The following is a 144,179-nucleotide window of genomic DNA, read 5'->3' as shown; positions in this document are numbered from 1 at the left end:
TTACCAATCAATTTCTGATATGTGAATTAACATACATCCAACCTTCTGACCGGCAGGAACTTCTCTTGCTAAGAATCCGGTCCTCAACCTTCTTGGACTTCTCTTGCCTTGCATCCGGTCTTCTGACCTGCAAGGACTCTTTTGCCAAGAATCCGGTCCTCAACCTTCTTGGACTTCTCTTGCCTTGCATCCGGTCTTTTGACCTGCAAGGACTCTTTTGCCAAGAACCCGGTCCTCAACCTTCTTGGACTTCTCTTGCCTTGCATCCGATCTTCTGACCTGCAAGGACTCTTTTTCCAAGAACCCGGTCCTCAACCTTCTTGGACTTCTCTTGCCTTGCATCCGATCTTCCGACCTGCAAGGACTTCTCTTGCAAACTCACAATGCATGTTAGATCCAACATATTAATCTAAACTTAAATAATTGTCAACACATTGAAACTTCTAGTGCAAGGGCATGATTGCACCAACATAATTTAGTTCGTTAAATCAATAGGCCGGATAAGTTGGGAAATAATATTATTTATATGGTGTGTTGTTGATTATAGAATGAAACTGCATCCTAGTAATCTAGGTTGATGATGTCCCCTTGAGGAGCTCATAAGGATTGTCATATAAACCCTACAGGTAGACTTAGTCCGACATGACAATAAAGTTGAGTAGTACTACTTTTGGAGTTAGATATTAATTAAGTGAGTTGTCAGTAACTCATTTAATTAGTTGACATTCAATATCTTAAACATAGGGAGATTAATTCACTCATAATAAGAAAGAGCCCATAATGTAATTTGAGATTGGTGTGGTAGTTCAATAATAACTCTTTAGTGGTATGAGTTATTATTGATGAACTTGAGTTGGGTGTTCGGGGCGAACACAGGAAGCTCAAGCTCATCGGGAGATCAAAATCAATTTCTCCTCTCGGTCCCTATTGTAGCCTCTATAAAGCCTTGTATCAACAAAGTCCACTTCTTACCCAAGTAATGGGCCGGACACATCCTTGCTTGGAGCAAGGGGGCAGGCCAAGCATTATTTTGGAGCTCATGTAGCGGTCGGCCAAGCCATGCTTGGTGACCAAGCATGGGGCCGGCTATAGGTAAAGGAAAAAGGAAGTTTTGTTTAAAACAAAATTTTGTTAAAATCTTTTCTTATTTGTATTTATCTACAATGGTTAAAAGAGAGATTTTATTTTGTTAAAATCTTTCCTTTTATTGTTAAAAGAAAATTTTAATTTCCTTTTATAGTCATCCTCATGGTTTTAAAAGTTTAAAATCTTTCCTTTTATAGCTATCTACAAAAGATTAAAAAGAGATTTTAATTTTGCTAAAATCTTTCCTTATTTGTAGCTATCTTAATGTTTAAAAGAGAGATTTTAATTTTTGATAAAACTTTTCTTTTTTTGTAACCATGATTTTAAAAGGAGAAGTTTTAATTAATCTTTCCTTTTTTATAGTTGTCTACATGTTTTAAAAAAGAGAGATTAATTTTAAAATATTCCTTTATTGCCATATACAATAGGAAATTTAGAAAAGAAAGATTTTAATTGTTGTTAAAATTTTCTTTTTTAAATGGGAGGCCACAAATAAGGAAGTTTTAATTATGTTTAAAATTTTCCTTTTTTGCCGTGACCAAGGATTATAAAAAAGAGGTAAAGGGTGGCTTATGGTAGGTGAATTGATCTCTCTTAGCTCCTCTCTTTTCCTTGGTGTGGCCGACCCTTGCTTCTCATCTTCCTCCTTGGGTTCTTTCTCTTGTGGCCGGCGACACCCTTTCTTCATCCTCCCTTTCTTCTCTCTAGGGCTGACACCTCATCTACTCATAGTGGTCGGAGCTTGGAGAAGAAGAAGAAAAGGAGAAGGAGCACATAAGTGGCCGATTGCTTGGAGGAGAAGAAAAGGAAGAAAATTTCTTATTTTGGCATCCCTTGATGGCTCGAGAGTTTTGGAGGAGAAGAAGTGGTTCAAGTGGATTCCATCTTGGTAGATCGTCACCTACACGACGTCCAAGAGGAGGAGAGGAATACAACAGAAGATCAAGAGATCTTTAAGCTATAAAGAAAGGTATAACTAGTTATTTCTTTCCGTATCATAACTAGATCATGTTCTTTGTATAGATCTTGAAAACCCAAATATAAGAGGCTATCAATTTTAAATTATCATTTTTGTTATCGATTTTATTTTTCGATTTCATGTTTCGATAATGTGTTTCTATTGAGGTCTCTATAGTTAAACCCAGTTTACTGTAAGAAGTTAAATATCTGATTTATTTGTGAGGCTTTGTCTAGTAAGTGGTGGATGATCCTATACCCAAGAAGGCCTAGTACCTCGCCATGTTTAACCTGGAAGCCGATCTTTGAAATAAATATTTGATTAACTTCTGTAATATGGTTTAACTTAGGAAGATTACATCGGTTAAACTTGGAGTAATGTTAAGTATCATTTCCAATCCAAGTTTAACTTTTGAAGGACAATTTGGATTAATAATGTTAAGCATCGTTTGCAATCCAAATTTAAGTTCAGTAGAGCACATGGGTAACTAGGATATTCTATGCTTGTACAAATTTTTTGTATAGGGAAACTAGGATGGTATTCCGAGTAGCAACCAACAATTAGTATCAGAGCTAGGTTTTAGTCTTTGTGTGTTTAGTTTTTAGTTTAATTATGCACATGTCATACATAATTTAGGCATGATAATAGTATGATGTGCAAATAGATTTACTCTGTGGTTACAAGCATCCTAGATCCAACTATTATGGCCATGTTGTGTTTGTGTGTGATTGGACTCTCGGACATGTCGAGTGCATTTTATGTGTGTGCATGATTGTAATATTAAATACAATAGGAGCTGTATTAGTTATTAGGATTTTACATTTTGTTCGATCTAGATTATATGTACATTCCTTCATGGAATATAGGATCGATCAATGTAAAATTTTATTTTTGTCGTGGATCATATCCTTGCGAGGCGTGGGACTATTTGAGGACCAGAGGCGCAACGGAAGAAGAAGCAAGATAAATGCGACAACTAGACCCGATGGTGGTGGCTAAAGATGGCCAGTGCCCTAATTTTATTTTCGGGATTACCGACGGAATCTAATTTCCGTCGGCGATTACCGACGGAACATAATTTCCGTCGGAGATTACCGAGGGAATATAATTTCCGTCGGGGATTACCGACAGAAATTAGATTCCATCGGTAATCCTGATATTTTGTAGTGTAATTTTATTTCAGGATTACCGACGAAAATTATATTCCGTCGGTAATCCCCGATGGAAATTATATTCCTTCGGTAATCTTGTTTTTTCCCCTAATAATAAATAGTTTCCGTCATTTTACTGATGGAAATTTAATTCCGCCGAAAAATAATACCGATGGAATTAAATTTTCGTCGGTATTATTCTCATTTTACTGACGGAAATTTAATTCCATCGGTAATATTTTTTGATGGAATTAAATTTTCATCGGTAAAATGATAAAAATTATTAAGATAGTAGGATTGCCGACAGAATCTAATTTCCGTCGACGATGACCAACAGAAATTAGATTCCGTCAGAGATTACCGATGGATATTAGATTTCGTCGGAGATTACCGATGGAATAATATTCCGTCAGTATATTCCGTTCGTAAACTTGATTATTTTTGTAGTGTCATGCCGTCAACTATGCCGCCTGTCGGGGACACTGGTCCCTAGGAAGATATTCCCAACTGCTCCTTTTGTCCGTTATTGGGCCGAGCGGGAGAGTCGCTCGGCCAGTCTGTCGTCCGGGTGATACCATGGTTGGGCCGAGCAGGAGAGCCGCTCGGCCTGTCCATTGTCTGGGCGATATCGTGGTCGGGCCGAGCATCCGCTCGGCCAATGGTCTGCTGTCCGGTTCCGTCCTGTCGAACGAGGGAGCCCTGCCTGCTTGGTCGGGTCCCACCCTCCATGTGGCGATGACCTTCTACAAGACGGGTCCCACCCTTACCACCGGATCATATATACTGTTCTTTATTGAGTGTTTAATATAGATAGATATGTTCATTAAAGACCAATATTTCGTAGTTATATAAGTCAAATTAATTGAAATCGAACAAATGCAGGTTAAATAAAGACCAAAATAGAACTACATAGTAGAGTAATTGTAGACAAAAATATTGCATAGTTTATGATGATCTAAATGACCACGTTATTATTAATGCGGTATTATAAGTCCCATGTAGCTTTTCCCAGATAGTTGGGGTATCAAACTTGTTATAGTTGTAAATATATATATTAGATTAAAATTATTTACAAGCATATGGTTCCATTTACTTTTCAATTTTCTGCATAAACAATTCTACTTAATATATTTTACTTTTGCATAATGATGATTCGCTGAAATTAAAGCATGCAACTTCTCAAGAAGATGAAGCATTCTAGATGTGATCTCGACGTCATCACTTACAATGGAATGCTGTCTTCCTTTTCTCGATATAATCTCTTTCATGATGCAATCATCCTGGAATTAGTGAATCCGCGGTTGAAACCAAATGTTGTAGCTATTGCAAGTGCATTGTTGACGATTTCAGGTTTGCAGCTCTCTTTTGCTGTAAGGAAATTCATGCTTAATCTTTCAGACATTGGTTGGAATCGGATCGTCAAATCTAAAATGCTTACTCTTTCAGACAACTCCGCGTTGGTTAGATTTCTAAGCCCTCTTTTTGCGGTTCCTATTGTAACCCTATTGGCTCTCGGCCTTCTCTACTTTGGATTTCCCACCGTGAGTACTTTCTATTTGCTGTCCCTTTGCTTGAGTTTGTGTTTTATGTATCATAAGACTTTGCTTGTTCTTGGCTTTTTTCATTTCAGTTCTATCAGGCTACTAATTGCATTGAAATTGGGCTTCCAACAATTATTCTCCTAGTGTTCTTTCTTTACGTGGCAAAAGGCGAAATCGTTCGCCTCCAGAGCCCCTGTCGCATTCGACCCAGGCCATCACGAGAGAGATAAATCACGACAACCGAGAAGGCAAGTGGTGGTGGGGTGAGTTGCACAAGGTCTAGGGATTTACGTCCCGACAGTCCTACGATTCGACCTTGTGACCTCATGTGATAAGCATGCCACCACTTATCATCTCGGATGACCCGTGGGGTTGTGGTTGCTATTGTTTGGTTGTATGCGGTTCTTCACGCTGCTTATTTTGGTTGCTATTGTTTGGTTGTATGCATATATTCTCACTATGGCCGGTGCCTACAAGAATCGACCTCTACAAACTCAACTTAGTTGTCAACCAGATGGTCTTATAGATGGTTCACGCTGGTACTGCAACTCTAACATGAAAATTTACCAAATATCCATTTTATTTCTTGCTACTTCAGTTGCCAGAGTTTGTGTGTCTGATACATTCATATTGGCATTGGATTATTTGTCTAATATGCTACTAGAATTTTGTTCTTTCTCTCTAGAGTTCTTGTATTGTTTTAGAATGTTATGAAGTGATGATAATAGTAATCATAATGAATGTTTCTTGTGTTTAGTACTCGGGTAAAGAGATTGTCTAGTATAAGCATTGAATTATTTATGTTAATATATTAATTATACTTTCTTCATATCCTTAAATTGACATTTACATGTGCATATCCTTGGAACCAGTACTAGAAAATATGGATGTTTTAGTTTCAAAGTTAGCCCATAGGATTTTTTTTACTCATGTAATTGTTTGGTCAATAGAAAATAGTACTTGATTTGGTCATCGATATTTGGTAAGCATTGCCAATTTTGAATAATCAGTGGATTAGCAATTTGCAAAATCTAACTGAATTATTCTCTTATTTGGCTCATCTGAATTTTATCGATTTCTTTGTATTCTTTTATTTATATAGTTAATTTTTGATTGAATAATTTTATATGATTTTGATACTTCATTTATGCAGGCGGAATAAAGTTCAAGGCTGACCAGGATGAGCCATCTCCATATGCTGCCATGCTTGCAGCACAGGATGCTGTACAAAGATGCAAGGTCTGACAATTAGCAGTTCTCTTATATTAGATATGCTTAATTTACTTTTTTGCTTTAGTTTTTGTTCTTCTCTCTTGTTGCTGTAGGAACTTAGAATTGCTGCTTTACACATTAAGTTACGTGCTACTGGGGGTAATAAGACCAAAACACTTGGTCCTAGTGCTTAATCTGCACTTAGAGTTCTTGCTCATGCTGGGGTGAAAGTTGGTCGCATTGGTGAGTTGAAACTTGGCAAACAATGGTTAATGCATCTAAGACCACATATCTGATGAGTAGGAAATTAAAGTATTGAAACTCTTTTGGTTAGGTGTTGTAATCCTTAAGTGTTCTTAAGCATCTGATGTGTAATTATTTTGTTACAAGTATTGTATATATATTTGTAAGGAAGGATCATTTAAAATGAGATGATATAAATTCGTACTTCATATTGCTACAGTGCGCTTGTATATATGGTTTTTTACAATTTTTGATATTACTATATGATGTATATTAAAAACACAACAGTAGTAAATTATTATCTAGACAATTATTTATTGTTCTCTAGTGTGTGTTGAGAAACGACAATGATTAAAAATACAAAATCATTAAAAATTATTGTCTAAGATCCAAAAAATAGTGGTAAATTGACGTATTGAGAAAGATAGGAAAGCTCAAAGACAACAGTTAAAAACTGTTATCTTTTTACTTGAAACACAATGATGAAAAATCGTTGTCATTTTAAGAAAATAATCATTGTCTTTTCACTTGAAACATAACGGTTCACTTGAAAGACAACAATTGATTACCATTGTATTTCAAGTGAAAAGACAATGGTTTTTAACCGTTGTCTTTGTATATATGAGTTTTTACAATTTTTGATATTACTATATGATGTATATTAAAAACACAACAGTAGTAAATTATTATCTAGACAATGATTTATTGTTCTCTAGTGTGTGTTGAGAAACGACAGTGATTAAAAATACAAAATCACTAAAAATTATTGTCTAAGATCCAAAAAATAGTGGTAAATTGACGTATTGAGAAAGATAGGGGAGCTCAAAGACAATAGTTAAAAACTGTTATCTTTTTACTTGAAACACAACGATGAAAAACCGTTGTCATTTTAAGAAAATAATCATTGTCTTTTCACTTGAAACATAACGATTTACTTGAAAGACAACAATTGATTACCATTGTATTTCAAGTGAAAAGACAATGATTTTTAACCGTTGTTTTGAACATCCCTATTTTTCTCAGCGCGTCAATTTATAATGATATTTTTAGGTCTTCGACAATGATTTTTAACTATTGTTGATACGGTGTATGATGATGGGGTCCAATAAATGGAGACAATCAGAAGTCAAGGGGACGTGGCTGTTGGTCGTTACTTGGAATTTCGTTCTGCTTCCCTTGTACACAAATTTGCACAAGCACAGAACTTTCCTAACAACCTATGTGTTCCTCATGAGTTAAACTTGAATTGGAAATGAAACTTAACATTTTTACTTCAAGTTCAACTTATGTGTTCTTCAGTAGTTAAAACTTGGATTGCAAACGATACTTAACATTATTAATCCAAGTTCATCCTACGTTACAGAAGTTGATTAAATATCTATTTCAAGGATTGGCTTCCAGGATAAACATGGCGAGACACTCGGCCTTCTTGGGTATGAGATCATCCACTACTTCCTAGACAAAGTCTTTCAAAGAAATTGGATATTTAAACTTCTTACAGTAACCCTAGGTTTAACTACAGAGACCTCAATAGAAGCACAAGATCAAAACACTAAATCGAAACACAAAAACGAAACACGAAATCGCTAGCCTCTTGTGTTGGTATTTCAGGATCCATACAAAGAAAAACTAGTTTCGCTACGGAATTAAGAACTAGTTATACCTTTCTTTGTAAACAAAAATCTCTTGATCTGCTGCTGTACTCCTCTCCTCCTCTTGGACGTCGTGTGGGCGACGATCTACCAAAATGAAATCCACCCGAGCCTTCTTCTTTGCCTAGAAGTTTAGGCCACCCAAAGAATGCCAAAATAGGAAACTTCCTTCTCTTCTCAATCTTCTCCAAGCAATCGGCCACCAAGTGCTTCTTCTTTTCTTTCAAGTTTCGACCACCAAGAAGAGATGAGTGCCGACCTTAGAAAGAAGAAAGGGAGAGAAGAAGATGTGTGCCGCCGGCCTTAGAGAAGAAAACAAGGTGAAGGGGAGAAGATGAGAGAGTCGGCCACACAAGGAGAAGAAGAGGAAGAGGTATCGGCCCTAAGGGAGCAAGGGAATTATGGAGATGTGTGTATATCCCATAAGGCACCCTCTACCTCTCTTTTATAATCCTTGGAAATGACATAAAAGGAAATTTTAATAACAATTAAAATCTCTCTTTTAAATTTCCTATTGTGATGGCTATAAAAGGAAAGTTTTAAAATTAATCTCTCTTTTAAACAATGTAGAAGGCTACAAAAAAAAAGAAAGATTAAAATTAAAACTTTTCTTTTAAATCATGATTACAAAAAAAAAAAAAAGTTTTGTCAAAATTAAAATCTCCCTTATTATAGATAACTACAAATAAGGAAAGATTTTAACAAAATTAAAATCTCTCTTTTAATCATTTGTAGATAGCTATAAAAGAAAAAATTTTAAAATTTAAAACTTTCTTTTAAAACCACGTGGATGGCTTCAAAAAAAGAAAGATTTTATCAAAATTTTATTTTAAATAAAATCTCCTTTTCTATCATGCTATGGCCGGCCCCTTGCTTGGGCACCAAGCAAGGCTTGGCCGACCACTACTTGTGCTCCAAGCTAATGCTTGGTCGGCCCCCTTGCACCAAGCAAGGATGTGTCCGACCCATTACTTGGGTAAGAAATGGACTTTGTGGATATAAGGCTTTATAGAGGCTACAACAGGGACCGAGAGGAGGAATTGATTTTGGTCTCCCGATGAGCTTGAGCTTCCTGTGTTCGACCCGAACACCCAACTCAAGTTCATCAATAATAACTCATACCACTAAAGAGTTATTATTGAACTACCACATCAATCCCATATTATATTATGAGCTCCTTCTTATTATGAGTGCATTAATCTCCTTGTTTTTAAGATATCGAATGTCCATTAATTAAATGAGTTACTGACAACTCACTTAATTAATATCTATCTCCAAGAGTAGTACCACTCAACTTCATTATTATGTCGGACTAAGTCCACCTGTAGGGTTTACATGACAATCCTTATGAGCTCCTCAAGGGGACATCATCAACCTAGATAACTAGGACATAGTTTTCTTCTATAATCAACAACACACCATATAAATAATATTATTTCCCAACTTATCGAACTTATTGATTTAACGAATAAATTTCACCCATTGATAAATTAAAGAAATAAATACTAAGTATATGTGCTTGTTATTATATCGGGATTAAGAGTACACACATCCATAATAATAGAGGTTATGTTCTTTTATGCAGTCAATATAAAAGGAACAACCTCAAATGATCCTGTTTAATACACACATAGTGTACTAGTGTAATTTTATAGTCAAGATAAACTAATATCAAATTACAATACAACTATTCCAATGGTTTATCCCAATTCATCTTGGTTGTGAGTTACTATTTATAATTTATAAGGAACTGATAACATGATCTTCTGTGTGACACCACACACGATGTTATCTACAATATAAATTAAATGGACAACTGCATTTAACTAAATGTAGACATTCTACCAATGTGATTCTTATTACAAAATAGATGTTCATTCAATAAATGTTCATACAAAAGCTAGACTTTTAGTATACATCTTAACAATCTCCCACTTATACTAAAAGACTATGCTGCCATATATGCTGTCATACATCTGATTCTCATTCCGTCAACATGCCTGTCAAAAGCTCTCGCGGGAAGGGCCTTAGTGAAATGATCTGCCAGGTTATCTTCTGATGCAATCTTGGTGACAACTATTTCTCCTCGCTTTACGATGTCTCGTATTAGGTGGTACTTGCACTCAATGTGTTTACAAGCCTTATGGGCTCGTGGTTCCTTCGAGTTTACTACTGCACCACTATTATCACAATAAATTGTGATAATTTTGGGCAAATCAGGAATCACATCTAAGTCCATTAAATAGTTTCTGAGTCATACAGCTTCTTTGGCTACCTCAGAGGCTGCCACATATTCAGCTTTCATAGTGGAGTCTGAAATACATTTCTACTTAACACTCGTCCATGTTATAACTCCACCTCCCAAAGTAAACACATACCCTGAGGTTGACTTACTATTGCCCCTATCTGATTGGAAGTCCAAATCCGTGTAACACATAGGGAGCAAATCATCTGCCTGGTAAACCAGCATATAATCTCTAGTCCTTCTCAGGTACTTTAATATATTCTTTATGGCAGTCCAATGTCCCTATCCTGGATTACTTTGATATCTGCTAACCATGCTCATGATAAAAAAGATATCCAGTCTCGTACATAGCATTGCATACATTAGGCTTCCTACAGCCGAAGCATAAGGAACTGCCTTCATGTCCTCTATCTCCTTTGATGTTTTAGGACACATCTCTTTAGATAAAGGTACTCCATGCCGAAAAGGTAGAAAACCATTCTTGGAGTTTTGCATGCTAAAACGAGCTAGGATAATATCGATGTATGAAGCTTGGGATAAGCACAACATTCTTTTCTTGCGATCCCTTATTACTTTGATCCCAATAATATGTCCGCATTCTCCCAAGTCCATCATATCAAACTGTTTGAACAACCATACCCTTATCTCTGACAACACTTTGACATTGTTACCAATGAGCAAAATGTCATCTACATATAGTACAAGAAATACCACCACGTTTCCGTCACTCTTCTTGTATACACAAGACTTATCCAAACACTGAATAAATCCATAAGACTGGATCACTTCATTAAACCGGATGTTCCAAGATCTCGAAGCTTGCTTTAGTCCATAAATAGACCGATTGAGCTTACATACAAGATGCTCTTTGCCCTTCACAATGAATCCCTCTGGTTGCTTCATATGGATGTTTTCTTCAAGACTTCCATTAAGGAAAGTTGTCTTGACATCCATTTGCCAAATCTCATAATCCATATGAGCAACAATAGATAAATGAATCTGGATAGACTTAAGCATGACTACCGGGGAAAAGGTTTCCTCATAATCGATTCCCACTTTCTAAGTATACCCTTCTGCAACAAACCTTGCTTTGAAGGTTTCCACCTTCCCGTCTTTCCCACTTTTTCTTTTGTAGACCCATTTGCACCCAATGATTTTTACACCATTTGGTGGTTCTACAAGCTCTCAGACCTGATTAGAATACATAGATTCTATTTCAGAGTTCATTGCACTTTGCCAAGATGCTGCATCTTTATTTTGGAGTGCTTCATCATATGTGCAGGGATCAGGTTCATGTTTACCAGGGATCAAGTCCGAAGACTCTCCTAAAAACATGAATCTATCAGGTTGCCAAACAACCCTCCCACTACGACATGTCACTGCTTGTAATTGTGCATCATTTGTGACATGTGTTGCAGTTTCTCGTGGTATCTCATCTTATACCATTGGTACTAAGGTAGACGTGTCTTCTCTTATTTCTTCAAGAACAATTTTACTCATGGGCTTGTGGTTCATTACATAGTCATCTTCTAAAAATTAGGCATTGGTGCTAACAATGACCTTCTGATCTTTAGGACTATAAAATAAACCGCCTTTCATTCCTTTAGGATAACCCACAAACAAGTGAACTTCTGTACGTGATTCCAACTTATCAGTGTCTCCCTTCAGCACATGTGCTGGACTACCTCAAATCAGAATATGCTTCAGACTAGGCTTACGTCCATTCAATAATTCTGTAGGAGTAGAGGGTACTAACTTAGAAGGTACCAAGTTCAGAATGTACTCTGCCGTTTCCAGAGCATATCCCCAAAATGAATTTGGTAATTCTGAATAACTCATCATTGATCTAACCATTTCCATAAGAGTTCTATTCCTTCGTTCTACCACACCATTCAGTTAGAGTGTACCAGGTGCAGACAATTGAGATTGAATCCCGGCCTCTGATAAGTAACTCCTAAACTCTCCTAAAAGGTACTCGCCACCACGATCAGACCGTAGTGTCTTGATACTTTTACCATGACGTTTCTTCACATCAACCTTGTACTCTTTGAACTTATCAAAACACTCAGACTTACGGCGCATCAAGTAAATGTACCCGTATCTCGAATAGTCATCTATAAAAGAGATAAAATATTTGAAACCATCTCTTGCCTGGATAGTCATAGGTCCACACAAATCAAAATGAATCAATTCCAACACATCTTTGTCTTTATACCCCTTGGCTTTATAAAGTCTCTTGGTCATTTTTCCTTCCAAGCAAGATTCGCAGGTTGGAAAATTTTCCACCACTAATGAACCCAAAGGTCCATCGGCTATTAACCTTTGAATCCTAGTTAAGTTAATATGACCTCGCCTTAGATGTCAAAGATGTGTTTGGTTCATTTCCGAAGATTGTTTTCTCTTATTAGAATTAGAAGATGTGTTATTAATTTTCATTTGTTGCATCGTGGGAGTTAATGGATTAAGAGTGTACAAATTGTCAACTAATGTACTAGAAAAGATAACCACTCTATTTTTCTTAATAACTACTTTGTCATCAAAAGAAACAGAATATCCATCCATAAATAGTTTAGAAGATCTAGTGATCTGCAAACAAACTCATCCGATGTGGAGGGAGGCACTCAGAGCCAACACGCAAGTTTATTTGCATCACTTACAAATCAGTAATGGAGACCGTGGAATTTATTTATAAATTCTTCTCCCACTTAGTTATTTAAGATGAGGATTTTATCATGCACACAAGTACACAAACACAACACACACATCACAACAAATAAAAACAATAAATATGGAAAAATAATTTTCCAACTATTATGGCATTTTCCATCACTGTCCTCCGTTTGCCGCTAGCCCTAGCAGTCGCCAAAACTAGCCACCAGCCCTAGGGCTCATGTCGTCGCGTCCATCGAGCTTCCTTTTCTGCTGCGCCTCTGGTCCTCAAGTATTACCACGCCTCACAAGGATAGGATCCGTGACAATATAGAATTTTACATATATTGATCCTATATTCCTCAAAGGAATGTACATAAAGTCTAGATCGAACAAAAATATAAAATCCTAAAACTAATATAGCTCTTGCTGTATTTAATAAGTACAATAATGCACACACATAAAATGCCCTCGACATGTCCGAGGGTCTAATCACACATAATCACAATAGGTCATAATAGTTGGAGCCTACAACCACAGAGTTAATCTATTTGCACATCCTACTATTGTCCTGCCTAAAATATGTATGACATGTGCATAATTAAACTAAAAACCAAACACACAGAGATTATAACCTAGCTCTGATACCAATTGTTGGTTGCTACTCGGAATATCGTCCTAGTTCCCCTGTACAAAAATTTGTACAAGCATAGAACTATCCTAGCTACCCTTGTGCTCTACTAAAGTTAAATTTGGATTGCAAACGATGCTTAACATTATTAATCCAAATTTTCCCTTTAGAAGTTAAACTTGAATTGGGAACGAAACTTAACATTCTTACTTCAAGTTCAACCGATGTGATCTTCCTAAGTTAAACTATATTACAGAAGTTAATCAAATATATATTTCAAGGATCGGCTTCCAGGTCAAATGTGGTGAGGCACTAGACCTTCTTGGGTATGGGATCATCCGCCTCTGCCTAGACAAAGTCTTTCAAAGAAATCGGATATTTAACCTTCTCACAGTAAACTAGGTTTAACTACAGAGACCTCAATAGAAACACATTATCGAAACATGAAATTTAAATGAATATCGATAACAAAAATGATAATTAAAATCGATAACCTCTTGTGTTTGGTTTTTCAAGATCTATACAAAAGATGAACTAGTTATGATGTGAAAACTAATAACTAGTTATACCTTATGTAGCTTATAGACCTCTTGATCTTCTATTGTATTCCTCTCTTTCTCTTGGACGTCGTGTGGGCGACAATCTACCAAGATGAAATCCATCCAAGCCCTCTCTTCTTGCTTCCAAGTTTTGGCCACCAACAACCTTCAAGGATGATGAATTCCGGTCACCAACCAATCTCTAAGGGATGTTAGGAAACAATGCCTCCTATCTCTTCTTCTTCTCTAAGCAAAATCCGGCCACCAAGATCTCTCCAAGAAGGTGATGCTTCCGGCCACAAAGAAGAAGAATAGGGGAAGAGGAAGGGTCGGCCACAAGGAATAAGAGAGGAGGAATAATAGATGATGTGTTGTTCGGTGAGGCACCTCTACCCTCTCTTTTATATTCCTTGATCTTGGCAAATAAGGAAAGTTTTAAACATAATTAAAACTTCCTTATATTCTTTGCCAATGACTAAAAAGGAAAGTTTTAAAATTAAAAAAAAAAATTAAAACCTCCTTTTCTTCTTGTCATGGTCGACCACCCCTTTAAATCCAAACAAGGAAAGTTTTAAACATGAAATTAAAATTTTCTTATTTGTTTCCGGTAAGAAATTTTAATTAAAAAATTTCTTTTTTTTTTAAATCCCTTGTTGGTTGTAAAAGGAAAATTATATAAATTAAAATCTTTCTTTTAAAACATGTGGATGGTTGCAAAAAAGGAAAGTTTTATTAAAAATTAAAATCTTCCTTTTAACTACAAATAAGGAAAAACATCAAACCTTTCTCTTAATCCTTTGTAGAAAGCTATAAAAGGAAAGATTTAAAATTTTAAAACTCTCTTTTAAAACCATGGCTTCCACATAAGGAAAGATTAAAAATTTTAAAAAAAACTCCTTTTAATATATATGTGGTCGACCACCCTTGCTTGGGCTCCAAGCTAGGGCAGGGTGGCCACAACTTGGCTCACAACTTGGTTTGGTTTGGCTGGCCCTAGCTTGGGCTCCAAGCTAGGCTTGGCCGGCCACCAAGAGGTGGGTAAGAAGTTGGGTTTTTGGTGAATATAAGACTTTTTAAATAAGAGGCTACAATAGGGACCGAGAGGAGGAATTAGTTTTGGTCTCCCGATAAGCTTGAGCTTCCCGTGTTCGCCCCGAACACCCAACTCAAGTTCATCAATAATATCTCATTCCACTAAAGAGTTATTATTGCACTACCGCACCAATTCCATATTACTATATGGGCTCCTTCTTATCATGAGTGTGTTAGTCTCCCTGTGTTTAAGATATTAAATGCCCATTAATTAAATGAGTTACTAACAACTCACTTAATTAATATCTAGCTCCAAGAGTAGTACCACTCAACCTTATGTTGGACCCCGTGGGCATTTTGATGTTATTAACTAAGTTAGTTAGATCCTGCTTTGTTATTTGATCCCTGTGTCTAAGTGTGCAGGAACTTAGGAGCGCAAGAAGTCGAGCAGAAGATGCAGCTAGGAAAAAGGACAGTACGGGAAGGGAGCCGACGGGCTCGGTGCGTCCGAAGGATGAAAGAGCTGCGGAAGAGTACACCGGTGGGCGAGAAGAACATGCACGACGTTCGAGGGACATAAAGCTGGGATGGAAGACTGCTCGAGGAGAAGGCCAAAAATTGGGTTCGGATGAGCCCTATTTCAATTGCCCGGAATCACCCAAACGCATGGAGCTTCGGAAGTCAAAACAAAGGAGAAAGTGAGCTGGAAGTAAAGCCCGAGGTGCCTTCATTGATCAATGGAGGCAACTTCACATTGAAGGCACACTCATTGCCTAATGGAGGCACCTCAGACAGGTCAAAGATGTCCATTTGCGCAATGGATAAAGTTTTATCCATCCACTCATTGGAGGCGCCTTGGACCTTCGAGATAAGATTTTCAGGAGCTATAAAATGACCCCTGGAGCTAGGATATAGTATTCATTCAAGCAATCAACTCAGTATCAAATTCCTAGCAACTTATAAGAGCTTTAGTGTGTAAAAGGCTTCTCCGCCTTAGAGAAAGGAGACTTTTTCTTAGTGCAATTTCCACCGCCTTGGTTTAACAATCTTCTTGGTTGTAACCAAGTTAAATTTCCTGTCTCTATTTATTTTCTATTATTTTAATCTTTTTAATTTTTGCTATTATTTTTTGAGTTAAAAGTCTTGAGGAGGGTATCTTTTACTTGCAGGCAATTCACCCCTCCCCTCTTGCCGGCCCCGCTGCACCAATAAGTGGTATCAGAGTCCGACAGCCTCAGAAGGACTAACCGTCGACTGAAGCACAAAGATCAAGACGATGGCCGGTGTGAACATTCATCCCCCGAAGTTCGACGGAGACTTCGCTACATGGAAGTGAAAAATGGAGGTATTTTTCAAGACCGAATTCGATATCCTTTTAATAATGAAATATGGATATACAGCGCCAAAAGACAAAGAAGAATACAACTGGACGAAGAAGGAGTAGGCTGATTTCGTGGCCAACAGAAAGATGGAATTTCACCTGCTCAGTGTTCTGCCACCCCAGGAGGTAAGTCAGATCGGAAGCTACAACTCCGCCAAAGACCTCTGGGATAAATTCCTGGAACACCACGAAGGCATCTCAGAAGCGAAGCTAGCGAGGTGTGACATCCTCTGGACTCAGCTGATGAATCTCTGGATGAACACCGGCGAGAAGGTAGCGCAACTCCAAGCCAGAATCAAGGAGCTGATTACACAACTGACAAATCTCGGCGAAGCGGTAACGAACCGAGATTCCATCCGGTATGCGCTCAATGCCTTCCCTAGAACTCCAGAGTGGGCATGCTTAGTAGATGCTTACTATATCTCTAAGGACTTTGAGGTAAGTAGTTTAGAAAGTTTATTTTCTACATTAGAACTTCACGAGTCTCGACTTACAGAGCCTAAACAAGTAGAGAAGTCGAACCTCAATTGTAAAATATAGAAAATAGGCGAATATTAATAAGGGAATTTTCTGGAATTTTTGGAAATTTTTTGAGAATTTTTCGAAGCTCGTATGGACAAGGTAACGGGGATAAAAACGGGGTCGGGAAAGCCTGTTTAGGCTGCCCATTTAAGCGAGGAAAAGTTGAATTTATTTATTTATTGTTTTTCTTTTTTTTTTTTATTTTCTTTGTTTTCATCGATTTCTTCTCTTATTTCCCCGCGACGCTGACCCTGCCGAACCCCTCGCCGTGACCTTCTTTCCCTCGTGCCCGATTGTGCCCTAACCGCCGAGGCGGTTCCCTCTCCTATTTCTTCTTCTCCTCTTCCGAGCATCCGTAACCGGAAAGAACTTTTCTGCCCTAATTTCTTTGATGCCTTCTCCACACGACAGCGCCGACGCCACAGAAGCCTCGTTCCTTTGCTCGTCGCCCTCGCCGTGGGGATCCCGATCACCTGACATTGACGCCGTAGTTCTTCCTTCCTCCTTCCTCTCGCGTCTCCCGTTCGCCACGGCCGATGCCGACGCTGTGAGAGCCATCACCGGCCGATTCTCTGTGCCGGCACCCGAGCCCTAGCGCCGACGCCGCCTCCCGATTCCTCTCCCCTCCTCTGGTTCGATGAGACATCGTCGACCCGTCCTCTGTGGTTGTGCCCTAGCGAGCCAGACGCCACTTCCTTGCCACTGCCGCTACACCCTTTGCCCCAGTGCTGAACCGACCCTTTCTTCTTCCCTAGCCGAGCCTCACACTTGTGTGAGTTGCTGTCCTAAGTTCTACCGAGCCTTGGGTTTAGGGTAAGCTGTTGGTTTAAAACTGTGGAGGTAATGTTAGGGTTTAATTCGTAGAGGTGGATCTATTGACTATAAATTTTGGGTGTTTGATGTGTAGGTCAGTGGCTCACTCTAGCTACGACCACAGTTCCGGCAGTAGGTGCTCCATCGATAAATTTACGACGAAGAATACAAATTTGGGTGATTTTGGATTGAGGTAAATGCATTGTTGTGAGTATAATTGATTTAGGTTTGAATTATTAATCTAATGGGTTGATTAGGGATTAGATAACTAACCCTAATTAACCGTTGGATTTAATTAAGGTAGGTTGAGGTTTATGGTTTAGGGTTTTGCCCTAAATTATTCGTAAGGATTTTATTTAGCTATTTATAGGAGTGTAGCTAAATAAAATGTATATATATTCGTGACTCAGGGTTTTAACGCGAGACGAGCATCTCGACGTAAGATTTGGACTAGATTTGGATCTTTTCTTTTGGAGGCGGGTACTTTGAGTTATGTCTTTTGATATGCATAATAATGTGTTTAACATATAGCAATGATTGTGTTTTCCATTTGTTTCAATTGGTCACTACATGATCTGTTACATGTTTTCTTGTTTACTTATTATGCACTACATGCTATTATTTACCTGATCATACAGGCTTTAGAGGTAGTGACACAACCATATTATACATTATGTTCAGGACCTAGGGTTTATTTGATTCCCTATCTGATCGGTGTACCTTCCATTTGATACATTGTCCTGTGGTACACACTTGGTATTTATTTATATGGTTATTGTTATGCTGTTCATGATATGGCCATGTTTAGTGTCATGCATCATCTTGCATGATTGCATGCTGTGCGATTGTCTGCTCAATTATTATTGAGCACATCGCCAGTTACATGTATCTGTACACACCACCACTCATGGGTTAGTGGTATATCAGACAGGTGTGTGGCAGTTCTGCTGTTTGGCTCCGTTGGTCTGGTGACTCAGCGTGGTAGCCGACAGACAGTTCCGCTCTATTTGGCTCCGTTGGTTTAGTGTAGCAGCGTGGTAGCTAGCAGGCAGTTGGACTTTGTTTGGCTCCGTTGGTCCGCTCATGGGTAGTGTGACGCAGCGTGGTAGCCGTCAGTTTCGCCATCGTACGGGAGATGAGAGCATTGCGCCCCCATTTATGATTTGGGATAGGAGTATGTGTGTACTCCGACAAAGATCCCGTCCACTCGGTCAATCGTAGTGATGTCGAGTGCACGTTGTCACAACCCTACTCACTCGGACTCACCATTGTGTGTGAGATGGCCGACTCAGGGGTGACCATGTCATTGGCATCATATGCATGATGCATTTATTGCTTGTGTTTGCGTTTTTTGCTGCATTTATATGGATGCATATGATTGTCATGCATACAGGATTATGCTTTTTCTCTGACTATCATTATACCTTGGTCCTGGTTAGTACAGTTTTCTCCTGTATTCTTCAGTTGCATTTTATCTTTCTTGTGTCAGGAGACTGTACGCATGATTAGTGCTAGTTGTTATATTCCTTATTTTGCATATCAGTTGTACTTGTTGAGTGTTGGACTCACACCCTCCTCCATTGCTATTTCAGGTTGATGCTGTCAGGAGAGAGTTCTAGTTGCTAGTCCCCTGCAGACCACGAGGATATTGTTGGTCTTTTGGTTTTCTTATTTAGATTATGCTAAACTTGTTCTGTTTGATGGTATGGACATTGTATGGATTTTGTGATGTCGATGGATTTGGTTTTGGATTTGCTTTTACTACATGCCTGCCTAGATGACAGAAGAGGTAAGTTGGTTTTATCGTCGGATTTGAGCTTTACGAGTGTAGTGAAGTAGGAATATGTTTTAAGCTTTATGGATGTAGTTGAGTTGGGTTGTTTTCGAGTCATCGTACTACTGTTCAGTTTGATTATTATTAAACTGCGTGGTTGTGTCAGCCAGAGGCTGAAATTTATATAAACTGCGTGGTTGTCTATGTTGTTGTCTATTTATTATTGTTGTTATTCCAACCGCATGTGGCTGAGGTATATGATGATGTAGTAAAGTTTCAGAATGTCCGCCGTACAAGGGAAATGCTGCCGAAATTTATTCGGACAGGGACTCCTCCGAGGTGTGACAATTTAGTGGTATCAGAGCCAGGTTTTACGATCTTTGTTTTCGTATTTTGGATATTTGGGATAACCTGATACCAATTTATATGGTATCAGAGCGCCAAAGTTTGGCGATACTTGTTTGATTTCCGTGTGTTAGATTTTTAAGATTTATCTGATACGAATTTATTGGTATCAGAGCAGGGTGTGATACCTGCTTTTGGTATTCTGGATATTTTGTGCTAGCCCAAGTTTACGAGTCAAACTGGGTAGTTAGTTTGGTTGCACGGGTTTTTCATTACGTATATGTTTTGGACTTCCGTTTCGGATTTATATGGATTTCCAGTGATTTTCTCGTATGAAATTCCGAGGTCAATTTGGGGACTGGACAGTGACGGAACATCTCCAGACAGCAATTAGGTATGATGTTATTTTGGTAATTGTTGATACTTGTAGTAATATCTGTGATATAATTTAACAGATATGAGGAGATCTACACGTATTGCTGCGATACGTGGTGCTGGACGGCCACGTACGAGGACTTTGGGATCTCTGGATATGCCAGAGATGCCTACTGAGGTTGAGCCTATCAGTCAGGGACAAACTTAGCATACTGCGGGTGCATCGGGCTCTCAGACCCCTATTGCTCCCTTAGGAGTACCTACCTTAGCTGCACCGACTGTATCCACCCCTACCGTATTTTCAGTACCACCAGGGGTACCATTGGCATACCCGACACCGGCTCCAGCCCAGCCTATAGCGTACTCGGCACCACCGCCACCTGGACCTACCGTGTACATGACACCCGCGGCACCTGTGCCCCAGTACATACGGTGTACCCAGCAGCACCTGCATCAGGGATACCGGCTGCTCCACATCCGGTACCATTACCTACTGTACCTCCAGTCGCGGCCACCTATGTTCACCCTATAGTGCCACCGACGGCATATGCTCCAGTTTACCCAGCAGCACCGGGAGTACCTCCTCCGGTTTATTCAGCGGTACCACCTGTAGCACCAGCTCTAGTGGTTCCGCCAGTTCCGACAGCCGTTCTGACACACCTCACTGACATTGTCGCGTCACGAGCCAGGATTCCAGCGTTGGTAGAGGCGATGAAGAGTCGATTTACACTCTTCCGAGTAGACCATGATCCGAGCGTGGCCCTGTCTTGGATTGAGACTATGGAGCGGACCTTTTTTTATATGGATTGCTCCGAGTGGGAGAAAGCAGAGCTGGCTGCTTTTCATTTACGGGACGCGATCGACACCTGGTGGATTACTCAGCGTTCCATCATCGGCGAGTAGAACATCACTTGGGCCAGATTCAGAGAGGCTTTTGAGAGCCGTTTCTTTCCACGAGCTTATCAGATGGCTCGCCGACAGGATTTCCTGAGTCTGCGATAGAACAATCGGACAGTGACTGAGTATAATGCAGAGTTTGACAGATTGGCCAGATTTTGTCCAGAGCTTGTTGCTGAGGACAGTTCGCGTATGCAGCAGTTCATTCAGGGGCTGGATGGACATTTGCAAGTAAGACTTGCTGGTCTTGGTACCAAATCCTATCTGGAGACTTTAGACAGAGCCCTATTGATTGAGTCAGCACAGCAGAGAGCGTTTCCAGACAGAAAAAAGAAACAGCCAGGTCAGACATCTGGGCAGATCCAGCAGCCTCAGGCTACACCACAGCAGAGCAGGCGTAGTCGGTCAGATCAGGGTACATCTGGGGTATCACGTAAGCTTTAGAAATCAGGGCAGTCTTCTTCAGGACGTTTCCGGTCTCCACAGCAGAACCGGAAACAACCCGCCAGGGACATTCGCTGTTTCAGATGTGGGTCCAGAGATCATATCACCTCAGCCTGCTCTCTGGGGCAGTCAGTTTGCTTTCATTGCAAACTGCCTGGGCACCAGAGCTGAGATTGTCCGCAGAAGACTCAGCATATGACTTCCGGAGGGTCTGGTCATGGAGGACAGTCCAGTCAGTTCGGAACTTATCGAGGAGGGCGAAGAGCCCAACCTTCGCATGGTCAGCAGCGGAGTGCTCCCCCTGCAGCAGCTGCATTTGGCATGTTCGAACAGGAGTACTCCAGTACTCCCATAGTGCCCCAGAGCTCAGTTCCGGGACCTCACTATCTGACGCAGGGGTAGTATCAGCTGCAGCTCCAGCCACAGGCTCAGTACCAGACGCAGTCCCAGCCATCGGTACAGTATCAGTCGCCGCCCTCTCAGACTTCTCTAGCACAGTATCCAGCATCGCCTCAGTGGCAAGCTCCTACCCAGACGCAGCCGTCGCAGGCAGCGTTACCACCTCTTGCTCCGCCAGAGACTGGGCGTATTCATGCGATGACTAGAGAGGATGCACAGCGAGCCGATGGATCCATTTTCCGTGGTATGATTTCTATTTATGCCTTATCTGCAGATATACTGATAGATACTGGTAGCTCACATTCTTTTATATCTCGTACTTTTATGCGGGAGATTGGTAAATTACCCACTTTCAGATCGCAGCGACTGACCGTCTCTCTACTCTCCGGTGATACATTGGACGTCACCCAAGAGGTCAGAGGTTGCCCGTTAGATTTTGGCAACCTAATACTTACGGTGGATCTGTTAGTATTGAAAATAGTTGATTTTGATATTATACTTGGCATGGACTGTTTGTCAGTATATCATGCCACAGTTGATTGCCAGACGAGGGTGGTCACTTTCCGGCCTCCGAACCAACCCTCGTGGGATTTCACTGGCATCAGAGATGATGACATATCGATCATTTCGGCGATTCAGGCTCAGAAGCTGCTGTCACATGGCTGTCAGGGTTTTCTGTTATCTTTGATTAGTACTGAGGACAGTAGTAGTGCGCAGCTCTTCGACGTTCCAGTAGTCCGAGAGTACCCAGATATATTCCCTAAGGAGCTACCAGGTTTGCCTTCCAGAAGGTAAGTCGAGTTCGCTATTGAGCTGATTCCGGGGACCGCACCGGCATCGAAAGCTCCTTATCGTATGGCACCAAAAGAGTTGAACGAGCTGAAGGTTCAACTCCAGGAGCTTTTGGATAGGGGATTTATTCGCCCTAGTGTTTCTCTATGGGGTTCTCCGGTGTTATTTGTCAAGAAAAAGGACGGCACCATGAGGTTATGTATTGACTACAGACAGCTGAATGCAGTAACCGTCAGAAATAAATATCCATTACCACGGATCGAGGATTTGTTTGATCAGCTCAGAGGTACATCAGTGTATTCTAAGATTGATCTGCGATCCGGATATCATCAGCTGAGAGTCAGAGACTCAGATATTCAGAAGACAGCTTTCCGTACCAGATACGGTCATTATGAGTTTTTGGTGATGCCATTTGGGCTTACCAATGCTCTAGCGGTGTTTATGGATTTGATGAACCGCATCTTTCTGGAGTATCTTGATCAGTTTGTTATCATTTTCATTGATGACATATTGGTCTACTCGCGTTCCGAGGAGGAGCATGCACAACATCTTCGCATAGTCTTGGAGACACTTAGACGACATCAGCTGTACGCGAAGTTCAGCAAGTGTGCATTCTGGCTATCCTCAGTCGATTTTCTGGGACATGTGGTCTCTAGCAGAGGTATTTCAGTAGACCCTCAGAAGATCGAGGTTGTCACCAGCTGGGAGCAGCCGAAGTCAGTACAGGAGATCCGTAGTTTTCTGGGACTAGCCGGATATTATCGACGTTTTGTCGAGGGTTTCTCGCGTATTGCTATGCCGCTGACACGTCTTACTAGGAAAGGCGTGAAGTTCACGTGGTCCGAAGATTGCAAGACCAGCTTTCAGGAGCTGAAGGGAAGATTAGTGTCGGCTCCAGTTTTGGTTTTACCTTCTGGAGAGGATGGATTTGTGCTCTACACCGACGCGTCTCTTCAGGGTTTGGGCGCTGTTCTGATGCAGCACGGCAGGGTAGTCTCCTATGCTTCTCAACAGTTGAAGGAGCATGAGAAAAACTACCCAGTTCATGATCTGGAGTTAGATGCCATCATCTTTGCTCTGAAGGTCTGGCGGCATCATTTATACGGTATTACATTTGAGATTCTCACTGATCATAAGAGTCTCAAATATATTTTCACTCAGAAGGAGCTTAATCTCCGACAGAGGAGATGGATGGAGTTCCTGAAGGACTACGATTGTACCATTAGCTACCACCCGGGGAAAGCTAATGTGGTTGCAGATGCACTCAGCAGGAAGTCCAGAGGGACTTTGGCTTGCCACCGAGTTTCAGTTACAGACTTAGTTCAGGGTTTCTCCGAGTTAGACCTTGAGGAGCAGGGACATACAGAACAGGGTATTCTTGTTACCATGGTTGCTCAGTCGTCGATCAGGACGAGGATCCGAGAGGCCCAGGCTGGTGATCAGCATTTGCAGTTCATTAGCAGTCAGATAGCTTCCGGGCAGCAAACCGAGTTTACATGAGACGAGGAGGGTATTATATACTTCCGAGGCAGATTGTGCGTACCTCAGTCTCATCCGGTCTTACAGGAGCTACTTCAGGAGGCTCATCGCTCTCGATTTACGATCCATCCAGGTGGGACCCGCATGTATCGAGATTTGAGGCGTTCCTACTGGTGGAACGGTATGAAGAAAGACATCGCGGAATTTGTAGCTAGATGTCTTGTCTGTCAGCAGGTGAAGGCTGAGCACCAGAGACCTGCTGGATTACTTCAGCGGATTCCTATTCCTGAGTGGAAATGGGAACATGTTACTGTGGACTTTGTGATGGGATTGCCGAGGACACGACGAGGCCATGACGCGATTTGGGTAATCGTTGATCGATTAACCAAATCTGCACACTTCTTAGCGATCCGGAGGATTGATCCCCTGGATCGATTGGTAGATCTATATTTCCGGGAGATCATCAGATTACATGGTGTTCCTTTGACAATCATTTCGGATAGAGACCCCCGGTTTACGTCTCGTTTCTGGCAGAGTCTGCAGCAGGCCTTGGGCACGCAGCTCCGATTTAGTACAGCTTTCCATCCGCAGACAGATTGACAATCAGAGCGGACCATTCAGACTTTAGAGGACCTGCTGAGGTCGTGTGTTATGGATTATTTCGGAGGCAGTTGGGAGGACCACTTGCCATTGGTAGAGTTCGCCTATAACAACAGCTTTCATTCGGCTATCCAGATGGCACCGTTTGAGGCGTTGTATGTGTTGGTTGCTACTCGGAAAACCTAGAAGTTCCACTGTACAAAAATTTTGTACAAAGGTCTGAACCTTTTCCTAGCTACCATGTGTTCTTTTAAATTAAATTTTGGATCGCCTGCGGAACTTAACACGTTTGATCCAAAACTTAATCTATTCGTTCTTTTAGGTTTCGACTTGGGTCTCCTGCGGAACTTAACACGTTCGACCCAAATCACCTTAAGTTATTAATTCCATTAAATATCAATTTCCATAATTGGTTCCCAGTACTGACGTGGTGAGGCACATGGCCTTCTTGGATATGGGAGCAACCACCACCGACTAGACAAAACCTTTTATAGAAAGCTAATATTTAATTTCCTAAAATAACTTTAGGTTAACCGAAAAGAACAATCAAATCACAAGGATAAATAAAACAAAAGAATACAACATCGAAAAACATATTCGAAACACTAGAACGTAAGCCTCTTGTATTTGGTATTATTTCCATAAATAATTAGCATGATGCGGAAAAGAAAAATTACTAGTTATTGTTGGTTGCTACTCGGAAAGCCTAGAGGTTCCACTATACAAAAATTTTGTACAAAGGTCTGAACCTTTTCCTAGCTACCATGTGTTCTTTTAAATTAAATTTTGGATCGCCTGCGGAACTTAACACGTTTGATCCAAAACTTAATCTATTTGTTCTTTTAGGTTTTGACTTGGATCTCCTGCGGAACTTAACACGTTCGACCCAAATCACTTTAAGTTATTAATTTCATTAAATATTAATTTCCATAATTGGTTCCCAGTACTGACGTGGCGAGGCACATGGCCTTCTTGGATATGGGAGCAACCACCACCGACTAGACAAAACCTTTTATAGAAATCTAATATTTAATTTCCTAAAATAACTTTAGGTTAACCGAAAAGAACAATCAAATCACAAGGAAAAATAAAATAAAAGAACACAACTTCGAAAAACATATTCGAAATACTAGAATCATAAGCCTCTTGTATTTGTTATTATTTCCATAAATAACTAGTATGATACGGAAAAGGAAAAACTACTAGTTATACCTTCTAGAAAGACCTCTTGATCTTCTACCGTATTCCTCTTCTAACCTCGGACGTTGTGTGGGCAACGATCTTCCGAGATGAGAAACCACCAATCACCTTCTTCTTCCTTGCAAGTTTCGGCCATCAAAACATCTTCTAGGATGAAGAGGTTCGGCCACCACCACCATGCTCCAAGGGATGCTAGAAACGAGGCTTCTTTTCTCTCCTTCTTCTCCTTCTTAGATCCGACCACCAAAGCTATCTCCACCATGAGAAGATTTCGGCCACACAAAGGAGAGGAGAGGAAAGAAAGGGCCGGCCACACCAAGGAAGAAAAGAGGGAGAAAAATAATAGAGTTGTACTCCATGAAGGCACCTCTACCCCCTCTTTTATAATCCTTGGTCTTGGCAAATAAGGAAATTTTAATAAAAACTTCCTTAATTCTTTTGCCATGAAAAGGAAAATTTATTTTAATTAAAAAACAATTTTCTTCTCATTAAAATAATGGCCGGCCACTAATCTCCAAAACAAGGAAAGTTTTAATTAACACAAGAATTAAAACTTCCTAATTTGTCTCCGGAAATTTATAAAAATTTCTCCAATAAATTTTCCCTTCATGGTGGATTATAAAAAGGAATTTTTATAAATTAAAATCTCTCTTTTAAATATGTGGATGATTTACTAAAAAAGAAAATTTTTACCAAAATTTAAATCATCCTTTTAAAACATGTCTTCTCAAAAAGAAAGATTTTAATTAAAACTCTTTCCCTTTTAATTCCATGTGATCACGTTGACACATCAGCATTGGCAAAACTTCTCACATTGACTTAATTGGCAAGCAAAAACGTGAATTGCTAAAGCTTCTCACGTTGATTTAATTGGCAAGCAAAAATGTGAATTGCTAAAGCTTCTCACGTTGATTTAATTGAACGTGAATTGCTAAAGCTTCTCACATTGATTTAATTGGCAAGCAAAACGTTCATAAGCTTCCCATGAGTTGCCATTCTATTCACGTTGATTTCAACAATGGGAAGCAACACCAACAACATGAACTAGAAGATAGGCTTGGATGGATAAAATTCTCTATATACAAGAGGCTACGATAGGGACCGAGAGGAGGAATTGGTTTTGGTCTCCCGATGAAATTAAGTTTCCCGTGTTCGCCCTGAACACACAACTTAATTCCATCAATAATAATTCATTCCACTAAAGAACTATTATTGAACTACCGCACCAATCCCAAATTACATTTTTGGGCTCCTTCTTATTATGAGTGTGTTAGTCTCCCTGTGTTTAAGATGTCGAATGTCCACTAATTAAGTGAGTTACTGACAACTCATTTAATTAATATCTTAGTCCAAGAGTAGTACCACTTAACCTTATTATCATGTCGGACTAAGTCCACTTGCAGGGTTTAACATGACAATCCTTATGAGCTCCTCTTGAGGACATTATCAACCTAGTATCTCTAGGACACAGTTTCCTTCTATAATCAACAACACACACTATAAGTGATATCATTTCCCAACTTACCGGGCTTATTGATTCATCGAACTAAATCTCACCCATTGATAAATTAAAGAAATAAATATCAAATATATATGCTTGTTATTATATCAGGATTAAGAGCACACACTTCCATAATAACCGAGGTCTTTGTTTCTTTATAAAGTCAGTATAAAAGAAACGACCTCAAATGGTCCTACTCAATACACTTTAAGTGTACTAGTGTAATTATATAGTTAAGATAAACTAATACCTAATTACACTACGACCTTCCAATGGTATGTTCCTTTCCATCTTGGTCGTGAGCTACTGTTTATAATTTATAAGGAACCAATAACATGATCTTCTGTGTGTGACACCACATACCATGTTATCTACAATATAAATTAATTGAACAACTACATTTATCATAAATGTAGACATTTAACCAATGTGATTCTTATTTCTAGATAAATGTTTATACCAAAAGCTAGGCTTTTAGTATACATCCTAACAGTTATACCTTCTAGAAAGACCTCTTGATCTTCTACTGTATTCCTCTTCTAACCTCGGACGTTGTGTGGGCAACAATCTTCCGAGATGAGAAACCACCAACCACCTTCTTCTCCTCCTAGCTAGGTTCGTCCACAAAGAAAGAAGCTTCACCAAGGAAGAAAATCAAAACACTAACCAAGCTCCAAGAGATGCTCGCTTCCTCTCCTTCTTCTTCTTCTTCTCTAAGTAGTATCCGGCCATCACAAGAGCTCCAAGGAAAGAGAGGGGTTCGGCCACCACAAGAGGAAGAGAGGGAAAGGATGACCGGCCACACCAAGGAACAAAAGAGGGAGAGAAATAATAGAGGTTGTATCTCATGAAGGCACCCTCACCCCTTCTTTTATATTCCTTGGCCTAGGCAAATTAGGAAATTTAATTACAATAAAATTTCCTTAATTTCCTTGACATGATTTAATTGAGAAAAATAAAATAAAATTTCCCCAATTCAAGTGGCCGGCCATATCATGAAGAACAAATTGGACAAGTTTCAATCAACAATTAAAACTTCCTAATTTGTTTCCGGAAATTTTAAAATTAAAATTTCTCTTCAAAAATCTCTTCATGGTTGATAAAAAGAAATTTCCATAATTTTAATTTTACAACATGTGAATAATTTTTAAAGAGAAAATAAAATATCTCACCAATCTACAAATAAGGAAAGAGATCTAATCTCTTTCTTTAATCTATTGTAGATCTTTTACAATAGAGATATTTTAATTTTAATTCTCTTTAATAAATTATATCTTCCACATAATAAAAATTAAAATTAAAATTTTTTTTTAATTTAATTTGGCCGGCCCCCACTATCTTGGGTTCAAGCTAGGGCCGGCCACCCAATCTTATACCTAGGCCGGCCCTAGCTTGGTTCCCAAGCTAGCTTGGCCGGCCCCCTTTAGGTGGGTATAGAAGGTGGGTATAGGTGAGTATAGTACTCTATAAATAAGAGGCTACGATAGGGACCGAGAGGAGGAATTGGTTTTGGTCTCCCAATAAAATTAAGCATCCCGTGTTCGTCCCGAACACACAACTTAATTTTATCAATAATAATTCATTCCACTAGAGAACTATTATTGAACTACCGCACCAATCCCAAATTACATTTTGGGCTACTTCTTATTATGAGTGTGTTAGTCTCCCTGTGTTTAAGATAACAAATGTCCACTAATTAAGTAAGTTACTGACAACTCACTTAATTAATATCTAGCTCCAAGAGTAGTACCACTCAACTTCATTGTCATGTCGGACTAAGTCCACCTGCAGGGTTTAACATGACAATCCTTATGAGCTCCTCTTGGGGATATTCTGTAACGCCCGAAAATTCTTAAAACTATTTTAGAATTATTCTATGATTTTCTCTAGAATTTTTAGATATTTTTCCGGAATTTTCCGAGTATCGGAAGTAGCAAAAATAAATAGAACCGCAAAATAGCTTAGGCGGGAATCGAACCCGAGACCTATGGTTTAGGGATAATGTTAGTAACCGGTTGAACCCAGCAGGGCCGTGCTGAAAGAAAGGAGAACCAAATATATTTATATTAGAGTTGGGTTCATTAAACCACTTAATATAAATAGGAAACTTAAAGAGGGTTTGGTTTATTTAGATTGTGGTTCGGCAAAATCCCTCTCCACCGAAGCCCTCACGCCAACTCTTCTCCCCTTCCTCCTTCTTTCGGCGCCACACCAAGGAAACCCTAGGGTTCCTTCCCTAGGGCCCCAAGGATATTCTTCGGCGGCGATTTTAGCAAGAGGGCGTTCCCTTCGCGAGTAGAGCACGCGAAGACGTGAGCGGATCGTCGAGAAGCTCATCTCCACCGGAATTCTAGCGAATAGAATCGTAAGAAATTACGAATAGGAGGTAAGAAACCCCTCACCTGCAGTATAATAGCTTCCGATTGAGTTTTTATGCTTTAGTTAGGATGTATGCAGATTTTTATCGATATCTAGGGTGTATTTAATTCTCTTCGCAGATTAGGGATTTAGTTGAACACCTTTAGATGGGCCAGACACGTTTTCTCTCTTCAGATAGGAGGTTAGACGTTGTCGGGTGCCTAGAGGTGGTCTCCCTAATAGAGAGGAGAGTTAGGGCACACTAAGTGTTCGATAAAATAGCTAGTTTAGTAAAAATGCACCATATGCATCTTCAACAGCTTAGTTAGATACATTAGAAGTATCTATTCAGTATTCTCAGTTTATTACAGCTTATATGGATCAGATATCCAATGGGTGGGCTCCCACAGTCGCCTCTAGGTTTAGATAACCTAGCTCTAGGTTCAGATAACCTAGAAACAGCAAAATAAGCAATTAGTAGCTATATTCAGTATTTTATTTTCAGTGGCACTGTACTAGATTAGATATCCACTAGGCTGGGCTCCCATAGTCGGTCCCTAGGTTTAGATAACCTAGTTCTAGGTTTAGATAACCTAGTTAACCCTACTAAATTCGGGACTTGCAAACCCGGGTCTAGTTAGGGATGCACGCATAGCAAGTACAGTTACCGGGCCCAAACAGCATGATTATGTATTTTCACTTATTATGAATTAGTTTTCAAAACTCAAAATTAGTTATGTTAGTTGAGTTGAATTCAGTATCAGTTAGCTTCAGCTTAGCTCATTATATGTTCAGCCCAGTTTTTCTATGATTTGGGTATGATAGCTCTATGTTCAGTTCATGTTCACATGCTTTAGTTGATAGTATGCCATGGCTAGTTTTGATTGCTGTGTATTGTATGATATATGCCATGATTGTGTGCTTATATGCCATGCCATGCTTAGTTTACTCGGTATATTCAGCATATGTTTTAAACAGCATGATTTTAAATCATATTTGCATCGTTGCATGTTTCTGTGAGGTAGATGGTTTCTTACTAAGCTTTTTAGCTTACAGATACTATTTTTCCTTATACTGCTGATAAAGGTAAAGGAAAGATGAACTAGCAGAGGAAGCTGGAGGGCAATGCGAAGATGGTGTGTGTGGCAGGAACTGGAATAAAAGATCCTTAGGGGATTAGCAAGCTTAAACAATGGAACTTTTAACATTTCTATTTTTACGCACTTTTAATTGTTAAATACTATGAACTAGTAGACCGTGGTTTATATTCAGTAGAATGCTAGTTTTATGCCATTAGAATATATTTTATGGATTTTAGAATTGTTGTGTGATGTTTTGGCACGCCAAAGTGCTGAAATCAGAGTTTTCGGGCGAAATCAGAACTCTGATCGGTCTCCAGACCGATCAAGGCCTGAGTAGTGCCACTGGATCGGTCAGCCGACCGATCCAGACGGATGCAGTACGCTACTGTATCCTCCTGGATCGGTCAGCCGACCGATCCAGCGCGATACAGTAGTATCCCGGGAGAATTCCAGGTTCCTGGATCGGTCAGCCGACCGATCCAGACATACCTGGATCGGTCTGCCGACCGATCCAGCCACACCTGGATCGGTCTGCCGACCGATCCAGTTGGGAACAGAATGCTCCCCAGCTTCGATCGATCTGTGGATCGATCGGCAGGTTTGTAGGTAGTTGGGAAGGTTAGTTTCTAGTCCCTAGCTCAGTTGGGATGTTCAGTTTCCCTCCCCTAGCATGTGTACAACTCCTAGGTACACCTAGAACATTCAGATTAGTTTTTTTAAGGATAATAGTTAGCAAAATTTTAATTAGCCCAGCTTTCTGCACAGTATAGCTTAGCATTATTGTAGCGACCGGCCTTACAGCCCGTACCCAGAAGGTGGGTCGTTACAGAGTGGTATCAGAGCAGTGTTCCATACTTCCTACACACACATCAGCATTGTACCTGCAGCTTCCAAGTAAGGATACCTCTACTCTCTTTATTGTTTCTTGCTTTCTAGTTACAGTTCATGTTTATATGTCTGTTGCCTGTTAGTCTGTGCTAGTCTTTTAACATGATATCAGTAGTTATATAACTGTAATTACTTTAGATATGTTATGTTCTCTATGTCTTTAGAATGGCACGAGGACGCCCAGCTAGAAGGGCACTAGCTACTGAGCCCCAGCAAGAGGTAGGCAGTTCAGTGCCTCCTCCAGACCTTACAGCATTAGTGGCTCAGTTACAGCAGCAGCTAGCTGAACAGCAACAGGAAATAGCCACCTTAAAGGCTAATCAGCAGAGTACCCCCACAGTCACCCCGGAACCGAATCTGACGACTCCAGAAGTCTTAGAGGTTCCACCAGCCCAGCCAAGACCAGCACCAACAGTCCCAGCAGCTGAGCCAAGGAAGGAAGCCTATCTGATCCAGGGGCAGGCCCGAGAACTTCTCAGGCACTAGTGAACCATGGGATGCACAAGCCTGGTTCAAAACACTGGAGAGCACGATGGAGCTTCTGGACTGGCCAGAACACGAGAAGGTGAAGTGTGCCTCCTTCTGCCTGACAGGAGACGCACGCATGTGGTGGGAAAGAATCAGAACGAAGCGCCCAGTGAACCAGATGACATGGGCTGACTTCGAGAAGGAGTTCTTCGAGGAATTCTTTCATATGCGGGTTACAAACCACCACTACGACGAGTTCACTGAGTTTCGTCAGGGCAACCTATCAGTTGAGGAAGCCGTGAAGAAATTCAACAGGTTGGCTCGTCTATGCCCAGAGCTAGTCAGCACAGAGAAGGAATGAATCCGGTTGATGCTCAAGATGCTGAGGCCAGAGATAGCAGTGAACGTGGCTGGTGGCATACATAGGCCACAAACCACAGAGGAACTAGTGAGCAGTGCCTTGACCACAGAGCATTACCAGAACAGTATAAAGCAGCAGAAGCAAGTCTCCTCAGAGTCCAAAGGCCAAGGAAACTCTCACACTCAAAAACAGCAAGGCCACAGCTCCAACTGGAAAGGGAACTCCAACAACAAGCGCAAAGCAGGGAGTGACTCAAAAGGAGGACCATCTAGCAAGCGACCCAGTTATCCAAAGTGTGCTACTTGTGGGAAATTCCACCCAGGGGTTTGTCGCAAGGGCACATGAGGATGCTTTGAATGTGGACAATAAGGGCACATGGCCAAGCAGTGCCCGAACAAGACCGGTCTTCCTCAGCCACAGCAGATTCAGTATGCAGGCCAGCTAGCTCAGTTATATCAGATGCAGGCCGCTTTAGAAGGTCCACTTATCAGTCAGGGCAGATTAGAAGCCCCTCCAGCTATGGCGAATGCGAGGATCTACTCACTCACCAGAGAGGACGTAGCCAATGCCTCGACAGTTGTCACAGGTCAGATTAGCATTTTTCAGTATAGTGCTACTGTTCTATTTGATACTGGGGCAACCCATTCATATATAGCCAGGGTGTTCTCCGAAAAATTAGAAATACCCTCAGAGGTACTCTGGTCGGCACTACCGCTGAGAGATCATGACATCCACGACCGCTCAGAGGCGGCCATTATAGCAGACAGAGAGCTCTTTTGTGATCTGATAGTGCTAGAAATGACCGACTATGACGTTATCTTTGGAATGGACTTTCTGATCAAATACGGTGCTACCATAGAGTGCCGTAAGCAGAAAGTCATCTTCCAACCTGAGGCGGCAGTGCAATTTGAATACAGCGGAGAACCAAAGAGAAAGGCCAAGAAGTTCCTCTCAGCTATGAAAGCACAGAAGCTACTGGATTCAGGATGTACAGGATTTCTAGCACACGTGGTCAACGCCAGCCAGGACAAGAACCAACAGCTAGCAGAGGTTCGAGTCATATGTGACTACCCAGCAGTCTTCCCTGAAGAGCTACCAGGCTTAGCACCAGACAGGGAGATTAACTTTGAGATAGAGCTCATTCCCGGTACAAATCCTATCTCCAAAGCGCCTTATCGCATGGCTCCAGCAGAACTGAAGGAGCTTCAGGAGCAACTACAGGAGCTACTTGACAAGGGTTTCATACGCCCGAGTCACTCACCATGGGGAGCGCCTGTATTGTTCGTGAAGAAGAAGGATGGAAGCATGCGACTGTGCATAGACTACAGATCACTGAACCAAGTCACAATCAAGAACAGGTATCCCCTTCCCAGAATCGATGACCTGTTCGACCAACTGAAGGGAGCAGTAGTGTTCTCTAAGATAGATCTCAGATCAGGTTATCATCAGGTGAAGGTTAAAGAAGGGGATATACCCAAGACAGCATTCAGAACCAGATACGGACACTACGAGTTCGTAGTCATGCCCTTTGGCGTGACCAATGCTCCAGCTACATTCATGGATCTCATGAACAGAGTATTCAGGGAGTATTTAGATAAGTTTGTTATTGTGTTTATCGATGACATTCTTATCTATTCAGGAACTCAGGAAGAACATTCAGAGCACCTGAAACTAGTATTGCAGACCCTTCAGCAGAACCAGCTATACGCCAAGTTCACGAAATGTGAATTTTGGTTAGATCAGGTGTCCTTCCTGGGTCACATCATCTCAAAGGATGGTATTATGGTAGATCCCAGCAAGATAGAAGCAGTAAGTAACTGGAAGAGACCTAAGAACGCCAGCGAGATCAGGATTAGCAGGATATTACAGAAAGTTTGTAGAGGACTTCTCCAGAATAGCCTCCCCACTGACAGCTCTTACCAGGAAGAACAGGAAATTTCAGTGGACAGAGGACTGTGAGAACAGCTTCAGCGAGCTAAAAAGGAGATTGACCAGTGCTCCCATTTTGGCTCTACCAGACAACACCAGCAGCTTTGACATCTATAGTGATGCCTCTAAGTTGGGACTAGGAGCAGTACTGATGCAAAACGGCAAGGTGATCGCCTATGCCTCCAGACAACTCAAGGATTATGAGAAGAATTATCCTACTCATGACCTTGAGCTTGCAGCAGTAGTGTTCGCTCTCAAAATTTGGAGACATTACTTATATGGAGCTCAGTGCAGAGTGTATACAGATCATCAGAGTCTGAAGTACTTCTTCACTCAGAAGGATCTGAATATGCGACAGCGCAGATGGTTAGAGCTGGTCAAAGACTACGATATAGACATCCTCTACCATCCAGGGAAAGCCAATAAGGTAGCCGACGCACTTAGCAGAAAATCCAGTGCTACCTTATTATCTCTTACAGTCATGTCACCGCCCCTACAGAAGGAGATCGTAGATTTCGGTCTCGAACTCATCGTTGGACAGCTCTCTACTATGACCTTAGAGTTTACCTTGCTTGGTGATATTCAGTCAACTCAGGAGCAGGACCCTGAAATTCAGAAAATCAAGCAAGGGCTAGCAGAATCAGAAAGTAGAGAATTCAGAGTGTCTGATAGCGGGGTGTTGTATTTTGGTGACAGACTCTGTATTCCAGGAGCTACGGAGATGATTTAGATGAGGCTCACAAGACTTTATGCGATGCATCCGTGTTCCACCAAATGTATCAAGACCAAGAAACATTTTGGTGGCGGATGAAGCGAGACATCGAGATATGTTAGCATCTGCCTCACCCGAGGGTCAAGGCGTAACATCAAGAACTGTGAGGAGTTCTGCACCATGATTCCGTAATGGAAGTGGGAGGATATCTCTATGGACTTCATAGTGGGACTACCCAGAAGCACGAATGGTTTTGATGCCATCTGGGTAATAGTCGACAGATTGACTAAATCAGTCCACTTTTTAGCTATCAAGATATCCTACTCCATGGAGAAGCTAGCTCAGTTGTATCTCCAGGAGATCGTCAGACTTCATGGAGTCCCACGTACCATTATTTCAGACAGAGACAGTAGGTTTACATCACACTTCTGGGAGTGTGTACAGTCAGCATTGGGCACGAAGTTAAAGTTCAGCACAGCATTCCATCCACAGACAGATGGTCAGACAGAGCGAGTAAACCAGGTACTCGAAGATATGCTCCGAGCGTGCGCCCTAGATTTCAAGGGAAGTTGGTGCAAATATCTGAGCTTAGCAGAATTTGCATATAACAATAGCTATCAGGCCACTATCGGCATGGCACCTTACGAGGCTCTCTATGGGCGGAGGTGTAGATCTTCAATCTGCTGGTATGAGAGTGGTGAACATAAGGAACTAGAGCTTCAGACAGATCTAGTAGCAGATACCACAGCAGCTATACAGCAGATCCGCTAGAGGATAGAGACAGCTCAGAGCCGCCAGAAAAGCTATGCTGATACACGGCGCAGACCCTTAGAGTTTTCAGTTGGGGATTCAGTGTTCCTCAGAGTAGCTCCCATGAAGGGAGTAATGCGTTTTGGGAAGAAGGGCAAGCTAAGTCCCAGATATGTGGGACCATACCTTATCAGCAGAAGAGTGGGCAAGGTAGCATATGAGCTAGAGCTACCCCAGGAAATGTTAGTTGCCCACAACGTATTTCATGTCTCCATGCTGAAGAAGCATACCCCAGATGCCACCCAGGTGATTGAGCCCCAGTCGGTACAGATCCGCAAAGACCTCAGCTATGATAGTCGGCCTATTCAGATAATAGACCGAGCAGTTAAGAAATTGCGGAACAAGGAAGTACCATTAGTCAAAGTTATCTGGCACAGTCACACCGCAGAAGAGGCAACTTGGGAGACAGAAGCCAGCATGAGACAGAAGTACCCAGAATTGTTCTAAGTTCGAGGACGAACTTTTTATAAGGTATGGGGGATTGTAACGCCCGAAAATTCTTAAAACTATTTTAGAATTATTCTATGATTTTTCTGGAATTTTTAGATATTTTTCCGGAATTTTCCGAGTATCGGAAGTAGCAAAAATAAATAGAACCGCAAAATAGCTTAGGCGGGAATCGAACCCGAGACCTATGGTTTAGGGATAATGTTAGTAACCGGTTGAACCCAGCAGGGCCGTACTGAAAGAAAGGAGAACCAAATATATTTATATTAGAGTTGGGTTCATTAAACCACTTAATATAAATAGGAAACTTAAAGAGGGTTTGGTTTATTTTAGATTGTGGTTCGGCAAAATCCCTCTCCACCGAAGCCCTCACGCCAACTCTTCTCCCCTTCCTCCTTCTTTCGGCGCCACACCAAGGAAACCCTAGGGTTCCTTCCCTAGGGCCCCAAGGATATTCTCCGACGGCGATTTTAGCAAGAGGACGTTCCCTTCGCGAGTAGAGCACGCGAAGACGTGAGCGGATCGTCGAGAAGCTCATCTCCACCGGAATTCTAGCGAATAGAATCGTAAGAAATTACGAATAGGAGGTAAGAAACTCCTCACCTGCAGTATAATAGCTTCCGATTGAGTTTTTATGCTTTAGTTAGGATGTATGCAGATTTTTATCGATATCTAGGGTGTATTTAATTCTCTTCGCAGATTAGGGATTTAGTTGAACACCTTTAGATGGGTCGGACACGTTTTCTCTCTTCAGATAGGAGGTTAGACGTTGTCGGGTGCCTAGAGGTGGTCTCCCTAATAGAGAGGAGAGTTAGGGCACACTAAGTGTTCGATAAAATAGCTAGTTTAGTAAAAATGCACCATATGCATCTTCAACAGCTTAGTTAGATACATTAGAAGTATCTATTCAGTATTCTCAGTTTATTACAGCTTATATGGATCAGATATCCAATGGGTGGGCTCCCACAGTCGCCTCTAGGTTTAGATAACCTAGCTCTAGGTTCAGATAACCTAGAAACAGCAAAATAAGCAATTAGTAGCTATATTCAATATTTTATTTTCAGTGGCACTGTACTGGATTAGATATCCACTGGGCTGGGCTCCCATAGTCGGTCCCTAGGTTTAGATAACCTAGTTCTAGGTTTAGATAACCTAGTTAACCCTACTAAATTCGGGACTTGCAAACCCGGGTCTAGTTAGGGATGCGCGCATAGCAAGTACAGTTGCCGGGCCCAAACAGCATGATTATGTATTTTCACTTATTATGAATTAGTTTTCAAAACTCAAAATTAGTTATGTTAGTTGAGTTGAATTCAGTATCAGTTAGTTTCAGCTTAGCTCATTATATGTTCAGCCCAGTTTTTCTATGATTTGGGTATGATAGCTCTATGTTCAGTTCATGTTCACATGCTTTAGTTGATAGTATGCCATGGCTAGTTTTGATTGCTGTGTATTGTATGATATATGCCATGATTGTGTGCTTATATGCCATGCCATGCTTAGTTTACTCGGTATATTCAGCATATGTTTTAAACAGCATGATTTTAAATCATATTTGCATCGTTGCATGTTTTTGTGAGGTAGATGGTTTCTTACTAAGCTTTTTAGCTTACAGATACTATTTTTCCTTATACTGCAGATAAAGGTAAAGGAAAGATGGACTAGCAGAGGAAGCTGGAGGGCAATGCGAAGATGGTGTGTGTGGCAGGAACTGGAATAAAAGATCCTTAGGGGATTAGCAAGCTTAAACAATGAAACTTTTAACATTTCTATTTTTACGCACTTTTAATTGTTAAATACTATGAACTAGTAGAACATGGTTTATATTCAGTAGAATGCTAGTTTTATGCCATTAGAATATATTTTATGGATTTTAGAATTGTTGTGTGATGTTTTGGCACGCCAAAGTGCTGAAATCAGAGTTTTCGGGCGAAATCAGAACTCTGATCGGTCTCCAGACCGATCAAGGCCTGAGTAGTGCCACTGGATCGATCAGCCGACCGATCCAGACGGATGCAGTATGCTACTGTATCCTCCTGGATCGGTCAGCCGACCGATCCAGCGCGATACAGTAGTATCCCGGGAGAATTCCAGGTTCCTGGATCGGTCAGCCGACCGATCCAGACATACCGGTCAGCCGACCGATCCAGACATACCTGGATCGGTCTGCCGACCGATCCAGCCACACCTGGATCGGTCTGCCGACCGATCCAGTTGGGAACAGAACGCTCCCCAGCTTCGATCGATCTGTGGATCGATCGGCAGGTTTGTAGGTAGTTGGGAAGGTTAGTTTCTAGTCCCTAGCTCAGTTGGGATGTTCAGTTTCCCTCCCCTAGCATGTGTACAACTCCTAGGTACACCTAGAACATTCAGATTAGTTTTTTTAAGGATAATAGTTAGCAAAATTTTAATTAGCCCAGCTTTCCGCACAGTATAGTTTAGCATTATTGTAGCGACCGGCCTTACAGCCCGTACCCAGAAGGTGGGTCGTTACAGAGTGGTATCAGAGCAGTGTTCCATACTTCCTACACACACATCAGCATTGTACCTGCAGCTTCCAAGTAAGGATACCTCTACTCTCTTTATTGTTTCTTGCTTTCTAGTTACAGTTCATGTTTATATGTCTGTTGCCTGTTAGTCTGTGCTAGTCTTTTAACATGATATCAGTAGTTATATAACTGTAATTACTTTAGATATGTTATGTTCTCTATGTCTTTAGAATGGCACGAGGACGCCCAGCTAGAAGGGCACTAGTTACTGAGCCCCAGCAAGAGGTAGGCAGTTCAGTGCCTCCTCCAGACCTTACAGCATTAGTGGCTCAGTTACAGCAGCAGCTAGCTGAACAGCAACAGGAAATAGCCACCTTAAAGGCTAATCAGCAGAGTACCCCCACAGTCACCCCGGAACCGAATTTGACGACTCCGGTAGTCTTAGAGGTTCCACCAGCTCAGCCTACAGCACCAGCACCAGCACCAACAGCCCAGCAGCTGAGCCAAGGAAGGAAGCCTATCTGATCCAGTGGCAGCGGGTCAAGCCAGAGAACTTCTCAGGCACTAGTGAACCATGGGATGCACAAGCCTGGTTCAAAACACTGGAGAGCACGATGGAGCTTCTGGACTGGCCAGAACACGAGAAGGTGAAGTGTGCCTCCTTCTGCCTGACAGGAGACGCACGCATGTGGTGGGAAAGAATCAGAACGAAGCGCCCAGTGAACCAGATGACATGGGCTGACTTCGAGAAGGAGTTCTTCGAGGAATTCTTTCATATGCGGGTTACAAACCGCCACTACGACGAGTTCACTGAGTTTCGTCAGGGTTACAAACCGCTAATTTTTAGTATTTTACATTCTCCCCCACTAATAAAAATTTGGTCCCCAAATTTCGTTATCTACCATCAGCAAATACTAACAACAGGTAAAGAGTATAAATGCTGAACGATAAATAATATCACACACCTCAAGTGAAAAGATGGGGTATCGAGCTCGGATAATATCCTCGAGCTCCCAAGTAACCTCCTCGTCCAAATGATACTGTCATCCGACTTTAACTAGTCGGATTGTCTTGTTCCGCAACTGACGCTCTTTTCGATCCAAAATCTGTACCGGAACTTTCTCATATGTGATGTCACGCTGAACTAGAACTGAGATATCTGTCAGAGCTGGTGGTAACGCCAAACGATAAGCTACCGCTCCAATTCTCTCCAAGATCTGGAAAGGCCAATGTATCGCGGAGCTAGCTTATCTCTTTTGTGGGTGAAACCCGCAGAAACACATGGTCGCAAAATGGAGAACTCTTAGAGTCTAAGTCTCCGATCAGCATAACTCTTCTGGCAGTCCTGTGCCTCTAGCATCCTCCGTCTGATAGTACGGAACAATTCTGCCTCATGTTGAGCTCTATGAGGTCCCAACAACTGGGCCTCCCCAACCTCATCCAGAGAGTAGGTGTCCGACAAGGCCTACCATACAACGCTTCAACGGTGCCATCTGGACAGCCAAATGTAAACCGTTGTTGTAGGCGAATTCTACCAATGACAAATGGTCCTCCCAACTGCCTCCGAAATCCATAACACATGATCTCTGCAAGTCCTCAAGAGTCTGAATAGTCCGCTCTGACTGTCCATCTGTCCGTGGATGGAAAACTGTACTGAATCGGAGCTGTGTGCCCAAGGCCTGCTGCAGACTCTGCCAGAAACGAGACGTAAACCGTGGATCTCTATCCGAAATAATACTCAACAGAACATCATGTAGTCTGATGATCTCTCAACAATACAGATCTGCCAATCGATCCAGGGAATCAGTCCTCCGGATCGCTAAGAAATGCGCGGATTTGGTTAATTGATCAACGATTACCCAAATCGCGTCATGGCCTCGTCGTGTCCTCGGCAAACCCACCACAAAGTCCATAGTGATGTGATCCCACTTCCACTCAGGAATAGGAATCCGCTGAAGTAATCCTGCAGGTCTCTGGTGCTCAACCTTCACCTGCTGACAGATAAGACATCTAGCTACAAAATCCGCGATGTCTTTCTTCATACCGTTCCACCAATAGGAATGTCTCAAATCTCGATACATACGGGTACCGCCTGGATGGACAGAAAATCATGAGCGATGAGCCTCCGGAAGTAACTCCTATAAGACCGGATGAGACTGAAGTACGCATAATCTGCTTCGGAAGTGTATAACACCCTCCTCGTCTCGTGTAAACTCGGTCTGCTACCCAGAAGCTATCTGGCTGTAAATAAATTACAAATACTGATCAGCAGCCTAGGGCTCTCTTATCCTCGTCCTGATCAATGACTGAGTAACCATGGTAACCAGAGTACCCTGCTCTGTCTGTCCTTACCCCTCAAGGCCCAACTCGGAGAAACCTTGAATCAAGTCTGTGACCATAACTCGGTGGCAAGCTAAAGTCCCTCTGGACTTCCTGCTAAGTGCATCGGCAACCACATTAGCTCTCCCTGGGTGATAGCTAATGGTACAATCAAAATCCTTCAGGAACTCCATCCATCTCCTCTGTCGGAGATTAAGTTCCTTCTAAGTAAAACAGATATTTGAGACTCTTATAGTCAGTGAGAATCTCAAATGTAATGCTATATAAATAATGTCGCCAAATCTTCATGGCAAACATAATGACGACTAACTCCAGATCATGTACAGGGTAGTTCTTCTCATGCTCCTTCAACCGACGAGAAGCATAGGAGACTACTCTATCGTACTGCATCAGAACAGCGCTCAACCCTGAATAGATGCGTCGGTGTAGAGGACATATCCGTCCTCTCCACAAGTGAAAACCAAAACTGAAACTGATACTAATCTCCGCTTCAGCTCTTGGAAACTGGTCTCGTAGTCCTCGGACCACATGAACTTCACGCCTTTCCTGGTCAAGCGTGTCAGTGACATAGCTAACCGTGAGAAACCCTCAACGTATCTCCGGAAATATCGAGCCAACCAAAGGAAGTTGCGAGCCTCTTCTATAGACTCCGTCTACTCCCAACGGTAACAACCTTGATCTCCTGTGGAACCACGGTATACTCCTACTGGTCATCATGTGTCCCAAAAATCTCAAAGATAAAAAAAATCCCAAAACACACTACTGTACTTCGCATATATATGTTCCCATCGAAACATCTCTAGGGATACCCAAATCATCAAGTCCATGATAGCATCTAGGGCACCGCAAGCCCTAATGGTAAAAAAAATCAAGACACATAATGTCCGTATCACAGACATTCCTAACCATAAGATCCTCAACAATAAACAGATCTGATCACTAACGATATCAATCCCTAAGAACAAATCCTCCAGTGTGAGAGCAACGCTCCATCACACGAAATACCACCTATGTGGGAGCAACGTTCTACCACAAGAAATCCTCCATATGTGGGAGTAACACTCCACTATAAATAATCTGTAACATGTATCTACAATAAATATGGGAGCAATGCTCCGCTACAAGCAATCCGCAATATGTGGGAGCAACGCTCCACCACAGAACAATCCCTAAATATGTGGGAGCTACGCTCTACCACAACAATCCAGAATATATGGGAGCTACGCTCTACCACAAACGATCCATAACATGTGGGAGCTACGCTCTACCACAACAATACATAAGTGCCCAAAGCACCTAACTATCTAGCTAGAGACCGCACGAGATCTCTCTACCACAGATCACTGTGGGTAGCCTAGGGTATAACCACCCAGTAAGCAAATCAAATCTATAGTCAACTCTATCATCCTCCTAGTGGGTGGGTCACCCACTAATGGAAGAATTAGTTGACTGGGTAAAACAATCAATATCATAATGTAGACATTTAACATTCTACATTTAACATAGGTAGAATCATCATGATGCTACCAACCATACATCTGACACACGTGCATACACAACATAGGTATGATCGACATAATCCTCCAATTAGTGCACACCCAACATACTCACAATATAGGTGTAAATCACCGTGATATCTCCAACAATACATACCGAACCCGTGTGCATATTGATCATAGGTAAAATCAACAATACCCCTCAAACAATACTCACATGACAAATATACACACATACCAAGAATATAATCAACATATACTTCCAATAAGGCATACTTAAACCCAGGTGCATTCACAAATCACACATAATCAACAAGATACCTCATATATGTCAATCAGACACGTACAGCTAACTAAATAGCTATAATCCACAAGGAACCCACAAATGATCCTCCACAATCATAAAGGTATATCGATCCATGACAACTCAAATCGACAAACGTAAATCAGTCTTCTACTGACCGATCTAACATGTGTAAATAAATATTTACTGATGAAATTTACTAAAATAAAACGGTACACCACTGGCTAGGTCAACATAAAGATATAGATACTATCCATTACCCAACTAATAATAGCAGAAACTGGTATGTACCTCAATCCGTTATCCAACTAATAATAACAGAAACTAAAAACTACTAGTGTATGATATGATAAATCACCAGAAACTGTAACCCTTAATCTCTATCAAGGTCGATCATCATCAGGGTTTTACCTAATACATAAAATATCTACTATCTCAACAAGATAGGTACTAGTAAAGAGTGATAATCCATGTCATACTGTAATAATGAACAGGGCATAAACTAATCAAAAAGGTAGGATAACATATACCAACATACCTCCTATAGCTTGGAGATGTCCTGCTTCTGTCAAGTCCCAAAATCCAAAAAGTCACATCGAGAAGACTAAAACATGAAATCTGAAACACGAGAAATAAAACTCGTAAGCCGATCTCTGATACCAAATAAATTGGTATCAGATAAATCTTAAAAATCCAGAACATATAGCAAGTATCGTATACCTGCTCTGATACCACTAAATTGTCACGCCCCAGAGGAGTCTCTGTCCGAAGAAATTTCGGCAGCATCTCCCCTGTACGGCGGACAATCTGAAACTTTTCTACAAGCACTATATACCTCAGCCACATGCGGCTGGAATAATAACAATAAAAGAAAACAAACACCACGCAGTTAATATCAAATTCAGCCTCTGGCTGACACAACCACGCAGTTAAAAATAAAGCAGCCTACTCGGCTGTACCAAAACCAAAACACAAAACTGCTAGCCGGCTAGGCTTACACAACCAATAACAAATACAAAACACCACATAACAACATCAACCCTCCAAAAATAAAACCAGAGTACAGAGCTAAACAAACTGATACATAAAACAAACAAAACATACGTGAAACCGATAAGTCTTCTGATGTGACGTAGGGACCAGCAGACAGGATGCTCCAAGCGACACCATAAATAACCTGGTACCTAGAAAAGATAGTGTCAACGGGGGTGAGTTCAACAACTCAGCGAATACCAATGGACATGAGTAGTAAGATATATCTAATAGCAACAAATATGGAATACAGCTTCCTAATCATATATAGGGAATATGCAAAACTGAAAGGTAACTGAGGAAGCTGTACTCACCAGGAACTCCTATCCAGACAAAAGGGTCGTCAAACCGAAAGTGTCAATAATCCTGTATGCAGGTCAAAAGTATGCATCCAACCAAAATGCAGCAACCAAATGCAGCAAACACAATCATAAGAATATAAATGCATCAATGCATATGATGCTAATGATGCGTCCTGGTCACCCCTGACGCCAGTCAGTCATCTCACACGCAAATGGTGAGACCGAGTGGGTAGGGCTGTGACAACCGTGCACTCTGTCGTCACTGCTCCTGATGAGTGACCGAGTGGACGGGATGCTGTCGGAGTACTCCTGTCCTGTGACCCCAAATCATAAATGGGGAGCTCAATGCTCTCAATTCGTACACGATGACGGGAGGTATCTCTGCCGGCTACCAACCGTCTGTCGGCTACTACGCTGCTACACTAAATGCCAGCGGAGCCAAACAGAGCGGAACTGACTGCCAGCTACCACGCTGGGTCATGTGACCAACGGAGCCAAACAGTAGAACCGCCACACACCTGCCTGATATACCACTAAACCATGAGTGGGGGTGTGTGCTGTACATGTAACTGGCGATGGGCTCAACCATAGTGGAGCCGACAATCGCACAGCATGTAATCATGATGCATGTCACTATGCATAGTAAAAACTGATCAACATAACCATATCCATATATACAAAATGGGTACTGTAAAAGTGATGGTCACATACCAAAATCTAAAGTACACAGGTCAGATAGAATATCAAAAACCTATGTCCTGAATATAATAAGTATGGAATATCCTGATCAGCATAGAAAAATCCATATATACATAATATGGGTACCACAGTATCAGTAGGTCAATCCACGGATCTAGAGTATACAGGTCCTCTAGGGTATAACAACCTAGATCCTAAACATATCCCCCTTCCATAGCATATGTACCAGCAATATGCACAGATCAAAGCCACAAGGTTTAGGTACACGAATCATATATGATATACCAATAGAAATACACAATCCAGGCATGGCATAAAAACCTAAGTATCAGATAATTTGGATACACATGACAGAAACAAAAATCCAGAATCTAATCCTAACTTCAGTAAAGCATGGTATGTCACTTACTCTAGAAACTAAGATACATAAGGTAATAAAGTACTCATGGCAATAAGATACTCATGGCAACAAATCATGTGATATAAGCACGAATACATCACAGGCGACAAACCTAACATGCTATGGATATCAAACAATGACATACCAAAGACAAACATGTTCATTGCTTGTAGTTATAAAGTACTATGCATATCCAAAGACAATATCATAAATGATAAGTCAAGAGGTACCCCCGCCTCCAATAGAAAGGTCCAATTCGAAATAGATCCCTCGTTGAGACGTTCGTCTCGCCTCAAAGTCCTGCAAATCAAACATATAGATTTAGCTAATTACTTATGAATTAAATAGCTAAATCAAATCCCTAAATAATCCTTAACCATACAACCATATTAGAATAGGTTTATATATGAATCATCTCTAATTACTAAGCCACCACATAATGATATCAACCCACAATAACCTATACAAAAAAAATTAAATCTCCGTCATAAATCGACATCAACCTAACATCATCATCAACAACTAACCAAACCATCACAACATCAATCCAATGAATTTGATTAACGATTATGTAGTCATTTACAACAAAACACTCAACTTATCAATCATACTGCAACAACTTACAACTCCAAGTCTACTACAAATCCAAAACAACTCAAGACTATCAACTGAGTATTACTTAATCAACTCAAATTCTTATTTAAGACACATATCTATTTCGCCACCTAATCAAATTCTAAATACGTGAAATAAACAACAACATGGAATGAGGTTCTTGTTACCTCACATCCTCTTACAATGGATGCCCACAATCCCTGCAGCTACTCGCAGCAACAGGTGGTCGCCTATGAAGTTGCCAACACAAACAGAGGTGATAAGAAAAACTTAGGCATTTCATCAAACACCTGTTATGCATCACGAACGTGAATGGCCAGAAACAAGAAACGCCACTGCCTACAACCTTGCGACTAAGCATCAAACTACCCCTATCACTGCTCAATGTAAGGATCGGCTAGAGAAAGAAAAGAACAACAAGAATTAACGCCACCACATACCTTCCCGTGGCCGGAAGTATCAGGACTAATCCGGATGGTGCAGTGAGGATAGACTATACTCGGATCCTTCCCCTTCTGATCAAAGATCTGCCCGCACAAGGGCGATGATCTAGGGAGAAGGACTGCTGGAAGGTGCAGATGATCAACAAAGAAGAAAGTTCGGTGATCATACAGCGCCGGCACTAGGCTCCTGTGGTTGGCGGTGTCTCGGAAGGGTGAGGGAGTTACGGTCGGCCGGCTAGGGCAGAAGAAGTCGCGGCCGGTGAACAGGTGCTTCGGATCTAGGTCTTCATCGTGGCCGGCGAACAGGAAGAAACATCTAGCACCGGTCCTAATCGAAGGCGTGTGGCGCCAAGGTGCTGCGGCAAGGACGACAATCGATCGACGGCGGATCGAGAGCTAGGGCTCCGGCGCTAGGTAGAGGGGAGGTGCTCGGCTTCTAGCAAGGTCGTGAGGGAGAAGGATGGAACCATCATCAGGCGGTTTTGCGGAGATGTGGGGTTAGGGCAGGCGATCGGGAGAAGATAAGGTGCGGCGAGGTGTCGGGCACGCGAGGCTTCGGCGGGGAAAGAAGGAAACGAAGGGAAGGAAAAGAAAATAAAGAAAAAGAAATAGAAAAGTAAAAAGAATTTAGAAAATAAGCATTTCCTTGTTAAAACGGGGTAGCCTAAACAGGTTTTTTTCTCGGGCCCTATTTTATCCCTGTAAACTCATCCACGTGAGCTCCGAAAAATTCTGAAAAATCTCCAAAAATTCTGAAAAAATCCCTTATCATTATTCACTAATTTTTAGTATTTTACACTTTCTTTTGGAGGGGGTACTTTGAGTTATGTCTTTTGATATGCATAATAATGTGTTTAACATATAGCAATGATTGTGTTTTCCATTTGTTTCAGTTGGTCACTACATGATCTATTACATGTTTTCTTGTTTACTTATTATGCACTGCATGCTATTATTTACCTGATCATACAGGCTTTAGAGGTAGTGACACAACCATATTATACATTATGTTCAGGACCTAGGGTTTATTTGATTCCCTATCTGATCGGTGTACCTTCCATTTGATACATTGTCCTGTGGTACACACTTGGTATTTATTTATATGGTTATTGTTATGCTGTTCATGATATTGCCATGTTTAGTGTCATGCATCATCTTGCATGATTGCACGCTGTGCGATTGTCTGCTCCATTATTATTGAGCACATCGCCAGTTACATGTATCTGTACACACCACCACTCATTGGTTAGTGGTATATCAGACAGGTGTGTGGCAGTTCTGCTGTTTAGCTCCGTTGGTCTGGTGACTTAGCGTGGTAGCCGGTAGACAGTTCCGCTCTGTTTGGCTCCGTTGGTTTAGTGTAGCAGCGTGGTAGCTGGCAGGCAGTTGGACTTTGTTTGGCTCTGTTGGTCCGCTCATGGGTAGTGTGACGCAGCGTGGTAGCCGACAGAGATTCCTTCCCGTCATCGTGTACCGGGAGATGAGAGCATTGCGCTCCCCCATTTATGATTTGGGGTAGGAGTATGTGTGTACTCCGACAGCATCCCGTCCACTCGGTCACTCATCAGGGGCAGTGATGTCAGAGTACACGGTTGTCACAGCCCTACTCATTCGGACTCACCATTGTGTGTGAGATGGCTGACTGGCTTCAGGGGTGACCATGTCATTGGCATCATATGCATGATGCATTTATTGCTTGTGTTTGCTCCATTTACTTGCTACATTTATATGGATGCATATGATTGACATGCATACAGGATTATGACACTTTCGGTCTGACGACCTGCTATCATTATACCTTGGTCCTGGTTAGTACAGTTTTCTCCTGTATTCTTCAGTTGCATTTTATCTTTCTTGTGTCAGGAGACTGTACGTATGATTAGTGCTAGTTGTTATATTCCTTATTTTGCATATCAGTTGTACCTGTTGAGTGTTGGACTCACACCCTCCTCCGTTGCTATTTCAGGTTGATGCTGTCAGGAGAGAGTTCCAGTTGCTAGTCCCCTACAGACCACGAGGATATTGTTGGTCTTTTGGTTTTCTTATTTAGATTATGCTAAACTTGTTCTGTTTGATGGTATGGACATTGTATGGATTTTGTGATGTCGATGGATTTGGTTTTGGATTTGCTTTTACTACATGCCTGCCTAGATGGAAGAAGAGGTAAGTTGGTTTTATCGTCGGATTTGAGCTTTACAAGTGTAGTGAAGTAGGAATATGTTTTGAGCTTTATGGATGTAGTTGAGTAGGGTTGTTTTGGAGTCATCGTACTACTGTTCAGTTTGATTATTATTAAACTGCGTGGTTGTGCCAGCCAGAGGCTGAAATTTATATAAACTGCATGGTTGTCTGTGTTGTTGTCTATTTATTATTGTTGTTATTCCAGCCGCATGTGGCTGAGGTATATGATGATGTAGTAAAGTTTCAGAATGTCTGCCGTACAGGGGAGATGCTGCCGAAATTTCTTCGGATAGGGACTCCTCCGGGGCGTGACATCAATATTGCCCTACAAGCCGAAAAGGACGATCCCGACTCTGAAGCGTCGATCGACGAAACCGAAGAAGCGCTACTGGTAAGATGTTTCAATAAATTTTTTAAATCTAATAAATTTTGATCACAGTCAAGGGAGAATCAATGCAACAAAAGGACGGTCCGATGATACAACTACAACAAGGAAGGGCACATCAAGGATGACTACCCCAAATTAAAGAAAAAGGACAAGTCTCAAAGATCGACATCCACTAAACGCAAGAGTCTGAAGGCACTTGGGATGATTCTTCATCCTCCGAATCAGAAGTCGAAGCCTTCTCGGGAGTAGCACTGATGGCCAACCATCTTTTCGAAGAAACCAGCTCGAAGATGAGCATAGATGAAGGGGGAGGATCATCAGAAGAAGAATAAATCTGCGACGAAGGGGGAGCATCACCAAGTGAGGTAAGTAAGGTACGTGATCTCACCCCTACTCAATCTTTTGAATTTATCAAAGTGCTTACAAAAGATCTAGCAAAATTAGAAAACAAAAATGTTGAATTGAAATTACAATTAGCAAAAACATGTCCACTAGAAATGTATGATATTTTAAAATTAGAAAATGAGAAACTGAAAATTGAAATTTAAAAATTAAAAAATAATCATGCATGCTTAATTAAATTTCCAAAATCAAAACTTAGAGTTTATGGAAAATTAAATTGGTATATTAGAAAGCATCAGGGACAACTTAGAAAAGTTCTTAGAAACTATGTACCCCTAAGTTCTTAATTAATCCAGTAGGAAGGAACCTTTACTGGGTTCCAAAATCTTTTCTAGACTAAATTTTTTCAAATAAAAAAATTTTAAAAGCTTTCAGCGAGAAAATTAAAAATTAAAAAGTCTTTATGAGGCTTTGTCTAAGGAAGTGGTTGTTGCTCCAATAACCAAGAAGGTCTAGTGCCTCGCCACGACTGGAAGCCAAAATATTGGAATAAAAATGTTTAATTAACTTTCTAATAAAACATTAAAATTAAGATTAAATAATGCTTTAGAAAGTTTCTTTTAAAACATTTTTTTTGGAAATTCTTTAAAAAATATTTTTAAACTTGGAAAATTCTCAAAAAAAAAAAAATATCTTTTAGAATATGTTAAAATTTTATTTCAAAGGGGGAGACATAGGCCTAAGTTAAAATTTTGTTTTAAAAATTTTTACTTCGAAAACTTTTTTAACTTTTTAAAAAGTGCCTAAGTTAAAATTTCTTTTTAAAGAAATCTTTTAGAATATGTTTTAGAAACTATTTCAAAAGACTTAGAATTTTGAACATGTTTTAGACCTCATTTTTGCTGTGATCAAAGGAGGAGAAATAGGCACAAGTTAAGGGGGAGTTAAAAATATTTTAAAATTCTGTTTAGAATTTTTGTAAAATGATATTCTGTTCAAAAATTGGTATATGATCTGAGCTATGTTGCAATTTATTTTAATTGCAAATTTATGCTTAAAGTTAGTTTAGTAATTTCTTTAAATTTACTACTTGTCTGTTTAACCCTAACTTGAACTTGGGTTGATGCACATCAAAAAGGGGAAGATTGTTGGACCCCGTGGGTATTTTGATGTGATCAACCAAGTTAGTTAGGTCTTGCTTTGTTATTTGTTCCCTGTGTCTAAGTGTCCAGGAACTTAGGAGCGTAGGAAGTCGAGCAGAAGACGCAGCTATCGAGAAGGACGCACAGGAAGGGAGCCGACGGGCTCGGTGCATCCGAAGGATGAAAGAGCTGCGGAAGAGTACACCGGTGGGAGAGAAGAATGTGCACGACGTTCAAGGGACGTAAAGCCGAGACAGAAGACTGCTCGAGGAGAAGGCCAGAAATTGGGTTCGGGTGAGCCCTAATTCGGTTGGCCGGAATCACCCAAACGCATGAAGCTTCGGAAGTCAAAACAAAGGAGAAAGTGAGCTAGAAGTAAAGCCCGAGGTGCCTTCATTGATCAATGGAGGCGCCTTCACATTAAAGGTGCCTTCATTGCCTAATGGAGGTGCCTCAGACAAGTCAAAGACGACCGTTTGCGCAATGGATAAAGTTTTATCCATCCACTCATTGGAGGCGACGGGCTTGGTGCGTCCGAAGGATGAAAGAGCTGCGGAAGAGTACACCGGTGGGCGAGAAGAACGTGCGCGACGTTCGAGGGACGTAAAGCCGAGACGGAAGACTGCTCGAGGAGAAGGCCAGAAATTGGGTTCGGGTGAGCCCTATTTCGGTTGGCCGGAATCACCCAAACGCATGAAGCTTCGGAAGTCAAAACAAAGGAGAAAGTGAGCTGGAAGTAAAACCCGAGGTGCCTTCATTGATCAATGGAATGATCAATGGAGGCGCCTTCACATTGAAGGCGCCTTCATTGCCTAATGGAGGTGCCTCAGACAGGTCAAAGACGACCGTTTACGCAATGGATAAAGTTTTATTCATCCACTCATTGGAGACGCCTTGGACCTCTATTGGAGGCGCCTTGGACCTTCGAGATAAGATTTCCATGAGCTATAAAATGGCCCCTGGAGCTAGGAAATAGTATTCATTTAAGAAATCAACTCAGTATTAAATTCCTAGCAACTTGTAAGAGCTTTAGTGTGTAAAAGGCTTCTCTGCCTTCAGATAAAGGAGACTTTTTCTTAGTGCGCTTTCCACCGCCTTGGATTAACAACCTTTTTGATTGTAACCAAGTTAAATTTCCTGTCTCTATTTATTTTCTGTTATTTTAATCTTTTTAATTTTTGCTATTATTTTTTGAGTTAAAAGTCTTGAGGAGGGTATATTTTACTTGCAGGCAATTCACCCCTTCCCTCTTGCCGGCCCCGCTGCACCAACACCTTATTGTCATGTCGGACTAAGTCTACCTGTAGGGTTTACATGACAATCCTTATGAGCTCCTCAAGGGGACATCATCAACTTAGATTACTAGGATACAGTTTCATTCTATAATCAACAACACACCATATAAATAATAACATTTCTCAACTTATCAAGCATATTGATTTAACGAGCTAAATCGCACCCTTTGATAAATTAAAGAAATAAATATTAAGTCTATGTACTTGTTATTATATCATGATTAAGAGTATACACTTCTATAATAACAAAGGTATTGTTCTTTTATATAGTCAGTACAAAAAAATACTACCTCAAATGGCCTTGCTCAATACACTCATATTGTACTAATGTAATTTATTAATCAAGATAAACTAATACCAAATTACACTACAACCACTCCAATGGTTTGCCCCATTCCATCTTGGTTGTGAGCAACTGTTTATAATTTATAAGGAACTGATAATATGAACTTCTGTGTGTTTCCTCACACCATGTTATCTACAATATAAATTAAATGGACGACTACACTTAACATAAATGTAGACATTTGACCCATGTGATTCTTGTTTCAAAATAAATGTTTACAAAAAAACTAGACTTTTAGTATACACTCTAACACTATAAGCTACAAAAGCTATAACTAGTTATAAGTTTCTGCATCATAACTAGTTCATCTTTTGAATAGATCTTGAAAAACTAAACACAAGAGGTTAACGGTTTTTAAGTTATCATTTTTGTTATCGATTTTATTTTTCGATTTCATGTTTCGATAATGTGTTTCTATTGAGGTCTCTATAGTCAAATCTAGTTTACTGTAAGAAGTTAAATATCGAATTTCTTTGGGAGACTTTGTCTAGAAAGTGGTGGATGATCTCATACCCAAGAAGGCCTAGTGCCTCGTCATGTTTAACCTGGAAGTCGATCTTTGAAATAGATATTTGATAACTTCTGTAATATGATTTAACTTAGGAAGATCACATCGGTTATGTTAGTTAGAGCCCTAGAGCCAATCATGTGATGATTATTGTATGGACTCGTTGTATCATATTCCTATAGATTAATAAAGGTATTTCTTTATGGTTATTATACTTACTTGTATTGGTGCCAAATAACTAAGTATAATAACATCCTTGAGTAGAAGGTTCTTATCTATATCAATCGATTGGTTGAATCGATAGTGAGATGATATAGGGAACGCTACTCTTAATCATTCCTAGTCAAGTATTAACATTCAAGGACAATGTTAATGCGATGAGACTAGCATGTAGGTCAACTTGATGACTTGATCTCACAAGTCATGGATATAGAGATATCAAGTTGACACATGGGTATGCATTGGAGAATGTATACTGAATGACCCGCCATGAGAATGTATCATGGATCATTATATGAGTGTCATATACTTTCTCATGTGACTATTAGTCATTGGACCTGAAGTCGCCATGGTTCCCTACATAAGGAGTTACATACTTTGACTTTGTCAAACATCACCCGTAACTGGGTGGACTATAAAGGCGATTACTGGGTATGTAACAAATTATGCGGAGGGATGTGAGTGATGTAGATGGGATCTATCCCTCCTATATGACGGGAGTGACATCGTGATTCTTGATAGAGTGAGATCACTAAGTGCATGGCCATGCCCAAATGAGTCAATATGAGATATTGAGCTCATTTGATTATAGTGAGTCTACTTGGAGTTCAAGATTTAGATTGATTAGAGGATGACACGGTCTATGCCTCAAATTGATCAATCTAAATGTCAAGGATAGAAGGACATTGTCACATATTATGAGAGTCACAATTAGTAGTCACAAAGGTGATGTTGGATCTCAACATTCTTGTAACTTGGGTAGTAATGATGTGTTGCTAGATACCGCTCATTACTTATGCTTTTAAATTGGTTTAGGAGCATTGCCAACATTACAAGAACCTATAGGGTCACACATAAAGGGCAATTAGATGGAGATTAGGTTCATATGATGAACCAAGAGGATTAGGTTCATGTGATGAACCAAATTGGATTAAGAGTAATCCAAGTTAAACTAATTGAGTTGGACTCAATTTGATTCATGTGTCCAATGAGTCTAATTTAGATTATGACTCATTAAATCAATTTAGTTTAATGAATAGAGATTCATTAAATCAAATTGGCTTGAATCAATGGTTAGATTTGATCAACCATGGGAGAATTTAAGTTAAGTTTGACTTGACTTGAGAAGGAAGATGAAAAGTCAAGTTTGACTTGACTTTGACTTGACCAAATGCCATGTCATTGTGACTTGGCATAGGGCAGGCCAATGATGATGTGCCACATCATCAAGGCCACTTCATGGTGTGCCACCTCATGAGGAAAACCAAGAGCCATGACTCTTGGTATTCGATGGAGGTATTAAACCTCATTGAAGTGGTCGACCACTTGGGTGAAGGAATCACATTAGTGTGCATTCAAGCCATCTTCTTCTTCCTCCTCTCCTCTCTTGTTCTCCCTCTCTTCCTCCATTGCCGAGATTCCTTGGAGTGCTAGCACACTCTAAGGTTTCCTCTCCATCTCTTGTTCGTGTGGATACTTCTAGAGGTGTGTACACTTGAACACACTTGAGATCCGACAGACCTTGGATGAGCGGGATTTGCGAAGGGCTTCGCTTCAAAGGTATACTCACTTTCTTGTAGATCTAGGGTAGATCTAGGATAGGAAACATGTACATGTAAATTTTATATATATTCGCACGGATCTGTGGCAAGACTTCGGGGTTTCCGCAACGCGAAAAGTAGTTTTTTACGACCCGAAAGTCCCAACAGTGGTATCAGAGCCATGTGCGAAGTGTGTACATATTTCGTTTGTATTTTTATGAAAAATATCAGATCTTTAAGTTTCTGTAAATTTACAATTTTTATAGATTTTATGAGTATTTTTCTTGGAAATGCGAAGCAACAAGTGCTTGGACACTTGTAGGCTTCGTATACCGAGAAAAAACTTCCGAAACTGTAAGGTTTCACCCAAATAGTTTTGGACAGCAGCTTAAGGCACTGTAAGATTGTAGTAGGACACTCGTGAGACTCATTTCACGAGTAGGGGCGCTGCCCCTAACCCCGCAAGGGGCATTGTCCCGCGATCACGCCCGAAAATCGCTAAACGGGATCGCCGGGAAATTGTAACTTATAAAATTGTAAAAACAGTAGTAAAATTGTAGAAATTTATATAAAATACATAATTTAGAATTATGTATGATTTTGTGATGTTCATGGCCCAAAAACCCAATTTGATTGGACTAAATGTATTGTAATTCATAATATGGCCTGTGCGCCATTTTGTGTGATTGTGCGTGCTGTATTTGTTATATGCGACCTGCGTTTCATACCTCTCTTTTATATTTTTGTTGTAAAATAATTTTAGACTCGAATGTAACTCGAGTTTCATATTTGTAATGTACAAAAATGGAGCGGTGGAAGGTCCACTCGAGAAGGAACGACGACGAGGGTGCGAGCAACACATGGTGGTCAAAGGGAGGAGCTTGGAGAAGCTGTTGACCCTAGGTTGACCGTCCGATCTTCTCATTGGCTTGAGAAGATCGTAGTAGGGCCATGACCTAATCAAAATTTAATTATTCATTGTTTGTGTGTATGTGATCAAAATTTAATTATTCATTGTTTGTGTGTATGTGATGCATGCTAGAGTAGGATAATTAGTGCCTTGATGTGTATAAGATACGAATCCACGATTAGATTAGATCTTAATCAAATCAACTCGAACTCGAAATGCCTACCAAGTCTTGATACCCATCACTACCTCAATCATTTGTTGTTGTTGAATCTACCAAAGTAGAGCAATGCATATTATCTTGGTAAGGTGCGGAGGGACAATCTTGGTCCTGCCTATCAAGGCTTGGATGAGTACAAACTCAATTAGATTAAGTATAACTAGTTAACTCAATTGGATCGGGTATAACTATAGGCATTTTCCAATGGTTGGACGATAAGATAAAAATCACATTTATACTAAATCTTGGGTGATTTAGCCAAAGCTAACTCAAGGTTTTTTATAAATGAGAATTTTGATCCTATAAAAAAGAGTTGCATAGAGATGTAATTGATAATTCGTTATCTACCGATCATACTAAGTCTTGGGCGATTTAGCCAAAGCTAACTCAAGGCATAGTATGATGTGGATCTTGTCCCGCAAGAATTATAGCTAATTGGTTAGAATCTAGTAAGTGTGGTTTGACCACATCCATGACTTGATTCTACAAAAATTCTATAATTCAGTGGGAGCATCATTTAATTAAAGGCCTAATTAAATGATTAGTAGAATATGATATTTATTTTCTATATTTTTCTATTGTAGATTGCATGTCGACAAACACGAACACCTTCTCTCTGCGTTTTATCCTTGATAAGGACAAGCTCAATGGAGCTAATTTCCTGGACTGGTACAGGAATATGAGAATCGTTCTCACACAAGACCGAAAACTGTATGTCCTGGAGCAGCCCATTCCCGAGGCACCTCCTGCCACTGCCACGCGAGCTGACCTAGATGCTTATAAGAAGCATTAAGACGACGCATTAGATGTGTCATGCCTCATGCTCGCAGCCATGAACTCTGAGCTTTAGAAGTAACATGAGTTGATGGGTGCTTATGATATGGTTGATCATCTTCGTCAACTATATCAAGGACAAGCGAGGCACGAGAGATTCGAGATCTCCAAGGCACTGTTTCAGTGCAAGATGCAAGATGGGATTCCCGTAGGACCATTTGTGCTCAAGGTGATTGGGAACATAGAAAACCTACAGAGGTTGGGATTCCCACTTGGCTAAGAGCTGGCCACTGACTTGATCTTGCAATCCTTGCTAGAGAGCTACAGACAATTTGCCATGAACTACAACATGAACGAAATTGATAAGCCACTACTTGAGTTGCTTAGCATATTGAGAACTGTTGAGCTCAACCTTAAGAAGGTTAAGCCTAACTCCATTTTGATGGTACAAATGCATAAGGGCAAGAGTAAGCCTAAAGGCAAAGGAAAGTCCCAAGCCAAGGGCAAAGTCAAGGGACTGAAACCTAAAGGAGGGGTTGCCAAGGATGCTACCTGCTTCCACTGCGATCAGACTGGACACTGGAAGAGGAACTGCAAAGTTTACCTGGAAGATCTTAAGAAGAAGAGAAGTGAGACTTCTACTTCAGGTATATATGTTATAGAAGTTAATATCTCTATTTCTTCATCATGGATATTAGATACCGGATGTGCTTCTCACATTTGTACTAATGTGCAGGCGTTGAGAAATAGCAGGGCATTGACGAAGGGCGAGGTGGACCTATGAGTAGGCAATGGAGCACGGGTTACTGCTGTTGCTGTAGGGACTTACTTTCTATCTCTGCCCTCTGGGCTTGTACTAGAATTAGATGAATGTTGTTATGTGTCTGCTCTTACTAAGAACATAATTTCAATTTCTTGTTTGGACAAGAAAGGCTTTTCATTTATTATGAAGAACAAATGTTGTTCCGTCTATTTAAACGATATGTTCTATTGTAGTGCACCTCTGATGAACGGACTCTATATTCTAGACATAGAGAACCTTATCTATAACATAAATACCAAAAGGTTCAAATCAAATGAAATGAACCAAACCTATCTCTGACATTGTCGCTTAGGTCATATAAATGACAAACGCTGATCCTAGCTCCATAAAGATGGTTTACTTAACTCATTTGATTTTAAATCATATGAGACATGCGAGTCATGCCTACTGGGCAAGATGACCAAGACTCCCTTTAGTGGACACAGCGAGAGAGCGACTGACTTGTTAGGACTTATACATAGTGATGTATATGGCCCTTTCAATGTCGCTGACAGAGGTGGTTATAGGTACTTCATTACATTTACTGATGACTTCAGTAGATATGGTTATGTGTATTTGATGACACATAAGTCAGAATCCTTTGAAAAGTTCAAAGCATTCAAGAATGAAGTACAAAATCAGCTTGGCAAGAGTATTAAGATACTTCGATCAGATCGAGGTGGTGAATACCTTAGCCATGAGTTTAGTGACTATCTAGCTGAGTGTGGGATTATATCCCAACTCACTCCTCCTGGAACACCAAAGTGGAATGATGTATATGAAAGGAGAAATCGTACCCTATTAGATATGGTGCGATCCATGATGAGTCACACAGATCTTCCTATATCTCTTTGGGGCTATGCTCTAGACACAACAGCCTTCATACTCAACCGTGTTCCATCAAAGGCTGTGATAAAGACACCATATAAGATATAGACTGGGAGAGATGCCCAAGTGTCTTTTATGAGGATTTGGGGTTGTGAGGCTTACGTTCAACGTCAAGTCTCGGACAAATTGGGACTCAAATCTGATAAGTGTTATTTTATTAGATATCACAAGGAAAAGAAGGGATATTACTTCTACATTCCCAGTCAACACAAAGTAGTTGTGGCTAAGACTGGGGTATTTCTAGAAAGGGACTTTGTTTCTAGAAAAACTAGTGGGAGTACGTTCAATCTTGAAGAAGTTCAGGATATGGACCATAACACTGAAGGCTTGATGGAAGTTGAACTGGAACCACAAAGTGTTGTGGATGATGTTGTTCCACAAGGAGTTAAGGAACAACAACCAGTTCAAGTAGACCTACCTCTTCGTAGGTCTGATAGGGTACGTCGTCAGCCTGAGAGATACTCATTTATCTTGTCTGACCATGATGACGTTATGCTCATTTAGAATGAGCCTACCTCCTATCAGGAAGCTGTGATGAGCCCAGATTCTGAGAAATGGCTAGAGGCCATGAGATCCGAGATGGAATCCATGTACACCAACCAAGTATGGACTTTGGTTGATCCACCTGAAGGGGTCAAACCCATTGGGTGTAAGTGGGTCTTTAAAAGAAAGACTGACATAGATGGACTTATATATAAGGGTCGTCTGGTAGCTAAAGGTTTCAAGCAAATTCATGGTATTGACTATGATGAAACCTTTTCTCCAGTAGCGATGTTTAAGTCCATTCGGATCATGCTTGCTATTGCAGCATACCACGATTATGAGATCTGGCAGATGGATGTCAAAACCGCGTTTCTGAATGGAAGCTTGCTCGAGGATGTGTACATGACACAACCTGAGGGTTTTGTAGATCCACAACATACTGGCAGAGTATGCAAGCTGCATAAGTCCATTTATGGACTAAAGCAAGCTTCTCAGAGCTAGAATCTTCGATTCGATGATGCAATCAAACAATCTGGTTTCATCAAGAATGAAGATGAACCCTGTGTCTACAAGAAGGTTGTTGGGAGCACAGTTGTCTTCCTTGTATTGTATGTGGATGGCATACTACTCATTGGGAAAGACATCCCTTTGCTACAGTCTGTAAAGACTTGGCTAGGGAATTGTTTCTCAATGAAGGACTTAGGTGAAGCAACCCGTATTCTAGGCATAAAGATCTATAGAGATAAATCTAAGGGATTGCTTGGCCTAAGTCAGAGTACATATATTGATAAGGTATTACTACGGTTTGCCATGCAGAATTCCAAGAAAGGATTTCTGCCAATGTCACATGGTGTGAGTCTTTCAAAAACTCAAGGTCTCTCTTCTAGAGAAAAGGGAGACCGCATGGATAAGATCCCTTATGTTTCAGCCATAGGATCTATTATGTACGTCATGCTATGTACTCGTCTTGATGTTTCGTATGCTTTGAGCATGACGAGCAGATACCAGTCAGATCCAGGTGAAGGTCACTGCATAGCGGTCAAGAATATTCTTAAGTACTTGAGAAGGACTAAAGAATATTTCTTGATATATGGAGGCGATGACGAGCTAGCTATAAAGAGTTACAGTGATGCCAGCTTCCAAATTGACCAGGATGATTTTAGATCGCAATCTGGGTTCATGTTTTGCTTAAATGGTGGTGTTGTGAGCTGGAAGAGTTCGAAGTAGGACACAGTTGCTGATTCTACAATAGAGACCTAGTATATTGCTGCATCAGAAGCAGCAAAGGAGGCAGCTTGGATCCGCAAGTTCATTACTGAGCTTGGGGTGGTTCTTAGCATAGCTGATTCTATAGAGCTCTATTGTGACAACAATGGAGCAATTGCACAGGCTAAGGAAGCTCACTCACACCAGCGGACCAAACACATACTACGGCGCTTCCATCTCATTCGAGAGATTATCGATAGAGGAGATGTGAAGATTTGCAGAGTACCCACAGAGGTTAACATCGCTGATCCCTTGACCAACGCTTTGGCACAGAGAAAGCATGATGGTCACACTAGGTCATTGGGGCTTAGAGCGTACACTGATTGGCACTAGTGCTAGTGGGAGATTGTTAGTTAGAGCCCTAGAGCTAATCATGTGATGATTGTTGTATAGACTCGTTGTATCATATTCCTATATATTAATAAAGGCATTTCTTTATGGTTATTATACTTACTTGTATTGGTGTCAAATAACTAAGTATAATAGCATCCTTGAGTAGAAGGTTCTTATCTATATCAATTGATTGGTTGAATCGATAATGAGATGATATAGATAACACTAGTCTTAATCATTCCTAGTCAAGTATTAACATTCAGGGATAATGTTAGTGTGACGAGACTAGCATGTAGGTCAACTCGATGACTTGATCTCACAAGTCATGGATATAGAGATATCAAGTTGACACATAGGTATGCATTGGAGAATGTATACTGAATGACCCACCATGAAAAAGTATTATGGATCGTTATATGAGTATCATATACTTTCTCATGTGACTATTAGTATGACTATTAGTCCTTGGACCTGAAGTCACCATGGTTCCCTACATAAGGAGTTACATACTTTGACTTCGTCAAACGTCACCCGTAACTGGGTGGACTATAAAGGCGATTACTGGGTGTATAACAAATTATGCGAAGGGATGTGAGTGATTTAGATGGGATTTATCCCTCCTATATGATGGGAGTGACATCATGATTCTTGATAGAGTGAGACCACTAAGTGCATGACCATGCCCAAGTGAGTCAATATGAGATATTGAGTTTATTTGATTAGAGTGAGTCTACTTGAAGTTCAAGATTTAGATTGATTAGAGGATGACACGGTCTATACCTCAAATTGGTCAATCTAGATGTCAAGGATAGAAGGACATTGTTATATATTGTGAGAGTCACAATTAGTAGTCACGAAGGTGATGTTGGATCTCAACATTCTTGTAACTTGGGTAGTAATGATGTGTTGCTAGATACCGCTCATTACTTATGCTTCTAAATGGGTTTAGGAGCATTGCCAACGTTACAAGAACATATAGGGTCACACACAAAGGGCAATTAGATGGAGATTAGGTTCATATGATGAACCAAGAGGATTAGGTTCATGTGATGAACCAAATTGGATTAAGAGTAATCCAAATTAAACTAATTGAGTTAGACTCAATTTGATTCATGTGTCCAATGAGTCTAATTTAGATTATGACTCATTAAATCAATTTAGTTTAATGAATAGAGATTCATTAAATCAAATTGGCTTGAATTAATGGTTAGATTTGATCAACCATGGGAGTATTTAAGTTAAGTTTGACTTGACTTGAGAGGGAAGATAAAGAGTCAAGTTTGACTTGACCTTGACTTGACCAAATGCCATGTCATTGTGACTTGGCCTAGGGCCGGCCAATGATGATGTTCCACATCATCAAGGCTACTTCACGGTATGCCACCTCATGAGGGAAACCAAGAGCCTTGACTCTTGATATTCCATGGAGGTTACAAGCCTACATTGAAGTGGTCGGCCACTTAAGAGGATGGAATAAGTGCAATTGTGTGCTAATTGATTCCTTCTTCTTCCTCCTCTTTTCTTCTCTTCTCTCCCTCTCCTCCTCCTTGGCTGAAACATCTTGAGAGTGCTAGCACACTCTAAGTGTTTTTCTTCCATCTTTTGTCCGTGTGGATATTCCATAGAGGTGTGTACACTTGAACACACTTGAGATCCGACGGACCTTGGACGAGCGGGATTTGCGAAGGGCTTCACTTCAAAGGTATACTTCCTTTCATGTAGATCTAAGGTAGATCTAGTTTTACAAACATGTACATGTAAAATTTTATATATCTTCGCACGGATCCGTGGCAAGACTTCAAGGTTTTCGCAACGCAAAAAGCGGTTTTTGTGGCCTGAAAGTTCCAATAGTGGTATCAGAGCCACGTGCGAAGCGTGTACATGTTTCGTTTGTATTTTTATGAAAAATATCAGATCTGTAAGTTTCTGTAAATTTATAATTTTTATAGATTTTATGAGCATTTTTCTTGGAGATGCGAAGCAACAAGTGCTTGGACATTTGTAGGCTTCGTATATCGAGAAAAACCTTTCGAAACGGCAAGGTTTCGCCCAAATAGTTTTGGGACAGCGGCTTAAGGCGCTGTAAGATCGTAGTAGGACACTCGTGAGACTCATTTCACGAGAAGGAGCGCTTCCCCTAACCCTGCAAGGGGCATTGTCCCGTAATCGCGCATGAAAATCGCTAAACGGGATCGCCGGGAAATTGTGACTCATAAAATTGTAAAAACAGTAGTAAAATTGCAAAAATTTATATAAAATACATAATTTTATATAAAATACACAGAAGATCATGTTATCAGTTCCTTATAAATTATAAACAGTAGCTCACAACCAAGATGGAATGAGGCAAACCATTGGAGTGGTTGTAGTGTAATTTGGTATTAGTTTATCTTGACTATAAAATTACACTAGTACATTATGAGTGTATTGAGCAAGACCATTTGAGGTAGTTTCTTTTTATACTGACTATATAAAAGAACAAAACCTTTGTTATTATGGAAGTGCATACTCTTAATCACGATATAATAACAATCACGTATACTTAATATTTATTTCTTTAATTTATCAAAGGGTGTGATTTAGTTTGATAAATCAATAGGCTCGATAAGTTGGGAAATGATATTATTTATATGGTGTGTTGTTGATTATAGAATGAAACTGTGTCCTAGTAATCTAGATTGATGATGTCCCCTTGAGGAGCTCATAAGGATTATCATGTAAACCTTGCAGGTGGACTTAGTCTGACATGACAATAAGGTTGAGTGGTACTACTCTTGGAGCTAGATATTAATTAAGTAAGTTGTCGGTAACTCATTTAATTAGTGGGCATTCAATATCTTAAACACGGGGAGACTAACGTACTCATAATAAGGAGACCATATTGTAATATGAGATTGGTGCGGTAGTGCAATAATAACTCTTTAGTGGTATGAGTTATTATTGATGAACTTGAGTTGGGTGTTCGGGACGAACACGGGAAGCTCAAGCTCATCGGGACACCAAAACCAATTTCTCCTCTTGGCCCCTGTTGTAGCCTCCTATTTATAAAGCCTTATATCCACTTAGAGTCAAGTTTCTTACCCATCTTGTTGTGGCCGGCCAAGCCATGCTTAGAGCCCAAGCTAGGGCCGGCCAAGCCAAAGGATGGAGCCAAGATTATGGTCGGCTAAGCTTGGAGCCCAAGATAGGTGGCCAGCCACATTAAATTAAAAGGTTATTTTAATTTTAAAATCTTTCCTTTTGTGGAATCCATGGTTTTAAAAGAGAATTTTAAAATTTTAAAATCTTACCTTTCATAGATTTTTACAAAGGATTAAGAGAAAGATTTGATATCTTTTCTTATTTGTAGTTAAGAGAAAGATTTTAATTTTTGATAAAACTTTCCTTTTTTTGTAACCATCCACATGTTTTAAAAGAGAGATTTTAATTTATAAAATTTTCCTTTTATAACCAACAAGGGATTTAAAAGAGAAATTTTTTATTAAAATTTCTTACCGGAAACAAATAAGGAAGTTTTAATTTCATGTTTAAAACTTTCCTTGTTTAGAGCACAAGGGGATGGCCGACCATGACAAGTATACAAGGAAGCTTTATTTTTTTTAAAAAAAACTTTCCTTTTTAGTCATTGGCAAGGAATATAAGGAAGTTTTAATTATGTTTAAAACTTTCCTTTTTTGCCAAGACCAAAGATTATAAAAGAGAAGGAGGGGGTGGCTCACCCAATAACACATCTTCTATTCCTCTCTTCCAATCCTTGGTGGCTGACCCTTGTTCCTTTTCTCTTTTCCTTTGGTTTTCTTCCTTGGAGGCTGGCGACATCAATTGTGGTAGTCTCTTGGTGGCTGGTTGCTTGAAGGAGAAGAAGAGAAGGAAGCTCTCTTGTCTAGCATCCCTTGGAGGTTAGTTGGTGGCCGGATCTTGGAAGCCTTGGAAGAAGCTTGAGTGGATTTCATCTTAGAAGATCGTCGCCCACACGACATGCAAGAGAAGGAGGGGAATACAATAGAAGATCAAGAGGTCTATAAGCTACAAAAAGTATGACTAGTTATTAGTTTCTGCATCATAACTAGTTCATCTTTTGTATAGATCTTAAAAAACAAACACAAGAGGTTATCGATTTTTAAGTTATCATTTTTGTTATCGATTTTATTTTTTGATTTCATGTTTCGATAATGTGTTTCTATTAAGGTCTCTATAGTTAAATCTAGTTTACTGTAAGAAGTTAAATATTCAATTTCTTTGAGAGGCTTTGTCTAGGAAGTGGTGGATGATCCCATACCCAAGAAGGCCTAGTGCCTCGCAATGTTTAACCTGGAAGCCGATCTTTGAAATAGATATTTGATAACTTCTGTAATATGATTTAATTTAGGAAGATCACATCGGTTAAACTTAAAGTAAAAATGTTAAGTATTGTTTCCAATCCAAGTTTAACTTCTGAAGGATAATTTGGATTAATAATGTTAAGCATTATTTGCAATCCAAATTTAACTTCAGTAGAGCACAAGGGTAGCTAGGATAGTTTTATGCTTGTACAAATTTTTGTACAGGGGAACTAGGGCGGTATTCTGAGTAGCAACCAACAGACATTTCTCCACATCAGCCTTATACTCTTTGAACTTATCAAAGCACTCAGACTTGCTGTGCATCAAGTAAATGTACTCATATCTCGAATAGTCATCTATAAAAGAGACAAAATATTTGAAACCACCTCTCGCATGGATAGTCATAGGTCTACACAAATCAGAATGAACCAATTCCAACACATCTTTTGCTCTATACCCCTTGGCATTAAAAGGTTTCTTGGCCATTTTTCCTTCTAAGAAAGATTCACAAGTTGAAAAGTTTTCCAACACTAATGAACCCAAGAGTCCATCGACTATTAGCCTTTGAATCATACTTAAGTTAATATGACCAAGTCTTAGATGCCAAAGATATGTTTGGTTCATTTTTGAAGGTTCCTTTCTCTTATTAGAATTAGAGGATGTGTTATTAATTTCCATTTGTTGCTTTATGGGAGTTATCGGATTTAGAGTATACAAATTACCAACTAATGTACTAGAACAGATAACTACCATATTTTTCTTGATAACCACTTTGTCATCAAAAGAAACAATATATCTATCCAAAAACAGTTTAGAAACTAAAATTAAATTCTTTCTAAAACTTGGTACATAAAGATAATTTCTCAAAATCAAAGTTCTATTTCTATCAAATGATAAGTAGACATCTCCTACTGCAACAGCCGCCACTTTCGTAGCATTGCCCATGTAGATGGTTATCTCTCCCTTAGATAGTCGTCGAGTTTCCTGGAACCCCTATAATGTATTGCAGAGATGATCAGTGGCTCTTGTATCTACACACCAGGTACTGGTAGATAACACCGCTAAACATGTTTTAACTACTAGAGAATAAGATATACCTGTATTGTTCTCTTTCCTACGAGAACAGTCTGCCTTCCAATGTCTAGACTGCTTGCAAATAAAGCACTTGCCCTTCGACTTCTTTACTCCTACTTTAAGTCCAGTACCAGATTGATTTACTTTCTTTACCGAGCCAGCTTATTTCTTCTTCTTCCTCTTGCCTTTCGACTTAGAAGTAAAAACATTTTCAGTAAAGTGGATTTGAGAATTATGACGAAATAGCCCTTTTGCTGCCTGAAGTTCTGTCAGTAGTTCCGCCAATGAATAAATCCTTTTATTCATATTATAGTTTAGGCGAAACTTCTCAAAACTTTTGGGTAACATTTGGAGAATAATATCGACCTGGGTTTCCCCATCGATTTCAACTCCAAGGATTTGTATCTTGTTCAAGTAAGCCATCATTTTGAGGATATGAGCCTTTATGGGTGTTCCCTCTGACATGGTGGCTGTCATTAAATTTCTCATAGCCTCTTGCCTAGCAGCCCGATTTTGGTGTCCAAAGAGTTCCTTGAAATTGTACAGCATGTTATAGGCAGTAGGCATGGACTAATACTGATGTTGTAGCACATTTGACATAGAAGCCAAAATGTAACACCGCACCATCTCATCTGCCTTGACCCATTTCTTCTAATACTCAATCTCCTCTTTACTAGAATCACTATTAGGCTCATTAGGGCAGACCTCTAATAGTACAAACATATAGCCTTCAGCAGTTAGGACAATGTCTAGGTTTCTTTTTCAATCTATGTAATTTGGACCAGTAAGTTTGTTCTCTTTTAGAATAATAGCCAGTGGTTTGAAAGTCATCCTAAGAATCATAAAATAGGTTTTGTCAATACTTTAGAATTTAGAATAATATTGAGTCCTCAAACAATATTATTTAAATTCACCAACACCTCAAAACACCGTGAATTTTGCATGCCACGATAGTTTGGACGTATACAAATTCAAACATTTGTAAGAGGAGGTTTTGCCCATTAATTTTATTCTTGTCAACCTAACTTTATGACAAATAAAATTAATAGTTGGTATTCCTTTGGTCACACAAATAATAGCAGTGACTCCGATGGGGAGAATACTATTAAATGCGCCTAAGTGTATACCATTACTTGATACTTAGTCCATTAAATAGGATTATGCCTCTTCAGTTGGAGAAGATCACACGCTCCTAAATAATTTCTTATAATCATCCATAAAGGAAGTTTGATCTAGTGATCCGCAAACAAACTCATCCGATATGGAGGAAGGTAATCAGAGTCAACGCGCAAGTTTGTTTGCATCACTTATAAACCAGTAATGGAGACCGTGGAATTTATTTATAAATCCCTCTCCCACTTAGTTATTTAATATGAGGATTTTAACATGCACACACACACATCACAGCAAATAAAAGCAATAAATATGGAAAAATAATTTTCCAACTATTATGGTCTCTTCCATCACTGTCCTCCGTGTGCTGCCAGCCCTAGCAGTTGCCAAAACTAGCCACCTGCCCTAGGGCTCATGTCGTCACGTCCATCGAACTTCCTTTTCTATTCCGCCTCTGGTCCTCAAATAGCACCACGCCTCGTAAGGATACGATCCACGATAAAATTTTTTTTTTTTTTACATATATTGATCCTATATTCCACAAAGGAATGCACATAAAGTCTAGATCGAACAAAATGTAAAATCCTAAAACTAATACATCTCCTACTGTATTTAATAAGTACAATCATGCACACACATAAAATGCCCTCGACATGTCCGAGGGTCCAATCACACACAATCACAATAGGCCATAATAGTTGTGTTAGTTAGAGCCCTAGAGTCAATCATTTGATGATTGTATGGACTCATGTATATCATATTCTTGTATATTAATAAAGGCATTTGTTTGGTTATTATACTTATTTGTATTAGTGCCAAATAGACTAAGTATAATAGCGTCCTTGAGTAGAAGGTTAATACCTATATCAATCGATTAGTTGAATCGATAGTGAGATGATATAGGGAACACTACTCTAAATCATTCCTAGTCGAGTATTAACATTCAGGGACAATGTTAATGCAATAAGACTAGCATGTAGGTCAGCTCGATGACTTGATCTCACAAGTCATGGATATAGAGATATCAAGCTGACACATGGGTATACATTGGAGAATGTATACTGAATAACCCGCCATGAGAAAGTATCATGGATCGTTATATGAGTGTCATATACTTTCTCATGTGGCTATTAGTATGACTATTAGTCCTTAGACCTGAAGTCACCATGGATCCCTACATAAGGAGTTATGTACTTTGGTTTCGTCAAACGTCATCCGTAACTGGGTGGACTATAAAGGCGATTACTGGGTATATAACAAATTATGTAGAGGGATGTGAGTGATGTATATGGGATCTATCCCTCCCATATGACGGGAGCGACATCGGTATTCTTGATAGAGTGATTCCACTAAGTGCATGGTCATGCCCAAATGAGTCAACATTAGATGTTGAGCTCATTTGATCGAGTGAGTCTACTTGGAGTTCAAGATTTAGATTGATTAGAGGATGACACGGTCTATGCCTCATATTGATCAATCTAGATGTCTAGGATAGAAGGACATTGTCACATATTGTGAGGAGTCACAATTAGTAGTCACAAGGTGATGTTGGATCTCGACATTTCTTGTAACTTGGGTAGTAATGATGTGTTGCTAGATACCGCTCATTACTTATGCTCCTAAATGGGTTTAGGGCATTGCCAACGTTACAAGAACCTATAGGGTCACACACTTAGGACATTTAGATGGAGATTTGGTTCATATGATGAACCAAGAGGATTAGATTCATTTGATGAATCAAATTGGATTAAGAGTAATCCAAATTGGGCTAGTTGAGTTAGACTCAAGTTGATTCATGTATTTAATGAGTCTAATTTAGATTATGACTCATTAGATCAATTTAATTTAATGAATTAGATTCATTATATTAAGTTGGCTTGAATCAAATGGTTAGATTAGATCAACCATGAGAGAGATTGAGTCAAGTTTGACTTGACTAGAGAGGAAGAGGAAGAGTCAAGTTTGACTTGACTCTTTGCCACATCATGAGTGAGGTGGCAAGATGTGGACCAATGGTGTTGTTCCACATCATCTTGTTTTGCCACCTCATGGAGGTTACAAGCCTCCATTGCATTTAATGTGGGTTGGCCACATTAAATGAGTGGAGGTTACTCATTTGCCACATCATTGTGAGGTGGCAAGAGGTGGACCAATGGTAATGGTACACATCTTCATGGTGTACCACCTCATGGGAGTTACAAGACACCTCTTAATGGCCTCCACTTAATTGTAATTAAGTGGAAATGGGGGTTACACAACAAAAATGTGGTCGGCCACTTTAGTGAGGGGAAGGAAATGAATTTTTGATTCAACTCCTCATTTACTCCTTTCTTCTTCCTCAAGCTCTCAAGCTCTCCCTCTCCCTCTCCTCTTTGCTTGGCCGAATCTCACCAAGGTGCTAGCACACCTTTTGTGTGAGGTTTCTCCACCTACGTGTCCGTGTGGATACTTCTAGAGGACCGGCGCTTGACGGTCTTGAGATCCGGCAACTCCTTGGAAGAGCAGGAACGTGAAAGGGCACCCAACAAGGGTAAAGTTCTCAACACATAGATCTAGGAGTAGATATAAAGATTTTGAAACTCGTATTTGTATTTCGTTCGATTTTCCTTGCACGGATCTACGGCTTTGGGTGATTCGGGGTTTCCGCGACGTGAAAAGCGGTTTTCGCGGCCCGAAAAACCCAACAAGTTGGAGTCTGCAACCACAGAGTTAATCTATTTACACATCCTGTTGGATCAAGATCGCGCTGGAGGGGGGGTGAATAGCGCTCGTGGCTTTCACTCATTTCATATTCGCAAAACAACGAGTAACACAGTGGAAAAATAAATGCAATACAGAAAGACACAAGGAGTTACTTGGTTCGGAGCCTAGAACGACTCCTACTCCAAGGCCCGTGATCGTTGATCGCTTTCGGTGGACAACAACTATAATATCGCATATTTGATACAATAAAGGATTATAATTAAGTGCACAATTAATAGTAATAAAATATACTAACGACAAGAAAATTGATGAAATCGGAGTGCCGGGTCGTCGGGAACTTGCTATTGCTTTGTCGGAACATTCTCGTTAGTAGCTGGATGCAGAAAGGTTGCTTGTTAATAGATGAAAACAAATGCTGCTCAAACCCTCCTTAAATAGCCTGCTTGAGGCGCCTCAAAGCCCTTCCAAGGTGCCTCAAACCTGCCGAGTCAGCCATGTGGATGAATGCTGAATTCTTCGTCTGTAATCCACTTGAAGGCGCCTCCATGGCCAATCCAAGGTGCCTCCAAGCAGTCTGAGGTGCCTCCATATCCTTTGAGGCGCCTCCAGCTCTGTTGTGCGCAGACTTCAGCTCCTTTGCACCCGAGGTGCCTCCAAGCTCCATGGAGGCGCCTCGGACACTATTCATCCGAGGGAAAACCTTGTTCTCTCATACCTGCAAGGCATGTTAGTCCAAAAAACACAAATATATCCTACAAAACAAAGTTAGCACATATAGTTATGATAAATAAAATACTTTGACAATCTCCGGACTGTCCGGTTCTGACTTTGGATTTTCGACCGGAAACCCTAGGTCGAACTGACGCCTAGAGTTCCCTCCGCGGGGAACACGTCCTCACCTACTCCACTCAAGAGAGCATACCTGATGCCTAGAGTTCCCCCTAGGACCTAAGGTAACCCCCCCCCCCCTTAGGATTTCTCCTCCACCTAGGGTTACCACCCCCTAGGACCTAGGGTTACCACCCCTTAGGGGTTTTCCTACAACTAGGGTTACCACTCCCTAGGACCTAGGGTTACCACCCCCTAAGGTTTTTCTTCTACCTAAGGTTACCACCCCCTAGGACCTAAGGTTACCTTCCTTAGGGTTTTCCACCTGCCTAACCGTAGTTAGGACTTTCCTGTAAACTCATTCAAGCACATTAGATAATAATTAAACTTAACTTTGAATCCCTTTTGTCATTATCAAAACTAAGGTTTGATCGTCAGATGCTTCCCGCACCAACAATCTCCCCCTTTTTGATTATGGCAACTAGAATTCAAAGTTAAGCAAAAAGATAATAAAGAAAGTTTTAGCATAGGCATAAATATGATAAGCACAAATAAAGCTCCCCCTTAATAAAAGCTCCCCTTAAATCTAAAAAATTTCAACCTTTCTTTAATTTTCTTTGAATTGAATTTGAATTGATCTATACTCTTCCCCTTTGCTATATATCAAAACAATTAAGGGAGCATAAGAAAATGATAAATTGCCTTAGTTAGTTTTGAGAGTAATTTTTTATCTTATTTTTCAAAACAAGAGTGTTAGATAAACACTTAGATTTTAAAGAGAGGATGAAAAAATTTAAGAAACATAAAATCTTTTAAGTAGAGGATTAAACACTTAATTTTCTTGTAAAACTTTTAGCTAAGTGAATTTTTTGACTTTGAAAAGTAACTTAGTCAAAATTAGAAAAACTACTTAGCTAAACTTAATAAGCATTTTGAAAGACGCTTAGCATAAAAATATTTGAAATTGCTTTAGACACTAAGTTTGAAATATAGAGACTTAGTCAAAATTTGGAAAAAAAAAATTTGTTTTTCCTTTTTGAGAATAATACTTAACTAAATTTTAAACTTATTTTGAAAAATGCTTAACTTGAAAAACTTGTAAAATTTTAACTAAGGTCATTTTCAAAAAGTATTCCTAAAGTCTAAGCATGAGTAACTGAAAGGTTGTCCTCTCGGATGGGTCTAGTGGCTAGCGCATGAGGTGTTACCACAATGAGGTCTAGGGTTCGAATCTCGGCAAAGTCGAGGTAAATATCTCCCTTATGTGCTAGTCACTATTCCAAAGGCTAGTAACCATCCGTGATTTACCTCCTCCGTGTTGGCCCTGGGACGGGTTAGCGGGGGCGCTGGGGGCGAGCGTATTCATCTTTTGCCACAATGAATAACTGAAATGTTAATACTTAAATTCCTTGGCCACATGTTTAACCATTAGTTACTAGCTGATTACTTAGAGGGCAACAGCTTTCACTTGGTTAGTCAAGTTAAGCTAGTGATCCAGTTATATTTGACTAAGTCTAGATAACTTAACTTGATTACTATAATTTTGGTATTTATTATCCAGACTTACTGTGATGCATAGAAATAAGTATTTTGAACTCTAGACTATAACCTATGCATCTCACCCCATTCTAAGTTTTTCAAACACAAATAAGGTAAGCCTAGTGTGCTTGTGAGATGCTCTGGCTGAAAACTAGAGGAACATGATTTCTATGGTTAAGCCTAGGCTAAGTCCAAAATTTGAAAATCTAAGAAATTGGGATTTTTTTAAAAAAAATATTATTTTTCCTAGAATTTTGGAGTAAAGAAGATCCTGAAAATCATAGCAACAACTAAATACTAAACTATTAAGCATAAAAGTAATTTTGAAAGAGTACGTACAACTAATCAAATATCTAAGCAAATAAAGTTCTAGTGAGATGTCTAGGTCCAATATACAATGCAAGGAAAGATAGAATCAGGTAGAAGGGTCGTCAGTTAGAAGATAGTCAGGTCGGGGCTGCTCGAGTGCAGGCTGCCCTGACGAAGGGAGGAAAAGCCAGAGGTTATCTTTGCGCAAAGTATGCGAAATTCGTCCAGGATAATCCGTCGTGTCTGTGCAGACTAAATCTCGAGACGAGTAAGTCAATCCTCGATCGATAAGGAGGTGGATGGCCGTGTCGAGGTCGAGGGCCCTGCCGAAGTGGAGGGTTGTCCATCAATATCCTCGACTGTAAACTCTAACCAGTCCTCTCCCTCGGCTGGAGCAAAGAAGGCAACAAACTCGTCATCTGCCTCGGGCTCTATCGGAGCAGCGGCTGGCTGTGGTCTACCTCTCCAAGCTAGGATCCCCTCAGCGATGACATCAATGCGGGCTAATATAAGATTACGCTTCCCTAACTCATCATAAGGTCTCAGAGGGACAACTGTCCCCTAGTTGGTATCAATTCCAAGGGTCGAGAAGATAGATGTCAAAATGTGACAGTAGGCCATGTGGATCTCAAGGGACATGACTAAACTAGATGCATAAATGATGTTATGGAACATATGTAATGTTATATCAATGTCTAAGCGCTGGCATAATGCATACAGGAAAAAAGAATGTGAAGGTCGCATCTTCGGGATATCCTTAGATGTGATCGGCAAAATACATGCTGTCAAGACTTTGTACATAACATAGTCCTGAATCCTAAGGGAGAGTGATCTAAACTCAGTCAGGACCTCTGGTCTCTCCTCCCCAAAGAAATACATGTAGATGGTGTCTAATGTGATGTGGGAATAGGGGTCACCAAATGACAAATCCCTAGTCGGGTAACACAAAAAGGGACATGCGGATGACCTAAGCTCTAGACTAGTGCAAATCAACGAAGGGGTAAACTGGATATCCTGTCCACCAACTCTGGTGGAGTAGGTCAGGTCATCAACCTTCTCGAGATTGTTGAAGAACTGAGCACATAGGTCCTGATTTACTGCACTACTATAATAAACCAGTTTACCAAGCTGATAGTGCTCTATCATTTGGACTGTAGGCTGACAAAACTGGGTAAAAAATGACCTACTCAAGTACCTAGGTTTAATAGGGGTAAACTTATGTCTGGTGAACTCAATCCTATGCCGCTCTGAGGGGAACCTAGGATCTGTGGAAGGTATGCTAGCGGGAGCAGGATCAATGTTTTGGCATTTCCTATTTTGATTCAAGCAGTCCATACAGCAAAGAAATGGACAAAAATAATATATATGAACAATAGATAAGTTAAGATTATACCTAGGAGGCATCCTGAGGTTTTAATGGTGGTAGAAGGACGAAATCTGGGGTTAAAGGCGCCTTAGATTGTCATTGTTCGGCGAGAAAGTGAATTGCAGTGAACTCTTTGCTCGCTACATATGTCGGCATTGAGGGCGCCTTCAAGTTCGTTGAAGGCGCCTTCAATATCGCGTTGAGGGCGCGAGGCACCTTAGTGGTTTTCGATGGGAATTTTCCCGCCTATCCTTGAGGACGCCTCTGCCATAGCGGAGGCGCCTTCGTTCGGCGCCCTCTTTTTTTTATATATTTTTAAAAAAGATTTTTAAAATATTTTTAAATAAGTTTTTAAAAGATTTTTTAAATAAGTTTTTAAAAAAAATTTTAAAATAAGTTTTTTAAATAAGTTTTTAAAAGATTTTTAAATAAGTTTTTAAAAGATTTTTAAATAAGTTTTAAAAGTTTTAAATAAGTTTTAAAAGATTTTTAAATAAGTTTTTAAAAGATTTTTTTTTAAAATAAGTTCTAAAAGATTTTTAAATAAGTTTTAAAAAGATTTTTTAAATAAGTTTTTAAAAGTTTTTTTAAAATAAGTTTTAAAAGATTTTTAAATAAGTTTTAAAAGATTTTTAAATAAGTTTTTAAAAGATTTTTTAAATAAGTTTTAAAAGATTTTTAAATAAGTTTTTAAAAGATTTTTAAATAAGTTTTAAAAGATTTTTAAATAAGTTTTTAAAATATTTTTAAATAAATTTTTAAAAGATTTTTAAATTAATTTTTAAAAGATTTTTAAATAAGTTTTAAAAGATTTTTAAATAAGTTTTAAAATATTTTTAAATAAATTTTTAAAAGATTTTTAAATAAGTTTTTTTAAAAAAGATTTTCAAATAAATTTTTAAAAGATTTTTAAATAAGTTTTTGAAATTTTAAATAAATTTTTAAAAGATTTTTAAATAAATTTTAAAAGATTTTTAAATAAGTTAATTAAATTATTAAATTGAACTAAGTTCAACCTAAATCCATCTCACCCAATTCTAAGTTATCAATCAGGGAACCTTAAATAGTTTTGTGAGATGGTTATCTTTGATTTAAATTATTTCTAAGAATTAATTTACATTTGAGTTAAACTTAGGATTTCCAATTTGTCAATTAAATATGTATTTCAAGGATTGGTTCCCAAGTCATGCGAGGTACTAGGCCTTCTTGGGTATGGGATCATCACCACTTCTTAGACAGAACCGCTCAAAGAAATGTCATATTTAATTTTCTCTTTGAAACTCCTAGGTTTAACTGAACAAGTGAAAATTATGTCTAGGTCCTTAATCTATCTTAATATAACCATGCATATTAACAAGAAAGTAAATAAACAATCATCAAATAATTCTATTTATTTATTAAGATAGTTTTTCTATTGGCTCTCCCTGGATCATAGTCTCGATATGGTCTATCAAGGTAATGTACTTGATCCTTGGAGACCCAATATTGACTAAGTCCAACTTGATTGACCAAGTTGGACTTAGGTACCCATGCTTGGACTATCTTACTATTCGGTCTATTAATAAGCGATAAATAAGACCGGTATTTCTTTTTAGCTTTATATCCTAGTCCGGATCGATTGTATACGACTTTCTATTTTCCAAGAATCAAGTCAAGATTCTTGTAACCCAGTGTAAACCGTTCCAATGTAGTCTTCAAATCCTTGACTTGACTTTTCAGGCTGGAATTCTCTTCCTCAATTTTTTGAACTTGAGTTGAGGTTCCATCTTGAACAGGGTCAGGTAAGGATTCGGTATTAGTCACTTCTTTAAGGAATGTTACCTCCTTTAGAAGCGACTTGATCCGAACATTAGACTTAGCTAATTTGCGCATTAAGTAATTTATTAAATTATATAGATGATTTGTATTTACAGAGGGTTTGACCCTTCAGAAACGGATGCGGATCCATAGCTTCTCTCGGACTCAGCCTCCAATTCGTCCTCGCTTCCGAATTCATTGATCTGGTCTCGGGTCATCATTGCGAGAAAACTCGTCTGCTCGAGTTCTTCGTTGTCGGACTCCTCTGAGGACGACTCGTCCCAAGTTGTCTTCAGGGCCTTCTTCCTTCTTGCCTTTTTTGCATCTTTCTGGTTTGGGCAGTTGGCCTTGATGTGCCGCTTTTGGTTACACCCGTAGCACGTCACCTCGAACTTCACCTTTGGTTGGGCCTCCTTGGACTGGATTACCTTTTTGACGTCCTTCTTGTTGAAGCCCCTTTTTTTCTATAGAGTTTCCTTACTAGGTTGACGAGTTCGGTCATGAGCTCATCATCTTCGTCGTCTGAATCTGGTTCTTCTTCTGATTCCGATTCAGTTCTTCGCTTTGTTTTAGTTTCTCGGGTTCTGCTTGTACCTGCAACCAAAGCAATCCCTTTCACGACCGGACGTGAGTTAATCTGTTCATGTAACTCAAATTCTGTAAATAATTCATCTAGTTTAATTAACGAAAGATCCTTAGAGACCTTGTAAGCATCTACCATGGATCCCCACAAGGTGTTCCTCGGAAAGGCGTTTAAGGCATACCTCAATATGTCACGGTTCTCCACTTTCTATTCGATCGCATGAAGCCCGTTCAGTAGGTCTTGTATCCGGGCGTGGAGTTGGCTAGCCGTCTCGTTTTCCTGCATTTTAATATTATATAGTTTATTAAGTATTAAATCCCTTTTACTTACCTTGGTGTCGGACGTTCCTTCATGAAGCTCGATCATATTCTCCCACAATTCCTTGGCGCTGGAGAAAGGGCCAACGTGGTTCAACTCCTCCTTCGATAGGCCACACTGGAGGGTGCAACTCGCCTTGGCGTTCGCTTCTACCTTTTTAATAAGAGTTGCGTCCCAGTCCTCGTATGGTAGTGGCTTGCCGACACCGTCAGTTGGTAGTTGAAGCCCAATTTTGACAATCATCCAGACTTCAAAGTGAGTCTGGAGATACGCTTCCATCCGGCCCTCCAGTACTCGAAGTCGTCTCAGGTGAAGAGCGGTGGGCGAGCAACACTATAGCCTTCTTGAAGGGTCATTTGGTTACTAGCACAAAAAAAACGAACACAGGAATGTCCCAGGACTTGATCCTGGATTAGTAGTGCGGGATATATATAAAAAAACGAACTCGGGTGGTGTTGCACCAACCTCGAGCAGAAAATCTGATTCCGAAAAAAAACTAGATCGGAAGATGGCAACAGTACTGATTCCGATTGACGTCGAAAAACTGAAAATACCACGAAAAAGAGCTTGATTGGTGGTTGCACTAAATCGAAGCTACCCCGCTCTGATACCAATTGTTGGATTGAGATCGCGCTAGAGGAGGGTGAATAGCGCTCGTGGCTATCACGCGTTTCGGATTCACAAAACAACGAGTAACACAGCAGAAAATTAAATGCAATACAGAAAGACACAAGGAGTTACTTGGTTCGGAGCCTAGGGCGACTCCTACTCTAAGGCCCGCGATCGTTGATCGCTTTCGGTGGGCAACAACAATAATATCGCAAATTTGATACAATAAAGGATTACAATTAAGTGCATAATTAACAGTAATAAATATACTAACGATAAGAAAATTGATGAAATTGGAGTGTCGGGTCGTCGGGAACTTGCTATAGCTTTGTCGGAACTTTCTCGTTAGCAACTAGATGCAGAAAGGTTGCTTGTTAATAGATGAAAACAACTGCTGCTCGAACCCTCCTTAAATAGCCTGCTTGAGGCACCTCAAAGCCCTTCCAAGGTGCCTCAAACTTGTCGAGTCAGCCGCATGGATGAATACTGAATTCTTCGTCTGTGATCCACTTGAAGGCGCCTCCATGGCCAATCCAAGGCGCCTCCAAGCAGTCTGAGGCACCTCTATATCCTTTGAGGCACCTCTAGCTCTGTTGTGTGAAGACTTCAGCTCCTTTGCACCCGAGGCGCTAAGCTCCATGGAGGCGCCTCAGACACTGTTCATCCGAGGGAAAACCTTGTTCTTTCATACCTGCAAGACATGTTAGTCCAAAAAATACAAACAAATTCTGCAAAACAAAGTTAGCACATATAATTATGATAAACAAAATACTTTGACAGTCTCCGGACTGTCTGATTTTGACTTCAAATTTCCGACCGAAAATCCTAGGTCGAACCGACGCCTAGAGTTCCCTCCGTGGGGAATGCGTCCTCACCTACTCCACTCAGGATTGCATACCTGACGCCTAGAGTTCCCCCTAGGACCTAAGGTTACCCCCCCCCCCCCTTAGGATTTCTCCTCCACCTAGGATTACCACCCCTAGGACCTAGGGTTACCACCCCATAGGGTTTTTCCTCCACCTAAGGTTACCACCCCCTAGGACCTAGGGTTACCACCCCCTAAGGTTTTCCCTCCACCTAGGGTTACCAGCCCTTAGGACCTAAGGTTACCGCCCTTAGGATTTTCCACCTGCCTAATCGTAGTTAGGACTTTCCTGCAAACTCATTCAAGCACATTAGATAACAATTAAACTTAACTTTGAATTCCTTTTGTCATTATCAAAACTAAGGTTTGATCGTCGGATGCTTCCCATACCAACACATCGTACTATTATCGTGCCACTACAACAAAAATCCTCATAGACATCGGTTTTCCACCGGTGTCTATTTCATTTTCGACCGATGTCTATGAAGCCGATGTTAAAAGTCTGTCATTTTAGACATCGGGTTAAAACCGATGTAGTATCACTTAACGACACCGGTCTTCGAATCGGTTATTAACCGGTGTAGTATCACTTAATGACACCGTTTCATCAACGGTATAAAACCGATGTAATATTGTATGTTAATAACACCAGTTTTGGTAGCAGTAAATGACTGATGTAATATTAGTTAATAACACCGATTTTGCAGCAGTGGAAAACCGATGTAATATGTATATTTTTTAACAGCACAAATTTGATTTCCGAAACAATGAAAAACCAACAATAATAAAAAAAATACACAAATATTCACAAATTATACAAATATTCTTCATTCAACAATATCCATAAAATACACAAATATTCACAAATTATATAAATAATCTTCTTACAACAGTATCCATAAAATACTCAAACATTCTTTTTACATCAAAAGCTAGCTAATAGATATCAAAATCCAGGTAGAACATTCTTTTAATAACACATCAAGGTAGAACCGCACTTCAAATGTAATCTAGCATGCATTCAGCCCACTCAAACCGCACTTCATCAATTTCAACTCTGGAGTACTTGAGATTTGTAAACTGTAAAAACACATAAATAATATATTAGTAAACCAAGACTAAAAATCATAGTTGAAAAAGTAGTAAGAGCACCAGGTAACAAGATGACTAATTGGAATGCTTAAAAAGAAAAACATTCATCATTTATCTCAACCACATCATATAGTGATAGATCTATCATTCCTGGTGGCTGCAAGATAACTACGGTCTTATCGGTGTCGTCAACTTCTCTAACATGCTCAGGGTCTTCAAGGAGCCGCTTCTGCCATGACCCAGCCTTCTGGCATGGCAAAGAGTTATCCATTCCCAAACATTGCTTCGCTCTTCCACCCTTCAGTTTTTTCTAGTGTGGTGTTTCCACTGATCTGTCTCTTCTTCAGGTTTCCTCGCATTCCAAAAGTTCTTGGGGTTCATATCCACTTATCATCTACCATCTCATAAATATGTATTTCAAAACCCTTGTCTGTTATGTATTATTGATATCTGTGTTATGTTGAACTGATCTGCCCAACAACTTCACTTTGGACTGCTATTTTGTTGGAGTCACTCTGATAGTTTGATTACAGGATAGCTTTCTACCACATGTAACAGGCACATTTGTCAGCTGGGAACCATGCCATAGCCCTCACTGTCATTATGCAAAAGGCAGCAAAGTGACAAGAGAAAAAAAGAAGACAGATCAGAAAGCACACACAACTCTTTCTGTTCCTTTTCAGTTTTATAAGACTGCTGATTGACATTGATGGAGCTGCCTCTGCTCAAAGTTCAAAATGCTGTGAAAATAGCCACCTCTGAATTGTTGAACAGTAGAGAGACCGAGCCAGAAAGAATCGATAGGGATGGGATACTCTGTGCATTTGAACAATCCACATGATGCATGCATAGCTGCAAAGATACTTAATAACCTTATCCACCACAGATACCTACTAGGCACAATTAAGATTGAAGGATTTCAATGATGCATAAGATTTATCATTTGTGTAACTGATTTGATTACTTTGGCTCAAGATATATCATTGCATCATGAGGCCATAAAAATTTAGCACTTAATCTGATACTGAAACAATAAAAATGTCTCCTGTAATGACACAATGGTAAGTAGTTATACAGGCAAAAAAGTAATGAGATTTCTAGATAAGAAAAATGTTGTTATGAAATTGATCTATTCATTACTTTGGATACTGAGATAAGAACTTATATTAATAAACAATACAAATAAAGGACCATGTGATCATAGACAATAGAGAACTCATTACATCGAATGAAGGGGAAAACATAGATAGTACAGTGTGCACATTATGATGAGCAAGAACAATACTTAAGTAACTCTGACTATTGTCTACCATTAGTCTAGTTCTAACCCTAGATCAAGGAAATGGTACTAAAATCTATAAAGTCTCAATTATTTCAAACTACATGCTGAATATTATTTCATAACATAAAGGAGACACTTGTTGACAAGATGTGTTATACACATAAGCCTTAGCACAAAGGGTCATAGCTCTCTTCAAAATCTCGATAACAAATTGAGGGATCAAAATGAAAGGACTGCATTCATACAAGAAGTGGAAGATTTTTTACAGCATTAATCAGATGAATCCTTATTAACTCTATTCTTGCTGTTTCAAAAACTTTACAAGTTAAGCTTTAAGACACTCCAATTCGGTATGAATGGTTTTCCATGCTAAAAGTATATGTTCTCAATGTATCGATCTTTGTCACCTTTTTATTTTTTTACAAGGATAAAAATAATGAAAAAATCAGTTCTAAATTAAGGCAAGATAACAAACAGATAAGATCTATACTTTTCGCATCTTTTCAGCAAGCTCAACATGTGCAGACTTTACATTATAATCACTTCCAGTTTTGGTCAGACCCTGCCAAAGAAGGTAGAAAAACTTGAGTTCATACACAAATGTTAAAATATGATCTTATATCACCGAGATGGTAATGTTGTCTGCAGTTGGAAATTGCCTTTGTTATAACCAAAAGAGACAAATCCACACGGTTCATTAAAAGATCTGAAATTGTGTTCTTCACATATTGAACTGCGCCAGGAATATCTCGGTCAATTAGTATCTTGTGTAGGCATTCGTTTACCAGATTCTTTACCAACAAACAGTTGTCTCTTCTGACTGTCTCGATGCCTGTTGTTAAGAAATTGAATGCCACTAAATCATGTTTTTTCAATTACTATTAAATAGTTCAAATACTTACCTTTTGTGTCCATTTTGTCAAAACTATCAGGCTTTGTCCAGTACAATCCAGCATATCTCTTCTTGCTTATTAGCAAATGGGGATAATAGACCTTTTCAAATTCAAGCCTAATGGGCTTCAAAAAATGTTTTAAAAAAATTAGGACAGAGACTAAAAACAAAATTTGAGAATATGCACTATATATTCTTGGATGACAAATTTGCCTCATAGTAAATAAATAAAGAAAGAAAATAAAACATGATTTAAAATGAAGACTAAAAATGTCAGCTAGGATATCTAGCTATAATACCCTTAGTTTACAATGTCAGCTAGGATATCTAGCTGATAATACACTAAGTAATAGAAATTTAAAGAAACACATGATTTAAGACATCCACAACTCAAATAATCATGTCTCAACCCTCGGATACCTTTATGAAAGTTTCTGTAATATATTCTGATGCTTCTCTTCCTAACTTCATTGCTTCCTCTACAGAAGGCACACTGAATTGTACCATAACAGAGTCAGTGTCCCCATAAATAACCTAGAAAATTGATCATTAAGTAGTCAACTAAAGAATAAAATTGATATCTGTGTTATGTTTCATAGAATTGCCACTCCAGGAAGATAAACCCACCCAGGACGCCTCCCTCCACAACATGTAAGACAAATCGATAGAGTGAGAGATCGAAGGGGCTGCTTCCTTCGGATCCTTGTCCTGGCAAAGCCTGACCTCTATTCTCTTCGATTCTCCGTCGTAATCAATCCAAGAATGCAATTTTTCTCCTTTGCTGAGGATGAGAAGCAAACCATCGTCGGAAAGATTACTGCTTTTTGTCAAAAGTTCTCCGCCAACATCGACTTCAACGAGGCTTGCTGTCGTCACGAACTTCACTGCAACAACACTGGTTGATAACCTAGACCAGTCGCCATTCGCCGGTTCCAAGGGAACGCTGACCAGAGATAAAAAGAAAGCTAGGCCTCCGCCATTTTCGGGCGAAAGAGAGAACGAGAAGGAAGAAGAGAACCCGGGCTTGGTGCCGAAGAATCTGACTGGTTTCCAGTAAATCATAAGCTCGGAGCTCTCGTTCACCGCACGTGTCACCCTCACCTCCGAGCTATTCATCTCAGCATCTCCATAGAGGGCAAACTTCGTGGCGAAGCTCCGATTTTTCCTCGACCCACCGAAAGAGAAGAAGAGAGCGTTACCTTCTCCAGTCGATGCGCAGTTCCCAGGTGACAAGGGGGCGACAAGCAGAAGGATGATGGCGAGAATGAGAGCGGAAGCGGTCGAGGGCATCGTCATTGGAAAGATCCCTAGGCGAGGTGCAAAATGTGCAGACGACGAAGGAGCAGAAACCCTAAGCACCATGAAGCATGAGGAAAAGACGAAGAAACCAGAAACCAGAAAGCATGAGGAGAAGAAACCCTAAGAGATGGAGCAACCCGCGAGAGGGCAAAGACGGAAGGGAGAGGAGAAGAGAAGGGGAAAGAGGATATGGATGTGGTCGTTTTCCACAGACCTCACAAGGGAGTCGTGTGTTGATCTTGATCGGGAGAGGAAGGGGCGTCGATTTAGCAAGGGGAAGGACAACGCGATATAGGTTTAGGTTTGGAGGGAAGTGTTGTAAATTTTGGCTAAGTATGGGTGAAAAAATTAAATTATTTTATTTATCATAAACACCGGGTTTTAAAAACCGCTGTTAAAATCGGTGTCTATTAACGAAAAAAAAGATGCTCATAGACATCAGCTAAAAAACCGATGTCTATGAGCGAAAATCAGAGCTCATAGACATCGGTTTTTGGAAAAACTGGTGTAAAATACTCAAAGACATCGGTCTTTGCTTAAAACCGTTGTTGTTCCACCGATGTCTATGAGGGTTTTTCTTGTAGTGTGCCTAAAATATATATGACATGTTCATAATTAAACTAAAAACCAAACACACAGAGGTTATAACCTAGCTCTTATACCAATTGTTGGTTGCTACTCGGAATACCGTCCTAGTTCCCATGTACAAAAATTTATACAAACATAGAACTATCCTAGCTACCCTTGTGCTCTACTGAAGTTAAATTTTGATTAAAAACGATGCTTAACATTATTAATACAAATTATCCTTCAGAAGTTAAACTTAGATTGGAAACGATACTTAACATTTTTAAAATGTTAAGTCGACCGCATCGATTCCAATCCTCTGAATTTATCTGTCCTCAACCGAGCATGTGGTCGGCTCGGCGCTAGTTAGGTAGAACGGTGAAGAACAACCGGTGTATTTCCTAAGTCATATATTAAAAGACGTTGAATCCCGCTACACCAGTCTCAAGAAGTTACCTTACGCTTGGTAGTTGCCGCTCGGAGGCTCCGTCCGTACTTCCTTGCCTACTCCATCATTGTAATAACCAATAGTCCCCTGGGAAGAGTCCTCCTCAACCCAGAGGCGTCCAGACGACTAATCAAATGGACGACATAGCTCAGTGAGTTTGACATCCAGTATCAACCCCGAATGGCCATCAAGGCGCGGTCCTTAGGGAATTTCATCATTGAAGTACAAAATCCTAAGCTAGAAGCCGTTTGGAAGATATATGTGGATGGCTCGTCCACTCGGCAGGGGAGCGGAATCAGTATCTTGCTCATCTCCCCTCAAGAGGAGAGGATGTAGCTGTCCATTCGGGTGGATTACAGGGAAACAAATAATGAAGCCGAATACAAGGTGCTTATAGCCGGCCTACAAGCCTCCTGGCACGTCAGAACCCTCAAGGTCCTCATCCACTCGGACTCTCAATTGGCCGCTCAGCAGCTGAACAAGACGTTCGAGATAAGTAACGCGCGACTCAAGCTCTATGTCGAGGCCTTCAAAAAATTAAGAGCCGACTTTCGGGAGGTCGTCATATAGAAGATCCCTCGATCGGAGAACCAGGCTGCAGACGAGCTGGCCAAACTAGCTAGCTCGCTATCGTCGATCGTCATATCATGGTCGATTGAACAAGTAGCTTTAGTGGCTCATATTGACAGGATGGAGGGGCTCACCTTCCCGAATGATTGGAGGATGATATTAATGGAATTTTTATGATTGGGAGCCACACCGTCCGATCAAGAGAGGCTCATTTGCTGAGGAGGAGGGCTGGTCGGTTCACCTTGATCGGAGATCAGCTCTATAAGAAGGTCTTCTCTAAGCCCCTGCTTAAATGTGTAGGCCCGGAAGATGCTGACTACATTCTCTAAGAGGTGCATCAAGGATCCTGCGAAGGACACCCGGGTGGCTGCTCATTGGCAAGGAAGATTCTACTGGCCGGATATTTCTGGCCGACCCTCCAGGAGGATGCCGCTCGAACGGTGGCTACTTATCTATCTTGCCAGAAGTATCATAGCATCTCACATCGACCGACCGAGGAAATAAAAGCGGCCATGGTCTCTTGCCTGTTCAACCAGTGGAGCATGGACATTGTGGAGTCATTCCCCATGGTGACTGGTCAGCAGAGGTTCTTGCTCATAGCAGTGGATTACTTGTCTAAATGGGTGGAAGCCGAGCCGTTGGCAAGAATAACTGAACAGTTGGTTATAAAGTTCATCTGTTAGCACATCATCTGCTGGTTCGGCATCCCGCGTTGGCTCGTCTCCAATAATGGAAGGCAATTCACCGGTCAGAGGCTCAAGCAATGGTGCGAGGGATATGACATCCAGCAGGCCTTCACTTCAGTGGCTTACCCTAAGAGCAACGGGCAAGCAGAAGTCACAAACTGCGAAATTCTTCGAATCCTGCGTGCTCAGCTCGATCACATGGGAGGGAGTTGGGTGGATGAACTCCCCAGCGTGCTGTGGGCAATCCGCACGACTCCCAAAGAAGGGACCAGTCATCCCGTCGAAGTCGGAGTTGAGTCCGATCGGATACAGCATTACAACGAAGATAATGCCGAGCGGAGGCTTCTGGAGCTGGACTTGGTGGACGAATCACGTGCCAAAGCCACTATCCGGCTGATGGCATACCGCCAGAGGATGAAGCAGAACTACAATCTGAGGGTGATCCCAAGGTCGTTCCAGGTCGGTGACTTGGTATGGAAGAAAGTGAAGCTGGTCGGCGACGTCACCAAATCGAAAGCCCCATGGGCCGGACCCTTCAAAGTCGTGGAGAAGCTCTGCTCGAGCACCTACTACTTAGAGGATGAAGGCGGACGACGACTGGAGCGGCCATGGAGCGCGAACCATCTTCAACTTTACCAAGCCGAGTGAGAGATGTGCCAATGTAATAGTCAATGTATATACCCTTGTGCTCCTTGACTACAGGGTAGAAATAAAAGACAACTATGAATTTGCAAGCCCTGTGCCGAACGACAAACTAAATCAACGAGTGGCGACGTTAAATGCGGGTTTAGCACCAAATCGTCGAGTGGCGACATTAAACCCCTGTTTCCACCGACGGTTGAGCGGCGACCTTAAACCCATGACTTCGTTAAATCGTCGAGTGGTGACGTTAAACCCCTGTCTCCACCGACGGTTGAGTGGCGACCTTAAACCCATAACTTCGTCAAATCGTCGAGCGGCGACGTTAAACCCCTGTCTCCACCAACGGTCGAGCGGCGACGTTAAACCCATGACTTCGTCAAATCGTCGAGCGACGACGTTAAACCCCTATCTCCACTGATGGTCAAGCGACAACCTTAAACCCATGAATTTGTCAAATCGTCGATCGGTGACGTTAAACCCATGTCTCCACTGACGGTCGAACGACGACATTAAACTCATGACTTTGTCAAATCATCGAGCGACGACATTAAACCCGTGTCTCCATCAACGACCGAGTGGCAACCTTAAACCCATGACTTCGTCAAATCGTCGAGCGGCAACGTTAAACCCATGTCTCCATCAATGATCGAGCGACGACCTTAAACCTAGGAGAAGGTATAAACCTTATTACATTCATCAATGGTCGAGCGGCGGCCTTAAATTCATCAAGGTATAAGTCGTAAAGGCAGACGATGATTTTGGCCAAACGGGAGGATCAGAGCCAGACATGCAAACAAGAAAAATTATAGAAAGAAAGCCCCGGCGAGCGGGCAAACTATTCATTGCACAAAAAAGAAGAACCACCGATCAGTAGGCATACATTCAGACTTCAAAATTGTTTACAAGACAGACAGTCAGCCTCACTCTATATAATCGAAAACATCATCAGGTAGCGAGTCGTTCAGCCTGCTATGGTTGATGACACTATCTGTCAGCACACTAGGGAGGTGGTCATCTCCCTTGAGCTGCTGAAGTGTCCCGTCAATGGCCAGCTCAAAGACTCAGATGATCCGATGGACGACCTTGTCAGTGAATTGGTTCGACCGGAGGTAGGCCTGCTTCAGCGCTTCGAATCTGCTCAGCTCGGCTTCTTGGTAAGTCAATAGAGCTGAGCAGGAGGCCTCCAAGGCATCCACAGCATCTTTGAGTTTCCTCTTAAGAGAGGCCTCTCCCGCCGAGCGGCAGTCTCGCTCGGTAATCAGGTAGTCTTCGATTTCCTTCAGCTTCTGGGCGAGTTGATGAGCCTCTTGATTCTTTAGCTCTAGATCGGAGATAACTCGGTTCATCCTCGTCGTGGCCAGCTCGATCTTCTTGTCATAAGTTTTCACCTGCGTCTCGAGCTGGCCCAGCCTGATTGCCTGGTCGCCGGACTTCTTCCACTCGGCCTCAAGGAGCTTTTGGGCCTTCTCTAGATCGACCTTTAACTCGGCGATTGATGTCCCTTGGGAGGAAGATGCGCCGCCCCAAATATTGAGCTTCTTCAGCTCATCCTCCACAAAAGCGAGCCGCTGACACATGGCTATGCTTTCCACCCAATACTGCAGACGAACGAGAAAATGTTAGTGTCGATCAAAGGTAAAGAGTGAATTTGTAGTGAAATACACACCTCGGTGGACATTTGAAAGTGACTGTTGCCGAGTGCCCTCGGGGACATCATCGCTGCTCGTGCCCGGGCTTCCTCCCAAATTCCGACGAGCGGCCCGCAGATGAGAATCTTGTTCTCGGGGGTCCGCGACTGGGCGCTCTGCTTAAGGTAATCCTCCATCGGAAGGTTGAGGATCGCTGTCATAGATCGTCGGCCACTCAGGTCCGACTGAGAGGAGGCCGCTGGACCGTAAGGTGTGGCCACGGGCGCAGGAAGGATCCCAGACCACAAAACCCTCCATCGGGGCGGCGGCAGAAATGAAACCGGCAGCACAGCGATGGTCTCTAGCGGCAGGTCGACAAGAGATGGAATCCGATCGGACGAAGTGGCCTCCGTTGGTGCATGGATGGCCACAGGAGATGAGGTACCAACCCACTCAGCGACATCCACAGCCGAGGTGGCGGAACGGGATGACCTATTCTCTTGGCACCTCTTGCGCCTAGCAAGAGGCTCGCCATCACCAGAAGACTCAGAGCCTTCTGTCCGAGCGATGGGCTGCACTCAAGTGTTGGAAGTGGGTTGTCAGCTACTTCCATTCTGGGTGTCTGGACCGCGGCGCCTTCACCCACAATGGGCGTCTCCCGACTCTCAATGAGTGTGTGCTCACGGGAATCGGCCGGCGCAAGGCCGCGGCTCGCTAATTCCTTTGAAGCTGCTACCTCGATCTCGGCATCCTTAAGCTTGTTGTAGCCAGCCACCCGTGCTCGCATCATGACTTCGACTGCAAAAGAAAAAAAGAAATCAGTTAGACTCAAAGGAAGAGATTCAAAAAGTTCCTTACCTAAGCCACTCGGGAGCCGGGTGCGGATTGGACTCAGGCCAAAAATGTACATGACACCTTCCAGCAGGAGCTTATGGATGTCATATTTCTGACCGGCCATCATGGTCACTACATGAAGATAGTCCGACCGACTCTTATACTTCTTCAGATCAGGTTGGGGTGGGAGTCTGACCTGCCAGCGTGTTCGGAAGCTAGGCCGCTTTAGGAGACGCAAGAAGAAGAAACACTCCTTCCAGTGTTTGTTGGAAGTTGGTATCTTGTCAAAAAATACTAACCTGACTCGAGACTAAAAAAGAAAGGTTCCTAGCTCGAATTGCTTGGGATAATAGAAATAGTGGAAGACACGAGGGGTCAAGGGGATGTTGTGCAGCCGGAACAACATGATGACGCCGCACAACAACCGAAAAGAATTTGGTATGAGTTGCGGAAGGGGAATAGGGAAATAATTGCAAACTTCAATGATGAAGGGGTGGATAGGGAATTGCAGACCGGCCATAAACTAGTCTCGGAACAAGCATATGGTTTCGATCGGCGGGTCATTCGGTCGATCGGATGGAGAGGCCAAAATGGTCTCATGATCAGAAGGAATGTCAAAGGCATTCCTAAGGCTCTCAGCGTCGCTCGCGTCGAATCGGGTCTCCATGGTAGTATACCAGAGCCCAGGAGCGGGGTCTGACGGTTGTGAAGAGCTGGCCATCGCCGGAAAACAAGGAAACAGAAAGTTCGACAAAGAGAAAGGTGGACGGAAAACACAATGGACACCGGAAAAATGTGAGGATCCAAAAGAATTGCAAAAGACTAAAGAAAGCTTACGGAAAAGGGGAGGAAAAGTTGTCGCGGAAGAAGATGGGAGGTCGCTGGTGTAAGGAACTAGATGTGCTAAACATGCAAATGCGCAGCGGAAAATACTAGTTCCTCCAGAAGATCCATGCGAAGGGAAAGAGAAATTCCTACATATACTAAGTTTCTAATATAGCATGAGAGATTATACCTTTGTAGCATGCTCACGGACTCCCGACAGTTGGGATCACAGCACGATCTCACGTTCACGCCTCTATGGTATCCACACGAACAGGTGTTCATTTGTCCCACAAACTCACAAAAAGGAGAAAGGTTGTGCTAGCATCCTTGAAAGTGGATTTCGGCCAAGAGAGGAGAGGAGCAATGAGAATGAAGATCTATCCCAAAATGAAGAACAAAAAGCTTAAGTATTTTCAACCAATGAAAATACTTAATTAGCATTAATAGCCTTAATGAGCATTTATACTCCATTAAGGACCAAACTTGTAACTCCTCATTTCAAATTCAATTTCAAAAATTGAATGAAATGATTCATTGAATTTCAAAATTCAATGAATATCTTCATTAAATCTCACTTGAGTCTAACTCAAGTCTCCTCACTTGAGTCTAACTCAAGTTTAATTCACTTGAGTCTAACTCAAGTCTAATTCAATCGAGTCTTACTCAATTAATCCTCATGCAATTCAAATTCAGTGAATCACTATTTCATTAATTCAAATTGACTCCTTGAGTCTAATTTGAATTGGACTTAATCTAACAATTAGATCCAATTGAGTCTAACTCAATAAGTCCAATTCGGATTAGACTTAATCCAATAATTCATCATATGAACTCATCTCCAAATCTACTTGTTCTTTGTGTATGACCCAATAGGTTCTCGTAACGTTGGTAATGTACCCAAATCAACATTTAGATACATAAGTAATGAGTGACATCTAGCAAGGCATCATTGCTACCTAAGTGACGAGAAGGTCAAGATCCGACCTAACCTGTCCGTGACTATTATCTTGTATGACTTGGTCCCTCTATCCTTGATATCTAAATTGATCAATGAGGCATAGACCGTGTCATCCTCTTATCAACCTTAGTGTTTCTTAATCTTTAAGTAGACACACTCAATCAAATAAGCTCAATATCTCATATTGACTCATTTGCACATGGTCATGCTTTCTTGTGTCATACTAATCAAGGGGCCCATAGATATCACTTCCGTCATATGGAAGGGATAGATCTCATCTGCATCACTCACATCCCTCTGCATAATTCATTGCATACCCAGTGATCGACTTTATTGTCCACCTTGTTACAGGTGACGTTTGTCGATATCAAAGTACACAACTCCTTATGTAGGGAACCGTAGTGACTTTAGGTCTAAGGACTATTCATACCAATAGTCACATAAGAATGTTTATGCACTCATATAACAATCCATGAAACATTCTCATGGCGGGTCATTCAGTATATATTCTCTAATATATACCCATGTGTTAACTTGATATCTCATATCCATGACTTGTAAGATTAAGTCATCTGTTGACCTACATGCTAGTCTCAATACATTAATATTATCCTTGTATATTAATACTTGACTAGGAATAATTTAGAGTGGTGTTCTATATATATCTATATATCTCACTATCAATTCAACTAAAAGATATGTTGTAGGTAAGAACCTACTACCCAAGGACATTATTATACTTATTCAATCGGCACTGAACTGAAATAAATATAATAACCAACTTTGCCTTTTATTAATAACGAAATATGATACAATTTGAGCTCTTTACAATCATCTCATAATTGGTACTAGGGCTAATACTAAAAGTCGGAGCACTAATCGCATAGGAATCGCGGGCAACACGTGAGTAGAACGCAAAGGTGGGGGTGAAGGGGGTTCTGCGAGGTTATAAACCTTTGGCTCGGCCAAGCAAGGACGTCGGATATAGGGCGTAAAGCCCGAGACGCAGATCCAACCGTAGAATTCAAACTGCTAGAGGTTACATCAGAGCCTGTCACTTCGGGCATGCAGCGACTGCGGCGGTGACACGTGGCATTCCCTCACTGGTTAGCATTTAATGGGTGACATTACCAGGCATGGGCGCATGCTCGACCTTAATGGAGGCGATTTACACAAATCCCGAGGAGATTCGGGTGACATCAGCGTTGATCACGCTCACTCGACGACGCAAAAGGAGAAATCTCGAAGTACAAACATTCAAAGCGTCGAGCGGCCCCAAGGATCAGTCCCATGGCCGACCAACACTCGTCGGGAGACCAATCAGATTCCCACCAGCATCATGGCTGATTGGCCAACAGATCTCCAGACTACTTGTCCAGTCAATCAGACTTACAGCCTCCTTCGACTAGACTTGAGGGGGAGGCATGTGATGCAGTGATAAGGAGGGGCCCCCACCCGGTAGAGGGTCCTCACCACAATGGAGGTCAAAGTCAAGGTGGTCAATGCCCTTGTACCACCGTCTGACCGGATGAAGAAGATCCAAGCTGATATCAATATGGTGCTATCACAGCTCGGTGGCGTACCAGGCTTCCGACGCTCAGAGAACTATGTATCGGCACAGTACACGCCGAGTAGCCAACCCGCTCTAGCGAATAGTGAACCCTGGAACCGGCAAAATGGAAGCACGACCGAGCAGACCACATTCAGACACGGCTCCTCTACTCAGCGCAACAGTGGAGCTCGAACAGTGGAAGGTTGGCCGAGCAACCACTCCTCTCGGCCCAAGGGCAAGATCGCCCGGATGACTGATGGTAGGCTGAGCGGCTCTCCTGCTCGACCTAGTAACGGACAAAAGGAGGATCAGGTGTTATCCTTTTGGGAGCTCGTGCCACCGACAGATGGCATGGTTGATTGTATGGTCAGGCAGAGGATTGTACGACGGAAGCTTCCACTGTCCCGTCAAAGATATGCTCGGGTCGTTAAGGAATGGTGTCATGAACACTTTTTTGATGTGTCTTTTCAGGGAACTTTGAGAAGCATGTACGCCTTGAGAAACGTGCACGCGCACCCCTAGAGCCCTATATAAGGAGTCCCAAGCTTCAACGGAGGTAGGCAAGATTACTGTACTATTGTTACTATGCTTCTGTTGCTCCGCCTCTTTGCTTCCTTACTTCCACATCGCCGGTGACTGATTTGAGCGTCGGGGGGCCATCATCGAGGAGCTCCTCCCTGGCTTGGCACTGACACTGCTGTGGTTGCAGGTTCACCTTACTTGGAGTCCACACATCAACAGGAGCATCACATCTTCCAGCATCCATCGTCTCGACTCTCGTACAGGATCAACGACCATATCCATCATACACTAAATCATGATGGTATGGTGGTTAAGGTAAGGAGTATTGCTACATGAGGTCTTAGGGTCGAAACTCGACTTGTCCGAGCATCCCCCCCCCCAAATGCCTTGCCACTTGTACTAATGGCTAATAGACACTCGTGATTTACCTCCTCAATGTTGGCCTAGGGATGAGTTGGTGGGGGCACTAAGAGTGAGCGAATCGCCTTTTACCACATGATAAGATTAAGGGACCGACATAACCGAGGTAAATGCCTCTCTCATGTACCAGTAACTATTCTAAAGGCTAGTAGTTATTCATGATTTTTCTCCTTCATATTGATCATGAGACGGGTTGGTAACCTCATTGCATCACCGAGAATAATTGGGACAAAATTATTAGGAATCTAAGAAGAGTAGATAAAGAAGTCAACCAAATAAAATAAATCCAATGTATAATTCTAGAATTGTTTATAATTTATTTTTTCAATGCCGTTTTGAGAGAATTATATCCCTTATTGGGAGAATGTTTTACAAAATCGAAGTACATAGCTAGCCTTTGTAGACATGTATTTGTACAATTTGGATTTTAGCACCTTTTCAAAAAAACAAAAAAAAAAAAAATTTAGTTATTGGTGTCGTTCAATCATTTACAAAAAAATATATATATTTTGGCAAACTGCAAAATAAGTTCCTTTTTAAAAAACTTCTGAAATGTTATAGCACTTAGTGGAATAGAAATATTAATCTTTTCCATAATTCTAATTTAATATTCTGCAGGCTTTTAAAACAATAAATTTTAAATTGATTTTATTTTAGAAGTGAAAATAATCACCACATATTAAATGATTTTCTCATATCAAATATAAATGGTTTCTAAACAGAAAACACGTTTATGTAATAGAAGCATATTTAAAATTACAAAGTTGGTAAAGTTTATTATAAATAAACTAAGGCTTTAGAATGTTTTGACTAATTTTAAAGCATGCCGAATATAATATTATAAATAATATATTCGTTAATGAGTTTGTGCCGAACCAAAAATTTTCTGTATTTTTTGGTATTTAAGGGTCCCTTGATCCGTTCTGAACCCCACCCCGCTTCGTTGAGCTGTTTGAATTGATCCGCTTTAGCTTTATCTTCTTCCTCTCACCTTCTGCAGGGCACAGGTGATTTTTGCCCTTTAATCGTGTTGGTTTGGAAATTTTTTTGTTCTTCTTCTTCTTGTTTTAGGGAGAATGGATCTACTGTTTGCTTTTTCGGGTCGTATCGTCTGTTTTTAGCATAAGATTTGCTTTTTTTTTCCCAAGGAACGAATGGTTTTTCAGCTTAAATTCTAGGCTGCGGAAGTGAGATTTTGTTCTACCATTCTCTTTTGCTGATTGGACGATGGTCCTGTAGGTTTATATATGTTTCCCGCCCTTTCTATTCGTTCTTTTTTTTGCAAAATTTAGCTTAATTTTATTTTTTATCAAAGATAAAAAATTGGTTTTTCGTCGGCGTTCGTCTCCGGATCTTGCGTCGGAATCGAGGAATTGTGCTTCTTGTGGATAAAGTAAAGGGAGATTAGTTTGCGTGTTGATGTGTATGTTCTTGGTGGTGATCACTGAACGGTTCTGACTGACATGACGATCCGATCTCCCTTTTGGGTATTCGTAGAAGGCGCGTGAAGAGAAATCTTGATTGTAGCCATGGTGGTGATCAACGTGCGGCGATCGACGATGGTGAGGCCGGCGGAGCCGACGCCGCAGCGAAGGCTGTGGAACTCCAACCTGGATCTGGTGGTGCCGCGGTTGCACACGCCGGTCGTGTACTTCTACCGTCCGGTTGGATCGGCGAACTTCTTTGACGCGGAGATGATGCGCGACGCGTTGGCCCGAGCGCTGGTGCCCTTCTACCCCATGGCTGGGCGGTTGGCCCGTGATGAGGACGGACGGATTGAGATCGATTGCAACGGCGAGGGGGTTCTGTTTGTGGAGGCGGATGCCGAGGCGACGGTGGATGACTTCGGCGACTTCGCACCCACCATGGAGCTGAAGCAGCTCATCCCAAAGGTAGACTACACCGAAGACATCTCCGCCTTCCCGCTGTTGGTCGTCCAGGTACTTACCGCATTCTGCTGAATTCTTTTAATTTACCTTCAAGTTGTTATTTTTTTGTGACACCTTATGATCCAAATTTTGTTATAGTCTCCGTTGCTAATATCCTCCTAAATTTCCTGTTGATACTTTGTAGCTTTATTTTTTTTTTAGAAAAAAAAACTTAAATCTATCCTTCAAAGTTATTTCTTAAAATTTAGTCGTATGTTAACCATTATTCATGTTGCATTTTAGTCTCACATAGGATGATTTCAGTGCAATATTGTAACATTGTGTTGCAATCCGTGTGCCTCATTCTACACTTGAAGAAAGCTTCTTTACCTCTAAATACAAACCTATAGTAATTCTAAAATATAATAAGTATCTCGGCTAAGATTATACCTTCTTATACCAAAATAAATATTGTGCATGAATGAGCGCATCTGTTCTTTGCGACATTCTACTAAGATTCATTTCATAAATTTCTAACATTCATATTAAATATTGTTCATAAGATATTTAGTATTGAAATTGTTCTCTCCATGTATGCACAAATATATCTTGATTAAACTTAGAGTTGAATTTTGATTGACACAGTTGAAATTGAAAAACATTTATTCTAAAGGATATGAATAGAACTTAATTAACCAACTATGACATCACTTCACGCGTTGGCCTCTATGACCATAGCATGATAAGCACCACGGAGGCGATGCCGCCGGCGATCATGAGGCATTTCATCCTCTTTTGAGCCTTCTTGGCTGTCCGCCACTCCAACACAAATCCAAACTCCTGGAATGCAGACATGGTTGTAGCCTTCGTCGATTGACTCAAGTTTTATTTGCTCTTTATTTGGCTCTGTCTGATTCCTTTTCTCTGGGAGGGCAAATTGGTACGTTTTATCAATTAGAGAATTTGTTTAGAAAAAACCAAAGGCGGAGAGCAATTTAAGGATTTACTGTATTAGGTGGTCAATGACGATGCCAAGATTCTTAATTTCTCATAATTAGCAATCCAATTTCTTAATCAATTGTAGGAATCGAATGTTCTATGAGAAGTCATTGTTGTAAGGAATTGATGTAGAAGACATCCATGTGTTGGTGGAAGTGAAGTTAAAGAGAGTGAAGTTGTAGGCATCCATGGAGTTTATGAGGCTGAAGTTGGGCCACTTGACCCGCCCGATATTGCTAGCACCGGCACCATAGTTTCTGGAACTCGTCATAGTAGAGCGTGCAGAGCGCAAAGGCACCACTCCACTCTAGCCACTCCATAGGATCCACCGCATCGTTTATGAAGGAATGCATGATCACCGTGCACAAGTAGGCTTTCCACGGGGGTGCCGCGCACCGTGCAGTTGTGGATGGTGATCCCTGTGGACTGTTTGGCATGGTGCAGCCTCGTGTTGTGACGACATTAGATTGATCGTGGAGAGGGAGGCACGTGTAGAGGTTGCAGTTCTGGAAGATGGTGGCAGCATTGCCGAAAATGAAGTCGACGCTGCCGTAGGCATCACAATCACGGTAGAACTGGCAAAGAGTGTCCTGGTAACCGAGGAAGCTGCAGCGGTAGAAAATGCAAAGGTCGGCGCTATTCCACACCATGACCTTGTTGGTTAGTCCTAGGAAGATCGTACCGGTTCCACTATACAAAAATTTTGTACAAGTGTCGAACCTTTCCTAATAACCTATTGGGTTCTTTAGAAGTTAAATTAGGAATCACAAACGGAACTTAACATTATTGATTCCAATTTTAACTTATCTGTTCTTAATGGTTTAGACTTGGATCGCAAGTGGAACTTAACATTATTGATCCAAATCCACCTACGTTATAAATTTCATTAAATATTAATTTCCAAAATTGGCTTCCAGGACTACATGGCGAGGCAGATGACCTTTTTGGGTATGGGAGCATCCACCACCGCCTAGACAAAACCTTTTAAGGAAAGCTAATATTTAATTTCCTTATATAACTCTAGGTTTAACCAAAAAGAACAATCGAATCACAAATTTGAAAAACAAAAAAAAACACAAACTCGAATAATAAATTTGAAAAACTAGAATCTAATGTCTCTTGTGTTTGAAATTCTTACAAAGAAAAATAACTAGCATGATGCGGAAGAAAATTACTAGTTATACCTTCTCTTTCTATGCTAATAACCTCGAGATCTTCTGCCGTATTCCTCGTCACCTCTTGGACGTCGTGTGGGCGACGATCCCCCAAGATGAACACCACCCAAAAGTCTTCTTCTCCTTTTAGTATTCGACCACCACCACCACCAAGAACCAAAAGAGAGCAAGGGGAAAGGAGAGGGAGAGAGGGCTGGCCACAATGAGGAGTTCCACTAAGGGAATACAAATTGATATCTCACGAGGCCTCCCCTCCCCTTCTTTTATATTATTTGCCCAAGGCAAATAAGGAAAGACTTTTTACAAAAATTAAAATCTTCCTCTTGTTTTTCCTTTTCCCCTTTTATTTTTCCTTTTCTTTCCTCTTGATTGAATCAATCACCAAATCATTGATTTATTGATTTGAATCATAGATGATTAGATGCTTTTAATGGCCGGCCCCTTGCTTGGACACCAAGCAAGGGTGGCCGGCCACATCATCATCAAGAGAAATAATTTTTAATAAAATTTTATAAAAGAAGAAATTCTCTTATAAAATTTTACAAGCTCTCTTTCTTTTTGTGGATGTTAAAAAAGGAAAGTTTTAAAAATTAAAACCAAATTTTAAAATTTAAAACATCTCTTCTATAAATTTCCTTTTTTAATATAGAAAATTTTTAAATTTAAACTTCTTTTCCTTTTTTCTTAAAACCATGAGGATGGTTAAAAAAGGAAAGTTTTAAAACTTTTAAACTTTCTTTTAAACCATGTGGCCTAATTCAAATAAAGAAAGTTTTATATTTTAAAATCTCTCTTTTAAAACTTGTAGTTTTCTACAAAGAGAAGATTTTAAAAATTCAAAACACCCCTCCTATTTGAATTTATTATGGCCGACCCCTCTTTACTTGGACACCAAGCAAAGGGCTAGCCCCTTTGAGAAGGTTATGGCTGACCCCTATGGCTTGGTCACCAAGCCATGGGCCGACCCCTTCTTGGACACCAAGAAGGGCTTTCATTGGATAGACTTGAGGCTTTAATGAGGCTACGACAAGGACCTAGAGGAGAAATTGATTTTGGCCTTCCGACGAGCCTAAGTATCCCGTGTTCGTCCCGAACACACAACTCAAGTTCATCAATAATAACTCATTCCATTAGAGAGTTATTATTGTACTATCGCACCAATCCCAAATTACATTATGGGCTCTTTCTTATCATGAGTGTGTTAGTCTCCCTGTGTTTAAGATAATGAATGTCCACTAATTAAGTAAGTTACTGACAACTCACTTAATTAATATCTAGCTCCAAGAGTAGTACCACTCAACTTCATTGTCATGTCGGACTAAGTCCACCGCAGGGTTTAACATGACAATCCTTATGAGCTCCTCTTGGGGACATTCTCAACCTAGATAACTAGGACACGGATTCCTTCTATAAACAACAAGACACACTATAAGTAATATCATTTCCCAACTTATCAGACTTATTGATTTATTGAGCTAAATCTCACCCTTTGATAAGTCAAAGAAATAAATACTAAATATATGTGCTTGTTATTATATTAGGATTAAGAGCACACACTTCCATAATAACTAAGGTCTTATTCTTTTATTAAGTCAGTATAAAAAGAACTTGCCTTAAATGGCCCTGCTCAATACACTCGGTGTGTACTAGTGTAATTTATTTGTCAAGATAAACTAATACCTAATTACACTACGACTATTTCAATTGTTTGTTCCTTTCTATCTTAGTCGTGAGCTAGTGTTTATAATTTATAAGGAATTGATAACATGATCTTCTGTGTGTGACACCACACACCATGTTATCTACAATCTAAATTAATTGAATAACTACACTTAGCATATAAATGTAGGTTTTTGACCAATGTGATTCTTATTTCTAAATATATGTTTATACAAAAAACTAGGCTTTTAGTATACATTCCAATAATCTCCCACTTATACTAAAAGACTATGCTGCCATATATCCTGCCATACATCTGATTCTCAAACCTTCAACATGTCCATCAAAAGCTCTTGCCATAAGGGCCTTAGTGAAAAGATCCAGGTCATCATCTTATGCAATCTAGGCGACAACAATTTTTCCTCGTTATACGATATCTTGTATTGGATGGTACTTGCGCTCTATTGTGTTTATTTGCCTTATGGACTTATGGTTTCTTCGAGTTTGCTACTGTACCACTATTATTATAATAAATTATAATAATTTTGGGCAAACCAGAAATCATTTCTAAGTCCATCATGAAGTTTCTAAGCATTCAACTTCTATGGCTGCCTTACAGGCTGTCACATACTCAGCATCTATGGTGGAGTCCGGAAAAATACCTACGCTTAACACTCCTCCATAATTATGGCTTCACTTCCTAAAGTAAACACAAAACCCCGAGGTCGACTTACTATTGTCCCTATCTGATTGGAAATCCGAATTAATGTAACCCATTGGGAGCAAATCGTCTGCTTGGTAAACTAGCATATAATCTCTAGTCCCACTAAGGTACTTTTTAATATACGCTTTACGACAGTCTAGTGTCCCGGTCCTGAGTTACTTCGATATCTGCTAACTATGCCCTGGGCAAAACAGATATCTAGTCTCGTTCTCAACATAGCATACATTAGGCTTCCGACAGCCGAAGCATAAGGAACTGCCTTTACGTCCTATATCTCCTTTGATGTCTTCAGAGACATCTCTTTAGATAAAGATACTCCATGCCTAAAAGGTAGAATACCTTTCTTGAAGTCTTGTATGCTATAATGAACTAGGATTGTATCGATTTATGAAGCTCGGGATAAGCACAATATTCTTTCTTGTGATCCCTTATTACTTCGATCCCAAGAATATGTGCATTCTCCCAAGTCCTTTATATCGAATTTGTTTGGACAACCATACCCTTACTTGCGACAACACTTTGATATTGTTTCCAACTACCAAAAATGTTGTCTACGTATAGTACAAAAAATACCACCACGTTTCCATCACACTTCTTGTATACACAAGACTCATCTGGTTATTAAATAAATCTATAGGTCTGGATTACTTTATTAAACCGGATGTTCCAAGACCTTGAAGCTTTGCTTCAGTCCATAGACTGTTTGAGCTTGCACACAAGATGCTCTTTGCCCTTTGCAATGAATCCTTCTGGTTGCTTGATATAGATATTTTCTTCAAGACTTCCATTAAGGAAAGTTGTCTTGACATCCACTTGTCAAATCTCATAGTCCATATGAGTAACAATAGATAAAAGAATCTGGATAGACTTAAGCATACCAGTGAAAAAAGTTTCCTTTTTCAACAAGTCTTGCTTTGAAAGTTTCTACCTTCTTGTCTATCCCTCTTTTCCTATTGTAGACTTATTTTTACCCAATGACTTTTACACCATTTGGTGATTTTATAAGCTCTCAGACTCTATTAGAATACATATATTCTAATTATATATTCATTGCTCTTTGCAAAGACGCTGCATCTTTATCTTGGAGCGCTTCGTCATATGTCCAGGGATTAGGTTCATGTCCACCAGGGATCAAGTCCAAAGACTCTTCCAAAACATGAATCTTTTAGGTTACCTAACAACCCTTCCACTATGACGAGACGCTTTCTGCAATTGTGTATCATTTGTGATACATGTTACAGTTTCTTGTGATATTTCATCTTGTACAGTTGGTACTAGATTAGACGTGTCCTTTAATTTCTTTAAGAATAATATTTACTCATGGGCTTGTGGTTCATAGTATAATCCTCTTCTAAAATCAGGCATTGGTGCTAACAATGACCTTCTGATTCTAAGGACTATAAACTTCCTTTCGTTTCTTTAAAATAACCCACAAACAAGTGAACTCCTATCCAACTTATTAGTGTCTCTCATGTGCTAGACTACCCCAAAGCTGAATATGCTTCAGACTAGGCTTACGCCCATTCTGTAATTCTATGGGAGTAGAGAGTTCTGACTTAGAAGGTATTATGTTCACTTCCGTTTCCAATGTATATCCTCAAAATGAATTTTGGTAATACTGAATAACTCATCATTGATCTAACTATTTCTATAAGAGTCCAATTCCTACGTTCTACTACGCCATTCTATTGGGGTGTACCAGGTGCAGTCAGTTGGGATTGAATCCCGACTTCTGATAAGCGACTCCTAAACTATCCTAAGAAGTGCTCGTCACTACGATCTCACCGTAGTGTCTTAATACTTTTACTTTGACGTTTCTCCGCATCAGCCTCGTACTCTTTGAACTAATCAAAGCACTTAGACTTGCAGCGCATCAAGTAAATGTATCTGTATCTCAAATAGTTGTCTAGAAAATAGACGAAATATTCGAAACTACCTCTTGTCTGGATAGTCATAGGACCACACAAATCAGAATGAACCAATTCCAACACATCTTCGGCTCTATACCCCTTAGATTTAAAATCTTCTTGATTATTTTTCCTTCCAAGTAAGACCCACAGGTTGGAAAGATTTCCACTACCAATTAACCCAAGAGTTCATTGGTTATTATCCTTTGAATCCTACTCAAGGTAACCTAGCCTTAGACTGCCAAAGATGTGATTGGTTCATTTCCAAAGGTTGCTTTCTCTTAAAGTTATAAGATGTGTTATTAATTTCTATTTATTGCATCGTGGGAGTTATTGGATTTATAAATTGTCAATCAACATACCAGAACAGATATCTTTCCTATTTTCTCAATAACAACTTTGTTATCAAAATAGACACAATATCTATTCTTTAATAGTTTAGAAACTGAAATTAAGTTCTTTCTAAACTTAGTACGTAAAGACAATTTCTGAAAATTCATATTTTATTCCTATCAAAGGATAAACTTCACCTAGTGCAACAGCTGCTACTTTTACAGCAGTGCCCATGTAGACGGTATTTTCCCTTCATATAGTTGTCGGGTTTCCTGGAACCCCTGTAATGAATTGCAGACATTATCAGTGACTCCCGTATCTACACACCAGGTACCGGTAGATAACACCACTAATCATGTATCAACTAATGAATAAAATACACCTATATTGTTCTCAGTTCTAAGAGGACAGTCTATCTTAATGTCCAAGTCTTATTTCCAATCATTATAATTAGGACTACTAAGTCTATTCTATAGTATAACAATTAGGGGATTGACAAACACATGAAATCCTAAGAATCACAAAATTATTTGGTCAAGACCTAATACCTTAAAATCCCCGTGAATTTAGTATGCCACGATAGTGTGGACGTATACAAAATCAAAGAGGAGATTTTATCCATTAATTTTATTATCTTGTCAACCTAACTTTTTGAAAAATAAAATTAATAGTTGGCCTTACTTTGATCAAATATTTGGTCAAAACTTTAAATTTAAAATAACATTGATTTTTCAAACAATATTATTTAAATTCACTAACACCTCAAACACCGGAAATTATGTATGCCACGTTAGTGTGGACGTATACAAATTCAAGCATTCGTATGAGGAGGGTATTACCCATTAAATATCTTGTCAACCTTAAATTACCTCAAACACCATGAATTTTGTATGCCACGTTAGTGTGGACGTATACAAATTCAATTGTTTGTAAGAGGAGGTATTACCCATTTTATTTTATCAACATAACTTTATGACAAATAAAATTACCTCAAACACCGTGAATTTTGTATGCCACATTAGTGTGGACGTATACAAATTCAAACATTTGTAAGAGGGGGTTTTACCTAGCTTTATGACAAATTAATAGTTGGTATTCCTTTGGTCACGCAAAACAATAGCAGTGACTCCATTGGGGAGGATACTATTGAATGCGTCTAAGTGTATATCATTTCTTGATACTTAGTCCATTGAATAGAATTGTGCCCCTTCAGTTGGAGAAGATCATACGCTCCTAAATAATTTCCTATAACCATCCATGAAGGAAGTTTAATCTAGTGATCCGCAACAAACCCATCCGTTATGGAGGGAGGCATTCAGAGCCAACACGTAAGCTTGTTGCATCTCTTACAAACCAGTAATGGAGACCGTGGAATTTATTTAAAAATCCCTCTCCCACTTAGTTATTTAAAGTGAGGAATTTTAACCTATGCTAGCATACATCACATGCACACACACATCACAGTAAATAAAAGCAATAAATATGGAAATTAATTTTCCAACTATTATAGCCTTTTCTATCACTGTCCTCCGCGTGCTCCATTCCTAGTTACTGTCATCTTTAGCCACCGCCATCGGGTCGAGTCGTCGCATCTATCTTGCTTCTTATTCCGCTACGTCTCTGGTCCTCCAATATCACCACGCGTCGTAAGGATACGATCCATGATAAAAATAGAATTTTACATATATCGATCCTATATTCCACGAAGGAATGTACATGTAATCTAGATTGAAAATAAAATTCTAAAATCCTTGGGCTAATAGAGCTCCTGCTGTATTAGTTACATACAATCATGCACACACAAAAATAATGCCCTTGATATGTCCAAGGGTCCAATCACACACAACATTTATAAGCCATAATAGTTGGAGCTTGCAACCAAAGAGTTAGCACATCCTACTATTATCCTGCCTAAATTATGTATGACATGTGCATAATTTATTTGAAAACCAAATACACAGAGGTAAACCCTAGCTCTAATACCAATTGTTGGTTAGTCCTAGGAAGATTGTACCGGCTCCACTGTACAAAAATTTTGTACAAGTATCGAACCTTTCCTAATAACCTATTGTGTTCTTTAGAAGTTAAATTAGGAATCGCAAACGGAACTTAACATTATTGATTCCAAATTTAACTTATCTGTTCTTAATGGTTTAGACTTGGATCACAAGCGGAACTTAACACTATTGATCCAAATCCACCTACGTTATAAATTTCATTAAATATTAATTTCTAAAATTGGCTTCTAGGACTGCATGACGAGGCACATGGCCTTCTTGGGTATGGGAGCATCCACCACCACCTAGACAAAGCCTTTTAAGGAAAGCTAATATTTAATTTCCTTATATAACTCTAGGTTCAACCAAAAAGAACAATCGAATCACAAATTCGAAAAATAAAAAAAAATACAAACTCGAATAACAAATTCGAAAAACTAGAATCTAATGCCTCTTGTGTTTGGAATTCTTACAAAGAAAAATAAATAGCATGATGCAGAAGAAAATTACTAGTTATACCTTCTCTTTGTATGCTAATAACCTCGAGATCTTCTGTCGTATTCCTCGCCTCCTCTTGGACGTCGTGTGGACAACGATCCCCCAAGATGAACATCACCCAAAAGCCTTCTTCTCCTTCTAGTATTCGGCCGCCACCACCACCAAGAACCAAAAGAGAGCAAGGGGAAAGGAGAGGGATCGAGGGTCGGCCACAATGAGGAGTTCCACTAAGGGAATAACAATTGATATCTCACGAGGCCTCCCTTCCCCTTCTTTTATATTATTTGTCCAAGGCAAATAAGGAAAGACTTTTTACAAAAATTAAAATCTTCCTCTTTATTTTCCTTTTTCCCTTTTATTTTTCCTTTTCTTTCCTCTTGATTGAATCAATCACCAAATCATTAATTTATTGATTTGAATCATAGATGATTAGATGCTTTTAATGGTCGGCCCCTTGCTTGGACACCAAGCAAGGGTGGCCGACCACATCATCATCAAGAGAAATAATTTTTATAAAATTTTATAAAAGAAAAAATCCTCTTATAAAATTTTACAAGCTCTCTTTCCTTTTGCGGATGTTAAAAAAGGAAAGTTTTAAAAATTAAAACCAAGTTTTAAAATTTAAAACATCTCTTCTATAAATTTCCTTTTTTAATATAGAAAATTTTCAAATTTAAAACTTCTCTTTCTTTTTTCTTAAAACCATGAGGATGGTTAAAAAGGGAAAGTTTTAAAACTTTGAAACTTAATTTCTTTTAAACCATGTGGCTTAATTCAAATAAGGAAAGTTTTATATTTTAAAATCTCTCTTTTAAAACTTGTAGTTTTCTACAAAGAGAAGATTTTAAAAATTCAAAACACCCCTCATATTTGAATTTATTATGGTTGGCCCCTCTTTGCTTGGACACCAAGCAAAGGGTCAGCCCCTTTGAGAAGGTTATGGCCAGCCCCTATGGCTTGGTCACCAAGCCATGGGTCGGCCCCTTCTTGGACACCAAGAAGGGCTTTCATTGGATGGACTTGAGGCTTTAATGAGGCTACGACAGGAACCTAGAGGAGAAATTGATTTTGGCCTTCCGATGAGCTTGAGTATCCCGTGTTCACCCCGAACACACAACTCAAGTTCATCAATAATAACTCATTCCACTAGAGAGTTATTATTGTACTACCGCACCAATCCCAAATTACATTATGGGCTCCTTTTTATCATGAGTATGTCAGTCTCCCTGTGTTTAAGATAACGAATGTCCACTAATTAAGTAAGTTACTGACAACTCACTTAATTAATATCTAGCTCCAAGAGTAATACCACTCAACTTCATTGCCATGTCGGACTAAGTCTACCTGCAGGGTTTAACATGACAATCCTTATGAGCTCCTCTTGGGGACATTCTCAACCTAGATAACTAGGACACAGATTCCTTCTATAATCAACAACACACACTATAAGTAATATCATTTTCTAACTTATTGAGCTTATTGATTTATCGAGCTAAATCTCACCCTTTGATAAGTCAAAGAAATAAATACTAAATATATGTGCTTGTTATTATATTAGGATTAAGAGCGTACACTTCCATAATAACTAAGGTCTTGTTCTTTTATTAAGTTAGTATAAAAAGAACTTGCCTTAAATGGTCCTGCTCAATACACTCAGAGTGTACTACTGTAATTTATTAATCAAGATAAACTAATACCTAATTACACTACGACTATTTCAATGGTTTGTTCCTTTCCATTTTAGTCGTGAGCTATTATTTATAATTTATAAGGAATTGATAACATGATCTTCTGTGTGTGACACCACATACCATGTTATTTACAATATAAATTAATTGAACAACTACACTTAGCATATAAATGTAGGTTTTTGACCAATGTGATTCTTATTTCTAAATATATGTTTATACAAAAAGCTAGGCTTTTAGTATACAATCCAACAGACCTTCCTTATGTTTCTTTCATTTTGTCTTCCATCGCTAGAGATTCTTTTCTCATCTTTTCTTTCCTTTGTCCTTTCTTTTCCCTCCTCATAGGGATTTATTTCTTTCCTTTCTTTCCTTCCACAATCCACACCTCCGAGTAAACAGAGCATTAGGGTTGCAATGATCCTATTTATACAACCCTATCTACATGGTATTTGAGATAAAAATAAATACCAAGTAAAACCTAAAAACCTCTTAACTCAATGTCTTCGGCATGGGACATGGGCATGCCGACTTTCCAGAATGGGGCACACTCATGCTTGGGCATGCCGACTTTCCAAAATGGGGCATGACTAGTCGTTCTCGAATGTATGCTCGTGTCAGGCGTGCTACCTTTCTAGAATGGGGCACACCCATTCCATGCCCCTAGGCATGCCCATGTTGTCAGATTCGGACACGACCAGGTCATTTTCGGTGGCATGGTCATGCCACTTGATCACCAGATATGAATCATCCCTATAATTTCCACCTTGGAGAGTATCCACCCCTTTGGAGAACCACAAGTGAACTCCACCTGGAATGCTGAGTTTGAGCGGCCTCCCCCTAGCAACTAGAGAAATGGATCAAGTTCAAGCAATTCTTGAACTTCTATGTGGTAACTGCTTTGCCAACATATTTGCAACGTTTTCAGAAGTGTGGACCTTCTCAAGTAGTATTTCCCTTGAAGAAATCAGCTCCCTAATCTTGCGAAACCTCACATTAATGTGCTTGGTCTTCGCATGATATAGTTGATTTTCACCATATAGATAATACTATGGCTATCACAATATGACTTGACTCCACCTTGTTGAACACCCAGTTCTCTGACCAACCTTTTAAGCCACAATGCTTCATTGCATGCACTAGCTATTGTCATGTACTCTAACTCGGTAGTGGACAATGCAACTATAAGTTGTATTGTGGACTTCCAACAAAACTAAAGAATTACCTTGTTGTCTACTGAACTCGATCCCATAATCTATAGTATTCCTCAAGTATCTAAAAATTCACTTGACCATATCCCAATGTTGTCGACCAGGATTTGAAAGAAATTTGTTCACCATACTTACAGCTTGCACCAAATCAGGTCTTGTGCAAACCATGACATATATTAGACAACCAACTGCACTACATAGGAACCTTTGACATGTCTTGGATCTCCTTTATCCATCCTTGGTCACTTTGTAAGAGATAATTTGAAATGATGCGCTAGAGGTGTACTTACAAACTTAACATTACCCATGTTGAATATGTTAAACACCTTCTCAACATAGCTTTGCTGAGATAGTCATAATCTTCTAGAGACTCTGTCTCTATGTATCTCTGCACTAAGAATCTTCTTGGCTACACCCAAATCCTTCATGTTAAATTCCTTGTTTAGTAGGTTCTTTAATTTAATGACCTCCTTCATCCTCTTCACGTCAGCATGTCATCCACATATAGTAACAAGAAAATTAGTGAATCGTCATCAAGACTCCTCATGTAAATGTAGCAGTCATACTCACATATTATGTACCACCGCCATGGATATTGCTTTAACCCATAAAATGACTTCTTCAATTTACTGACCAAGTGCTCTTCCCCAGGCTGACTAAAACCTTGTAGTTGGAACATGTAAATCTGCTCCCCCAAATCACCATCAAGAAATACCGTCTTCACATCTATTTGCTCCAACTGCAAATCATTATGTGCTACCAAGGACAACACCACCCTGATAGATGTATGTATAACCACCGAAGAAAATATCTCATAATAGTCAATCCTGAGTAACCCTTCGCGACTAGCTGTGCCTTAAATTTCTCCTCCTTTTCTAAATAGGCTTCTTTCTTCTTGTACACCCACTTGCATCTTATAACCCTCTTCCCTTCAAGAAACTCCACTAGATTTCATGTTTGATTTCTTATGCAATGACCTCTATCTCCTCCACCATGGCACCCATCCACTTGTCCTTTTCTGAGCTATTTACTGCCTCCTAAAAAGTAGTATGATCTCCGCTGCTAGTGATGAGTGCATAAGAAACCAAGTCCTCAAAACCATACCTCAATGGTGGCTTGATTGTACGTCTGGTCTTGTCTCCATCTATAATCTATTGCTCTATGTACTTTGAGCTATCACCATTAGAATCATGGATTTCTAGCTCCACCTTTAAAACATTCACGCTATTGTTGTTTTCCGGTATTTGTTTCTCTACTCCCTGAGTACGTTGTAACATGACTCTTTTATCAAATATCATTTCTCTGCTAATCATCACCTTATTTGCCTTCGGATCTCAAAACTTGAAGCCTTGTAGCCCTTTCTGATAACCCAGAAAATACCTTCTTTGCTACTTTGTCATCTAGTGTTGTCCTTAGTGATCAATTGATCAAGAAGCACGCCATACTTACTGCCTCTGCCCAGAAGTTCTTCGCAAGCCCTGCATTCAACTTAAGACATCGAGCTTTCTCAATTATATCCTATTCATCTTTTCCGCTACACCGTTTTGTTGTGGTGTCTTGCGAAGTGTCTCTTGATTCTATGTTGCTCACAAAATTCCTAGAACTTTGAATCTGTGTACTTAGTACCATTTTCTGACCTAAGGTATTTGATCTTTCTTCCCGTCTGTTCTGTACTTTAGTTTTTCACAATTTTAACATTGATAAAGTTTTCGTGAGTAATCGTTGATGAAACTCATAAAATATACCTATGCCTTCACTGTGCACTAATGGTACCAAACACATGCTATTTAGGAAATCGATGTTCATGCTTACCAAGTATGAGCTGATCTATTTTGTTTCTATTTAGAGTTGATTATTAATAGGATTTATTTTTTGATAGGCGAAGTAGGTTTTCCCTTTTCAGGTGTCAGAATTATTTCTGTATATATTTAATTTATCTGAAACCTAGTCCTCTGGGCCTAGAACTTTTCTCTTAGTGACAGTTTTTTTTTTAAACTTACTAAGTTAAGGATTCGGTAAAATAAAGAAAAATTCCCAATGACAACTTGAATTTTGCATGTAATCCCCACTCATAAAAAATTTTGTTTCCACTCCCTGCATGCAAAGTTTTATTTGCTTCAACTCCCTCATGCAAATATTGTGACCTAATTGCCCCTCAGATTTTTAGGTACAAAAGGTCCAAAAATGAGTATAATTCCTCTTAAATTTAGCACTTTACATTAGAATCGAGTATATTTTCTATTAAATTGAGTATATTTTTTTCCTGTTTTAATATAAGTCCTCTTAAATTCAGCACCATGTAAAAGAAAATCTAGTATATTTTCTATCCAATTAAGTATCATTTAAAGAAAATCTAGTATATTTTCTATCCAATTGAGTATTATTTAAATAAAATCTAGTATATTCGAGTATATTTTCTATTAAAATTGCCCTTCATATTTTTTAGATATAAATAGTCTAAAAATGAGTATAATTCCTATTAAATTCAGCATTTTAAACTAGAATCGAGTATATTTTCTATTTAATTGAGTATGATTTTTTTTTCTATTTAATATAATTCCTCCTAAATTCAGTACTATTTGAAAAAAAATCTAGTATATTTTTTATCCAATTGAGTATCATTTAAAGAAAATCTAATATATTTCCCATCCAATTGAGTACCATTTAAAGAAAATCTAGTATATTTTCCATCCAATTGAGGTGGAAAAAGAATCGTACTCAATTTGATAGAAAATATACTAGATTCTAGTTTAATGTACTGAATTTAAGATGATTTATACTCATTTTTAGATTTTTTATACTTAAAATATTAGGGCCAATTAGGTAAGTATATTAGACTAGGGAGTGAAACAAAGAATTTTTCCAATGAGGAGTGCATGCAAAATTATATTTGTCAATGAGGAGTGCATGTAAATTTTCCCTTAAGGATTTGTCTGGTTTTATGTGCTAGAAAAATTTAATTTACTTGTTCAATTGATGAATAAGGGCATTGGTCGTTTGTTGCATTACAAGGGAAACAACGCTCTTTATTCCTTTGCTTTCGCATGTACAGGAAATTTTACTTTTGATAGTTGCTATGCATAGCTAAGTGATGTAGGTCTGTCTAGATACAAACTTCGCTTGCCACACATGATCTATGATAGCCTTAAAACAAAATACAACATCAAATCTAACTAAAATGCATACCTCAAAAGTAAACAGTGTACCTTAACTGCCCGAATGACACTTGCATTTGGAGGTCAAAGAAGTCTAGAAAGTGAGTGCAAATCGTGAATAGGTAAATAGGAAAGTTTTACATAAATTTAGTATTAATTAATAGATCAAGAGAAAAAAAGATCAATAAAAAATTTCATTATATTTTTTAAAGATCTCATTTATGATCTTTCATTTTAATATAGATAGTCCATTATTATTTGCATTTCTCTTATTTATCATCAATTAAAGTCAACAACTATTCTTTTTATTTATTACCCGTTTTATCTCAAAATAATACACTTTTAATTATCATCTGTTAATCATCACCAATAAATATATCATCATTAAATTTATCATCGATAAATCCATTTAGAAGTGAATCACTTGACTAGTGTAATAATGCTTATATGAGCTAAAGCCATCACCGGTAGTATACAATGATATAGTGTCATCATGCAAATAGAGACTAACTATTGGTGACATCATGCTACCACAATTTGATGTGTTCGGTTGAGTATTCTAATAAAAGGCTAGTTTTGAAGTTTTCACTTTTTATAATTTATATTCATTTCTATTTCACATTGAATGTTTTTTACACCATTTATTTCACCTTGGATTCACATTTTTAGTAGTTAGTTTAAGGGACTAATCTATGTTATCACTTGGTAGATTAGCAGCTTGTCCAGACATAGGATTATAACATCAGAAAGCTACATAAACATCAACAACATATAACATGTAAAGGAAAGAAGTTTAAAGATAGACAATTAACAAAAGAAGAGTGATCGAAGTATCAATTTTAAAGTTTTGAAAACAAACTTATCTCATGTTACAGCATATCCTTGCACCTAGGCGGTGAAACAAAGTCTAGACATGTTTTATGCAGCACTTGACACAATTGAAAGGGATTAAAGTTACCAAGAAGTGTTTTGTGTTCGTTTAATTTGATTTTTTTTTTCTCAAAATTTTTTCCAAGTTTTTGGGTGTGTCTCAATTTTTTATTTTTTCTGAAATGAAATAGAATATTTAATTGTGGAAGATGTAAGCTGTAAGTATATGTATGAAACTTGGTTAATGGAGCTAGAAAAACATAAAAATTGACCTTAGCCTGAATTTAAGCCCGAAACACAAATTGGGACCCAAAAAGTCTGACATTTCAAATAAAATGAGTTCAATCCGCTACTTGTAGAGGTTGAAAGTACACAAACTATATGTAATTGAACTTTGAGATGTTAAAAAGTATGCTTTTCCTAAATTGCCATGTTTTGAATCAGTAATTGTCATGCCTTGGTTGTAATCTCAAGCTGTGACATTGCCACAAGCATATTTTGTATAGGTTAATCTTGTAAGCTGTGATTCTCTTATTATCATCTACCAGTTCCACATTTTGTGTTTGTTACTAGTTTGTCATAATCAGGATTCTATTGTCCATTATATTTATGTCATAGTACTTTGTGTTTGTGTTTATTTACTTTTTAATGATTAATTTGTCAACTTGTAATTCCATTTGTATCGATAATCATGACCTATGTGTCTATATATTGTTTATGCAGGTTACACACTTCAAGTGCGGTGGTGCAGCTTTGGGTGTTGGTCTGCAACATTATGCAGCTGATGGCTTCTCTGGCCTTTACTTCCTCAACTCTTGGTCTGATGTTGCCCGTGGCATTGGCATCACTATCCAACCATTCATCGATCGAACCCTCCTCCGTGCTCGTGACCCACCCAACCCCTCTTTTACTCACATTGAATACCTGCCTCCTCCTTCCATGAAGGACTCTCTCCCTTCAAACACCATGCCCCCAACCATTAACTCAGCCAAAAGCTCAAGCTCCACCACCGCTGTCAACATCTTCAAGCTCACCCGAGAACAGCTTAACCTCCTCAAAGCTAAAGCTCCCCCAGGTGGTAACTACAGCACATATGTCCTCCTTGCTGCTCATGTATGGAGGTGTACATGCATAGCGCGTGACCTCCAACCAGACCAGATGACCAAGATGTACATTGCAACTGATGGTCGGCAGAGAATGCAACCACCACTTCCACAAGGCTACTTTGGGAATGTGATCTTCTCAGCAACACCCATTGCACCAGCGGGGGAGGTGGCCTCTTCGGAGGGTGGTCCTTCCCCAGCAGCCAAGACTATTCTGGAGACTTTGTCGAGGATGGATGCCAGCTACTTGCAATCAGCATTGGACTACCTAGAGATGCAGCCAGATTTGGGGGCTCTGGTCAGGGGTGCTCGCACATTCAGTTGTCCAAACATCGGGATCACTAGTTGGGTGCGTCTACCAATCCATGATGCCGACTTCGGTTGGGGTCGCCCAATTTTCATGGGTCCAGGTGGCATCCCTTATGAGGGTCTATCATTTGTCCTGCCAAGCCCCACTGGGGATGGTAGCCTCTCATTAGCCATCTCCTTGCCGGCCGACCACATGCTAAAGTTCCAGAAGCTCATCTATGATATCTAAACCTACGAGATTGTTGTGGTAGTGGGAGCAAAACTTGAACTGTTTTTTGTTTTCCTCAGATGGAAGTTCCGAAGGTGTCTGTCTTGTTCTGCCATACTTGAAGGTTGTCATTCATCACATGAAATACTGAAGCAAATTGTTACCTTGTTTATCATTTATATACTATTTATTTCAGGGTTTAAGAACACTACTTGTTGCCTAAATAATTTTAACTTATTTGGACCTTGAATGTTTTTGTATTCTAATGCCCTTTCCTGGTTTTTGAAAGTAACATGATGTTTTCATGTACAGAAATCTGCATCTATGAACTTTATGTGATTATAATGGCCATTGTTCTTGCACCAACTGGCCTAGTGGGCATGTTGCACCAATTGCAAACAAGTGAGGAGTAATCAAGTTCTCATCTATTTGAACCATCTTTTTACAGAGCAGTTACACCACCAACCAAATAGAATGAGGGGAGTTATGAGATGGTCATTCTTTTTTTTCTCACTTAGAATATAAGATCCTGGATTATGCAGCTTCAGTTTCTTTCTGATGATGGCATTTGATGAGAGTCTCTCTCTTGACTCTAACATGGGATTTGCTGATACAGCTTCTGCCGAGTTCAAGGTGAAATTGATCAGTGAAGATTAAGTTGACTTTTCTTCAGACAGAAATAACAAAAGCACATCTTCAAGTACATAATGAGTGGAAAGATTGAGGTGATACATGAGAGGTTGATATACGACAATTTATCAAAAGGCATACATGGTATAATGTATTTAAAAGGCACATCATCATTTTGTATATATCAAAAGGCACAAGTAAGTGATATGTAATACCCAATATAATCCTCCCGCCAATTTTCTCTGTTCAGTAGTCAAGTACCGAGGCATCCGAACCATTTTTTGAATAACTTTGATTTTAAAAAAATAACTTTGATCATTTGTCTATCTTCCTCTTTCGTAACATGCGAGTACAGATCCAATTCTATGGAGAAATCTTCCCTCTTGTGAAATCCTAGTCTAGTGACCTCGAGTGTTTCTCAAACGGCATCAAACATTTCGGTGGCAAAAACCAGGACTGATCACGAGGCGCCAGTGAAGGGTTCTAGGGTTTACGTCAATCATCTCATCTCATAATGGTCCAAAGAAGTCGATCGGGTGTATCATCATCCTTTCAACATCAATTAGCTATAAAGGTATCATTTTACAAACTCTGTGATTTTGAGAAGCTCAACTAGTATGATTAAAATGTTTTAATTTTTATAAAGTGTAGGGTTCAGTTGACGTTGGACAGAAACTGCATTGGAACAGTGTCCTAGGTCACTTTAAAAGTTTTTTTGAAGCATCCACGAAGAAAGGAACGCATCAAGGGTCTGTTATTTTACATGACCGATACATAGCACTGATCAAACAGTCACACTTTAGTATTTTTTTGGACATACAAGATATGTAGCACATCCGTGGGATTTTGGTCAATATATTTCAAAATTGGGATTCAAGTAGTCAAACCTTTAGATTCTCAGGTACAATATATAATTTCGTATTTTAATCACAAAGTAGTTGTATGCTAAAATTAAATCTTTGGCTAAACGTGGGTCTGATACGATGTCACATCAGGGCCATAGTGGGCCTGATACGATGCCATATCAGGCCCAACGTGGGCATGATACGATGTCATATCAGGGTTAACGTGGGCCTGATACGATACAATAGCAGGTCTAACGTGTGCTTCATATGGCAGCGTATCAGACCCACGTTGGGCCTGATACTTTTGTATTTGTTAGTAGAAGTCTAATAATCATTTAACTTAGTCAGGTGTTCCGATTGGCTTCACAAGAAGAGATGTTTCATTGCTGCTTGGTATTGCAGACCGAGGAGCTTCAATTCCGATGAATTCAACTAAAGCATCCAGTGACCTCTTTCTAACATACTTCTCAAACAAAAAAGAAGCTACTAGATCAAGAATTGAGGAGTTGCTTAAATTTTATGGCAACGTTTTGAAGGAGAAGATGATGTTTTATTATTTTGCAAATTCTATATTTTGTATATATTTGTTTGTGTCTTTTTTTCTTCTAGTACATATAAGGTCCCTTTATGTCTTATAGATATAATAGATGATTTTGAGAATCTTGCTAGATTCAACTGGGTTGAAGCCATCCATGAATTTATGGCTCCACAATTACCTAAGATTGGGGGCATATTTTCATCAACTGGGGCAAAACAATCTAACACCAACCTCCCTTACCTAAAGGGGTTTGCTGATCTTTTGGCAGTAAGTTTATAATTTATGTGAAATTTATTAATATTTTGCGGACATTTATGAATAGGTAACCCTTGTGATGGTGAATCAGACATGGTTTTTGGAGCATGTTCCAATTCAAAAACCATACAAAATAAAAGGAGCAAGAATAAATAAGTGGAGGAATATTCCTTCACATATTAGTAAGGTGAGGGAATTGTTTGATCAAGTCTTTTCTGAAGAGGTAAATTTTGAATACTTTGACTATAGTTTGATTAAAAATTCTTGTTTTAACATGTGTTTTAATATTGTTACAGGTTTTGATTGACCTAATCCCTACCCAATATGAAAATTCATTGTTTGAGAACCTTGTTGGCTTTCATGACAGTCCACATGCAATGGAGGCATCACAAATTGAAGTCACTGAAGGAGGAAGCCAAATTAATGAGTGTTGTAATTGCATTATTCAAGCAAACAGAATTAAAGAGCTAACAATGGAGAACATGAAATTGAATGAGAGGGTGAAAGAATTACTTAAAATAGTTGAAAATAAAGGCATGAAATCTCAATATAGCGAGCCTATAGACGATCCTCAATTTGAACCTGTAGGTGTTACAACAAGAAGTAGGAGAGAACGTAACAAAAGTCGCTATGATTACAGGGATACTCCAATTGATAGTCCATTGTGGCTCAAAACTTTACCTAAGAGGCAGCGTAGAAATATACATATAAGTGAGCCCGCGGAGAAAGTTTCAAGTCCAGGAGATGGAAAAAAGTTGTAAAAGAACCTGATGTTGTGGGGAAGGGGAAAGGAAAAATTGTTGTGGATGAAATGGAAGAAGAAAGAGATATTGTAGAATTGATGGAAGACAAATCTGATGAAGAGGAAGAGAAGGATGCAGATATGTTTGGCAAATATGACAAAATGAGGAAACAAGTCATTACTGTAAGACGATATCTGTAAATTTCATTGTAATTTGTTTGGTTTAATAGATTATCTAAATGCCTTTTATGTTTATGCGCATAGTATGTGAAGAAGCAATTTAAGACTTCCAAGAAAAAAAACAAGACGAAGAGGTGGCGTACTTGTTAAAAGCGTTGGAGAAACTAAAGTATGTGAAATACATAGTTGATCAGTCAAGACAATTATATGCTTCTCTAATTACATAGTTAATCTATGGTTCTCATATTTAAATTTGTAAAAATAATCATTGATTTGTTTACTTTGTAGGTTTACAAATGATTTAGTTTGGGAGGAACCACCCTTTTGTTTAGATGTGCATTCTCTGTTATCTGGTGTGAATGGAGATATGTTGACAAGAGGGGACGTAATCGACACGTATTGTAAAATTCTATTTAGGGGGGCATTCTTGTCTAGAAGGACATACAACAAGTCTATATATTGCTCAACATTATTCACTGTAAGGAATTTATTTGAGAATAGTACAAATTAGAATTCATTTTATTATTTGGTTATGTATGTATGACTTTGCATATTTGTAGTCATTAATGAAATCGTCAAGTAAGTTTGCCTTCCAACACCTAATAAAGACAGATAGAGGAGATGAAGAGGTTACGTATATTTTTATACCTTTGTGCAGTGATAATGCACACTTCCACTTGCAGATGGTGGACACCAAATCAATGACGTTCAATCATTACAATTCTCTAACAAGTGGAAATAAATACAAATATGAATTTGAAGTAGCGGTGAGCATCCAATATTCATGTGTATGTTTATATTCTAATATAAATGCTAGTTGATGGAAAATGTAAATTTTCTCTTTAATCTTACAAGTATAAGATTTTAAACTCTATAGTCGTGAGCACGTTGCTACTATTGATCCAAAATTTGAAAGCCGTTATTCGTTCGATAAATGAGTCTCTCACACAATAGAATGTCCACAACAACAAGCCAGGTAAGTCGAGCACAGAGTGTGAATGGAACATATTAATAAAAAATATTGACCATTAAAATGGTGTTGTTATTTACAGCGCTGACTGTGGCTTCTTTGTGATGCAATACATTCGATGTCTCCTATACGATATGAAGATGGACTTCAAACAAAGAGACATGAAAAAGATTAGAATTGATGTAATGATATCAATTTTGAGGGATAAGTTTTTTAAAACATTGGATTAAATATCCATAGTCTTGTAAGGCAATAACTTGTAGAGAATGTAAATGAACTTACGTAGTGTAAGTAGTTTTATATCTTTGTATGTAGTCTTTGTTGTTTAATACAGTGGTATGTATTATATGAGAAGAGTATAAACTGCCACTGAAATATTAATAATATTGCATAGTGATTAGTCACAATATCCAAATTGCGATGCTGGTGCTTATCAGTGAAATCCAAATTGCGATGTTGGTGCTTATCAATGAAAATAGAGATAATGTATATAAGTTATACTGTACACCATTTCTATCTTCTCAAAACTAAAAAAATGGTAACGGTTGGGATTGTTTAGAAAATCAAATAGGCTCGGACCAACACTCGGTTTCAAGAGCACAAGGTAGGCTTTGAAATTTGAATTAGGCATGTAATTATGGAACACCAAAGTAACTAAGTTACTTGAAAAAAAAATTGGTTCTTATTCCTGAAGCTGCAAGAAACACATGTTGTGTTCCAAATGGCACGGACAAAGAACTTCTTACCTAGGGTTTATAACTATGTTTTGAGACCATATATACCTTCCCCCCTCTCAAACCTTCATAGGGAGGGTAAGATCAAGTAAATCCAAGTAGGATAGGCCTATAAGTGGGTTTTGGCCAATCCAAGTAGGATAGGCCTATAAGTGGGTTTTGGCCAAAACCCACTAATGGACCTAGACACCTGTGATTCGAACCATTTCAAGTCTCATGTGATTAGGGTACTGCAAGGACTCCAACGGTGCTATCTAATATACAAAGCTCTCTATGGGTGATAGCGCGTGGAGAAAAAAATCTAGCCTCCCTTTGGGCCTGATATGATACCATATCATGTCCAAAACTTGATTCTATCTCCCCCTTCTATAAACTCAACACGTGCTACCATGGTCCTTATAAATAAAATAAAATAAAATAAAATTTGAAGGCGCTACCATAGGGTTTAAGTCTACAACATGGCCATAAGTGGGTTTTGTGCCAACTAGCATGGAGCCATAACTTAGTTTCCAGGGTGTTTAAATTCGTTTTGATGCCATATATACCATCTCCCCACCCAGACCTTCACAGGGAACTTGATTTCACGTAAATCCAAGTAGGAGAGGGCCATCAATGGGTTTTGGTCAAAATCCACTAATGGACCTAGACACCTCTTATTTGACCCATTTCAGTTCGAGTGGGTTTATGGAATTGCAAGGACTCCAACGGTGCTAGCAAATCATGATTTACAGCTATATATGTGTGGTAGCAAGTGTTGAAAAAAAATCAGCTACCGTTGGGCTTGATATGAGTGCATATCAGGCCCAACGTGGGCCTAATATGAGTGCATATCAGACCCAACATGGATCTGATATGAGCACATATCAGGCCCAACGTGGGCTTGGTATGGTATCGTTTCTTAAAACTTGATTCTATCTCCCCCTTCTATAAACTCAACACGTGCTACCATGCTCCTTATCAACAACAACAACAACAACCAAGCCTTTTCCCACTAGGTGGGGTCGGCTGTATGAATCTTTTTACGCCATTGAGCTCTATCTCCTATTATATCATCATCTATATTTAAATATATTTTATCTTGTTTTATTATTGCTAACCAAGTCTTTTTTAGTCTTCCTCTTCCTCGTTTGATATGTATATTTATCATAGTTTCACATCGCCTAACTGGAGCATTTATTGGTCGTCTAAGTACATGTCCGTACCATCTTAAACGTGTCTCTCGGAGTTTTCCCTCAATAGATGCAACTCCGACTTTCTCTCTAATGCTCTCATTTCTTATTTTGTCCATCTTTGTATGTCCACACATCCACCTTAACATCCTCATCTCTGCAACTCTCATCTTCTGCTCGTGTGCTCGAGTCATAGCCCAACATTCAGCTCCATATAACATAGCAGGTCTAACTGCGGTTTTATAGAACTTACCTTTAAGTTTAAGAGGTACTTTACGGTCACATAAAACACTCGACGCTCCCCTCCATTTCACCCATCCTTCTTGTATTCTATGTAAGATATCTCTCTCAATTCCTCCATCATTTTGTAAAAATGATCCTAAATATTTAAATCGCTCGGTTCCAGGCAATTCGTCCTCTCCTATCTTAACAATTGTTTCATTACTTCTAATATTGCTAAACTTAAATTCCATATATTATGTCTTTAATCTACTAAGCTTAAAACCTTTCCCTTCTAGTGTTTCCCTCCAAGATTCTAGCTTAGCATTTACTCCTTCACGTGTCTCATCTACCAAAATAATATCATCTGCAAACAACATGCACCACGGTACTGTGTCTTGAATGTGCGCAGTGAGTTCATCCATAATTAGTGTAAAAAGATAGGGACTTAGAGCTGATCCTTGATGTAACCCTATCTTTATTGGAAATGCTTCAGTTACTCCGCCTGAAGTCTTTACTCTGATCGTTACATCCTCGTACATATCCTTAATTAGTTCAATATATGTTACGCTAACACCTCTCTTTTCTAAAATTCGCCATATAATTTCTCTTGAGACTCTATCATACGCTTTTTCTAAGTCAATGAATACCATGTGTAGATCTTATTTTTGATCCCGATATTTTTCAATTAATTGTCTAAGAAGATGTATAGCTTCTATTGTCGACCTTCCAGGCATAAACCCAAATTGATTTTCTGTCACTGTAGTCTCCTTCCTTAATCTTTTTTCTATTACTTTTGTTGGTTGCTACTCGGAAAACCTAATGGTTCCATTGTACAAAAATTTTGTACAAAGGTCTAAACCTTTTTCCTAGCTACCATGTGTTCTTTTAAATTAAACTTGGATCGCCTGCGGAACTTAACACGTTTGATCCAAAATTAATCTATTTGTTCTTTTAGGTTTTGACTTGGATCTCCTGCGGAACTTAACACGTTCGATCCAAATCACCTAGGTTATTAATTCCATTAAATATTAATTTCCATAATTGGTTCCCAGTACTGATGTGGCGAGGCACATGGCCTTCTTGGATATGGGAGCAACCACCACCGACTAGACAAAACCTTTTAAGGAAAGCTAATATTTAATTTCCTAAAATAACTTTAGGTCAACCGAAAAGAACAATCAAATCACAAGGAAAAGAAAAACAAAAGAACATTACATCGAAAACAAATTCGAAACACTAAAATCGTATGCCTCTTGTATTTGGTATTATTTCCAAAAATAACTAGTATGATGCGGAAAGGAAAAATACTAGTTATACCTTTTAGAAAGACCTCTTGATCTTCTACCGTATTCCTCTTCTAACCTCGGACGTTGTGTGGGCAACAATCTTCCGAGATGAGAAACCACCAAAGCACCTTCTTCTCCTTTCTTCAAGTTTCGGCCAAACACAATGCTTCCAAAAGATGAAGATCTTTTTCCACCAACCAAGCTCCAAGGGAAGCATGAAACAAGACTCCTTTCTCTCCTTTTCTCCAAGCTAGATCCGGCCACTTCTATGCCTCCAAGAGATGATGAAGTCTCGGCCATAAGAAGGAGAAGAGAGAAGGAGAAGGGGAACCTCTAGGGGCCGGCCACACCAAGGAAGAAAAGAGAGGAAGAAAAAGAATAGAGTCGTTCACCATGAAGCCTCCTCTACCCTATCTTTTATAATCCTTGGTCTTGGCAAATAAGGAAATTTAAATAAAAACTTCCTTAATTCTTTTGCCATGAAAAGGAAAATTTATTTAATTAAAAATAATTTTCTCTTCTCCAATTTATTTGGCCGGCCACCTCTTTCCCCAAAACAAGGAGAGTTTTAATTAAAACTTCCTAATTTGTTTCTAGAAATTTATAAAAATTTCTCCAATAATTATAATCCCTTCATGATTGGTTAATAAAAAGAAATTTTATAAATTAAAATCTTTCTTTTAAACATGTGGATAATTTCCAAAAAGGAAAGTTATCTCTAAAAATTAAAATCTCCTTTCAATCTACAAATAAGAAAAGATATTAAATCTTTTCTTAATCTTTTGTAGAAACTAATAAAAGAGAATTTTTAATTTTTAAACTTTCTTTTAAATCATGTTATCCACATAAGAAAAATTTTAAAAAATAAAAATCCTTTTATTTTAATTTGGGTCGGCCACACCAAGCTTGAACCCAAGCTAGGGCCAGCCACCTTGAAGCACCCATGAACCAAACTATGGCCGGCCCTAGCTTGGTCTCCAAGCTAGCTTGGCCGGCCCCTATGGAATGGTAAGAAGGTAGGTATAGGTGGGTATAGTGCTCTATAATTAAGAGGCTACGATAGGGACCGAGAGGAGGAATTGGTTTTGGTCTCCCGATAAAATTAAGCATCCCGTGTTCGCCCCGAACACACAACTTAATTTTATCAATAATAATTCATTCCACTAGAGAACTATTATTGAACTACCGCACCAATCCCAAATTACATTTTGGGCTCCTTCTTATTATGAGTGTGTTAGTCTCCCTGTGTTTAAGATAACAAATGTCCACTAATTAAGTAAGTTACTGACAACTCACTTAATTAATATCTAGCTCCAAGAATAGTACCACTCAACTTCATCATCATGTCGGACTAAGTCCACCTGCAGGGTTTAACATGACAATCCTTATGAGCTCCTCTTGGGGACATTCTCAACCTAGATCACTAGGACACAGTTTCCTTCTATAATCAACAACACACACTATAAGTAATATCATTTCCCAACTTATCGGGCTTATTGATTTATCGAACTAAATCTCACCTATTGATAAATTAAAGAAATAAATATCAAATATATGTGTTTGTTATTATATTGGGATTAAGAGCACACACTTCCATAATAACTGAGGTTTTTGTTCCTTTATAAAGTCAGTATAAAAGAAACGACCTCTAATGGTTCTACTCAATATACTCTAAGTGTACTAGTGTAATTATATAGTTAAGATAAACTAATACCTAATTACACTACGACCTTCCAATGGTTTGTTCCTTTCCATCTTGGTCGTGAGCTACTGTTTATAATTTATAAGGTACTGATAACATGATCTTCTGTGTGTGACACCACACACCATGTTATCTACAATATAAATTAATTGAACAACTACATTTATCATTAATGTAGACATTTGACCAATGTGATTTTTATTTTTAGATAAATGTTTATACCAAAAGCTAGGCTTTTAGTATACATTTTAACAATCTCCCACTTATACTAAAAGACTAAGCTGCCATAACTGCTACCATACATCTGATTCCCAAACCTTCAACATGCCCATCAAAAGCTCTTGCCTTAAGGGCTTTAGTGAAAGGATCTTCTAAGTTATCACTTGATGCAATCTAGGCAGCAACAACTTCTTCTCGTTTATACGATTTCTCGTATTGGGTGGTACTTGCGTTCTATTGCGTTTACTTGCCTTATAGACTTATGGTTTCTTCGAGTTTGCTACTGCATCAACTATTATTACAATGAATTGTAATAATCTTTGGACAAACCAGAAATCATATCTAAGTCCATCTTGAGGTTATTGAGTCATTTAGCTTTTATGGCTACCTCAGAGGCTTGTCATATACTCAGCTTCTATGGTGGAGTCCAGAAAAACACCTATGCTTATCACTCTTCCATAATTATGACTTTTCCTCCTAAAGTAAATACAAAACCCCGAGGTTGACTTATTATTGTCCCTATCTGATTAGAAGTCAAAATTCGTGCAACCCACAGGGACCAAATTAACTGCCTTGTAAGCTAGCATATAATCTCTAGTGCCTCTAAGGTACTTTAATATATACTTTACTGCAGTCCAATGTCCTTGTCTAGGGTTACTTTGATATCTGTTAACTATGCCCTTGGCAAAATAGATTTCTGATCTCGTGCATAGCATACATTAGGCTGTCTATCTTTCGAAGCATAAAGAACTGCCTACATGTCCTCAATCTCCTTTGATGTCATCGAAGACATCTCTTTAGATAAAGACACTCCATGCTTAAAAGGTAGAAAACCTTTCTTGGAGTTTTGCATGCTAAAACGAGCTTGTTATATAAAGCTTGAGATAAGCACAACATTCTTTTCTTGCGAACCTTGTTCCCAAGAATATGTGCTTATTTTCCTAAGTCCTTTATAACGAATTGCTTGGACAACCATACCCTTACTTCCGATAACACCTTGATATTGTTTCCAACTATCAAAAATGTAATCTACGTATAGTACAAGAAATACCACTACAACAAAAATCACTTTTCACAGCGCACAAATTCACTTTTCGCAGCGCACATTGCATGCTGCGCAGTTAAAAGCTGTTGAAAGTCCTATATTATTCGCGGCGCGCATTGCGCGCTGCAGAAAATACTATCCGCGGCGTGCATTGCCCGCCGCGAAAAAAGACTATCCGCAGCATGCAATGCGCACTGTGGATTGTATTTTTCGTGAAATAAAAAATAATATCCGCAGCGTGCAATGCACGCCGCGGATAATAGTATCCGCGGCACGCAATGCACGCCGCAGAAAATAATATCCGCGGCACACAATGCATGCCGCGGATAGTAATTTCCGCGGCGTGCATTGTGCGCTTCGGATACTATTTTCTGCAGCACACAATGCGCGCCGCGGATAGTCTAATGAATGTAAAACAAAATAATTTCATTATGCTAAAACAATCAATAAACATTTCACAATAAATTAAATACAAATCCAATCCACACACAATTAATAAAAGTCATTTCATTATACCAAAAAACAATTTTAAGATCCAAGAGTAGCTATTACAAACTTCGATTAAACTAGTTATTACATATCAACAATTAAACTTACGATCCACACAAATTAGTATATTATGTATCAATCACACAATACTATAAATTTCGATAACCATGCAACCGTGTTTCCTATTGCATCATCAAGAAACTGCATTTCATCATTTGGTCGAATTAGGTCCACCTTTTCCACCAAAACTTTATCAACCCAAACTTTCCAACATGATCCACCAAGAATAACGTGATGCACTTTTGTGTTTGGATCTGTGGATGCAATTCGACCTTCTGCAACAACTAATTCTTCAGCAGACCAATGAAGCAGCTTGCATTTAGTATTAGCACAGATATCTCCACGACTCACATTTCTCAAATTTGACTGTAAATAAACAATACAAAGTTATTAATTCAATCATATATATTTTTGTAATAATTTTGTGATTCAGAAATACATAATTTTATGATAATCACCTGAAAAACACTTTTTTGGCACCAATATTGATATCACTATTGCTACCAAATTCATTCCCAATACCGCTACAAATGCCACCATTAGCAATCTAATTTTACAACCAAATCGTGTCAAGCAATGTCATCATGATAATTCAAAAGCATTTAAGTGTACATATCAAACTTATTTTATATATATTGTTTACTTACTAACCTGTTCTGGATGATTTTGTTGTCTCATACTTTGTAAAAACATAGACCTCATTTCTTGCATTTCTAGTTTATTTTGTTGCCTCATTTCTTGCATTTGTTGTTGAACATTTTGTACTATAGTTTGAAGTTATTGAACCGTTCTATTTTGTTGCACGGAAGCTCTAACTTTCGATGTGTTACTCCAAAGCCCATTCCGCGCACTCTACCCCGAGCTTCTTTGCCAAACACAATGCTAATTGCATCATCAACATTAGTTGTGTTTTGAGATTTGAGTGGACATTCTAATATTTTTTTCTGCAACAAAAAAAAATTTCAATATATTATCATTAATATAATAAATGACTATACAGAACATCAACATATCATGCATGTAAATGAAATCAACATATAATAAAGAAATCAACTCATGTAAAAATTCTGAAATAGAATAAAGAAATCATCTCGTGAATAAACCTTTTTCATTTATATGAAATAATTATGAGATTTTATCAAAATATATGTATAAGAAAACATCACATAATAAATAAAAAACCTAAATATAAAAAATTGATTCCTACATCATAATATTTTGTAACGATCCAATTAATAATCATTGACCACAATCTAATATAAAACTAATTACATCTGATGTGAAAAATATAAAGAAGATGTTCATTATATAACTTAGATGACCACAATCTAATATAAAACTAATTAATTGCATCTGATGTGAAAAATATAAAGAAGATGTTCACTATATAACTTAGAATTGAGAAGTGGTCACTGATATAAAGAAGATGTTCACTATATAACTTAGAATTAAGAAGTGGTCACTGTTATATATGTATCCTTTTGCCTATAAATATACCACAAGCCATACAACTCCATTTGAAGAGGTTTCATCCACAGTTTTATTGGGAACAACTGAATCAGGGACCTCATGATGAGCATTCTCTCTAGGTGGAGAGTTATTAAGAAACTCTAAAAATTCATCCAGCAGTATTCCATCAAATTCAAGAAAATCATGGTTGGAAGATGTCTCAATGATAGCAGAGGTCATAGCTTGCTCAGTCATAGGATTGAACAAAGTAGTCTGACAATCTAAGGATTTTGGACCAAGAGGAAAAGAATCTTCAGTAGTTGTGTCATCATCATAATCCTCTTCGTTAAAAGGTGCACCATATTGCTCCCCAATTTTAGGACCTGAACCACTTTTCTAGAAGATTTTGCAGACAAAATATGCATCCTAAAAGAATCTAGCATCAACCAGTTCCTTGCTTTCTAGTCTGTACTCATACATCATCCAGTCAGTTCTAATGCCTTTTGGAAGCTTTCCTACATGAAAAACCAAAGATTTCCTCATCCCAATGGTAGAAGAGTTGTGAACAACATCTTTATCCTTTCCAGTAGCTTTCTAGTAGCCATTTCCAGTTGTGCAATTTTCTCTAGAGCCATTAGGATATTTTCTATCTCTAGCACAGAAGAAGTACCACTCAAGGTCTTTGTTATGCAATTGAGATTTGCCTGGGAGATCCCAAGGGGAAAATTTGTACAATTCAATTTCAGTAATAGCTTCAAAATGGAAAGGCTTTTAAACAACAAACAGGGTATTAAACAACTAATTCTCTTTCAGAACAACAAACAGGTTAAATAATATTGCTCTTTCTAAGACTAATAACAACAAACAAGTTATGAGCATAGAATTGTACCAGATTGTGTTCCTCGACAGCTCCCTTCTTCTCATTTGACTTCCTAGCTGTCAACATTTCCACAATGATTTCCTTCTTTTTCTTCAGGTCGGTGCGGGGCTTCGTCGGCTTTAGGTGGAGCGCCTGGAAGCCCACCATGGCTCTCAGCAACAACAACATGCCCTCCACCCCTTTCCACTTGGCTCCATCACTCGCAATATGCTTGCCACTATCTCCATTGTGCTCACACAACCCCTAAGCATCAGCTCTGACTCGAACGTGCTCGGCCTCTCCACCAGTCGATCACATTTGCCTAGTGAAACCCTAACAACAAATCACTCGAGGAACGACGCGCTCGCCGCCACCATCTTCTTGGCTTGCCTCCATGTGTCGTCGAACACAACGAGGTGGACGGAGGACAAGGGACTCGGTGGAGAAGAGGGAGAGATCCCTGACGCCGAGGAAGAGGAAGACAACGAAGGGGTGAGGCCTCTTCCCCTGCCTTTAACCCGACCGGCGCTGGCTCCACCATCGTAGCCTTCGTCCTCTACTCATAACGAGAAGGAGGAGGACAACGATAGTGGATGACGAGCGGCCTTTCTTCGACCTCGAGTTCGCTGTCGTTACAGATGAGGAGGAAGAGGATGAGTCAGGAGAGAAGAGGGGAGGAGGTGGAGAGGGAATTTAACTTCACTGTGGGCACCGATGGAAGCTACGGTGCGCATCCTCTTCCTCGTAGTCAGTTGGCAGAGGGTTTACGGGCAGAGAGGGTTTGCGGTAGAGAGGGGTTGCAGAAAAATTCGACGGAAAGAATTTGGTTTTTTTTTTGGAAGGCAAAGGGTCTGTGGGCTGAAAGAATTCATAAAATCTTTAACAAATTATTTACAGCGTACAAGTAAGTTACTATTAATATTTAATTTTAATAAATAATATTTATTGATCATGTGTATTTGTTTACGCCGTCATTTATATAATTATAATAATATTAACAGTGCACTATGTATGCTGTTAATATTAAGTTTTAACAGCGCACTTTATATGTTGTAGAAAAGTTTATTGACAGTGTACTTTTTTTGCACGCCGTTGTTTGTTTAAATATTATACTATTCGCAGCGCACATAATTAGGTGCACCGTAAAAACTATTATTAACGGCATGCTCTAATTGCACGCCGTTAATGATGTGCTGCGGAAAGTCATATTTGTTGTAGTGTACCACCACATTTTCATCACACATTTTGTATACACAAGACTTATCCGGTTACTAAATAAATCCATAGGTCTGGATAACTTTGATAAACCGGATTTTCCAAGACCTTTGAAGCTTTGTCTCAGTCCATAGACTGATTAAGCTTGCACACAAGATGTTCTTAGCCCTTTGCAATGAACCCTTCTGGTTGCTTTATATGGATGCTTTCTTCAAGACTTCCATTAAGGAATGTTGTCTTGACATCCACTTACCAAATAGATAAAAGAATCCAGATAGACTTAAGCATGGCTACCAATGAAAAAGTTTCCTTTTTCATCAAGCCTTGCTTTGAAAGTTTCTACCTTCCTGTCTATCCCTCTTTTCCTATTATAGACCTTTTTATACCCAAAGGCTTTTACACCATTTGGTGGTTCTACAAGCTTCTAGATTTTATTAGAATACATATATTCTAATTCTGTTATTCATTACATTTTGCCAAGATGCTGCATCTTTATCTTGGAGTGCTTCGTCATATGTCCAGAGATCAAGTTCATGTCCTCTAGGGATCGAGTCCAAAAACTCTCCCAAAACATGAATCTTTTTAGGTTGCCTAACAACACTCCCACTACGATGAGACACTTTCTGTAATTGTGTATCATTTGTGATACGTGTTGCAGTTTCTTGTGATATTTCATCTTGTACAGTTGGTACTAGGTTAGACATGTCCTTTATTATTTCCTTAAGAACAAATTTACTTATGGGCACATAGTCCTATTCTAAAAATCGTTCATTGATGCTAACAATGACCTTCTGATTTTTAAGACTATAATCCTACTTTCATTTCTCTAGGATAACCCACAAACAAGTGACTTCCTGTCCAACTTATCATTATCTCTCTTCAGCATATGTGTTGGACTACCCGAATCCGAATATGCTTCAAAATAGGCTTACGCTTATTCAGCAATTCTATATGAGTAGAGAGTTCTGACTTTGGAAGGTACTATATTCACTTCCGTTTCCAGAGTATATCCTTAAAATGAATTTGGTAATAACTCATCATCAATCTACTTATTTCCATAAGAGTCTTATACCTTCCTTTTTCTACATCATTCTATTGGGGTGTACCAGGTGCAGTTAGTTGGGATTGAGTGACTCCTAAATTCTCCCAAGAGGTACTTGCCACTACGATCTCACCGTAGTATCTTGATACTTTTACTTTGACGTTTCTCCGCATCAGCCTTGTACTCTTTGAACTAATCAAAGCACTTAGTCTTGCGGCACATTAAGTAAATGTATTTGTATCTTGAATAGTTGTCTATAAAATAGATGAAATATTCGATACTACCTCTTGTCTGGATAGTCATAGGATCACACAAATCAGAATGAAACAATTCCAACATATCTTTGGCTCCATACCCCTTAGACTTAAAAGCTTCTTGGTTATTTTTCCTTCCAAGTAAGACTCGCAGGTTGAAAAGATTTCCACTACCAATGAACCCAAAAGTTCATCAGCTACCAATGAATCCTACTCAAGTTAATATAACCTAGCCTTAGATGCCAAAGATATAATTGGTTCATTTCCGAATGTTGCTTTCTCTTAAAGTTAGAAGATGTGTTATAATTTCCATTTATTACATCGTGGGAGTTATTGGATTATAAATTGTCAACCAACATACCAGAATAGATAACTTCTCTATTTTTCTTGATAACAGCTTTGTTATCAAAATAGACACAATATCTATTCTATAATAGTTTAGAAACTGAAATCAGGTTCTTTCTAAACTTAGTACGTAAAGATAATTTCTAATAATCCATATTTTATTCCTATTTAAAGGATAAACATCTCCCACTACAACAGCTGCCACTTTTACAGCAGTGCCCATGTGGACGGTGTTTTTATTTTTATTTAGTTGTCGAGTTTCCTGGAACCCTGCAATGAATTGCGAACATGATTAATGGCATCTGTATCTACACTCCAGGTTCTGGTAGATAACACCACTAAACATGTTTCAACTAATGAATTAAATACACCTATATTGTTCTTCAGTTCTAAAAAGACAGACTACCTTAATGTCCAAGTCCTATTTCCAATTTTTACAATCGGGACTACTAAGTCTTTTCTATAGTATAACAGCTAGGGAATTGACAAACATTTTAAATCATAAGAATCACAAAAATATTTGGTCAAGATCAATTCCTTAAAATCCCCATGAATTTTGTATGCCACGATAGTGTGGACGTATACAAAATCAAAGAAGAGATTTTATCCATTAATTTTATTATCTCGTCAACTTTACTTTATGACGAATAAAATTAATAGTTGATCTTTCTTTGATCAAATATTTGGTAAAAACTTTTGAATTTAAAATAACATTGATTCCTCAAACAATATTATTTAAATTCTCCAACACCTCAAACACCGTGAATTTTGCATGTCACGATAGTGTGGATGTATACAAAATTAAACATTTGTAAGAGGAGGGGTTTACCCATTAATTATCTTGTCAATAAATCTTTATGACAAATAAAATTACCTTAAACACCGTGAATTTTGTATGTCACGATAGTGTGGACGTATACAAAATCAAACATTTGTAAGAGGGGTTTTTAATTTTATTATCTTGTCAACTTATTTATTTGACAAATCAATAGTTGGTTTTCTTCGGTCACACAAATAATAGCAGTGACTCCGATGGGGAGGATACTATTAGACGTGCCTAAGTGTATACCATTACTTGACACTAAGTCCGTTAATAAGATTGTGTCCCTTCTGATGGGGAAGATCACACGCTCTTAATTAACTTCCTATAGTCATCCAAAATGGAAGTTTAAGCTAGTGATCCGCAAACAAGCTCATCCGATATGGAGGAAGGCACTCAGAGCCAACGCGCAAGCTTGTTGCATCACTTATAAATCAGTAATAGAGATCGTGGAATTTATTTAAAAATAAATCCCTCTCCCACTTAGTTATTTAAAGTGAGAAATTTTGACTATGCTAGCCTACTTAGCATGCATACTAACAAGCACACACAACACAGCATAAAAAGCAATAAATAGAAAAACTAATTTTCAACTATTATGGCTTTTATCTATTGCTGTCCTCCGTGTGTCGCCAACCCTAGCTGCTGCCATCTTTGGCTACCGCCACTGAGTCTAGTTGTCGCATCCATCTTGCTCCTTGTTCCGCTGCGCCTCTGATCCTCAAAAGGTTCCACGCCTTACAAGATTCGATCCGCGACATAAATGAAATTTTACATTTTTCGATCCTATATTCCTCGAAGGAATGTACATGTAAACTAGATCAAACATAAAATAAAATTTACATCCATCGATCCTATATTCCACGAAAGGAATATACATGTAACTAGATCAAAAAATAAAATCCTAATAAAACTAAATACAGCTCCTGCTGTATTTTATAATACAATCATACACACACAATAAAATGCCCTTGACATGTCCAAGGGTCCAATCACACACATAATAACTATAAGCCATAATAGTTGGATCCTGCATCCACAAAGTTAGCACATCCTACTATTAACCTGCCTAAATTATGTATGACATGTGCATAATTAAACTAATACCAAATACATAGAGGCAAAACCCTAGCTCTGATACCAATTGTTGGTTGCTACTCGGAAAACCTAATGGTTCCACTGTACAAAAATTTTGTACAAAGGTCTGAACCTTTTTCCTAGCTACCATGTGTTCTTTTAAATTAAACTTGGATCGCCTGCGGAACTTAACACGTTTGATCCAAATTTAATCTATTTTTTCTTTTAGGTTTTGACTTGGATCTCCTGCGGAACTTAACACGTTCGATCCAAATCACCTAGGTTATTAATTCCATTAAATATTAATTTCCATAATTAGTTCCCAGTACTGACGTGGCGAGGCACATGGCCTTCTTGGATATGGGAGCAACCACCACCGACTAGACAAAACCTTTTAAGGAAAACTAATATTTAATTTCCTAAAATAACTTTAGGTCAACCGAAAAGAACAATCAAATCACAAGGAAAAGAAAAACAAAAGAACATTACATCGAAAACAAATTCGAAACACTAAAATCGTATGCCTCTTGTATTTGGTATTATTTCCAAAAATAACTAGTATGATGCGGAAAGGAAAAAATACTAGTTATACCTTTTAGAAAGACCTCTTGATCTTCTACCGTATTCCTCTTCTAACCTCGGACGTTGTGTGGGCAACAATCTTCCGAGATGAGAAACCACCAAAGCACCTTCTTCTCCTTTCTTCAATTTTCGGCCAAACACAATGCTTCCAAAAGATGAAGATCTTTTTCCACCAACCAAGCTCCAAGGGAAGCATGAAATAAGACTCCTTTCTCTCCTTTTCTCCAAGCTAGATCAGGCCACTTCTATGCCTCCAAGAGATGATGAAGTCTCGGCCACAAGAAGGAGAAGAGAGAAGGAGAAGGGGAACCTCTAGGGGCCGGCCACACCAAGGAAGAAAAGAGAGGAAGAAAAAGAATAGAGTCGTTCACCATGAAGCCTCCTCTACCCTCTCTTTTATAATCCTTGGTCTTGGCAAATAAGGAAATTTAAATAAAAACTTCCTTAATTCTTTTGCCATGAAAAGGAAAATTTATTTAATTAAAAATAATTTTCTCTTCTCCAATTTATTTAGCCGGCCACCTCTTTCCCCAAAACAAAGAGAGTTTTAATTAAAACTTCCTAATTTGTTTCTAGAAATTTATAAAAATTTCTCCAATAATTTTAATCCCTTCATGATTGGTTAATAAAAAGAAATTTTATAAATTAAAATCTTTCTTTTAAACATGTGGATAATTTCCAAAAAGGAAAGTTATCTCTAAAAATTAAAATCTCCTTTCAATCTACAAATAAGGAAAGATATTAAATCTTTTCTTAATCTTTTGTAGAAACTAATAAAAGAGAATTTTTAATTTTTAAACTTTCTTTTAAATCATGAACATAATTAAAAGGAAAGTTTTTACCAAAATTAAAATCAACCTTTTAATCTACAAATAAGGAAAGAGATTTAGCTCTTCTCTTAATCTTTTGTAGAATCTTATAAAAGGAAAGATTTAAATTTTAAACTCTCTTTTAAATCATGTTATCCACATAAGAAAAATTTTAAAAAATAAAAATCCTTTTATTTTAATTTGGGCCGGCCACACTAAACTTGAACCCAAGCTAGCTTGGTCGGCCCCTATGGGATGGGTAAGAAGGTGCGTATAGGTGGGTATAGTACTCTATAATTAAGAGGCTACGATAGGGACCGACAGGAGGAATTGGTTTTGGTCTCCCGATAAAATTAAGCATCCCGTGTTCGCCCCGAACACACAACTTAATTTTATCAATAATAATTCATTCCACTAGAGAACTATTATTGAACTACCGCACCAATCCCAAATTACATTTTGGGCTCCTTCTTATTATGAGTGTGTTAGTCTCCCTGTGTTTAAGATAACAAATGTCCACTAATTAAGTAAGTTACTGACAACTCACTTAATTAATATCTAGCTCCAAGAGTAGTACCACTCAACTTCATCATCATGTCGGACTAAGTCCACCTGCCGGGTTTAACATGACAATCCTTATGAGCTCCTCTTGGGGACATTCTCAACCTAGATCACTAGGATACAGTTTCCTTCTATAATCAACAACACACACTATAAGTAATATCATTTCTCAACTTATCAGGCTTATTGATTTATCGAACTAAATCTCACCCATTGATAAATTAAAGAAATAAATATCAAATATATGTGCTTGTTATTATATTGGGATTAAGAGCACACACTTCCATAATAACTGAGGTCTTTGTTCCTTTATAAAGTCAGTATAAAAGAAACGACCTCTAATGGTCCTTCTCAATACACTCTAAGTGTACTAGTGTAATTATATAGTTAAAATAAACTAATACCTAATTACACTACGACCTTCCAATGGTTTGTTCCTTTCCATCTTGGTCGTGAGCTACTGTTTATAATTTATAAGGTACTGATAACATGATCTTCTGTGTATGACACCACACACCATGTTATCTACAATATAAATTAATTGAACAACTACATTTATCATAAATGTAGACATTTGACCAATGTGATTCTTATTTCTAGATAAATGTTTATACCAAAAGTTAGGCTTTTAGTATACATTCTAACAACTTTTTCCCAAAGTTTCATAGTATGACTCATTAGTTTAATACCCCTATAGTTTGCACAATTTTGTACGTCTCCCTTATTCTTATATAAGGGAACTAGAGTACTTATCCTCCATTGATCAGACATTTTTTTCGTTTTCAATATCATGTTAAATAATTTTGTAAGTCATTCAATACCTTGTTTCCCTAAGCACTTCCACACCTCTATCGGAATATCATCTGGTCCAACGGCTTTTCCATTGTACATCTCATTTAAAGTTTGTTTTACTTCTGAAGTTTGAATTCTACGATAAAAATTAAAATTTCGATGCTCATTTGACCTAATTAAATTACCCAAGTTAAGTTGGTCTCCTAAACCTTCATTAAAAAGTTGATGAAAATACCTCTTCCACCGCTCTTTTATTTCTCCATCGCTTACTAATACCCTATTACATTCATCTTTAATACATTTTATTTGACTAAGATCTCTTGTTTTCTTTCTCTCACTTTAGCTATTCTATAAATGTCTCTTTCTCCTTCCTTTGTATCTAATTTTTGATATAACCGTTCAAAAGTTTCATTTTTTGCTTCACTCACCACTTTCTTAGCTTCTTTCTTGGCTATTGTATATTTTTTTAAGTTTTCCTCATTCTTACAAATATATAATTCCTTATAAGCTATTCGTTTTTCCTTCACTTTCTCTTGTACTTTCTCATTCCACCACCAAGATTCTTTACTTAGCGGTGCATGCCCCTTTGACTCACCGAGGACACTCTTAGCTACTATTTTTAACTTTGATACCATCTTATCCCATGCTGTATTAGAGTCATCATATATTTCACCTAATGCTTGTACTTCTATCTTCTCCTTAAATATATGTTGCTTCTCATCCTTTAACTTCCACCACTTAATTCTAGGAATTGTATATATTTTCTTTCTATTGATATTATGTTTAAGGCGTATATCCAACACTACTACCCTATGTTGGGTAGTTAAGCTTTCTCCAGGGATGACTTTGCAATCTTTACAAATCTTTCTATCCTTCTTCCTAACCATAAGAAAGTCAATTTGCGATTTATTATTCCCACTTTTGAATGTGACTAAGTGTTCTTCTCTTTTCTTAAAAAACGTATTAGCTAATATAAGGTCATATGCTATCGCAAAATCTAATATAGTTTTCCCTTCCTCATTCCTCGTTCCAAACCCATAGCTCCCATGTACTCTCTCATATTCCTCATTTTTCACTCCAACATGCCCATTTAGATCACCTCCTATTAAAATCCTTTCATTTGGTGAAATATTTTGTAATATTTCATCTAAGTCCTCCCAAAACCTTAATTTGGTAGCTTCATCTAATCCTACTTGTGGTGCATATACGCTAATTATGTTCATAGTTTCTTTCGTCACTATTATCTTAAGGGCTATAATTCTATCCCCTTTTCTAACTACTCCTACAACTTCATTCTTTAACAAACTATCTACAATAATACCCACTCCATTTCTTGTTTTACTCTTTCCAGTGTATCATAACTTAAAACCCGAGTTCTCTATCATCTTTGCCTTCTCACCTGTCCATTTTGTCTCTTGTATACACAAAATATTAATTTTTTTCCTAATCATCATATCTACTACCTCCATTGATTTACCAGTGAGAGTTCCTATGTTCCATGTTCCAAATCTTAGATTATTAGTTTTCCTATCATATTTGTTCTTATCTAACCTATGGTGTGAGAACTCTTGCCTATTTAACACTACACCCAAGTTCTCATGGAGATGTAGCGATCCTTGCTGAGACATTACAGTCAGACCCTGTAACGCGAACTCTTGTATATTTATCACTACACCCGAGTTCTGGAGATGTAGCGGTCCTTGCCGAGACGTTACAGTCGGACCTTGCAACGCGTTCCTTCCGGGGAACAACCTAGCATTAGCACAATAGTTTAATGGATTCATTCATGAAATATTTGTCATAGTTTGACGCTGGCTGGCAACCTAACGCAACCCTCCTCCTTTATCCGGGCTTGGGACCGGCCATGACCGGTCATCATGGGCGGAGTTAACATGCTCCTTATCAATTAAAATAAAATAAAATAAAATTTGAAGGTGCTACCATAGGGTTTAAGTCTACAGCATGGCCATCAGTGGGTTCTGTGCCAACTGGCACGGAGCAATAATTTAGTTTCCAGGGTGTATAAATATGTTTTGACACCTTATATACCATCTCCCTACTCAGACCTTCACAGGGAACTTGATTTCAACTAAATCCAAGTAGGGGAGGTCCATTAGTGGGTTTTGGTCAAAATCTACTGATGGACCTAGATACCTCTGATTTGACTCATTTCAGTTCGAGTGGGAATCTGGAATTGCAAGGACTCCAATGGTGCTGGCAAATCATGTTTTAAAGCTCCATAGATGTGGTAGCAAGTGTTGAAAAAAAAATCAGCCACCGTTGGACCTGATATGAGAGCATATCAGGCCCACCGTGGGCCCGATATGAGAGTATATCAGACCCACCGTGGGCCTGATATGAGAGCATATCAGGCCCACCGTGGGCCTGATATGAGCGCATATGAGGCCCAATGGTTTGCTAGCACCGTTGGAGTTCTTGCAATTCCAGATTCATTTTTTTCAACACTTTCTACCACACATATGGAGCTTTAAACCATGATTTGTTAGCACCGTTAGAGTCCTTGCAATTCTAGATTCTCACTCAAACTGAAATGAGTCAAATCAGAGGTGTCTAGGTCCATCAGTGGATTTTGACCAAAACCCACTTATAGCCCTCTCCTACTTGGATTTACCTGAAATAAAGTTCCCTATGAAGGTCTGGGTGGGGAGATGGTATATATGGTGTCAAAACGAATTTATACACCCTGGAAACTAAGTTATGACTCCATGCCAGTTGGCATAGAACCCATTGATGGTCATGCTGTAGACTTAAACCCTATGGTAGCACCTTCAAATTTTAATTTAGTTTATATTTTTTTTAAGGAGCATGGTAGCACGTGTTGAGTTTATATAAGGAGGAGATAGAATCAAGTTTTAAGAAATGATACCATACCAGGCCCACGTTAGGCCTGATATGCGCTCATCTCATATCAGGCCCACATTGGGCCTGATATGCACTCATATCAGGTCCACGGTGGGCCTGATATGCTCTCATATCAAGCCCAACGGTGGCTGATTTTTTTTTCAACACTTGCTACCACACATATATAGCTTTAAATCAGGATTTGCTAGCACCGTTGGAGTCCTTGCAATTCCAGAATCCCACTCGAACTGAAATGGGTCAAAATCAGAGGTGTCTAGGTCCATCAGTGAGTTTTGACCAAAACTCACTGATGGACCTCCCCTACTTGGATTTACCTGAAATCAAGTTCCCTATGAAGGTCTGGGTGGGGAGATGGTATATATGGTTTCAAAACGAATTTATACATCATGGAAACTAAGTTATGGCTCCGTGCCAGTTGGCACGGAACAGTGCACCTCTTTTCTTTTCAATGATATATATATATATATATATATTAGTACTCTTATACTATCTGAATGTATTCTAGTTACTAAAAAATTATAATTTCTATCTAATTTTTTATTTCCTTAAATTTTCGTTCAATTAGAAGGTTTCAGAGGGGAGGAGCTATAAATTTAAAACAACGCCTTGTAAGTTTGGAGAACCAACAACCACCATTTTATTTTTAAGTCAAATATGTGGTAGAGAGTAAAGGTATGATATGATACTATAAGCCGTATCTCACTCCCCATGATGTATACTTAAACCCTATGGTAGCACCTTCAAATTTTATTTTATTTTATTTTTTTGATAAGGAGCGTGGTAACACGTTTTGAGTGTATAGAAGGGGGAGATAGAATAAGTTTTAAGAGACGATACCATATCAGACCCATGTTGGGTCAGATATGAGCTCATATCAGGCCCACGTTGGGCCTGATATGCTCTCATATCAGGCCCACGGTGGCCCTGATATGCTCTCATATCAGGCCCAATGGTGGTTGATTTTTTTTTCTCAACACCTGCTACCACACATATGGAGCTTTAAAACATGATTTGCTCGCACCATTGGAGTCCTTGCAATTCCAGATTCTCACTCGAACTGAAATGAGTCAAATCAGAGGTGTCTAGGTCCATCAGTAGATTTTGACTAAAACCCACTGATGACCCTCCTCTACTTGGATTTAGTTGAAATCAAGTTCCCTGTGAAGGTCTGAATGGGAAGATGGTATATAAGGTATCAAAACGTATTTATACACCTTGGAAAGTAAGTTATTGCTCCATGCCAGTTGGCACAGAACCCACTGATGGTCATGCTGTAGACTTCAACCCTATAGTAGCACCTTCAAATTTTATTTTATTTTATTTTTTTTATAAGGAGCATGGTAGAACGTGTTGAGTTTATAGAAAGGGGAGATAGAATCAAGTTTTAAGAAATGATACCATACCAGGCCCACATTGGGCTTGATATGCGCTCATATCAGGCCCAAGTTGGGCCTGATATACTCTCATATCAGGCCCACAGTGGGCCTGATATGATCTCATATCAGGCCCAACAGTGGCTTATTTTTTTTCAACACTTGCTACCACACATATATTGCTTTAAATCATGATTTGCTAGCACTGTTGGAGTCCTTGCAATTCCATAATCTCACTCGAACTAAAATGGGTCAAATCAGAGGTGTTTAGGTCCATCAGTGGATTTTGACTAAAATTCACTAATGACCCTCCCCTACTTAGATTTACGTGAAATCAAGTTCCCTGTGAAGATCTGGGTGGGGAGATGGTATATATGGTATCAAAACGAATTTATACACCCTGGAAACTAAGTTATGGCTCCGTGCCAGCTGACACAGAACCCACTGATGGCCATGCTGTAGACTTAAACCCTATGGTAGCACCTTCTAATTTTATTTTATTTTATTTTTTTGATAAGGAGCATGGTAGCACGTGTTGAGTTTTTAGAAGGGGGAGATCGAATCAAGTTTTAAGAAACGATACTATACCAGGCCCACGTTAGGCCTGATATGCGCTCATATCAGGCCCATGGTGGGCCTGATATGCTCTCATATCAGGCCCAACGGCGGCTGATTTTTTTTTCAACACTTACTACCGCATATATATAGCTTTAAATCATGATTTGCTAGCACCGTTGGAGTCCTTGCAATTCCATAATCTCACTCGAACTGAAATTGGTCAAATCAGAGGTGTCTAGGTCCATTAGTAGGTTTTGACCAAAACCCACTGATTGCCCTCCCCTACTTGGATTTACCTGAAATCACGTTCCCTACGATGGTCTGAGTGGGAAGATGGTATAAATGCCGTCAAAACTTATTTATACCCCCTGGATTAGAAGTTATTGCTCCGTGCCAGTTGGCACGGAACAGTGACCTATTTTCTTTTTCAATGACTCCAATCTTATTTTTCAAGCATGACTACAATCCTTTTGTCTGAGTTTTAACTCATTTATATTTCAAAACATATTTATCTTACTTTAAAATTTCAAACCCCTTCCTGTTGAATTGAAATGCAGAGATATACTAAACCTATATGATGTGAAGTATTAATTATGCCTTACAGGTGATGGTTGACACTTCTCATACCTACAATACCACTGTATCATAAAATAAATAATACATAAAATGATATAACAGAAACATCACTTTCCAAAACAATTTTTCTTACAATCCTATGTATGTACTGCATACAAAATATATGGATAAACCCCTCTAATTTACAATTAATTCAAGAACCAGGGGTTGGCGGCATTCTACAGGTCCTCCGATTATGGCCCAGTTGTTTGCACCTGCTGCATTTGACTTTTACCTTCCCATTATGTTTCGACTCGATCCTTGTCTTCTTTCGCCTACCCGGTTGCACAAGGCTACGGAGACATAGAACTATAATGTTGTTTACTCCCCTAGGCCAAAATTCCTTGCTTCGATAGGGGTAAATATGATTCATGTATGTTGTATTCCAATTTTGTGAATGAAAATAATGTTTACAAGATGGGAGTGTATCCATGTTCCGGTGAATGATGACGGCAATTGCATGTGAGCAAGGCAATCCTAAAATTTGAAACTCCCCGCAGTTATAATATTTTCTCTCCAAATCAACAATGTATGAAGCGCCTCATATCTCTACTTCTATTTCAGATTGAGAGTAGGGGTGGACTTTATATCGTCTAGCTTTCTCCCTCCTTGATTCCATTTCTTTGGTAGCATGAGATGTTAACGCAACATACCATTTCGACACTTCCTCCCTACGGTTAAAGAACCATTTAGCAACCTTTATTCTGGTATTATCAATTAACCTGCTTATGGGAAGTTCACACGTCTCCTTGAACAAAGCATTTAAACTCTCTACACAATTGGTTGTTAGCATTGTGTACCTTCTGCCACTAAAGTGTGCATTAGCTCATCTAGGGTCAATGTTCTGAAGCCACTTATGAGAATCTGGATGTTTTTCAAGCATGGACTTCATTATGAGATCATATTGGAGTGTTGTGTTTGCTCGACCTGCTGCCCAAAACAAGTCTAAACCTGACCTACTGCCAGTATCTGTTACCATATTGCAAGACATGTGGTGGCAACAAAAAGTATGATGGACGGTAGGATAGACTTTTCTAACTGTTGATATAATGTCGCGATGTCTATTTGATACTATAGTCATTGACTCTGGATCAACATCAAAGAATCTCTTCGTATGATCCAAAAATCACTCTCATGCAGACCCACATTCAACTTCAATGATTCCAAAGGCTATTGGTAGGGCATTGTCATTAGCATCAATTGATGTAGCCATCAACAACACACCCGGATAATTGCCTCTTAGGTGTGTGGCATCAATTCCAATCAATTTGTGAAGATAAGACCTGAATACTCTTCTACAAACTCCAAAACCCCAAAAATAGTGTTGGAACTGATTATCCCCATTCCTGTGTAGTGCCACATAGGTTTCAGGATCCCTGACTCTTAACTCATGCAAATATAGTAGAAGATTTCTATATGCTTGGTCATAATCTCCAACAATTTTCTTCATCACTTTCTCTCGAGCTATGTATACTTTTCTGTATGATATGGTCACTCCAAACCTAGTTTTTATATCTGCTATAATCATACTTGGCTTGTATTATTCATTAGCAAGAAATTGCTCTTCAACAAAAGAAGCTACAAAGGATGAAGAGCATGCTTGATGATCAACACTTTCCCTAATAGTGCCACATTGGTGTTCCTTTATATATTTCGTAACAATGAACTCTACATCCCCCGGGCAACTACTCTCCATTTACATGGTTGATTGAAGCAGACGACTTTTACTTTATTTTTCCGAGTGTCGACTGGGTTATATCTCATATGTTTAACCATGACATGTTTCACAAGTGCATTCTTGAACTCTTGTCGAGACGGAAAAATTTGTCCAACAAAAAATTCATGCTCATCTGTTGCCTCTTCAACTGGCCTTTGGAGCAATTGAGAATTTAGAATATATGGATCATCAGCTATTGGGAACTCCTCCTCTAAGTCACTGTATTGCTCTGGAGATATTTCATATTGTTCAATCTGCATATCATCAGCTAAGAATTCTTGTACATCTGTATTACATTGCAATTCCTCTCCAATTCGGTATAATACCCTTCCTCCTTCCTCCAAGTAGGCTCAAAGTAAACATCAAGTGTTGTACAAGGATTCAGAACTTCATCTTCTTGAATACTAGCTTCTTCATTTAGATCAAATGTTAAATTACTGCTTCTATTTCTATTTGTGTTAGACACACAACTATACTGCGAAGATGATGGAATATTTGTTCTAGATACTTCTCCTACATTAGTTTCATGTCCAATGCTAGAATTTGTATCAAGTGTATTTCATATCTCAGAGAGAATTTCTTCAGTTATATGATCGTCCCTGATAAATAAATTCCAAACTAATTTAGTAAATTTGCAACTACATAATCAAGTATTGTCGTTAATTTGTAATTTTGCTCAATTGAAACCACTAGAAAGCGTTGAGCGAGGAAAAGATCTATATGATGTAAAATCTAACTTTTAACCAAAGATCGCGTTGGGTCTGATATCGATGATATCAGGCCCACCTTGGGCCTGATATCGATGATATCAGGCCCACCTTGGGCCTGATATCGATAATATCAGGCCCAACGTGGGACTGTGATATCATTGATATCAGGCTCCTACTGAAGTAGACACTTCTTGTAAACTAGGACCACCACTGACTAAACCCTAAACCATAAATAAAAAATGGTTAGTCAAACTTAACTATCAACCGCAGAAACTAACAAGACTTAAATCGATTAAGTATTCTATTACATCACATGCAGGTGTTGTTGAATATTTATTCCCCACACAACCAAAATAAACTATAACAATCATTTTTTCCACCACCCTTTGCTACAATTCTGTAATTTTTATTTACCATCACTATCCTAATTTACAATAATAAATCAATACATACATGTCTAAATCTTTAAATGTATTTTTCTATTAATTTCCCTCTTGCAAGAAGTTGTTGACGCTCTTAACTGCAGTTGTCCTTTGGTCTCCTTTTGAAACTCTTACGCCAATATCCCAAAAACCTAACTGGTCTATTGCAATCCCGCCAACCAGCATGAGCAGTAATGGTAAGCGCAGGGTTTATATTTCTTTTGTATTTATAACACCACGCAGAGGGATGGAGGGAGAGAGATGGTGAGATGACGTGCATCCGAACTACAAATTATTTTTCAATTCGATTTGTACCTTGGATGCTTAGAAAATGGTGATTGGATAACTTGGTTGTCACATAGTCAGAGGGGTAATTTGAGAATTGAATTTATTAAACTGTGCCCTTTAATAAATATCAACTTACAATATACCTTTTACTAAATACAATATCTAAGTAACGCCTTTTGAAAAATAGTAAAATACAATATCTAAGTAACGCCTTTTGAAAAATTACCGATTGATATACAAGTACAAATATGGATTGCATGCTCTTGTCCATATCTTCCTCCTGATCGTGGATTACATGAGAGGATTCGACGGTTCTGAATACTGCAAGATGCCGTGGGCGATTGAAATTCACAACTAATTAGTCCTCTGCATGCTCTTGTTCGTGTGGCGCATAAGAAGACAAACCACGTGCAAAAGAGTGGACCTACTATTTCATTTACTAGCGGCTGTTAAGCCAGTTGCCTGTAATATCAATTAGTTGGGAAAAATGTCTCTTTCGGGAAAATGAAACACGTCCTATTCTAAAATTTCTACAAAACTGTCAAATTATTTAAGATTGTTTTAATATTGATCAAATATTATTATAATAATTTTATTTAAAACTACTTTAATATAGGATAATTTGATTAAAATTATTATATATAATGTAAATTAGGTAAATTTTGACTAAATTTTTTAATATATATATATATATATATATATATATATATATATATATATATATATATATATATATATGTATATATATATTAAAATAGAGTATTATTCAACCACAAATGTTTCTTTTGTTGTTGGATTTTACCTATAAAATAAAATATTCACAACAATAATATACAATCCAACCGATAATAAGTGAATCAACTCTTCCATACTACCATTAGTAAAATATTTACAGGAGTAATAAAGAAGACCAGAGTTTAATCTTAAATGGGATATGATTTTGTACTTCATATTACTACAGTGCACTTGTATATTTTTACAATTTTTGATACTATTATATGATATATATTAAAAATACAACGCTAGTAAATTATTGTCTAAACAACAATTTATTGTTCTCTAGTGTATGTTGAGAAATGACAATGATTAAAAATATAAAATCATTAAAAATTATTATCTAAGACCCAAAAAATAGTGGTAAATTGACGCGTTGAGAAAGATAGAGGAGTTTAAAGACAACGGTTAAATATTATTATCTTTTTACTTGAAACACAATGGTGAAAAATCGTTATCATTTTAAAGAAATAATCATTATCTTTTCACTTGAAACACAACTATTCACTTGAAAGAGAATAATTGTTCATCATTGTATTTCAAGTGAAAAGATAATGCTTTTTAATTATGTTCTTTAGTGCCCCTAGTTCTCAATGCGTCAATTTATAATGATTTTTTTAGTCTTCGACAATAATTTTTAATTATTGTTTTTTAGTATTTTTGTTGTAGTAAAAAAAGGAGAAAGTTAGCTGTCGGAGAGAATAAGAAGGAGAATAAAAGGTGAAGGAAGAGATCTCTGTAGCTGCGTGCCTGCATGGAAGAGATGAAAGAAATTGAGAGGAGAACTAATGGGGATAGAGGTGTTAGAAAAAACATTGAAAGTAGCCGCGAGGATGAGCTTTGACGTGTATGTTGCGACAATGGTAGAAATGAAAATACAGAGGATTAAGCAATTGCACAACAAGAAGCTCTATTGCTTGCCACATGTTGGTCTACTGTGTCATGTTGTGCGATCACTATAGCAGCCTCCATAGGCATTTGCTCTTCCACAATAGTTACCAATTCAACTGCTTGATGAATAATTTTTGAACTTGACTCAATTCATATTAGTTGCATAGCTTCCTTAGGTGGTTCAGGATGATTGAGCACAGACACAGGCATCACCGATTGAGGGACCGATTGTGTGGTAGTATTGTCCGGTTGCATGTCACCTTCACAGTGGTCTTGGTAGTGCCCCGTACGCTGACAATGTAAACAAAACTTGAATTTAGATTCATAATGTAAGATTAGTTCTATCTCGAGCCCTCTAGGCAATGCAACGGGGAGAACATCTGGATGTCAACTTCCACAAGAACTTGTGCAAAGTTGATCTTGCCATGCTATTGTGTCATTTGATCGGTGTATAACGGCTGACCAAGTTGTGATACTAGTTTGCTTAATGCATGGATTGTCTGGCACTCCAGGGATAGATTCAAGATTTGTATACATATTGGCAACTGTTGAAGTTCCTCCCATTAAAGAGAAACCCCATCTACAACGATTTGAGGTATAAGAGGCATCTAAGCGCGATGTAAGGTCCCACTCACAAGACCTTATCGTAGTCTTCAACGTTCTGAAATTTCAACAACCACAGTTTTTTGAATTTGTATATCATATTTCACCTTCCATCATTTCTCCATGGCTTTGATGGCTGGTCATCAAAGGAAGTAGTCGATAAATCATCAACCAAGCAGTCACCCACTGTAATTGCAATCGTGTCTACATCCTCTTTCTTCAGCATAACACAACTAGGGCTTTGTGAAAAATATTGTTGGGCGTTCTCTTCTGCAAATAATCTATTTGATGAAAACAAATCAGCCCATCGTCATTGATTGTTTCCCTCCTGTGGTGGTGCTGCCTCAATATTTTTATCTCTTTCCAAAGGACTTGCCATTGGAGGAGACTGGTTTATCTCTCTCGGAGATTGGTGCACTCTGTTTTGACTTGGTCGTCCCCCTGCTCCCGAGACCTCCAAAACGATTTAGTACGTTCGCCATAGTTGGTAAGGTGGGAGATGACCCCACCAAGAACACCCACCTCCTCCTCCTCCACGAGCATAAAGAGCATTGTTATGCCCCCGCGGGCTGGATCAATCGGTTAAGGCGTGACATCCTTGCACAATGAGTCGTAGGGTCGAAGGTCCACGGACGCGCACTGGATGAATAATCTGGGCCGGCTGTGTTAAATTCCGGAGACACCACGCTTTAACCGGGCCAGCATTCACTGCTGATTTACCTCCCCCTAAGATCCCTGTGGGGCCAGGCCTAGGGGGCCGCTGGGCGACGGGACCCGCCCTTTGCACAATAAAGAGCATTGTTATGAATAGAAGCCCTCTCTCGTAATCAAGAACT

General features: G+C 39.2%; 3 protein-coding genes and 1 pseudogene across 3 annotated transcripts; 1 reads left to right on the top strand and 3 right to left on the bottom strand.

The window, feature by feature from the left end:
• Positions 1–80,446: 80,446 nt before the first annotated feature.
• LOC122053671 (DNA polymerase delta catalytic subunit-like) lies at positions 80,447–81,045 on the bottom strand. Its single transcript, XM_042615669.1, has 3 exons — positions 80,974–81,045; positions 80,731–80,903; positions 80,447–80,633 (listed from the first exon to the last, which is right to left on the bottom strand). Exons 1-3 carry the CDS (start codon positions 80,984–80,986, stop codon positions 80,556–80,558), a joined length of 264 nt encoding a protein of 87 aa, XP_042471603.1. The 5' UTR covers positions 80,987–81,045; the 3' UTR covers positions 80,447–80,555.
• Positions 81,046–81,368: 323 nt separating this feature from the next.
• Positions 81,369–82,253, bottom strand: LOC122050352 (L-type lectin-domain containing receptor kinase VIII.1-like). The gene is made up of 2 exons (XM_042611261.1): positions 81,591–82,253; positions 81,369–81,497 (listed from the first exon to the last, which is right to left on the bottom strand). Exons 1-2 carry the CDS (start codon positions 82,251–82,253, stop codon positions 81,369–81,371), a joined length of 792 nt encoding a protein of 263 aa, XP_042467195.1.
• Positions 82,254–92,815: 10,562 nt separating this feature from the next.
• On the top strand, positions 92,816–111,865 carry LOC122051739 (hydroxycinnamoyltransferase-like). Its single transcript, XM_042612999.1, has 3 exons — positions 92,816–92,921; positions 93,412–93,854; positions 110,722–111,865. The coding sequence occupies exons 2-3, from the start codon at positions 93,444–93,446 to the stop codon at positions 111,637–111,639; spliced, it is 1,329 nt and encodes a 442-aa protein (XP_042468933.1). The 5' UTR covers positions 92,816–92,921; positions 93,412–93,443; the 3' UTR covers positions 111,640–111,865.
• A 12,307-nt stretch (positions 111,866–124,172) lies between these two features.
• Positions 124,173–125,180, bottom strand: LOC122050351 (annotated as a pseudogene).
• Between the last annotated feature and the right edge of the window lie 18,999 nt (positions 125,181–144,179).

This window comes from Zingiber officinale, chromosome 3A (genome assembly GCF_018446385.1).
Source record: "Zingiber officinale cultivar Zhangliang chromosome 3A, Zo_v1.1, whole genome shotgun sequence".
NCBI lineage: Eukaryota > Viridiplantae > Streptophyta > Magnoliopsida > Zingiberales > Zingiberaceae > Zingiber > Zingiber officinale.
Note: the sequence above shows the minus strand (reverse complement) of the source record. Positions and strands in the feature narration are given on the sequence as shown.

What these genes read in the sequence shown, in the direction of transcription:
- LOC122053671 (XM_042615669.1), bottom strand. An exon ending in CTCTTTTGGTTATAACAAAG is followed by an intron (nt 80,634 to 80,730) that starts GCAATTTCCAAC and finishes CTTCTTTGGCAG; the next exon opens with GGTCTGACCAAAACTGGAAG.
- LOC122050352 (XM_042611261.1), bottom strand. Translation starts at nt 82,253, where the DNA reads ATGCCCTCGACCGCTTCCGCTCTCATTCTCGCCATCATCCTTCTGCTT. An exon ending in TGTGGAGGGAGGCGTCCTGG is followed by an intron (nt 81,498 to 81,590) that starts GTGGGTTTATCT and finishes TCAATTTTCTAG; the next exon opens with GTTATTTATGGGGACACTGA.
- LOC122051739 (XM_042612999.1), top strand. Translation starts at nt 93,444, where the DNA reads ATGGTGGTGATCAACGTGCGGCGATCGACGATGGTGAGGCCGGCGGAG. An exon ending in TCCCGCTGTTGGTCGTCCAG is followed by an intron (nt 93,855 to 110,721) that starts GTACTTACCGCA and finishes TTGTTTATGCAG; the next exon opens with GTTACACACTTCAAGTGCGG.